Source organism: Pseudonaja textilis, chromosome 1 (assembly GCF_049901715.1).
Source record: "Pseudonaja textilis isolate UNSWEBS1 chromosome 1, rPseTex1.2, whole genome shotgun sequence".
Lineage (NCBI taxonomy): Eukaryota > Metazoa > Chordata > Lepidosauria > Squamata > Elapidae > Pseudonaja > Pseudonaja textilis.
In genome coordinates this window covers 233124980-233269158 of record NC_141990.1, presented here as the reverse complement: position 1 = coordinate 233269158, position 144179 = coordinate 233124980, and the positions used below count along the sequence as shown (strand labels likewise).

At 37.8% G+C, this 144179-nt stretch overlaps 1 protein-coding gene across 1 annotated transcript; it reads right to left on the bottom strand.

The window, feature by feature from the left end:
* Positions 1 to 64181: 64181 nt before the first annotated feature.
* MUC2 (mucin 2, oligomeric mucus/gel-forming) lies at positions 64182 to 130324 on the bottom strand. The gene is made up of 48 exons (XM_087929037.1): positions 130255 to 130324; positions 128911 to 129175; positions 126657 to 126771; positions 125598 to 125688; positions 124675 to 124784; positions 124235 to 124451; positions 122060 to 122185; positions 120726 to 120843; positions 119404 to 119542; positions 117579 to 117689; positions 116400 to 116469; positions 114900 to 115037; positions 111675 to 111839; positions 110966 to 111060; positions 110035 to 110161; positions 109008 to 109263; positions 107479 to 107531; positions 106715 to 106815; positions 105938 to 106089; positions 105636 to 105774; positions 104521 to 104625; positions 103803 to 103985; positions 102315 to 102557; positions 99837 to 99993; positions 98562 to 98693; positions 97630 to 97786; positions 95989 to 96032; positions 92932 to 93129; positions 92728 to 92754; positions 92603 to 92623; positions 87321 to 90865; positions 85915 to 86095; positions 83708 to 83955; positions 81497 to 81680; positions 80871 to 81063; positions 79946 to 80124; positions 78412 to 78481; positions 77907 to 78007; positions 77678 to 77709; positions 76783 to 76963; positions 75916 to 76020; positions 75139 to 75179; positions 73203 to 73325; positions 71330 to 71428; positions 69799 to 69927; positions 68415 to 68454; positions 66623 to 66752; positions 64182 to 64760 (listed from the first exon to the last, which is right to left on the bottom strand). The coding sequence occupies exons 1-48, from the start codon at positions 130322 to 130324 to the stop codon at positions 64502 to 64504; spliced, it is 9765 nt and encodes a 3254-aa protein (XP_087785163.1). The 3' UTR covers positions 64182 to 64501.
* Between the last annotated feature and the right edge of the window lie 13855 nt (positions 130325 to 144179).

The window sequence follows — 144179 nt, the reverse complement described above, 5'->3', positions numbered from 1 at the left end:
TCATCTGGTATCTAGAATTTATAGAGTTGTTCTCTTTTTTTAAAAAAAATAATATTTTACAGGTAAATGAAGTATCATACGCATGACCATTTTGCTCTCTGTATAAGCAATATACTTATGGAAAAGATAATCATGCAGAGGATTTGTGAGCATCTAGAAAAAAACAAGGTAATTACTACAGTAGAAGTTGCATGTGTTTGTTAAAAACAGCTCTACCAGACAACTTTAATGCCTTCTTTGATAAGGACAAGTGAAATGCTGTGGACATACATTACTTAGACTTCAGTAGGAAATTTGAGAAAGTAGACCACAGCCTACTTTTTACTGAGATAGAACAATGTGAGATAGACAGTACCACCATCAGAAGGATTTGTAATTGGCTGACCAACTGCACCCAGTATTTAGTCCTAACAGATAACAGATAATCAGAGTTGGAAGGAACCTTGTAGGTCATCTAGGCCAACCCCTCGCCCAAGTGGGAGACCCTACACCGTTTTTGACAAATGGCAGTCCAATCTCTTCTTGAAAGTCTCAAGTGATGGTGCTCCCACAACTTCTGAGGCCAAGGTGTTCCATTGGTTGATTGTTCTCACTGTCAGAAAGTTTCTCCTTATTTCCAGGTTAAATGGATCTATATTTAAATAGAGAGAAGCATGCAATAGGGTACTTCAAGATTGTGTCATAGGCCCAGTACTCTTCAACATCTTCATAAATAACCCAGATGAGGGAGATCTAGGTGTCCTAGTGAACCACCACTTAACTATGAGCCATAAATGTGCTGCAGTTTCCAAAAAAGTCAGTGCTAGGCTGCATCAACAGAGGGAAGGCATGAAGATCACAGGAAGTGATACCACCAGTTTATGCTGCACTAGTGAGGCCACACCTGGAATATTACATACAATTCTGGTCATCATGATATAAAAAATCCCGAGACCCTAGAACATTTTCAGAGAAGAGCAACAAAGATGATAAATCCTATGAAAAAAAAAATTGAGGGAGCTAGAAATCAAGCCTACTGACGAGAAGATTGGGGAGACATGACAACTGCCTTCCAATATTTGAGGGCTGTCACAGAGAAAAAGGAATTTATTTTCCAAAACACCAGAGGACAGGATTAGAAATAATGGATGGAAGCTTGTTAAAGAGAGATCCAACCGAAGGGAGTAGATTTTTTTTTTTGACAATTAAGAACAATTAATCAATGGAATAACTTTCCTCCCAGGGTTGTGGGTGCTCCATCATTGGAAGTTTTCAAAAAAAAAAAAAAGACGGGACAACAATTTCACTGAGATAGTATAAAATTTCTTGCCTTGAGTGGGATGTTGGAGTAGAAGACCTCTGAGGTTCCTTCTAACCCCATGATTCTATATTATTTGTTAATTAAAGGTGAGAGGAGTTCATATTTCTCAAATATGAAGCTACACTCAACCGAGAAAATCAAATATTTGTTACCTATATGTCACCCCCACTCAAAAGGCAGATCAGGAATGTTAAAACTAATTTTGTTGTGATTGGTTATAATAAAAGAATTGTGTGTGTCTGATTGTGCAATATTTCCTCTTCTGTCTTATATTCCAGTGAACTAAGGAGGCATCTATATGGGCCACTTTCAATAGAAAACTACCTTGTTCTAAAGATTGAAAATGTTTCTGGCCTTTTCCTCGAGACAAAGGATCTGGCATATCTTCATCAATATGTGTACTCTTGATACCATAAAGTAAGAGTTTTCTTCCTCTTTCTCTCCTTGTGTCTCGTTGATTGTATGTGTTCTGACCAAGGCTTCCTGAGACCGTAATTAAGCATACGCTTAGTCCAAACAACTTTTGTTTTATTTCAATGCTGGGAATTATGTTCATTCCCAGCCGTAATGAGTCTCCGTCTCTCAAGCTAAGCATCCATTTTTCTCTCCTTTGACTTGCTGCCAACAACTAAAGTACCAAATTAACTGTAAAAAAACAACCAAGTACAAAGTCCACACAGAGCTTCCAGGTTTAATCTGAACAGAGTGAATGACTTTGCTTCCTGCAAAGGTTTCTCTACCTTTGCACTTCCTTTATACCTTATGGGAGGGGCAATCACCTCCAAGCCTTACTCCCAAGTCACCCCTTTTGTCTTAGCTAATCTTGCCTTCTAGCAGCTCTGCACACATGTGCACTGGGAACAGGCTTCCCTTGTTCCTCTGCCTCACTGCTGCCAGACTCTGGAGGCTCCAGAGTCGGCACACAACTCCCAGATGGTCCTGGCCCCAACTCTGCATCAGATGCAGGACCCTTGTCTGAGTCCTCCTCAGACCCCTGGGCTAGACCCCATTCTTCCCCACTGTCCGATTCCACTGCCGTCTGCACAGACTGCAGGCGAACCACAACATTATGTTGATGAATGCAAGATTCCACTTTGGGATATATTCCTAAACTTTATTACTTGTTCAATTTGAAATGCATGCCTTGACCTTACAGTTCATCACAACCTGGAGCTAGGGTAGCAAATGGTTATCTCCAGTGGTGGGATTCAAATAATTTAACAACCGGTTTGCCCAGGGTCAGGTTGGCTGTTGTGGGAGGCATGGCCCATTCCTGTCCTACAGCTCTATCGCACATGCAGAATGAGCCTCCTGCAATAGCCAACCTGACCCTGGGAAAACCGGTTCTTAAATTACCTCCCTCCCCCCCCCACACACACTTTCAAAGTGGATCTTGGGCACTGCTCTGCAATGGAGAAATGGGAAACAAAGTGGCTGGCATGAGGGCAGGAGGAAGATCAGGAAGAAGAAAGAGGGAAAGCAGCTTCTCCTTCCCTCCATTGCCTGTTTCTCCATTGCAGTGCAGCACAGCACCCAGGATCCACTTTGATAGGTGGGTGGGGTTTTTTAAACAACTGGTCTGCCGAAACTGGTGAGAACTGGATGAATCCCACCACTGGTTATCTCCTAATAAACCTTCCTGCACTTAATTTATTTATAACAGTTGTATGGCCACCCCAGGGCCACTTGATCTTGCCAGTTTGAGCTGAAGTCTGTTCTTCTCAATCCAAACCCTTAGAGCGTCCAGGCACATGGCCAGCACAACAACATCATTTCTTTCCTGGCCAGGGGTATTCAGCTTTGTTCGGGTATTTTCCCACGTCATTGTAGTTGTGCTTTTAAAATTGTAGCAACGTTTCGGCAGAATCTCATCTGCCATCATCAGGCTTCTGTATAGTGTAGTGTAGTGTAGTGTAGTGTAGTGTAGTGTAGTGTAGTACAGTACAGTCTAGTGTAGTCTAGTATATCCTATACAGAAGCCTGATGATGGCAGATGAGATTCTGCTGAAACATTGCTACAACTTTAAAAGCACAACTACAATGATGTGGGAAAATACCCGAACAAAGCTGAATGCTACACACACACACACACACACACACACACACACACACACAAACATGCACACACACACACACACACCTGAGTATGATCTACATACTGGTGACACCATATCATGTGACATTAGATGACCTCACCAGTGATATCAAATAGATGTTAAAGAGGGGAGGGGAGCTACCCAGAACTCCTGACCAGGAGCCTAGGGGGCCTAAGGCATAACATCTCCTCATCTACTAAAAATAATTGTAATCAGCCACAAAGAAAGGAGAGAGAACCACCATAAAGCCTTCTACTTCCAACCCACCAAGCCAATTCAGAAGGATATCAAGTACTGAAAGCTGCTGAGAGATGTAGCACAGCCAGGACTGTTCTACCATCTTGTCTTGAGCCTTCCAAAGATCAACAGCAAGCGTTGTCAATGCCCCCTCAGTCCTATACTCTGGCATGAACTGATATTGATAAGGATCCAGATAATCTGCTTTATTCAGGGTCCTCTGAAGCTACATGCCAACCATCCACTCAACAACCTTTTCTCTAAAGGGAAAGGTTAGAAATTAGATAAAATGGCCTAACACAGCTGGGTCCAAAGAAGGCCCCATGAGCAGGGGATTCACCACCCTTTCCTTCAAAGAGGCATTAACCACCCCCTGGATCTAACCACGTCACCTCTCAGAAGGATTTAACCAACCAGGGGGAGCATGGGTCCAGAACATAGTGGCCAATCTCACAGACATGTGGACCTTCTCCACTTCCTCAGGCTTAATCAGCTTAAAGTCCTCCCAGACAACAGGACTCAGCCATACTTTGAGATCTGCATCAGAGATCTGCATGGATTCATTTGGCAGAAGATTGGTGTCCACCATCACTGTTATTTTGTGTTAGAATAAGAAATGCATTTAGATAAATTTAAACAACAATAACATCAAGGAACCTCTGTAATAAATATATCTGATTCAGTCTACAACTATTGAGATAATTCTTGCATATTGAAATAAAACGATACTTTATTTTTAACTCAAGGGCTTAATTCTAGAAAGTCCCATTTTGATCCTATGAAATGGCAAGCAAATATTTGATGTTATAATAAAACAGGATTTTCAAGATTCTTTAATGGTTCTTTAATTTCTCCCTCATACAAACATCATCATTATATTATTATTATTATTATTATTATTATTATTATTATTATTATTATTATTATTATTATTATTATTTCTTCTCATTCCAGGTTTAAGATATTCCTGTTATCAACCATGAAGTAGGAAATGGATCACCAATATTCCAAATATTGCTGAGCACATAGATATTGTTGAGAAACTGCTAAACTCTGAGACTATGGAAGAACAAATGTACAATAGCAGAGTTGTTATACAACAAAGTTTAGTAAGTTTGTAACAACAAAGTCTATTTGTCCCAGGAAACTTCAACTCCTCCCAGCCACAAGGCTTGGGATTCATTATTGATAGATAATGAAAATTATCTGAGAAATTCAGAGATCCTGTTTGCAAAAGCTTTGGGAGAGCAACATGAGGCTTTTAATAAAATTTGCCATAAAGTGGTCACTTGTTTTATAACTACTGAAAGAATTTTTAGCTGTTTAAAATGATCTTCTGAATTAATCTTAAATGAGACTGGAAAAACAGAATAAACTGTTATCTGTTAAGGAAAGGAACTTCTATAAACTGATGGAAATGTTCATAATGTTCTCAGCCTAGTGGAAAGGATTAACAAAGACATGTAGGCTAGAAGTTACATCAAAGAAAATCTAAGAACTTAGTATTTCCTCTGAATAAAATCGTGATTTGCTACATTAGTTTCCTACACTTTCAACAAAGAACTCACTTGCAACAAAGAACACACTTTCAACAAAGCATGGTTTGGATTCCATTCCAGTAATGCCTCACTTTAAAGATTAGTTACTTTTTATTTTATCTGATACATGTGATTTTGTTCTTATTGCAAATTATCTCTTCTGATCATTATTCTCCATTCATTGGACTGACATATATGCTTCTTGCCTCCCCTCAAGTGCTTTGGAGAATAGATTGATCCCCTCTTCTCTGTGACAGTTCAAATATTGGAAGACTGCTATCATATTACTCTTAGTTCTTTTTGTATAGACAAACCCAATTCCTGCAACTATTCATCATAGAAGGGTGAAGTTTCGTTCTCCGAGCTTCTGGGTTGGTTTCCGAATGTTTCATTACCAGGCTAGGTAACATCTTCAGTGGAGTTTAGGGGATGTCAGTGTCAGCATTCATCATATGTTTTGGCCTCCAGTCCCTTAATCAAAATTATTCTATATAGATTTCTATAAAGATTTCTTTTTTTTTTCCAAGCCAAAACCAACATTGGAAGATTTCATATACAGTATGTACAAGTTGGTAGGTATTTCTGTTCCATTCTTGCCTTAACTTCATCTCTTATTAGATAATATTTCTTTGTTCACTTCACTGGGTGGGCTTCCTGTTTGAAGGATCTGGGTTTTGCGTCAAGAGATTTTGTCTTCCCATTTATATTGTACATCCTTTAAACAGAAGTTTTCTTCAGGTGAGTATGTCTAAAAGATAATGAGACATATTTAGTGGTTAAGCAAAAAAGGGAAAATTCATTATTTATGACATTTATCCACAGAAATATTTATTTATAGATAAAAATTATAGTAATATAAACATAGTAATTAAATAATAGAGCACAGTTCGGAAAATCAAGAGAAACAGACCCAATCAGACCATCTCTGGTAGCACTCAATTTCCATGCTTGAGGCACAGCTGCATAAATCTACAATAGCTGATGCTGTAAAAGTTGAGATTTTGTTTGGAATCCCACTTATCTGAGTTATGAAATGAAGTAGATGTGCAATCCTAGGATGGGAGAAAATGGGATCTTAAAAAAAAATCCCCAGTGCAAATTAAAACATATTATATACCTTTGTGAAATGTGCTCTGGTTTACAAATGTCAGCATATTGCCCCCAATAATCTCAGTCTTCATTTTACTGACTTTGGAAGGATGGAAGACTGAATCAATTTTGAATCCCAATAGGATTGAACTCCAGGCTGTGGGCAGAGTTAGCCTGCAGTACTGCATTCTAACCACTTACACTAGGGCTTTTCACCATGATTGAAATCACAGTGAGCTCCACCCCCAAAGCTACTTATAATCCAGTTCTGAAGTTACTACATCCAGCCCCTCCCCCCAGTCATATGACTGCATGGTTGGCAACCAGTCCATATTTATGGCCGAAATCATGTGACCATGATTTACAGTGGTTTTTCTGGATGTCAGTGTTTACTTTTGATTTCCGCAAAGAATCACCCCATAGCGAACAATGAGTTTGCTTAATATTGTGGCATTTGCTTAAAGACCAATGCAGAAAAGATAGTAGAATTGGATCTGATCACATGATGACCCATGTTATAACAATCTTTACTTACTGTCTTAATTGCCATCTCAGTTATAACTTGAGGAGTACCTGCACTATCATTCACTTTTTCAGGTAGTCATAGGACACAAAAGAGAAATCACAGCAGATGTAGTTTTTCTGGGATGTCTCTCAAGAGACGTTTTTCTCCAGACAGATCTGCAGGAATAATCTATCTACTCTATTGAATTAAGAGTTTATTTCACCCAAGCTTCTAAAGATTTAAATGTGTCTGCTACAAGTTTCTAATGTTCTTAAAATTCAATTTAATTTATTCAATGGTCTAGATTATATTGATTTTTACCTTGTCTTAATGTTTATCAGATATATATATATATATATATATATATATATATATATATATATATATATATATATATATCCTTGCTTTTCAAATATTTATAAGAGCTATTTGCTCTTAGAGCATACAGGAAATTTCTGAGCAAACATTGACAAACTCCAATCTTTGCAAAGGAAACCCTTATTAACTTGCTTCTACTGAAATCAATAGCTAGGATTTAAAAAGCAATATAAGTTAGACTGCAAAAGACAAAATAAAATTGGCTTAATATTTGGTCATAGCAATGTACTCTCCTCAACTAAATTCAGTATTAGAAATTAACAACTTCACAAATCTGGAATTGCAGATGTGCAGAATCCTTACCTTGCTTGAGTGAATATTTGGAGGAAGGCTTTAAAAGATCACAATTGTGATGTTATATTCCTAAAAGCCTTCAATAGACAAAAAAATGATGGCACTAGCAGTCGTTTATATTACAAAGTTATGGAGAGACAAGTATTTTTTTTTAAAATGATGCTAAAGTTTTCATTATGTTTGTTGGGGAAAATGAAAATCAAGACAAAATGGAGTCCTATGTTTAATCTTATATTTCATGTTAATCCCAAGGCATCATTTTGCTTCTAGATGTGGGTGTTTGTTGAAAAGAAGTTAAAGGGCTTCTATTGTACTTGGTGAATTTTCATGAAACCTCTATGATTTCCATCTGATTGCTAAACCAACATTTATTTTCTAAACCTGGTCACTTTGACAGGTATGGCATAAAGGGATCAAGGGTTGGTTTAAACAAGAAAATCCCTGTCAAGAAAAGGTCAATATAAAGTTACCCATTTCTCTCATCCAAAGAAGTAGATGCCTCAAGCAGCTCCATTTCCTAATAAATTTGTTTTAACCCCTGGATTCGTGATGGAGAAAATGGGTATTGAAAGTTGTCAGGGTAAGTCAAGCCAAGCAACTCTTACAACTTCAGAACAGGGTCATAACAATTTTTAATTTTATTTTCAAATGTTCAAAAGGAAAATGACAGACATACAAGTGTCTGGATAGTATTCAAGATCGCTGCTCTCAATATAACTGGAATAGCTTTGAACTCTATCAGTCATCTGCTGCTGGATCATCAATAACTTGTTTGTTTAGGGGTGGGGAACAATGGCCCCTTCATGACTTGTGGACTTCAACTCCCAGAATTCCAGAGCAAGCTGTGGATTCTGGGAGTTGAAGTCCACAAGTCGTAAAGGGGCCATCATTCCCCACCTCTGATCTGAATACAAACAAGCTGAGTAATGTATATTGAATGAAGCAATCTTTCAATGATGAAAGAAAAATAAGAATCCATTTTGAGTTTTATTACTAGAGCCTTCCTTAGCTCAGAAACATACGAGAAATCTCTTGAAGTATAACTTTCTTTGTTTGCCATCCCCCAACTAGGTTGCAGCAACTGGCCAACTCTGATCTGAAAAATCTACTCAGGATCAGAGATAGTTAGCAGTTGAATGGAAATCTGTCCACTCAAAACTTGTCTATAATATCAAGGTTATAGCCTGGGAAATACAAAAATATACCAGAAGATAGTGGCAATAACTTCCATTCTGTTGCCAGGATAACTTCATGGACACATCCAGGAAAACACTAAAGTAAATTTTACTTTTAAAAATTTCCCATAGCTCTTTATAATCCTTTCTCTTCCTTATACAATAAAGCTTTCATTCTTCTTCCAGAAAGCAACAGAGAAAGGCACTAAACAATGTTGAGTTTATTTATCACATCAGCATGTTCTGCAGAGTTATGAAATTATGTCCATGAAATTGGATTTTTATTTTTCTACTACGACATTCTTACGAAAAATCAGCAACACATTCATAAACAGGTTCTTTGACTGAATTGTTCCTAATGCACAACTAAAGGTAAGGAAAATTCTAATCTCAAAGTGACTCATTTAGATATTATTAGAATGTTTGCAGATCATTTTAGAAATTATCAGATTAGATTTCAAATACATTGGACCAACAGGAGCATTCTTGTAACTTATGACTTATGTGACATTGCTTCCTGGTATTTTAAAATTAGTCAATGGCTAGAATCATTTAAGAAAGTTCATATCTTTTCCCTTTTCACTGACTGTAATAGAAAAAAATTTTCCTTAATGTCAGCAGTAACCATAAAGTGGACTTACTCAACCATGGATGTGTGAACCCATGAATTAGAATAACATCAGCATGATATAACATCAGCAACAGCTAAGCAAAGCAATAACCCTTTACTTACTTACTCTCAATACTACTTCATTACTTTCAGTATCTCAAAACTTATAACTTTCTACCTCAAGACCTATATCAAAGATGAGATAATGATATCTCCAAATCAATTTCTTTAAAATAATTAATTTTTATCAAATGATTAATTGATTTATTGTTATTATTGTTTAGTATGATTGAGCGTTTAGTGCATATAGTGTAATTACTGAATATCTGATTAGTAAAATCAGTGATTTAGTGAATTTAATTGACCAGTGTGTTTCGTAATTACTGTATTCCCCTTTTCTGTTGCTTTCCAGTATACTTATTTTTGAATTATTTTTCTTTTCTTTGGTTGTTTTTTTAAGTCTTAAATTCGCCATCCTCTTTTCCCCCTTTCCTTTTTCTTCCCCACATAGAGTTACTTGTTCATTAAAGATGGCTTCTTCTTTATCCCAGTCTTCTTGTTTTCCAGTCTTTTCTTGTTGTTTCTCGTAGTTCCAAATCTCCATTTCTAAGAATTGAAAAATGAAGCCAAAGGAACCCTTCCCTTCTTGTGAATCTTCTTTGTACTTTTAAAGTTCCATTTTCAATTCATCCAAAAATAATGCCATTGTAGAAAGTTTTAAACAACCACCCAATTGATTTTAGTCATTCAAATATAATAGCCAAAAATCCAAAAATCACCAAGTAATCTGAATACACACAAACTGTTTCTTTTTGCTCCTTCTTTTTTTTCCCACTTTCTCTTCCTGGGGTTACTATTTAGTTGCAAAGTTTCAGTTAAAATGTATCTTTTAGAAGTCTTATTGAAATTTTAGATTCTTTTAAAGTCCAGGCAGTCTCCTCCCTCTTCCAGATCCTGCCCTTATTCTTTTTCTCTCCCTTCCTGCTTATAGAAGAAAACGTTTTTAATGACCAGAAATCTTTATTGTCCCTTTGGCATTTAGTTATATTTTCAGTTTAATTGCCTATTGATGCGAAAGCGGATTTTTCCAATTTCTTATTCTTAATTGTCAATATAAGGAAAGAGAGAGAAGAATAAAAATCCAAACCTTTCCCTTTTCACTTTCTTTTGCTGCTTCCAACTCTTCTTTGGGAGCGATGTTATTTCTTGTAAAATTTAAATTCCAGGGTACCTTAGTTATTGCTTTTTCAACTTAGCCCGGTCAGCCAAAACTTTCACTTCTTATCTTCCCCCTGCACATTCTTTTCCGGTTTAGTACTTCTTTGAGGTGGCCATTTCTGACCACCGCTCTCACCGCCTTCGGGAAAGGGAGTTTGACCAGCTGAGGAGGAGAGATGCGGCTCTCCTCGACCCTGCTGGCAGTCTCCCCCTTTGTCACCACTTCTACGGGGTGGCTTAGCCCTGAAACCAGCAGGCTCGGGGCACTCCAGTGGCGAGCCCAGGCAGAAACTGCGCACAATCGCAGATTCCTGTCTGTCACCAAAGCCTTTCAAACCAGAAGTTGTGTTTCATAACTACTGTAATAAATTAGGCTGTTTGTTGCTTAGCAAAATTATTTGATTAGAGTGATTTGAATAACCAATTGATTGATTGATTGATTTTTAGTAATAAGTAACCCTACTTTTGATTTGTTCTCTAACATATCAATTAACATTTATTAATTACCAAGATTCATTAAATCTGTCTACCTATCACATTAACTAGCTATTGTAATTGTTTAGTATACTACTGCCATTGATCATGCCAGCCACAAACTTCAAACCAAAACAAAAGAAAAATATCTCTACCAATTACCTCCCTGACTCTTGCACATGTTTCAGATGTCTTGAAACCATCAATGAAAGCAAAATTTACATCAAATGCCGCCTATGCGACAATCTAGCCCACCCTGCCTGCTTAAACACAAACAAAAACCTAGCTGATATGGTTAAAAATTCAGATACATTCTTTTATCTATGTCCATTACGTTCTCCTAAGCTAAACAAACTGAATACCCTACCTGACAGAGCTGAAAGCATAGAATCACTCATTCAACTCAGTAGAAGAATGCTTAGCAACACGTTTTGTAACAACTATACAAGCAAGCCTAATCTTTCTTGAAAAAAAAATACAGCACAGATAAGTGATTACCTATCAGCTCAAAATCAAATCCCACAACAACCACAACCACTACCTCAACTACAATCACAACTACAACCAAAAATAACCACCAAACCACAGCCACAAACAATTACTGTCCCTTCAAATAATTCCACAAATAATATCTCCTTACTCATCAGAGACACTATGGAACGTGGTCTTGAACATGAACACCATGGACACCATGGTCTTGAAGACACCAATGAATCAGACGACATCACCAAAGTTTGCGATATCATAAGCAACTCCAATACAACAAACATCTCTCCTGAAGATATCATTGAAATAACCAGAGATGGCCCTGGGTACAAATACAATGATGGCTCTATGGCCCCAAGATTTTGTAGAGTTGTATGCAAAAATGAGTCCAGCAAACGCATATTCATCCATACAATAAATGCCATTGCAAAAACCAATCCCAACCACAAAAATCTTTGCTCAAGGCCAGAATTATCTATACTGCAAAGAATCCACTCCTGTGAACTCCGTGCATAACTCAAAAACCATCTAGACAATGGAGAAAAGGATCTATACATTGATTACTGAGCCGATTGCATCAAAAGAAAGTCATACAACCCACAACTCCGCATCCAACTCCACCTCATCCAATCCAACATCACTCAAAATTAGGCACGTACACCCCTAACTACCTCTATTCCAACCACAACTGGCCTTAAATGCAAGCTACTCGATGCAAGAAGCCTTGTAAATAAAATACCTGAATTTCTCCTCTTATTAAATATGGCTAAATTCAACATTATATTTGTCTGTGAAACATGGCTCAATGCATCTCTCCCTGACTCCATTACCACAGTAATAGATTATCGTGTTTACTGATCAGATCATGAAATCCGTAGGGGAGGTGGTGTTGTTATCTTCTATAAAAAGTCCCTACATCAAAAAACATCCAAATTACCCAGGAGCTTGCTGTTCCTGAGACCATCATCTATGAACTGTCTTTAAATAGCACATTTCAGTTCTTACTATGTTACAGAGCCCCTGATTATGACATCGAACATGCAAACAAGCTAAATACACTGCTCACATGGGAAGCATTCTGCCCACACACTGTTATCTTTCTTGGTGACTTCAATTTACCTCATATTAACTGGACCCTAAATGAATGTAAAACTGAACCCATACATGCAACCTTCTACAATGCTGTAACAAACCTGGGACTGGAACAACTAGTAACCAACAATACTAGACTTAACAACTGCCTCGATTTCATATTCTGCAATAGTTTGAATTCAATTTACAGAATACAAATTAAAGAACTCTTTTCCAACAGTGACCACAGCATGATTGACTTTTGTCTCAACATACGCCCACACAAAAATCAACACAATGATGTGATCCCCAATTATAATTTCAAAAAAGGCAACTATGACAGTATAGATAAAGATCTCTCATCCCTTGATTAGCAATTTCTATTCACTGGATGCAATACTGTTGAAGACCATTACAGCATACTTTTACTTGAAGTCAAAAAGTCATCAAATTATATGTACCAATAATAACTCCAAAACCCAGTAAAAACAGATTACCCATAACAATAAGGAAGCTTCAATCCAAAAAGAGATTACTTTGGTCGAAAAACAAATCTGGTGACGTTGCCAACTTCAAAAGCTGATACAAAAATTTATGCCACCAGATTAAGACTAAATGCACCAATTATCACATTAAACAAGAGGAAAACCTTCTACACACCAATTCCACCTGGGCTTTCTACAATTTTGTAAACAACAAACTAAAAGACTCAAGGTCCATCCCACTCCTGAAAGGGCCTAATGGTAAAGACTGCAACAACAACACTATTAAAGCCAACCTCTTTAACACATTCTTTGGCTCAGTATTTGTAAACAGCAATGGATCATGCCCAGTATTTCCTAGTCGAACCACAAACAACTACAATGATCTCATACATATCGATTTTACAGAAGACAATGTTGAAAAAGCACTACGGAATCTAAAACCATCTCTATCTATTGGACCGGACTGAAAATGTGCCTACTTCTTTAAAAAGCTATCCACTGCCATAGCCGAACCCCTAAACATAATCTTTGAAAAACCTTTCAGGACCAGCTCTTTGCCAAAACTATGGTCACAAGCCACGGTCATCCCCATCTTCAAAAAGGGAGACCCCAGCCTAGTTGAAAATTACAGACCAATCTCTTTATGCTGCGTCACCTGTAAAGTCATGGAATCAATTATTAACCAATCCATCATCCTCCACTTAGAGACAAACAACCTACTATCTAATAAACAAGTTGGTTTCAGAAAAAAACTATCCTGCAATCTGCAACTCTTACACTGCAAAAACATATGGACTACACAACTCGATCAGGGCAAAGCCTTTGATTCAGTGGTACACAACAAACTACTCCTAAAACTAAAATCTTATGGTATCTCTGGACACCTGCATAACTGGATAGAAGCATTCCTGTCAAACAGACACAAATGGTCAAAATTGGGAGCGTCCTATCAAATTCTGTACCTTTCAACAGTGGTGTCCCCCAAGGCAGAGTTCTAGGACCAACTCTTTTCATACTCTACATAAATGACCCCTGTGATCATATCAAGAGCAACTGCGTTCTCTTCACTGATGATGTAAAGCTATTCAACACCACAGACAATACTGCTACCCTTCATAAAGACCTTGACTATGTATCAGAATGGTCAAACAAATGGCAACTTCAAATCTCAACAAATAAATGCTCTGTCTTACATATTGGCAAAAAAATCAGAAAATAAAATACAGGCTGAATAGTCAAGATCTTGTTGATGATCCAAACTCTGTCAAGGATCTTGAAGTACTCATCTCAAAGGATCTAAGTGCTAGAGCCCACTGTAACTACATAGCCAAAAAGGCACTAAGAGTTCTTAACCTAATCTTACGTAGCTTTTTCTCTGGTAATATTACACTACTAACTAGAGCATACAAAACATTTGCTACACCAATATTTGAATACAGCTCATCAGTCTAAACCCACATTACGTATCTGATATTAACACAGTTGAGAAAGTCCAGAAATATTTCACAAGAAGAGTTCTCCACTCCTCTACTCATTGCAGAATACCTTATGCCACCAGACTTGAAATTCTAGACCTAGAAAACCTAGAACTATGCCACCTTTGGTCCGATCTAAGTATAGTATATAAAATCATACATTGCAATGTCCTACCTGTCAATGAATACTTCAGCTTCAACCATAACAATACAAGAGCAAACAATAGATACAAACTCAAGGTTAATCGCACCAAACTTGATTGCAGGAAATACGACTTCAGCAACAGTGGTCTATGTCTGGAATACTCTACCTGACTCTGTGGTTTCTTCCCCAAACCCCAAAAACTTTAACCTTAGACTGTCTACTATTGACCTCACCCCTTTCCTAAGCGGTCTGTAGGGGACGTGCATAAGCGCACCAACGTGCCCACCGTCCCTGTCCTATTGTTTCTTTTATTTTATTTTTTTTTCTTATATGTATCCATGTATTCACAACTAAATTTTTACTTATACCTATTATCTTGTAAGCAATTGACAAAAATAAATAAATAAATAAATAAATAAAATAACTATAACCCACAAGGTAGCATAGGTTGCCTTAGAGTTCTGATGCATTGGCACAACTTTTTTTCATTTATTTGTTCATTCATTTTCATTTATCCCTTGCTTACTCATTTTAGAAGATAAGCACTAAACATTGATAAGGCTTTCTTAGAAATGTAGCAGGCTAGTTAAATAAAAATAATATAGCAGTAAGAACATCCAAGTACTTGCATATTCTATATTATCATCCTCTATTGGAGCATGTGAAAGTGGGTTCATACTTCAATAGGAATCTTCATGCATAGGCTCATCCTAGACCTGTTTGAAAAAAGGCAACTGAAGTATACATATTACCAGCAATAAACATACATACAAACTATAGGTTCTACCAGTAGGTATTTAAGAAGTGATGTTCAAACTCGGCCAAAGTCTTTCAGCCCATATACTGTAATTAATAGATCTATGAAATTTTCAGCATAATCCTCTTAGCAGTTTCCTTCAATCCCTGTCCAGTTATTCATGTCCAGTAGAGTGCTAAATAAGGGGGAATGGGAGCAGCTTGATATTTTTCTGAGCTCCGATGTGTCATTTAAGCAATTGCAAGGAAGTTCCTTGCACTTGGTCTGAGCTAGATGTAGGACTGTTTGTCAATCACTACATAGATAAACATCAACTCAATTTAATCTTTGTAAGCGTATTCCTTTAATTCAAATTTGTTTATTGGGGAACAATCTTCATTTTATCTAGTAAGAAATCCTGTGTTCTTTGCATATTCCCTCAGTAAGAATAAGATTTCATACAGCTGTAGAAAGACTTAGGTTGGGGATTATTTATTTTGTATATGTAGCACACATAGTTTTTTTTTTTTAAAAAAAAACCTTATTCCTGATATCATATGCCATATTAAGGCTTAGGAAATTTGATTTCACGTTGTTGTTTTAGCTTAACAGGTTGCAATCACACACATCATCCATTCACAAGATCGGTGCAATAATAAACTTCAATAGCCAATTCATATTGTCTTCAAGCAGGAAGAAATTTTCATTTAAATTTACAAGAAGGTTGAAACTCTATAACTAAGTCAACTATGGGGTCAGTCAATTTCAAAAGCAAGCATTGTTTTTGTTTGCTATATGGAAAGTTGGTATTTGAATATACTTTCAATCTTGACTGGCAGGCCCTTTAATCAATTTGAATGTTTTCAAATGTAGTTTAACTTGTAGTTTAATCAAACAAGTTGTGAGAAATATGAGATTTAAACATTAATTGACATGTTATGTTTGGGCTATTAAACCAAAGCTATTGTATTTATTTATTTAGCATATGGCATCTACAGAGGTCATGCAATCATTGGTATACATATTTAATTTAAATAAAACAGTGTGTGTATGAATGATATGTGGACAATACAATACAAGATATAATATATTAATTAGAATAAAACCATAATAAAATGATCAAAATATGGAGCCATAGAATTGCAATCAGATAGATGTTATAATTTGATATGTAAGGAAGCTAACCATCTAACATCTAGATTCTAACTGGAACAGTTGCAGTGAGATCATCCCAGATGTCTTGAAATTTTCTGAGGGAACTATATTTATTTTATTTTTTATTTATTTTGATTTGTCAATCGTTTACAAGATAACAGGTATGAGTATATACATAGTTATGAATACATGAAATTAGTACATATAAGAAAAATAAATGAAAAGAAAAGAAAAATAAAATAAAATAAATGTGTTATACTTTGTTCCAGTGCATCACAGTTGCATTGTGGGCTCTCAGCCATTTCTCACTTTAAGAGATTTGCCTTAATTTTGGCATGTACTGTCCTGATTCTGTTCAGATGGGTCCATATTTTTCAGGGTAACTACATTCCTACAACTGGTAGGATTGCTTAGATGGAAGGTGTATACTTCAGTTTTATTTGGGTTAGGGCATACCCTCCATTTCTCATATTATATTTGATTTAATCAGCCAAGTTATTATTCCTTATAATTTTATGTATGTATGTATGTATGTATGTATGTATGTATGTATGTATGCATGTATGTATGTATGAATGTATGTATGTAAGTATATGTTATTCAGCTTTGTTCAGGTATTTTCCCACATCATTATAGTTGTGCTTTTAAAGTTGTAGCAACATTTTGGCAGAATCTCATCTGCCATCATCAGACTTCTGTATAGTGTTCGTCTGTGAGTCAGACTTTCACAGCCATTTCTGTTTTAAATGTGGTGCTGGCCTTCACTGTACCAGAATGGTTTTTTCTTCATCCTGATTGGTTGGGAGTCTTGGTCTGTGTTTATTGGTCTTAGAGTTTGCTGTGTTCTGCTTGATTGGTGTTTCTAATATCTTCTGTCTGTTTTGTAGCTTTTAAACAGCCAGACCAAAACTTACAAGAAGCTGGAAGTTAAAAGAGCAGGAATACTATGTGACCTCAAATTCCTATGCAGCTGCAGAGACAACAATGCAACACCAACCTGCTTCAAATTAACATTTCATCACAGCACAGCAGCTACTAAACGTATCCTGAAAAGAACTGAAATGGCTCTACTCAGGAACGAGCTCCACAGAAAGAGATTCCAACTCGATCAATTAAACAAAGATTTCCTAATCCTACACCTGAAATTGAGTAACAAAATCCACCCTCTACTTTGGGACAAGGTAAAACAACTTACAACTCAGAGAGCTGAAACTGAAACCACTTACAAAAATGACAAACTCCTGAAGAAACTAAAGAAATTAGAACATGACAAGAAAGCCCCCAACAACTCACAACAACACCTGAAACAATTAGTATGCAACATTTCCAACAGAGAACTCACCAAAATAGAAACAGATGTCCTAACCAAAGGATTCTAGTATGCTATAGCACCCCAAAAAATCCACACAGAATCCATCATATGTGGAGTGGAATCTAGCCTAACTAAATTAAATACAGAGGAAGCTGATAGAATAAGACACCAAGTCACTAACATCCTATGCACAAGCAAACCACCCAAAAGCAACTTGCACGAAGAGGAACTAAAAGTCCTGCAAGTCCTAAGGAATGACAGCAGCATAATCATACTCCCAGCAGATAAAGGTAATGCCACAGTAGTAATGGATAGAAAAGACTACGAAACAAAATTGACAGACCTACTCCAAGACTCCACATACAAACCCATAAACACAGACCCAACCACATATCTAGAAAAAATAACCAAGAAGAAAATTATAACCAGCCACTTGAGCAAAGAGATCCAACAGACGATCATCCTAAGAGAAAAATCTTCCAGATGCCCCAAACTATACGGCCTCTCAAAAATACACAAAGAAGGCATACCTCTCAGACCCATAGTCAGCTCCAGAGGAGCACCACTACAAAACCTAGCCAAATACCTAGCAAAGCAGCTACAGTCCCATGCTGAAGCAGCAGCTTCACATGTACAAAACTCATACCACCTCTTGGAATGATCAAAGATCTACACGTGGAACAAAAAGATCTGCTTGTAGGTTTCGATGTGGTTTCACTATTCACTCAAGTCCCGATAAAAGAAACTCTCAAAATCATCAAAAATAAATACCAACCACCCAAACACCTCATGGAACTAACAGAACACTGCTTAACCCAGACATATTTCATATACAAAGGACAAAGATACAAGCAAATTGAAGGAGCCCCTATGGGATCACCACTGTCACCTGTCATTGCAAACCTGTTCATGGAAGAATTCAAATCCAGAGCCCTAGCCAATGCCACCCACAAACCCAAACTATGGCTAAGATACATCAATGACACATTTGTGATTTGGCCCCATGAAAAAGAAAACCTAAACAATTTCCTAACACAACTAAACAGCACACACCCCAAAATCAAATTCACCATGGAAATGGAAACAAACAAATAACTACAATTCCTAAATGTACTAATCTACAAACAAACGGATGGCACACTAGGACACACCATATACCAGAAGAAAACACACACCAACTGCTACCTCAACACCCAGTCCCACCACCACCCAGCACAGATAAACTCCGTGGCCAAAACACTAATTGCTAGAACCAAATGCCTGGCAGACAAGACACACATAAAGACTGAACTATGCACCCTGACTAAAGTACTGACAGCCAATGGCTTCCACAAAAGCAAGATCACTGCCTTGATCCACAAAAACACACTGAGACCTAGAAGATGAACAGACCTATGGAACAGCTGTACACAAGAGGTACTACAGAAAAAATCAGTAAGATACTACACAGGCATCACATCAAGACTGCCTTCAAAACAGAGAGAAAAATAGCAGCCATCCTTAGAAACCCCAAAGATAAAATTGACCTGGAAAACCAAGGCATATACGAAGTCCCCTGTGCATCATCCCCGGCCACATACATTGGACAGACCAATAGAAGAATTAGTACCCACCTGGATAAACACAAAAATGCAGTAAAAAAGCTGGAACACACTTCCTCACTAGTCCAACACATGAAAGCCACAGGTCATAGCATCGACTTCAGTGGCACCAAAACCCTAGCCATTATAGAAAACCCCAGCTACAGAATTATCAGAGAAGCCATAGAGATTGAAAAAAGACCTGAAAGCATGAATAGAAGAGATGACTCTATCAGACTGTCAATTATTTGGAAGCCTGCACTCTCAAACAAAAAAAATCTCCACACCACTAGCCAGGCAAACACCTGTTCTTTTACATGAATCTTGTTCACTCAGGGAAAATAATAGTTCTCTAAGGCATGAGAACAAATTAATACTTGGCAATCTGCTGTAATCATAGAATAACAAAGTGATATATTTCCATAGAAGAATTGGCTGTAGTGTCTGAACTCTGCAACCACAAGTATTCATTACTATGCTAAAATCATGGGAGTATCTTGACTTCACAAGCCACAAGCAACCTGCCTTGCACCCTTAAATGAAGAGGAGGAAGGACTCACTGGAGAAGAGCCTAATGTTGGGAAACATTAAGGGCAATAGAAGGGGATAACAGAGAATGTGGAGGCTGGATGGAGTCACTGAAGCAGTAGGCATGAGCTTAAATGGACTCCAGAAGATAGTAGAGGATAGGAAGGCTTGGAGGAACATTGTCCATGGGTCGGACACGACTTCACAACTAACAACAACTGAAAGTCTATTTCAGCACAGTATCCTGATAGCCAGCTATAAAATCTCTGCTTAAATATCATTACAGAAGATGCTCTCTGTCTTCCATTGACAAGAAACAATTCAAATATGTTGAGATGTCCCAATATTCTGTGTGACACCGAAAGGATATCTACTCTTTGTGCGAATATCAGTCTCCACTTATTTCTGCCTGTCTTATAAAATCCAACTCTTTTGGCATACTCTGGGTCCCATCAGTGAAACAGCACCATCATGAGAAAACACTGACGACCTGGTTCTTCCCACAGGTGCTTGGCTAAGATATTATATGAGTCTTTTGGAACTATATGAGATATGGGGTTGGAGTCTCCTTTTTATTATTTTTTGATCCTTTTCCCCTATTTGATGCTTTGCATCCTTGTTGGCCATCCAGAGATGTTTGGCTAGAAGGTGTTCATATAAATTGGCTCGGTGACTGAATGTGGATTAGCAATATTGGTACTAATTCCATACACCTTGCTCTCAGCTTTTGTCATCTTCTTTTTCCTTCCACCTTTCCCAGCATTAGAGCTTTTCTCCAGGAAGCCAGGTTTTCACATGATGTGTCCCAAGAAGGGTAATTTGAGCCTGGTCATTTATGCCTTTGGGCTGATTTTTTTCCATGATTCTTCAGTTTGTTTTCTTGCTAATAAAAATATTTAATTATGTTTGCCTCTAGAATACTTTACTTCCACACAAAACTCTAAATGATAAATCTGGTACTGTCCTCTAATACAAAGCAGAATTCCAGCTACATGGATCAGAACTGCGATGTCAGGTCTGCATCACACCAGCTGTTCTGTTCAAAATGTGAAGAATGCTCACTTTTAGATTAGATCTCTGAAGAAATGTTCTTCCCATTCCTCTTCTGTTTATTATCAGCAAACTGGAAAAACAGGAGGAGCTGCCCCCACTTAGCCACACAAAAAAGGGAGGGCGGGGGGGGACCTTGCATGAAAATCTCTGGTGAGTGGAAACAAAAACCCTGTTCTTGGGGACAAAAAAATGAGAGGACGGCAAACAACAAAGCATTCAGATCATGTTGTTCAGTGACTTAACTGAAATTCTTCTCTCCATTCCAGAGAGGAAAGCTTCCTCCAGGTTTGGGAAAGGTCCATCTAATTACTAGCACGTGGGGTGTGTGGAGTCATTGGAAGGTTTAAAAAGAAAAGAAAGGCCACAATAAAACTAGGCTATGGATCAGTTGGAAAGAAAGCAGATTGATTATAATTTATATCTGATTTATTAAGAATGTTTATACAGCAGCCCAACTTATGGTGCCTCTGGGCGGCTAATAAAAGTAAAATCCCATGTACAAAACCCAACAAACCCTCACACCTATGGTGACAACAATCAAGCAGATCACTTGATGAGCTCTGGAGCATTTTGGAGTCATGGAGGCTGCTGGCAAAACTATGTCTTTAGGGCCTTTTGAAAGAGTATCAAATAGGAGCCAACCCTTATCTCTGCATGGATGTTGTTTCACAGGGAGGGTGCCACTCTAGAGAAGGCACCTTTTGTTGGCCCAACTAGGCATCTCTCTTTAAGAGAAGGTGCCCATAACATACTCTGCTCTGCTTCCTTAATTTGGTGGGTCAGGTAGATGTAATTGGGAAAAGACAGTCCTTCAAATGACCTGGCCCCAAGCCATGATGTAGCCATTATTACCTATGTGTGATCTTTTGAACAGACAGATGGTCTCAAAATCAAATGTACCCATATTTTCATACCCACATTTATACATACTCATACAATCAGTATTGGCTTGAAAGTATCACCTGCAACCATCAGGTCTGGCAGAAGAGGTATGTTACAGGTCCCATCTTCTAAGGAATTACATTTGCCAGGATCCAGGAACTAGACCCTTTGTGTCATGACAGAAACGGCATCTTCCTGAGGTAAAGTTGGTCCCATCCTTGTTAAATTTCCTTCAAGTCTTAGTTGTGTCCTTCAAGTCTGGATTGTGTCATCAGGCTTGGGAATCTCAAGGGAATGATGAGATAATCAGATGGCTTGATTATCTGTAAGATTTTATGTTCTCTCCTTGACTTTTTAATCATATATTATTAATTGTTGATTGTCTTTTTAATTGTTATTTTATAAGGTTTTTTTTAAATCATAAATTGTTCATTGTCGGGTTCTTATTATTTAAATATGATGTTAGACGAATGAATGGATCAATATATTGGATCTATGGAAGATAGATAGATAGATAGATAGATAGATAGATAGATAGATAGATAGATAGATAGATAGATATTCTTTTACACATCAGTTTGCTCTCCATCCATTCCCCACAGAAACTTTAAGTGGTTGTAGGAATCTGAATGATATCTGTTGGATTCATTATGTGCATGTTTGATTAAAGATAAGATTACAACTACATTTGTTAGTGACTGGAAAGCAATAATGTAACTATAGAGAAACAGGTTAAAATATTTATAACTTCTGTAAAAAAGATTGGGAGCCAATTCTTTACATATACTGTATATATTTTCATTGCTTTTGGTCCTTTCTTTTTCACTTCTTACTTATTTACTTATCACTTTTTCTTACTTTTATTTTTCTTTTTAAAATTTGTATTGCTTTTTCTTTGTAAAAAGATGATCAAATAATAACTGCAATTGACAAAATCACCACCAATCAATTGCAAAAAGCAGATTTACGTGGAACAGTTTACATCCTGTGACAATTCCTTTAATACCATCAAACAACATCATCTGTCTATCCCAATCCTTGAGAAGGACTTGATAGGTGGATGAAATTGCAAACCCAGTCTAGACATCTGGTTGACCATATGACCAACCATAATAAATAATTATAATAGGCTTGTCATGTGAGGATCCTATTAGATCCATACCAGAAAATGCCTTAGAGAACATTGAAAATGCACCCATTTACCCAACCACGTGACATGTCTATGCAAAAGATGTTATTAAAAATGTGGTAAAATTGATATTATCTTACACCTTATGAGACATTTCTATTGTGTTTTTTCTCTGCACTGAACAGTTTGTGCTAGTACTGAGTGATTAAGATCCAGCAGATTCTGGTTAGATTTGCTTTGTATATTGCAGTCTTTTCTTAGTGACAAAGCAGGTGGACTTTCCATCCTGTATCAAAAGGTTTTTTTCCCCTACTCATCCTTTTTTTGCCTGTCATTTTGTTCTTAGCAGGACAAATGTTTCTGATCTATGAAGAGAAAGAACATACCTTATTCTCTGGATGGAGCAAAGAGTGCTGAATATAAACTGTACCCCCTTATTCCTTCATCAACAGCTAGATAGATTAAGTTGGCTGGCTAAATATACAAATGGACAGATAGAAGGAAAGTCAATATTGATATCAAGATTGATATTTGTTTATTAAAATTGGGTCTGGAAGACAATATGTTTGCAATGCTACAAATGCCAAAGTAGTCACAACATTTTTATTTAGAATTTAATTTATAAATTAAAGTGAAAGCTGGACCTTTTTCTTTTCCTTTTCCTTTGAATGTGGATAAGTTATTCAAAAAAATCTAGGTCACTGCAGTTTAATGTTATCTTCCTCCAATCAGTTCCTTTCATCCAGTTTTGTAGCCTCAACTTTCAGAATGTTTTACTATCAGAAATATTGCACAAAATTCTTGACTTAAATCCAAGAGATCTGGAGGATGCCCAGATCGGAGAAGACTGGATAAACTTTAACACTTCTAAAACAATTGCTGGGTCTAATTGTTCCTGTGTATCAGGAATGAGATAGCACCACAGAAGCACTCTGTTAGAGACAAAAAAGACCAATATCAGGGACAAATTTTAAAAGCATCTTTTGAAAAATCAATCCTCTCAGATTGAAAGCATTGCACTGCAATGTACTTCAGTGGTAGGATTCAATTTTTTTTACTACCGGTTCTGTGGCATGGCTTGGTGGGTGTGGCAGGGGAAGGATACTGTAAAATCTCCAGTCAGAGGTGGTATTTGCTGGTTCTCTGAACTACTCAAAATTTTGGCTATCGGTTCTCCATAACTGGTCAGAACCTGCTGAATACCACCTCTGATGTACTTGCCTGTAAGTCTCCTTATAAAGGGGTCAGGGTGTTGGATACAATGGTCCAGCACAGGCATCTCCAAACTTATCAACGTTAATACTTGTGGACTTCAACTCCCACAATATCTTTTCCTCTGCCCCAACCCATGTTTTCCTGAACAATTTGAAGAGAACAAGAAGTAAAAAATACAATACGCTGGAGGAAACCTAGAATTTTTACTTCCTTTTCCATGATTTTTATTCTGGCCAATGAAAGCTTTGAAAAGAACACTCAGAAGTAATGAGAGTGTTTGTTTAACCTCTTGGACTCATCAACTAATAGATGAAACAAAAAAATTAAACAAGTGGAATAAAACAGTACATATCCTGGAAAATTTGTTACATAACCTAAACAATATGAAAAAAAAATACTTTTACTAACAGCAGTTCTACATCTCCCTTGCAAAAAACAAGCAGAGCCAATGCATATACAGGGATACATGGAAATACTTTAATAGGAGTGGTCCTAAATTTCTAGGAGCCCATGGAAATTGGTTACAAATTGGTAAATAAAGGACAATAGTTAGAAGCAGGGGTGGGATTCTACTAGTTCACACCTATTCGCTAGAACCGGTTGTTAACATTCTAAGCAGTTCAGAGAATTGGTTGTTAGAAGAAATTACTGGCCTAATCCTGTAAGGAAGGCAGGAAGGAAACATTCTGGTGTTGCTTATAGAAGCTGCCTCTCCGTTAACCCTTATTACATTCTTGGCAGGACTAGACTTCCTGTCTCAGGAACGTCTCTGGAGTTTTTTTTCCTCTCCTTTGCTGTACTTGCTTGTGTGGAGTGACCATTTAAAGTTACAAAGTTGCACTGAAAAAAGTGACTTATGACCATTTTTCACACTTATGACTGTTGCAGCATCCCCACAGTCATGGGAGGCCAGGCAAGGAGATGCGTGCCTCGATGTGAGTGATATTGAGTTGGCCACACCCAACCAATAACATGACCACCAAGCCATGTCCACCCAGTCACATGACCACCAAGCCATGCCCACCACCTAAGCCATGCCCACAGAACTGGTTGTTAAAAATTTTGAATCCCACCCCTGGTTAGAAGCAACTCGATTGTATTTTAATTAGCTCGGTCTAGAATTTCAACATTGGTTCTTCAGACAGACTGAACAACCTGCATTTAGCCCTGCAGGCCTATACCTGCCCAATTGTCTGTAGATTGCTCTCAGGATAATTTAGCTTATTCAACACTTGTCAAGATCCATTTACAAGAAGGAAGTACATTCTGTCACATCTTTCTCCCTCTGGTGGCAATCTCAGTTTACATTGGCTTTTTATAATGGGATGTGATTTCCAGGTAAGTAATTAGAATAGCTTTATGAGCAAATAATCTAGATAAATCATATGTAATTAAATTAAATCATCTTAAAAGGAAATTAAATATGCACAGCATGCACAGCAACACATATTAAGAACCAGTCCAAACCAGTGGCCATTGACATTGCTTTATTTATTTATTTTTTTTGGGGGGGAAGAAGTAGGGCTATGGAAGAAGTTTTCCCTGTCTGAATTGCAAAACAATTGGCCACCATTTCTGGGGCCAATGCGCAGATTGGAATACCCCCAGCCTTTGGATTTTGCATTCTTGGTGCTAGTAAAATAATGCTTAGTTCATTCAATTTACAGCCACACATTGAAAGGAAGATATCAAATATTCAAAATTTTAAAAGGTTAAGGGAACAAAAGATTATTGCTGATGCACACTGGATAATTAAGAAAGAAAACCAAAACAAAAGGAAGTCAAAATGTCCTTCATTGATTATAGAAAGGTCTTTGATTGTTGTCATGTCAACAAGAAAACACAAATTCCAGAACATCTCATTGTCCTAATGTGAAACTTTTAGATAGAGTGAAACAAGACTTTATTCTCTCAACCTATATGTGAATAGATAGATAGATACATGATATAGATCTAGATATACCTATAGATATAGATATATAGATATCTCAAAGGAGGATGGATTGGAAGAAAATGAGGATGGTCTTAAACTGCAGGAACCTATGCTGATGACACTACTCTGATAGCTGAAAATGCAGTCTCTAGCAATGAAAATCAAGAAACACAATGAAAAAATGGGACTAAGATGAAATATAAGAAAAACCAAACTAATAACAGCAGACACAATAAGCAGTCTTAGAATGAACAATGAAGATAAAGAAGAGGAAGGTGTCTAGAAATATGAATTATGAAGAGTAATTGAAGCAGCAATGAAGAAATACAATGCGGAGTAGCACTTGATAGGATAGCAATGAGTCCATGGAAAATTTCAAAGGATACTGTGGTGTGTCTAAATTTAGAAAAATAAAAAATGTGCTAACGGTTTTTCCTATATGATGCTGAATGGAAGCAAAAGCAGAAAATTGGAAAATCAGGATAGAAATATAAGAACTTCAGAGCTGAGAAGATTTCTGAGAATACCATGGATAACCAAGAAACAAACAAATGGAGCAGCCGTCCTGTGGGTAAAGTAGGCAGGATCATTCTCCATTACAGTATTTTACTGACTGATATATGGTGCTGTTCTGTTCTAAATCATTTCACCAAAGGTCTGTTTTCATTGAAGCACATCTTCCATTTCAGTTTGCAGGAATTCATCCTCAGTGTTTTTGTGATATATGGTAGAGGATATTTGCCAGGATCTGATCTAGTCTACTGCATTGAATCTTTAATTTCTTTAAACTTCTCCTGAGAGTTGGGTCCAACTGATTTTGTGACTCAGGCAAGATCCCCTTAAGAGAATTCAAGATAACTTAGTCCCAGTCTATTAAGGGCTTTCAAATGTAATATCAGCATTGGGAATTGAACTTGGAAACAAATTAGTTACCACATGTTCCAGTTGGAGAGCTCCTGCTGCTATTCTGACAGCTGGATTTTGTACCAGTTGCAGCTTCAAAACCATTTAAAGCTGGAATGAGCAGGTTGCAATATTTTATCTACTTCAAAAATGCAAGCAATCAGTTCAGAGCTCTGGAAAGTATAACTCATAACTCTCCTGTCACACTGTTAGGCATGGAGGAAAATGACAGGGATAGAAAGATATATGTGTATGTGTGGGAGGAAGGGAGACTGTGTGTGAGAGAGAGGGGGGAGAGGGAGAGAGAAGGAAAGCTAAACTACCAATGGTTTAGACATTGCCTTTCTCTTTCAGGCATTCCTAGTTATCTCCCCCAAACCCAGGAAAAGCAGCCCTAGGTAGAAAATTACAATGAAGCAGCCTCGAGGGGAAATGAAAAATTAAAATAAGCTCTTGTTATTCAAGATGAATTTTCAGCTGGCACACCAGCTGAAGCTTCAGGTTGGTTCAAGGTCATTGGGCCATCCAGAATTTTCAACGGTTTCAAAAATACTAACTACTAAACTAAACATCACACTTCCAGGAAGAGGGTATCTCCAAACAGAATAGGACTATGTTTACTTACATAGGTCATTTGGTACCACAAATCCACAATCCTATCTTGCTTAATTTTCAGTGCATTCCTTCCTATTTAAATTTGATAAGTTCCAAGTTTTCTCTTCCATTCATATCTTCCATGGCTTTCCTAAGAGTAAATGATACAGTTATAAAATAAAATTGTATTTTATTAATGTGCTGAAGGCATTTCATCCAGATCTTTTGAATCCGTTTCAGGCAGATATGTATAAGACATTATTTAGACCACTATGGGACTCCCACAATCCAAAGCCATGGAATGGAAAGTTGAGCAATACCTTTTGGTAATAGCCTCCAGGCATAAATAGAGGGCATTAGCATTGCACAGTCTAATTCTTTAAGGACACCTAGAAGGATGCTGTGAAAATTTATTTCCATTGTCAAAGACTGCTTAAAGCTCAGGTTAAACCAAGGTAGATTTCCCATCTTTCAGGCAAGATCATCCAACAAGATAATCAAGGATGATTTTAGAATCACATTTAACAGAATAACAGAACAGCAGATAACAGATAACAGATAATCAGAGTTAGAAGGGAACTTGTAGGTCATCTAGTCCAACCTCCTGCTCAAGCAGAAGACCCTACACCATTTCTGACAAATGGCAGTCCAATCTCTTCTTGAAAGTCTCAAGTGATGGCGCTCCCACAACTTCTGAGGGCAAGCTGTTCCATTGGTTGATTGTTCTCACTGTCAGAAAGTTTCTCCTTATGTCCAGGTTGAATCTCTCCTTGTTCAGTTTCCATCCATTATTCCTTGTCTGGCCTACAGGTGCTTTAGAAAATAGCTTGACCTCTTCTTCTCTATGGCATCCCCTCAAATATTGAAAGACTGCTATCATGTCTCCCCTGGCCCTTCTCTTCACTAGACTAGCCAAGCCTAGTTCCTGCAACCATTTGTTGTATGTTTAACCCTCCAGTCCCCTAATCATCCTGGTTGCTCAAGCAGAGTTGGAAGAGTCCTTGGAGAGCTTCAAGTCCAAGCCCCTGTTCAAGCAGAAGACTCTATACTATCCCAGACAAGTAGCTGTCCATTCCCTTCTTAAAGCCTAAGAAGATGGAGCAGCCACCGCTTCTGAAAGCAAGCAGGAAATTTATGCTTAGTTCTACATTGTTTCTCTCCTTGATTGGTTTCCATTCATTGCTTCTTCTCTTGCCTTCTGGTGCTTTGAAAATAGGTTGACTCCCCATCTTCTTTGTGGCAGCCCCTCAAATATTGAAACACTGTTATCATGTTACCCCTAGTGCTTCTTTTCACTAGACTAGAAATTTCTGCAATTGTTTTTCATATATTTTAGCTTCTAGCTCCCTAATTATCTTTCTTGCTCTTCTCTGCATTGTAGTCAGAGCATAGAAAAACTCAAAGAAGTAATGTGAGATTGGAAGATATGGAGAGACCTGGTCCATCGAATTGCCAAGAGTCTGACATGACTGAATGGACAACATCATTACCACCATCATGAAAAACAACTCCATGTCCACAGGTAAACAGTTGGTTTATTAAGAAGAATGAGCCCAAAGTCAGAAAGGAACAACAAGAAGAGAATAGAAATAAGATAAGCACATAAAAGACTCCTATTCTCATAAATAACTTGTTGCTCAGGTGTTGCATGTATGACTGAAAATAATATATGTTAAATAGGAGCTTGGAGGAAAAAAAATGGATTTGCTGAGCCTTTGATAATTCTTTATGTTCAAATGTGTCCTGCAGTGAGATGGATCTGACCATAAATTCTATGGCAAAGAAATAAAAAAAACATATATTGTAAGGTTGGTTAAGTTAGTGTTCTACTTCAATGGAATGCCCATGCATATTTATACTGATATTTATATCTCAGTGGCAACCAGCTGGAATGAAAGTAATCACCTGAGTGCACTGATGCAGGGCTAAAAGAAGCTTATTCATGAATAATCCAGTTATCATCTAGAGTGATAAAAAGTAATGTTTAACTAGTGTTTCTTGATGACAAGTTACAGAATATTTATTTGCTTTTCAAATATTTCCCAAAATAAGGAATTAATGGAAGAAATCTCAAGTACTGCCCAAAATGTAAGTCTGTCATAAGTAAGTGACATAGAAGAAATGAAGTTGCTTGTTACATAAATTAATGAGCAAAGAAAATGGAGAGAAAGGGATAATAAATGGTAAGCGTGAATAAAAATTCAATATAAATATTTAAAGGAAGATAAAGGAAAGCCAAAACAATTGTTAACTGCCATAACAATAGCAACACCTTATCCTAATAGTTGTGGCTTTCTCCAATGCTTGATCTCCATAAAACCACATTTTTCTCTTTTCATTTGCTCCTTAAGCAGTTCTTCCCCCTGACATCCTGATTCACCTTTATGGAGAATTTAACTTGAGTAACTGAGAGGACATGAAGTTTTTGTCAACTTCAAACCAAACCTGGAAGCAGCCATTTTTCTGTTCCTCAGTTGCCACACAGAGGGGGAAGGAGGGAAAGAGGTTGGATTGCTTTACTAGACACAACAGAGAGTTTTCTCATGAGAACCAAGGTCATCCTTACTGGCAACGGATAAGGTCAGGGAGGGAGTGCCTGGAGAGCCCACCAATTAACTTAATTGGTCAATGTGACCTGTAACACTTGGGCAATAGGTTATTTCCTATTTTAATTATACTGAAACCACAGGGAAGCTTTTGAGTTGGTTTTCCTTTGAAGCAGTGCTGATATTATGTACTCAATAAAGAAGATCTTTGAGGAGGATTCTAATCTCAGAGTTCTGATTTGCTTAGGTCCATTAGTCGGAACCATGACAGCTTTACTTTTAAAAATTTAACAACAATTGAAGAGACAGAAGGCAGGGAAGAAGAAATCCAAGGACAAATTCACAATTTAAAGAGGTTAAAGAGGTATTCACCATGTGACCTTTGCAACATGTTGTTTCCAAAGGAATTATGACATTTTCCAAAGGAATTATGAAAATGCTTTTGCAAGGTTATTTGATTTTAATTCCCTAAACCATCCACTAAACTATCCATATACATGAATTCTATATTCAACATTAGCATTCTAGTTCTCTATCAGTAAATACTTCGAACATTGTTGACCTAGAAAAAAATCTTCTGAAATCTGTACAACATTTAATAATGTCCAAAAAAAATCTGTATATATTTCTGGAAAGTAAAATGGAATATATAATATTTAGAGAGTGCATATAAATAAAGAACCTCTTCTGAGGGAAGACATGGGATGGTAGGAAACATCATTATAGTGTTGAGTTCCCACAATTGTATGGTTAGGAACAAGTTCTGATTTCCTAAAACTGTTAAAAGCAAATGTTCACCTATTTATGCAATACGGAGCCGTGACTTAACTTTAGGTCTATTTTCCAAATGGGGCAATAATTTTGGCATTTGCACTATGACTCAAATTTGATTTTTCCTTAGACCATGCAACAATAGAATAGTTGTAAGCTTGATTACAAAGCACTTGGCAGTGAAATAGGGAAGAATTTTATTTCTACTTCCTTTTCAGCATGAGACAAATATGTTTAAAGGGCTTGCAAAAAGTATACTGCCAATCCACTTCAAGAAGTTTGTTTCTGTAAATCACAGCCATGATTTCCCAAGAATACACAAAGCTTAGCAAACTAAATAATCCTATAAATATATATTCTCAGAAGTAATTGTTCTTGGAGGATTCTCTATATTAAATATTATATGAATAGGCTATATTAAATAGTATAAATACAAAAAAAATGTTTGCACACCTGCCTATATCATCTCAAAATGATATGGAGTGTGTGTGTGTGTGTGTGTGTGTGTGTGTGTGTGTGTGTGTGTGTGTGCATTTCCTCCAAATAGAAATCCATTATTCCAAAGAGTGGAATTCTAAGGTTGTAAGGAATATTTGATGGCAAACTTATATCTGGTGCCTATGCTTTTATTTTATTTATTTATTTATTTTGATTTATATTGCCACCTATTCACCCATGGCAACTCAAGGAGGCTTACACAATGTAAAATCATATTTAAAACAAAAAATAAAAATAAAAACAATAAAAATTAACAAAAAGAATCAAATAAATTAGTAAAGTATAATAGAACAAAATTTGGGAAAACAAAAAAACCCAAAACAAAACAAAAACCAACTCCCACCCCAACGACAGCGGGTCACACTAGCCATTTGTTGGGTTCCATCCCTCTCTGGGTTCCCCAGGCCCATTGGCAAAACCAGGTCTTCAGTGCCTTTCGGAATAGTATTAATGAGGGGGCCATTCTAATCTCTGGGGGAATGATGTTCCAGAGGGATGGAACCACCACAGAGAAGGCCCTTCTTCTAGGTCCCACCAGGTATATCTCCCTCAGGAGTGGAACCCGCAGCATTCCCTGCCTCCTTGCTCTAATGGGTCAAATAGATGTCACTGGCAAGAGATGTTTCCTCAGATAACCCGGACCTAAGCTGTTTATCCTGATATTGGGAATAAACCACTTTTCCTAGGTAGGTTTTGCTTGCCCAAGCTGGTCATATAGAAAATATCTGCTGATTTGTTACCTGATAAAAGAGGCAACATGAAGCAGGCATGGAGGGGAGGTGTCTTGTTTGACACAGTTTGCCCCTCAAGATGAGAGAAGCTCCTAGTGAGAAGCTCCTAGGTGGCAAACCTATGGCATGCGTGCTGGAAGTGGCATGCTGAGCCATCTCTCCGGGCACCCCAGCTGTTGCCCATTGCACTTCCAGTTTCCGCTCAGCTGGTCTTCACGCACATGGGAATGCCGGAAACTGGAAGAGCAGCTCCCTGACATGCATGCGTATGCCAGGGAAGCTGCTCTTTCAGTTTCCAGCATTCCCACATGTGCGCACATGCATGCTCCCATTTTGGCACTCATTGCTGTAAAAGTTTACCAACACTGTCCTAGTGTCATAACCTACTAACCACTTGTAAAACTTCACCAACCCTAGAAGGTCTTTGATATTTGAATAGTGGAGGAAGTAATTAGATTGCAAATATTACTATTTTATTTTGTTATTCAATTGATCTTGTACTGTTTTTATGCTTACAGTTTAAGTTTTATGCCATTTACAACTCCCCCACCCCCCTGGATTGAAATGTTACATATTGTCTGCAAATACACAAATATCTATTAACATGCATAAGCACAGTGGAAGATGAATGCTTTTCTGATTTTTATTAATTTTTTGCCTTTCTTCTTTTCTGTGATGTTTTCCCCATTCCCTGGAGTGAATTAGCAAACACCTGATGCAGTTGTTCAAGGAATGTGACACATAAGAAGAACAGCAGCACTTGGAAGTAGAATGAAGGACAATTATATTCATTATAAATGGTGGCCAATGTTATATGTTAAACCTATATTTAAGATTATTAAATATTGAGCTTTAGATTTTTTTAAAAAAAAGACTGGTTAAAATAAGTGGCTAAAGTAAGTACCTTTCTCCACTGGCAGGCTTAGACCTTAGCTCTTGCAATGCTGTCTGCTTGACCCTCGCTAGCTCTCTAAGCCCTGCCACATGACTTGTGCGCACAGGTGGGACAACCTGTTTGGTGGGATTTTTCTTAAGATGCTTTAAAAAAAGAAGGAGAGAACAATTTACTGTTTTGAATTCTTAAAAGGTTTGATGGAATCTACAACTCCTGCCAAATGTTGTGTCACATTGCTAAACGCAAGATTGTTCTTATTGGTTATATTCAACGGGCATATAATTGTTCATCTTTTAAAACAGAATTCCTAAAAATTTATCATGATGGTCTGGTGAAGATATCCTCAGTATGGCAGGGCCAGCAGAAAAAAGCTTCTCCCTAGAACTATCTTAAGACATTTTGCCATCTTGGATTAAAAAAAAGTTAAGGGGGATCTTTTCCACCCAGAAAAGTCGACTAGACTTTGTTCTACCTTAGCACTGACCACAGCAGAGCCTCTACCACTGCAGCTAAGGATATGCCTTAACCGGTCTAAATGTTTGGTTGTAGTTTTCTATTTCATATGTAATATCTTATCTTTGGAATTAATGCAAAAAATTTTTTTAAAAAAAGAGTGATACTGTTTTGTGTGGGACTTTAATTTTTCATGTAATCTGGAAACTTGTTTGACCAGATCTGCTTGACTTCATGATGTATTGCAAAAAGTACAATTATTTTCAGAATTTCCCATAATTTTGACTTCTTTTGGTGGACATGTATCCAATGCTTTTTCAAAACAATGTAATAGTACTGCTATCCTGGAAGCACCATCTCACTATTCTTATATATAACTTGAGTGGCAAAACAAATGTTCTGAATAAGTGTACCCCCTTGGAGCTGTAAGAGGGGCAACAGTCTGTTGGTTTATAATATAGTCTCTAGAGATTCTATCATGTGAGCATGTTTGCTTAAGGTCAAACTGGGCTCTGATTGCACTTGTGTTATATTAACCACAGTGTACGATAACTGATCAGTGCTACCTTTCCCGCTAGCAGGGAATCTCTTAAGGCTGCTAATCCAGTCTAGTTTTGCCTTCTTTTTCTAAAATGTGTCAGGTGAAAGTTTCAATTAACTAGAAATCAGATGAGATCAATCTGTTATTATGGCCACAAGGCCAATAGATGAAACAGATAAAAATGAAAATATAGGAGGCTGAAAAGAAAAGGCATTGATACAAATGTGTATATAGGGGAACAGAATTGGGGAACCCAACAAGGTATAACTGAACAATGGTCAGACAGGAGAAGCCACAAGGAAATCAGGTTCTCTGCCAGGAAATTTCTAGGGTAGATGAAAATTGTCCAGGATTCCATGTAGACATTCCAATGTTGAAGCATATGGCTCAAATCTACTGAGCCATCCTTGCAAAAGGATTCTCTAGGGAAGAATTTTTATCTGAAGCCTGGCTACAGTGAAGGGACAGCAAAATGTCAGGATTGTGATAGTTATATAAGAGACTAGGACCTGTTTGGGGAGGGAAGTGTGCTGGAAGACTGGGAACTAAACTTGGATTGATTTGAAAATACACTGATAGCATTTTCACGGGTACAGTCCTGTCTTGCTGGACAGGACTACTAGTAGTAATTTGAACAGCAAGCTAGGATCAATGAAGCCATTATTTCATTTGGGCTAAATAAATTTGTTCTGCTGTGTGCATATGTGAGATCCTCAGCAGGAGGAAACAGCTAAGATCAATCTCTTTGGAAACCAATTCTTCATTCTTTTTCCTTTTCTTTCATTTTCAACTTCCTTTGAAGTTTGCATCCTCTTTACACCATACTGTAAAACTTTAAATTGTTAGTGAATCATGGGGTTCATTCTGGGAAAGAAACCTAGCCAGTGCATGTATGCTGGTTAAATCAGGTTACAGAAGGAAGAGGTGTGTATATTATTTAATCTTGAGCATTTGAGGAGGGTGGAGTGAGGTGGGAAGATAGGGTAGAAAGTCAAAATGGCACATGCAGCACAATGATGGGATTCAAAAATTTTTACTTCTGGTTCTGTGGGCGTGGCTTGGTGGCCATGTGACTGGATGGGCATGGCTTTCTTTTTTGGCAGCCACACCTGCCCATTTTTGGGGCCTTCTGGGCCTCAGAGGAGCCTTCTGGGGGGATGTTTTTGCTCCCAGAAGGTTCCTTTGGGGCTCAGGAAGGCGAAAAATGGAGGGTGGGCTTAGCCCTTCCCTCCATTTTTTGCCTTCCTGGGCCTCAGCAAGAGGAATCCCGGCATAGCTGATCATATGAACAGCTGATTGTCGGGAGGGGGAAGAAAAGAAATACCTTAAGGGGCGAGCACCAGGCAGGTGGGGTGAGTGAGCATTGGGTGGGCGGGGCAAGTGAGCCAGCAGTGACGTGCGACCGGGTCAGGGGTGTGGCCAGCCAGAACTTACTACCGGTTTGGTGACCTGTGCCAAATCCATGGTACCGGTTCACCCGATCCAGTGCAAAACAGCTGAATACCACCATTGTTGAGCTGCACAATCAAAGCCCCAGGCCACTTTTTCTTTTTATCAAAATTGTTCTCTATTTTTTCTAGCAGTATAAATCTTAACCATTCCATGCTCTCCCTGATTATATTCTTTGCAATTATTTTCTTCTCTATATACATTATATAATACATGACTGAGAACAGAGAAAGAATAATCGGTTTTAGATTACTGGCCTTCCCTTCCTTTTCATCTCCTGCTTTAAATTTCTTTTGCATCCTTTTTCTGTATTTTGCATAGTATTGCTTCATCCAAAAGGAAATAGCGTACTCAGTTGGTACGTAGAACTTACATTTGTAAAATAGCTGTTATTGACTCTTACAAAAACTTGTACAAATCAACTAAACAATCCCTGATAGCACTGCACAAACAGCAAAGAAACATTATGCAAAGAGACCATAGATACTTTAAAGATACTCCTCAGTCATCACTTTGGTATGAGATCTGTTGATTATGTATGAGGAAGAAAAAAAGAATAAAATATATCGGGAACTCTAAGAGCAGAATAATTAAAGAGGAAATCCTGTTCAGTAATCTGAATGTTTACTGTCATCTTACTCCTTGCTAGTCTCCCTTTCTTTTTTATCATGCTAATCAAAGTTGCTTAAGAATAATTATTAATATTTTAAATATACCACTTTCTTCACAATGCTTGGACCCCAAATTTAAGTCCATGGAAACTCACAACAAATGCTACTGCCTACTGTCACCTTAAAGCATCTGTTATGCTGATTTTTCTTTTTTCAGTTCACTGATCATCAGTTATGCCTGTTAAGAATTTAATTGTTATTTGTTAAGAAAAAAATTACTATGTGCTAATATACTAATGCCGAATATTTCTCAGCATTTCCCCCTACTCTAGTCTGTGTATCCAATTTTTGCTTATTACTCTGCTTGTCAGACAAGCAAAAGGTGGATACTTCTCAAAAGGGGAAAAAATGGAGGGCTTCTTTAATTCAGCTGAATTTTGGAAAACAAACTTTGTCGTATGACACACAAAAATTTAAAATTACTCTGTGTGTTCATATAGTTCGTACAAACAATATTTTTATCTCCATTAAAGCAGAAAATGATATAGTCCAAATATAACTCATGACAATGTGTTCCACTGAAGAAGAAAATAACAGTCTTATGTTTTATAGAAATACAAATCAAGTTTACACTGCAAATAAAATTAAGGAAAAAGCCTTGGTTTTTAATTGCACAACTATATTACAATGTAAATGGCTTAAATTGAAAAATCATCAACCCTGAAGATGGGCTCCAGTATGAGCCCGATAGCTCAGAAGACAAAACCAATGGTCCTGGCAACCAGCCCAGATTGGATCCATCAACATTATCCTGGGACACATATAGTTGCCTTCATTTTTGTAACATCATTGAACATCATTTCACATTAGACTATTCACATTCTCAAACATGAAAATGTATTAGTGTCCTTGTTATATTTTTTTCATCAATACTTTGTCAGCAGGTTTTCACATTTAATTATTCTGAGGAAGTTCCATGAACTAACACATTATAAATCATTTATCTCTATTTCTTCTAGAGAGACTTTAAAATATATATATATATATTCCCCTTTCAGATGATTTTCGATGAGATAATATGTTAAAGAACATAGTTTTTAAGTATCCTTTCCTGATTACAATGATAAAGTTAATCTTGTGGTGCTTTCATATAGATGGATCTATCAATTTCTTGAAATTGACTGGCATCACCAAGATTACTTATGATGTTCTTCATATCTGCCTAATCATGCTATGAACATGTTCTGGTAATCATTTTTCATGCCAATTTCTTATGATGTTGCTTTCATCTTATCCCAAGACCTCAGCTTAAACAGTCTTTAATTTACCCCATTTTAAAGTAGTGTTTTCCATCTTCTGCCAGCACGATTTGCAGTACACCTGAGCAGGCATTCTGAATTAATGAAGTAGTTGAAGATAGGCTATAGGTTGCAATCTGTTCAACTACTTGGAAGAGGGCAACCTATCACTTTGTTCCACTCCCATCTTCTATGTCCACAATGTGGCAAGACAGGCTATTTTTGAACATAGGTTTCAAAAAAGTGCTAGATCTCTATTCAAAAATTGGTGCAGAACATCTCCATGCACAGTGGACAACATGGCAGCTGTCTTAAATCAGTTGTTCTATGTATCTACATATACTGTAATTGTTCATCCCTATGGTATTAGGAAGAGAATGATATTTTTTTTTTCTTTGATAATGCTCAGAGAGAAGTGGGAAAAAAACAAAGGAAACCCAGCCATCCAGTGGTGGGATTCAATTTTTTTTTACTACTGATTCTGTGGGCATGGCTTGGTGGGTGTGGCAGTGGAAGGATACTTTAAAATCTCCAGTCAGAGATGGTATTTGCTGATTCAACTACTCAAAATTTCCGCTTTCTCCAGAACTGATCAGAACCTGCTGAATACCACCTCTGCAGCTGTCCCTTTTCTTAACTTTTGTCTCATTAAAACATAAGGAGACCTCCACTGTTTGATCTAATTATTGAAGCAAAATTGGGATCAGTGATGAGAACAGTGCAATTTACCCTGGCATATTTTTCTGCTAGCTAAGAGTTTGGAGGGAATTATCTTAACACAGCCTTATGGCTGTGCCCTTAGTTACCACTATCAGCTTGTTTTATGAGTAGTATGATGGATTGGGGATAATGGAATTAGCCTTGCATAATTATAGTGTGTATATACTACTCTTGGTGTATACACTGTGATCACACTACACATACATATATACAACACCAATGGTTTATTTTTCTCCTGTAAGAATTGCATATAAATCTCCAAATTATGTCACTGCTCAGTGAATTTAAGAGCTGGCTTCACCTTTGGTCATATTGTCAATAGCAATTAATAGGGCATAGGCATGACTATCATTGCCCTTTAACGAGCTTTATCTTAGAGTAAAGGTTCAATGACCCAAAGTGAGTCAGAAAAGTCCATATTAATGGCATTAATGTTATGCTACCAAGGGCAACCTATTGAATGGTGGGGATTTATTTTGGTGAATGTAGTTTTTACTCTGGAATATTTAGATAAGATAAGATTAGATTAGATTCAACTTTATTGTCATTGCACATGAACACAGGCAACGAAATGCAGTTAGCATCCAACCAGAAGTGCAAAACAGCAATGAAGTGTGTGTGTGTGTGTGTGTGTGTGTGAAAATATATATATTTTCATAGATTTTCATGGGTACAGGTATGTAGGTCTAGGTGTGTTCGGGTCTTTTCCCATGTAAGATTAAGAGTATCTTGGCAATGTTTCGGTGAGGTCCACTTGCCATCCTCAGGCTGGTGCTTTCGGCTTCATGCCAGTGGAAGCAGTGTATGATCGGAGCTGCCATCTCTCTATAAATCCTGGTGGTGGGGGCTGGTGTGCTGGGCTGGTTGGCTGCGTTGCTGCCTCTTGATTGGTTGATGGAGTTGATGTTGGTATAATGGGCTGTGTGATGGCCTTGTGAGTTTTGTTGTGGAGATATCCTGGATCTTGTGCTGTAATCTCCTGGGTCATTTGTTTTGTAGTGATCTTTTTTCCATTAGCCTCTTGTGTTTTAATGGCTTGGATAATGGGTTTTGTGATGGGCTTGCAAGTTCTTTTGTTGTGGTATCCTGGGTCCTGCATTGTAATCTCCTGGGTTTTTATCTCTTTTCCATTAGCCTCCTGAGTAGTAATGGCTTGGGTAATGGGTTGTGTGATGACCTTGTGAGACTTATTGCTGTGATATCCTTGGTCTTGTGCTGTGATATCCTGGGTCATTTGCTGTGTTGCAACTTCTTGAGTTCTTGTGAAATTTCCTGAGTTTTCTGATGTGATATCCTGAGTGGGTGGCTGTGACGTAGCATTCTGGGTTTTAGTCTGGCTTTGAGTTTGGGGTCTGGGTCTGTGTTCTTGGCGTGTGTCAGCTTGTTTGGTTTTGGGGTCGGAGGTGCGACAGCTGGCGAAGCAGCCGTGGTCTGTTTTCTGGATGGTAGTTGTCCTTCGTTTATAGGATGGGCTTGGGGCTGGGTCTGATGAGGTGGATTGGCAGTGGTGTCCCATGTTGTTTTGGTTTTGGTGTTGGTTTTCGTGGCTGGGACTCATATGTTGGTGAGGGCTAGCTTCCAGATGTCTGGTAGGCAGGAGGTATCGTCCCGTCTATTCATGTTACCACTGTGTGGTAAAAGCTGTTCCTTAGCCTGCTGCTCTTGGACTGCAGGCACCTGAACCTCTTCCCAGATGAAAAAAGTGTAAACAGTTTATGGGCTGGATGGGAGGAGTCCTTAACGATGCTGTGGGTATTTCACAGACATCGTTCCCTCTGAATGTCCACAATGGCAGGAAGTGGGATCCCTATAATGCGTTGTGCAGTTTTCACCACCACCTCTGTAATGCCTTCTTTTCTTTAATGGTGCAATTTCCATACCAGACTGATATACAGCTGCTTAGGATGCTCTCGATTGTACAGCAGTAGAATTTGATCAGAATAGTTGGGGAAAGGTGGTTCTTCCTCAACAATCTCAGAAAGAAGAGACACTGGTGAGCTTTCTTGATCAGGCTGGTGGTGTTGATCTGCCAGGACAGGTCCTCAGAGAGGTGGATCCCCAGGAACTTGAAATTTTATTGACCGATCAATCGATTGATTGACTTCACATGCAGATTAATTGTTTTATATGCCTGTGATTTTTTTCTTTCTTTTCACTTTCTAACTGCTCCCTCCAGGCTCTGTTTCCTCAAACTTTTCTTCTTCTTTTTTCCACTAAGCCCCTGCTTATTTGTTTGTTTGTTCGCTTTATTAAATTCATATGCTGCCCATCTCATGGTTCAAGGCAATTCTGTGTGGCTTTTGCTCTTGATTCTATGTCTTTCTGTTTACTGAGTGAGCTGAAATTCACTTTTGGAGTGAAAGTAAATTGAGATGTAGTAAAAACCCATTTTTACCACATTTTGGTCTTGATTTTCCTCTACAAAGGCTGGATCATCAAATCTTCCTTTAGAACCCATCAGTCTTGGCTAATGAGTGCTGATGTAGAAGCTACAGAGTGCTATGATTTGCATGTTGGTATAAATATGATAGTGTATTGTCCTCATTGAGGGAAGATTTTCACACCGGAAATAGCAACAAGAAGATCACATTCTTTCCTTGCTGGTTCTATGGTGAATTTCCCATATGTCCTTAACAAGTTACCTAATTATTAAGTTTTATAGCTCCAGTTGCAGCTCTTTATGGGACACATTCTAAGTTTGGTTTGAGACATGAGTAATCTTGCTCTAAACCAAACTAAACAGTAATTACCTTGATTCTCTGTTTTAGTATTTTTTTTTTTACCTTGCAAGCTATCTAGAACGAGGTGGGTGGCAATATAAATTTTAAAAAATGAATTTAAAAAAATTTCAGTTGCATTCTGAATTGAATCAAGGACACTTACCAATTACAAGTCCTGAAATGATTATACTAATACTTAAAAAAAATACCACAGCAAAATGTTGGGAAAACATCATTAGCAGAATTCAGAAAGCACTACCTCTGTATGCTATTCTCACCATAAGACAACAAAACCCACCCTAAACCATGTCATTAAACACACCTTGCAAGTATAAATATAATTTGTTCTTTCTCCAAAATAAGCAATGCTGATGAGACAACACCCTTTTATTACATACAAAATCCTTTTTCCACACATACGTTTTGTTGGATTACTCTAGGGATCCGGACTATAAGTGTCATTGATTTTTTCTGACTGATAGCGGGAAAATGAAACAGGATCCAATCTGGGTGGGTCACTGGGATCAGAAGTTTAGTCTTCTGAGCTTTTGGATTCATGCTGCAGCCCATCCTCAAGGAAATTCTCTCTAGCAGAGTATGTGCTTTGGGCTATTCTATATGTGATATTTATATAGTGCCTGGTTGTGTGTGGCTTTTCAGTCATTGATTGGGGTATTGATGGTCAATTATTAAGTTGTTGGCTGTTTTTTCCTTGTGCTGCCAAACCCTTGCCTTCTAAGTACTTGATAATCTGGTGGTGAACATCTAGTCTTCCAAAAGCTCAGAAGACATACAGATCAGGTCCCAGTGACTGATCCAGACTGTATCCTGCAACAGGGACATATATATTTGCCTGGGACATAAATATTTGTTTTCATTCATGGGAAAATAAGGCTTGTCATAGGTTCTGCAAGATATCCAAGGAGTTATATATGAGCCACGGTGGTGCAGTGGTTAGAGTTCAGTACTGCAGGCTACTTCTGCTGACTGCTGTCTGCCTGCAATTTGAAAAATTCAAATCTCACCAGGCTCAAGGTTGACTCAGCCTTCCATCCTTCCAAGGTAGGCAAAATGAGGACCTAGATTGTTTGGGGAGAGATGCTGACTCTGTAAACTGCTTAGAAAGGGCTGTAAGAACACTGTGAAGTGATACAGAAGTGTAAGTGCTATTGCTATATCAGCTTTTGACCTGAAGGGTCAAGTCACATAAGATCTACTTCTTATTGCAATAAGAATTTTTAAAAAATTAAACACACAAAAAAAGCATTTGTTGGGCAGAAGAATTTTTCCTCTTGATGTCTAATTTTTTACGTGACTCTTCCAAATTGCACTGATGTTGACAAACAGATTAGACTTCCTGCAAAGTCGAATAAGGCCTCTAAGAAAAAAAACCTGCTGACTTTCTTTTATCGCTCTGAACCCTATCCAAATGTAACACATTTCCCATGTCTTAAAAGAACACACAGAACACTTCAACGTGTGAGACTTAATGTTCTGTTGAAAACAATATTTATCTGAGAATTTTATTTGGTACACCCTGTCTGTGCAATGCAGTGTGCATGTCAGACAAGGGCCCTTATATTGCCAAGAAATAGGTTCATTTTCTAATCTGTCTGGCCATAAGTGATGAAATACTCCATTGCATTAGATAAAATATATAGATACTGTTTTTTTAAAAACTTGGCAATAGGAAGAAAAGCAATTGGCCTGTTCATTGTTGCTTGGCATGCAGTACTGGAGCTCAACCTAAATACCACAAGTTAGTGCTCCTGTTGCTCGGTCTACAGTTAATCCATAGGATCAGATTGCTTCCCTGCAATTCTAAGCATTTATGTTAGAAGTGAAATTTCTCCAAAAAGCCAAGGCTACTTCATGAACTTTTTTGTTTTTTGGAACGTCTGGAATGAATCGTTCTGAACTTCACCTCCCATGATAATTGCAATACTTTGGGCTAAAGAAAGGGCCTATTTGATCGAAACAATGTCTTATCATGCAGTTTAAAAAGTAATTATAAAAAAGGGGATTAGGTTCGTGAATACAAAATAAAAACGGACTGGTTTTCACGTTCACAGAAACTAAAATGGCCTTTTCAAGTAAATATTTTCAGAATATTCATGTGTTGTCCTACTAGCCATTTGCTAAGAAAGCTAAGAATGAAACAAGTCTAGCTAATATAAATATACCAAAATGGTAGGGAAAGTTTGCAGAGTAGGCATCTGGAGTTCTTGTCCAGCCCTTAAAAGCAGTTTTGCCCTGGATCGTAAGATTGGAGAAGGGACTTAAGAATGGAGCAGTTGGCAGCATCACGAGTCCTGCTGCTTCTCCAAGAGGGGTGAATTGTGGAATAATGTCCTAATTTATTTTCCTCTGCAGATATGGCTCAATTTTGAACTCTATTTTCTTTTCTTGGTTTTTCCTTCTACACTGAATTGGGTCCCAATCAGTGGTGGTATGCTACCAGAAGTAAAACAAAAAAAAGCCTCAACAATCATCTGAGAGGAGAAAGAACAGAAGAACACAGGATCGGCCCCTCCCATCTGCCCCTGTGCTTTTCTCTTCTTTATCCTCTCAGCTGATTGGTGCTGCAGGCCTCAGCTGGTGTGGGGAAAGCTGCGCATATGTGTTAGCTGCACACGCGATCACCGAGCCAGTAGTGGAACAGGTAGAATCCCACTGCTGGTCCCAATGGTGGTTTTGGGGTGTCATCCTGTGTGGCAACAAACAGAGAAAGTTATGAGCCCTTTTACATAATTTTGTTCCAATATTCCACAGAATGGGAAGGAATGGAAAAGTGGAGTGATTTGCCAAAGGAATTCAGAAGGGTATTTTGTTGTAGAACGTGACAGATGTACAAGTAGCCCTCGACTTACATCAGTTCATTTAGTGACCATTTGAAGTTACGAAAGCACTGAAAAAATGTCTTATGACCATTTTTCACACTTATGACCTGTGGTTATGTAATCAAAATTCAGACGCTTGGCACTGACTCATATTTATGACAGTTGCGGTGTCCCAGGGTCCTGTGATCACCTATTGCTCCCTTCTGACAAAATCAATGTGGAGGCCAGATTCATTTAACAACCATGTTACTAACTTAATAACTGCAGTGGTTTGCTTAACAACTGTGGCAAGAAAGACTTGTCTCACTTAGCAAGAGAAATTTTGGGCTCAGTTGTGGTTGTAAGTTGAGGACTTCCAGTACTGAACAATGAACACTTCTGTGCAAATTGCCTCATGGCAGTTCTGGTACAGATTTTACATAAGAACCAACCTATAGTCCTTTTCTAACTAATACAAATGCAGTTAGTTCTGGCTTAAAAATTATATTTACTACAACACACACTAAGTGATATTCTGGGGTTGAAGGAAACAGCCAAAACAAATACGAGGGACTTTTGTCAATGTCAGTGAACAAAATGTCTGTTTGTTTAAGCTTTATACCTGTCTCCCCTTACAAACTTCTTCAAAAAGGGATGCTAATGGATGTTCACCTCTCTTGCGTAAGTAAATAGTTGAATGGTCTATCAAATGATGTACCATAATAATTATAAGTGATTAGCAAACAGGATTTTCAAATAAATAAATACAAATGAATTGTACTAATTTAAACATAAAAGTGTCAGATGGACACTTTTCAATTCAAATGGACAAATTCAGCAATTCAATGGACAAATTCCAAATATCTCATCTGACACCTGATCTTCACTAAGCTCCTCAGGATAAACAAGCAGCTCAGTAGATCTCGAAGAAAATAACTCATTCCACAGAGATCTACTGAGAACCCAACAGAGGTCATTCATTTTGGGCTGAGTTTGAAGTGAACCTCATCAAAGATCTCAGATTCTAAGAGAACCAACAGGGAATCCATTTGGTGTGGTATTCAAGGCACCAGGCTAGAAAATGGAAGATGGTGAGTTCAAGTCTTGCTTAAGATATGAAGCCTGTTGAGTGACATTGAGCCAAACACTCTTTCTTAACCCTAAGAAGCAGATATAACAAAACTTGCAAGAATTACTCAAGCAGAGGTGGTATTCAGCAGGTTCTGACCAGTTCTGGAGAACCGGTAGTGGAAATTTTGAGTGCCGGTAGTTCGGAGAAACTGCAAATACCACCTCTGACTGGAGATTTTACAGTATCCTTCCCCTGCCATGCCCACTAAGCCATGCCCACAGAACTGGTAGTAAAAATATTTGAATCCCACCACTGGACTCAAGGCAATCACTTGGAGTTAACACTGATTTGAAGGCATATTCACACACACAAAAAAGAAATAATATGGGAAAACTTGCTAACAATGTAGCATTAGAATCAATGGTGCATTTCAAATATTTTTACTGCTGTGGCTTGGTGGGTGCACTCTGCATGCGCGCACACACTTTGTACACACACATGCCAAATGTGCATTTGTGCAGGTGCAGAAGCATTTTGAGTCCCCTGCACAAGGCAGCTGTGCTTCAAAAGCAGGACATAAAGGTTAGTATGGGAGCCCAGGCGGGCGGGTGGGCCCAACAGCAAAGTGTCAGAGAGAACCAATTCAGTCTGTGCTATTCATCAGTGCTACCAGGTTGGCCAAACCGGGCCAAACCGGTAGAATGTCACCACTGATTAGAATCGAAAACTTTTTCTAAAAATGGAAAAGGAAGTTGGAAGAATTTCATGCAGACCACTGTAAGGGTTACCTCTCCAGAGAATTCAAGCCCATCCATGAACTTTTGAATGCTCAGCCAGAAATTGGTTCCTATTTGCCTTTCAAGGCTGTAAGTATCAAGGAAACAGAGAAGGAGAAAAAGATGTGATGGACCACAGAGAAATGCAATCCCAAAGTTCTGCTGATTTTTCCTATAAGTCAACAAAAATTTTAAAAGAACAAGTTTTCTGCACTTTTTAAAATAATACCAGGGCCACACTAAATCTTAGAATAATTCTCAGAAGCATTCAAAAATAATTGTTCCACACGAGGTTCAGCAATGTCTGAAATCTATTAATATGCCTATTGTCTTGTTTCTGTTGTTAAAATTGGAAAAAATAATTTGTCCTACATAGTCTATATATACAGCTTTTTTTCCTGTTTGCCAGTCTGAAATTGTTAGATCTGGGAGGATGGGTCCAAGGACGGAGACAAGACTCAGATCGCAACAACAGCTCTTTATTAGTGACTTAAGATCTGAGCGAGCATCCCAGCCGCAGCAGCCCCTTATATAGGGCTGGCTGTGGCTAGGCAGCCAATGACGGTGATTTGAGTTTGCCGCGCTTGGTTAGACCAAACGCGGCAGCCCGTTTACTAGCCAATCGGATCAGTCTGAGGCGACCAATCACGATCCACTGTCAGTGGGCCAATCCGAGTTGCAGGCTTTCAAGCCTGCTAGTCTGGAACAGAAATGATAAGACTAATTTTAACATTTTGATTTTGACCCCACAGATTACATATTTCATTGTAACTAACTCATTCCAGTTTTTGAAGTTGCTTGATCTGTTTGACTACCCATTATACATCAGCAGGATACTTGTAGTTTACAACTTTAAAAAATGCAAAGGTGATAGTTTTTAAGGAGATTTCACAGCGTATCAGAGGGCTTCCATGGGTAAGCACCAGTTGGTGGGATTCAAAAAATTTTACTACCAGTTCTGTAGGTGTGGCTTGGTGGATGTGGCAGGGGAAGGATGCTGTAAAATCTGCAGTCAGAGGTGGTATTTGCTGGTTCTCTGAACTATTCAAAATTTCCGCTATCGGTTCTCTAGAACTGGTCAGAACCTGCTGAATACCATCTCTGGTAAGCACCTTCTCCGGGGAAATAAAACATGAAAACATAGGAGATTAGCAAGAATTTTTCCCAACACAAGCCCAAAATGCTGGAAATGTAAGAAGGTTGACGGTACATTTTATCATATGTGGTGGCTATGCCCTGAGACTAGGACATTCTGGATTCAAATTAAAAACTGGCTTCAAGAGATTACTGGTTATTAGATCCAGCTCAGACCAGAAACCTTCCTTTTAGGAATTATTAAAGATATAATACCAAAAGAAATAAAATATTTCCTGCTACATATCACAACAGCCGCCAGAAAAGCCTTTGCACAGGTATGGAAAGCTCCCAATGTTCCTAAAGAAGAACTGATATTACAAAAAGTAACAGGAAGTGCCAAAATGAATATGTTAATGTTGAAATTGAAAGAAAGAGATGACTCTGATTATTACCTAATCTGGAATAAATGGTATGATTGGTTAGCAAACAGAACAAAAAAATTAAGACAAGAGACTTAACTGTAAGAAACCTTAAGAATGTAAAATGTAAATTTGTAAATTTTGTAAGAATATAGGAATAATGATTATAGTTAAAGTTATTAATTAATATTAGATAAATATAAATACAATTTGTTAAGATACATGATAAGTGTGTATAGATATCAAGAATGTTGTTGAAACTATGATGTTTTATGTTAGAAATTAGAAACTTAATAAAAAACATATTTTAAAAAAACATGAAAACATAGATTCTCATCTCAGTTATAAATAGATGCTGGAATATTTTTGTTCCTTTATATTTGCATATAAATGACAGATGACCAAGCTAATAACACATTAGACCAAAGCCTTTAGAAGCAGGAAAAAGTGCTGTGAAAGTTGCCACGGGAACTTTAACTCTATCCTTCAGCCACCTGCGTAAGTAGTACGATAACAGCTTTTCAGGATACAATCACATTGGATTATGGTCATGGGACACATTATCAAGCAAATATTTGTTCTTTGAATATTAGTAAGCTAAATGGAACCACTTCCTCAACATTTGCCTTGGGGCAGAGTTGTCATCAGGGATGCCTTTAAAGGACTCCTGCTGAAACTCGCTTAGTCCAACTCTCACCAGTTGTCAGAAATGCCTTTACAATCCAGGAACAGACACCCATCTGTTCAAGCTCTCTGCTGATCCTTCCTTTATGTTTTTTATGTCATATTCTGAACTGAGTCATGTTGACAAGGCAGAGGTTAAGTAGACTCTGTTTATTGCACATGTAGCACAGTATCAAACGACCCACCAATAGTGGCAGCGAATCTCCACCTCAGCCCACAGTTTTCCCTCAGAACAAATTCCCCGGTTCCATGAACTAGATCCTAGGTGACCTACAAAGCAAAGAGGGAAGTCACAATGCCCACAAGTACCAAGTCTGTAACACAAGTCCATGGTTCCAAAAACCAAAGCATGATCCAGGAGTCCGAAGTCAGAGAGCCAAGTACAAAGTCCACAAATGAAGTCCGAAGTTCAGACCCAAGAAACATGATCCGAGATTCACAAGGCCGTGTCCATGAAAGCTGGGAAGGTACACATCAAGCAAAGAGATGTTCCTGACAAACACATCTTCCCCCAGTGTCCAGCTAAATCAACCCATCTCAAGTGTTCCTTGTGATGAGTGGCAGGGCTGCTTCCTCATGAGCAACCTCACCAACCTCCTTTGTGCCTCCCTCTGCTCCACTCTCCACACACATGGATCGGGCGAGAGAAGCACTGTCCCTCATTGTGGCAATCTGCAGCCTGTTGTCATTTCTGGACCTCTGCAGCTGGTCCTCTCCAGCAGGCAACTCTCCATCCAGTTGTCTGTCCCTCCCAATGCATCATGGCCTGGGACTGCATTGTTCTCAGCCCCTGGACTCTCCATGCCATTCTTATCAGATGGTCCTGGTTCTAACTCCTCCTCCTCCTCTGAACTGAGGTCCGACAGGGCCATCACATATCATCAGACCATTGACCTCTTTAATACTGTTGGGCAAAATAGACTATAACATAGCTGGCAGCTTCAAAGGTGCCAGATTTTGGATTGGTTGCCAGGCCAGAAAGCTTAATAATCAGATTAACTGTATTGTGGCTATAAAAAAAATGCAAAGGATAAAATTAGTATTTCACCTAACTTCTTAACTAAGTTTGAACTGTAGCAAAAGATATTTAATTCACAAAGGTTGGCTGAGAGGTACCTAATTCTGGGTACTCCAGAAAAAGCTAAGAAGCACACATGCTCTCAGTTTTCAGAATGTCCATCGTAGGATTGATGTAATGGGGAGAAGGAGTAATATTGAGGAATAGAAGGAAGAGCTGCAACCAAGACAATTGTCAGATAAAAGAAGATTAAATTTGGGATAGGAATGTACTCTGAGTAAGCATCTCAGACATGAGATACTTACCCTAGTTCTCATGAGATACCTAGCTCTCATGAAGATAAAAGGAGGGGAAAGCATTCAGACTTGCAAAACTCTGTTACTGTAAGCTTATATTAATATTATTATATTAAGAGTCATGGTGGCACAGTGGTTAGAATATAGTATTGCAGGCTAATTCTGCTAACTGCCAGTAGTTTGATTCTCACTGGTTCAAGCTTGATTAAGCCTTCCATCCTTCCAAGATTGATAAGGACCCAGATTATTGGGAGCAATATGCTGACTGTGCAACTGCTTACACAGGGCTGTAAAGCACTGTGAAACTATATATAAGTCTAAGTGCTATTGCTATTAGTATACATGACTTAGTGATAACATGTAGACTTATATACCACTGCATAGTGGTTTATAGCACTCTTTGGGTAGTTCACAGTGTCAGTACATTGCCCCCAACAATCTGGGTCCTCATTATGGTAACCTCGGAAGGATGAAAGGTTGAGTACATCTTGAGCCTTTTCAAGGTCGAACTCCTGGCTGTGGACAGAGTTAGCCTGCAATACTGCATTTTAACAACTGTGCCACCCTGGCTTTGTTTTCCTTTTATGGTATAACTTGAAGGGCTGATAGTTCCCTTCCCTCCAGCCTTATATTCATCCAGACGACTGTTCCCATGTCAGGAAGAGCTACTTTTATTAAATTGGGTGAAAGTAATCTTACGATATGATTTCTTCCATTTTAGTTTGCTAGAAAGGGTTGCTTTCCAGCACTCACAAACAAAACAGAAGACCTGAGAGGTTCTGATAAATATTGAGATTTGTAGCAATGTCAAATACAAAGTTTAGGAAAAGCACTTTGAGTTTAAAAAAAAAACACTCAAGAGCAGCTAGAAGGGATTAAGAATGATCCGTGAACACATTATTCTGACAAATAGAAAGTATGACCAAACCCACCCACCTCCCCCAAAAAGAAAAAAGGAACAATGGAAAAAGAAAGGAATACCTCATGAATTGGAGGACTTCACACTGAATTGTTTTGTCATAGATTATCCGAGTATAGATAGTCATTGGCTTACAACCACAACTGGGACCAAAAAATTTGCCATTAAGTACACTCATTAAGTTAGACATCATGTAAGTCTGTAGAAATTCTCAGTCATCCAGGTCATGGGTGTTGCAAAGGTGCTTTTTTCAGGAAAAAACTGGACTTTCTTGTTTTTTCTTTTGAAGGCGTTTTGCTTATCATCCAAGAAGCTTCTTCAGCTCTGACAGATAAATTTCAAGTGCTTCAACGACCCATCAGACTTTTAGCTATACTATTTGGGATGAACATCCTTTAAATGGTGTGGTAGTAGGAATGAATTTCCAGAGGAAAAATTGCAGACTACAGGAACCAGGAGCACTACTCAGGTGACCCTGATGACATAAATAAACCTTCAAGTGCTTCAACAACCCTCTTAAAAGCATGCAAATGACCAGCTATCTGCAAGGAATACAAATCCTTCCATTCCCCACCATTCTGTCGGAGCTGAAGAAGCTTCTTGGGTGAGAAGCAAAACATCTTCAAAAGAAAAAAACAAGTAAGTCCAGTTGCCTCCTGAAAAAAGCACCTTTGGGACATCATGTGAGTGCACCCAATTTTAAAATATTTTTTGCCCCAATCATTAAGCAAGACATCACATGACTATGTCTTGTGTCCTTTCCCTGCCGTCGTCCCAATTAACTTCGCTTGATAGAAGCTTGCTGGAAAAGTCACAAATGGCAATCATGTAAACCTGGAATGCTGCAATTGTTGTAAATGCAAGCCAGTTGCCAAGTCCCTGAGCCACAATCACATGTCCACAGGGAATCTGTGACAGACAAAAGTGCGAGGACCAGTTGTGAGACACTTTTTTCAGTGCTGCCATAACTTTGAATAGTCACTAAATGAATGGTTATAATCTGAGGACCACTTATAGAGGAATTTAGATCAAGGCATTAATTAAAAGCAAAACAAAAGCAAAGTTAGTTACTTAAAGATATTTGTTCTACCTACTATGGTCAAAGGTGGTTGAATACAATTCAGCCCTTTTTTCAACATACATTGTTATTTACGCACCTTTTAGCCATTCTACATACCAGGCCCTATTGTGGAAAGCATTTGAACAACTGTAACCCAGCGCTCATAAAGTTTTTTTTATAAACCACAAAAAAGCAGAAGGAAGGGAACACACACTTCACTTTGAAGTGTGCTTCGGAAGATTTGTGCAAGATTGGAAGTTCAGGGGACAGTGGCGGGGTGCAAGGGAGATTGCAATGCCGAAATGAAAAGAGTTTTCCTTTCCATGAAAGTCCTCATTGTGCCTTCCTGCTCAAAAGTATTGATTTATGACCTTCCCAAATGTGGGCACTGTGGCTTGCAATTTGCTACAGACGACAAACAAGAGATTACAGATTAATAGATGGGTTGCTTCCTCAAGAAAAAAAAAATCCGATGTTGACAGTACTTTTTATTTGGGTCAGCACTAGCAGCGCTACATTCTTCCAGCCACATATGATTAGGATAGTTTTCTAAAGATAGGGTTAGAATGTACCTCCCAGATTGACTGGTGCTTTTTGCATTTTTCTACCTTTAATGGACTTTTTGAGCAGTGGTCTTACAAAATTGCATAAATGCTGCATTCATTCCCACGTGCAGCACTTTGTACAGATTATAGACCAGCTTAGTCACTCTGAGATAAGACAGTGAGAATAACTTTTAAATAAATATATACACAATAAAAGTGGGTGACTCAGTCAATTAGATTATTTTAGGAAACTATATTATTCTGAATGTCAGGCTAGATGTCCCCTAATAATTTAGCTTTATAATTAGGGGATCATCTTGTGTTCATTGGATTTGTTTTTTTAATCTATAATATCTGAGTAATTATCTGGGTAACCTTCTAGCCCTTCCCTTTGTACAAAATCCTTTCACAGTCCTTGTCTGAATTTTGGCATGGGTGTTCTTCACGGTTAGACATTTTCTTCATTGCAAGTGATATCATGTTCTGCAATAAAGCTCTGTAGTTTTTAAAAGCAACTTCCTTGCATTGATTTCTATAAGAAATCAGATAATTTTTATCATTTATAATATACTGTTTCACCTGTACATTTAATCCCTTTGTACTCAAAGGTAATGGAACATTACAGACTATACAGATTATGTTTTTCTCATGATGGACTAGAGACACTAGAGATGTTGCTTTTCCAGATTTTGACCTGGATCTGGCATTGAATCAGTTGTCCTAGCTCCTGAGTAAACTCGAGATAGTCTAGATTTCTGTGACTTCAGAATTGGATTGGATGTTTTCTGAAGTCCATGCATATACAAAGTTCTGCTCAGAGAACTTCATATATTTTCCCAGGTGCATGACTAAGATGTGAAATGGGTATGGCAACAAGAAGACATGCATGTTGAATGTTCAAGAAACCATCATAATTTTCTTTCGACATCTATGTAGTGAAACCAAATGTGTTTTTTCTTCAGTTTCTTGGATGAGAAGTGAAACGGCTTCAAGGAAAAATGAAGAAAAATGAAGTTGGCTTTTGAAAAAACATCCTTGGGTCCACTATGACCTGGATAACTGAGAATCTCCATAGCCGTTTAGTGACACAACAGCCATGATCCTTCCAAAATGCATTATTTTTAATTCTCATGAATTTAATTGAAGGAAATCTGAACAGGTGCTTTAAATGTATTTACCATTAATGAATGATTTTTTAACTTGCTTTTATTAAAAAGGATATGTATGATGGTTATAAAGTACAGAAGGAAGATATCATGGGCAGGTTGATCTTTTGTAGAGACAATCATTAACTGAGGGAGTAATGCAGATAGTCCTTGTTTAACAACCACTCATTTAGCTTCCATTGGAATTTACAATGGTGCTGAATGGATGTGCTGGATGAGAGCTACTTACAACCAGTCCTTGTTGTTGCAGTCATTTGCAGGATATCTGCAGTGCAGTCACATTTTTTTTTTTTGCAAATAAATCCTAGCTGGGGATGGACCTAGGACTAGACTGAAAAAAGAGGAAAAACAAGTTTGCTTTCAACTTGTTTTTCCTTTTTTGCAACACAAAGTTGACCTCTGATGGCCCAGACCATGCCACAAAAGGGCGTTTTGGTGTATTCAAAAAAAGTCTGTTTTGTCCTCCCCGCTTCTTCAGGATGCAAAAACATCCCATGCAGGCCAGCAGCCAGACTGGGCACAGCTTGTCAGCAGTGGGAACAAGAAGATGGTGGCAAAGGAATGCTTGGATGGTAGAGCGCTGAGTAGCAGGGGTCCAAAAGGCATAGATGAGGGCAGTGGGGGGAGGTGCAGCATCCCTAAGGTCATGAGTGAGGATGGGCTGTCAAGCACTTAAATTTTGATTATATGACCATAGAGGCACTGCAATAGCTATAACTTTTTGAATGAGTCATAAGTCCTTTTGTTCGGTGCTCTCTTGTATATTCAAATGGTCACTGAATAAATAGTTGTAAGTTGAGGACTACCCGTGTTGTGTGAAAGAATAATAATCATCATTGAGGGATGAACATAATAGTCATTGAGGGATGAACATCCAGCACATGATTTAACTAGTTTAGAAACATTAGAGGTCATCTCAAAGGAGCTTTCTTTCAAAAGGTACCCGGATCATTTTTTTCCTTGAGGAAAGTGTTTCCCTCCTCATCTAAGAAGCTTCATCAGTTTTGGGATGAGAAGCAAAATAGTCCAGTTGCATTTTGGAAAAAGCACCTTTAAGACAACTATGACCTAGATGACTGAGAATTTCCACAGACATTAGAATCCAACATGATAGAAGGTATCATTTGAGGTCAAAGGCAATTTGTCATCTGTTCATGACTTGTGGAGAATATAAGTGAAATTTGAACGTTCTTCTACTCACTGGTTGTAGGAGAACCCTTGATGAAGAAAAGGACTTATGATCTTACATGTTAGCAAAAATCAATTGCTTATTTGTATACCTTGTTCTTTTATATTAGTCATTATAATACTAGAGATCCAAAATTAGCTGATGTTTTCAGCACCATGTTCTTCCCAAAGATTGATGTTTATTATGAATTGTCAAAGAGATTATTAGGATTTTTTTCTAACAAGGAACAAAATTGACATCTGTAGATCCTCAATTAACAGCAATAGATAGCAGTAAATGGAAAATGGAACAGGAAGTGAGTTAAATGATTTAATCAAGTTTATATAGTTCTTGTGTTGAGATTATGTAGAATCAAGATTTTAAAGATTTTTCTGATTACCTTTACAAAGAATGTGACTTACATTCAGAATATGAGGAAGTAATTTGTTCTGAACATTGTGGATTTCATTCATCAACTTTTATAGTTATTAAATAACTTTACCAAGAATAATTATTACAGATCATTGGGTGTGTGCCCTTTTATAAACCAGCAGTTTGAAAAGGTCTCAATTCTCAAGCATCTAAAAGAACATAGTAGTAATCAAATTTTTTAATTATCGCCTTACATCCCATTTCCTAAACAGAAATTATTTTAAAGAAGTACTTTGAGTAAAAGTAGAAACAAATCCAAGCTTTTAGATAATCCACAAAGGAATAGATTTTTACAATGTTAACAATTCAGCAATAAAATTATTTATAACTTTACCAGGTGACTCTGAGTTAAAAAATAATAATTTGAAAATTCAACCAGGCTCATGGAAATAATAATGTCCAACAGTTTTTCAAAATGTAACTATCAGAAAATTAAAGATGTAAAACCCGCTCTAATGTAAAATTTACCTCTCTGTAAATATGCTTCAATGGGTGTTGAGGGTACCCCAATACCTTGAATAGATATATGTCATATAAAACTGCTTCTTTCTAAAACACTTAGCTTTTTCTTAAATTGGAGCAGATGGACAGATCTAATTTATTGTTCTGAAATCCACTTCTGCATCAATGCACAGTGCACCATCATATGCTAATTAGGGTACTTTTTGTTTGGATATCACATATCTGACATCAAAAGGGTAGGTTCATTTGCTTTAACCTCTTGACTTTTAGCCTCTCTCCGAAGGCCCTTTGTTGGAAGACTACTGGGCTTCATTGTGCAATTGGTTGGCTACCATGAGCACAGACTGCTGGACTAGATGCACTACGGCAGAGGTTCCCAACCCCAGGCCGTGGCCCACTACTGAACCATGACCTATTTGGAACTGAACAGCAGACTGGCACAAATGCACACAGCTTGACTTCTATGAACAGCAGGCTGGCATGTGTGCATTGCAAGCTGAACTGTGCGTATGTGCATGCGCCAGCTCATTGCTTGTGCAAATAGATCCGTGAGCGCATGTATGCTGACCCACTGCTCACATGGCCCAGTTGCCCTCTTCACACACACCCCACTGGGCCACCAAAGGTTGGGGACTGCTGGGCTAAGGTATCTGCTCCATCAGAAATGGCTTAGATACCTATCAGTTGATTGGAGTCATACTCAGATCTGCAAACAGGAAACACTGCACATTGTTTCTGTTTCTTGTAATCCTAGTAGCAGCCTTAGCAATAGTTGCTTGTAATACTAGTTGCTTGTAACCCTAGTAGCAGCCTTAGCCCAATAGTTCTGATTACATTATCATGATGCCCTATCCTTTTATGTAATGTTTCATGAACTCTATATCTGTGTGAAGCATAGGAAAGAAGTACATATAGTTCTCAATTTAAAATCATCCATTCAGTGATCATTCAAAATTAGAACAGCACTGAAAAAATTGACATGATCATTTTTCACACTGATGTCCATTGCACCATCCCTATGGTTACATGATCAAAATGTGGATGCTTGCCAATTGGTTCATATTTATATTATTGTCCTGAGGTCATGTGATTATCACATGGGACCTTCTGATAAGGGGGAATGCAGATTCACTTTACGACTATGTTATTAACTTTAACAACTGGGACAAGAAAGAATGTAAAATGGGGCAAAACTCACTTAGCAACATAAATTTTGGGCCCAGTTTCAGTCATAAGACTGCCTGATAATGTCATATATCATGGTAGTAAGCTCAAACAGAGAGAACTTAACTGATCTGGTGGACAGACAGTGGCAATCCATCAATTTTCCCCATTCCCAACTGTTCTTCAAATTACTTGTATATAGTACAGTGTACCTCTCTATCTGATTTGAGCTGAAAACATCTAGACAACTCTTACCTGTCACCTGGTGGTCATTTAAACTTTTGCAGCATAGATCTAACAGCCCTCATTTTGTCTGAAGGAGATTCAATGGCAATTGTGTGATTGTTTGCTTGTTTATTGTTGTATCTAGCTGGAAGGGAACATTACAAAGAGTACATTATTCCTGAGCATCTAAAATAGAATGGAGGCTTCACACTCCTTAAGATCTTCTCAGATTTGCTCATTGAGACACAGAGGTAAGAAGAGTCAATTCCTGATTTCCTTTGTATTTATTTCTTGGCTCAGCATTCTGGTTCTTCTGTTAGTGCTTTGTCATCCTAAGCAAACAGTTTTTGTTTTTTATCCTAAACAAAGAAACTGGCCAGTATCTCTTTTTCAGAACCAGTTCTTATGATATCTTTGCGTTTGTATAAAAGAGAAGGAATCATAAGTTCCCTGAATCTCAGTGAGTAATGCATGCATTTACAAGAGGTTGTAACAGACTAATAACCAGTAGGTGGTGGCATTTTTACTTACACACTTAAAAATGCTGGGTGGGAAGCAAGGATTCTCATATATTTGTGGATAATAACTTTTTTTTTCATCACTGATGACAAAGCAGTGATGGGTTTCAAAGTTAGTTATCACCGGTTTGGTTGGTGTGGCTTGGTGGGTGTGCTTTGTGCATGCACACACACTTTGCACATGTGTGCCAAATGTGTATTTTGTGCAGATGCAGAGGCTTTCTTATGTACCTCCTGAAATCTGCACTCTACCTATAGCTGCAGCAGCTGACATGCGGCAATCTGCTGTGCCATGCAAAGCAACTGTGGTCAGGGATGGAATGCTACTGGTTCTGCCTGGTTCTGTAGAACCGGTAGCTCTGAAGAGCAACAGACACCAAACCAGTTCTGTGTTTGCTGCTGTTTGGCCCACCTGCCCACCTGGGCTCTTACCTGTCCTTTATTTCCTGCTTTTTCAACCTCAGCTGCTTTGCGTGGCACAGTAAAACATAGTCACTGAACCAGTAGTAACACCGGTTGAATCCCACCCCTGGCTGCACTTCAAAAGCAGAGAATAAAGATCAATATGGGAGTCCAGGCAGGTGGATGGGTCCAACAGTAGCTCCTCAGAGAGAACCAGTTTGATCTCCGCCAATCTTTGCCGCTACCAGTATGCCAGAACTGGGCTGAACTAGTAGAATACCACCACTGTAACAAAGTGCTGCCTTCAGAGCATTTTCTAAGATTTGCATTTCCTGCTAGGGAAGGCCTGTGTTTTGGATCTCTACTGTATATAACAGAGGTGTCAAGCTTGCACTGTCGCAGCAGCATCACGTGAAGTATCGCAACTTTTTTCCCCTTTGCTGAACCAGGTGTGGGTGTGGCCAACATGTGATGCATCCAGCCCATGAACCGAGAGTTTGACAGCCCTGATATATAATAAACGGGCAATCTATTTTAAGTCCAAAAGTAGGATTACACTTTGGAAAGTGTGCATAAACTAATATATACAAAAGCAGCTTACATTTCTGAATCACTTGCCTTCCAAAGTTATGGGTGCTACACTACTGGAGGCTTCAAAAAGAGACTGGACAACCATCTGTCTGAAATGGTATAGGGTCTCCTGCTCGAGCAGGGGATTGGACTAGATGACCTTCCAGATCCCTTCTAACCCTATTGTTCTATGTTCTAACATTTATTAAAAAAAAAAATCAATAATAATCCCAGCTATAAGAAACCTGCACACAAAACAGTTATCTGTCCAAAAGAAAACAAAAACTTAAAGTTTTTTTAAGGCAAATTCATTTTAACATATATTGTAATATTTAATTTATACGGAAAGCTGACCCTCTTAAGTTACAGTTCTCCGTCCAGCAGGAAGAGCCTGAAAATAAATGATAGGGTCTTTTTTATATTTACCAAGCTTATCTCTTGTCTCTTACTAGATTTTCTTCACAGTGCTAATAAGTGCTAACCACACTTATAAGTACTAATCACAAGTTAACAAGCTTTGTTTTGTAAACTTAATTAAGTGATTAGTCCCCTTCCCCACTTGACTGCTGCCTGAAATTGACAAGACTTTAATCCATTAAAATTGAAGGTTTTGGCCTCCCGAGAGGCTCCAGCAGACTCTTGTAATTGAAAATCCAACCTTTCTGATGCTGGGAAAGGAGTTTGATCTACATGTAGGCTTAACTGACCCTGAAACTTGCATTGCTAAATGAGGCAGTTAAGTGAGTCTTACCCCATTTTATGAACTTTTGTTGGCCACAGTTATTAACTGAATCACTGCATTTAAGTGAAACATGTGGCCGTTAAGCAAATTTGGCTTCCCCTATTGACTTTGCTTGTCAGAAGCTGGCTGGGAAGGTTACAAATGGTGACCACATGACCCAGGGACAATACAACCATCATAAATCCATGCCAGTTGCCATGCACCTGAATTTTGATCACATGACCATGGAGATACTGAAATGGTCATAAGTGTGAAAAATGACCATAAGTCACTTTTTCAGTGCTATTGTCACTTTGAACAGTCACTAAATGAATGATTGTAAGTCAAGGACTACCTATAGTTTTTCCAGATCATCTCAGAATGAGAGCATAAGGCTTCTACCACTTTTCCCATTCCCGGCTGCAAACAAAGTCTCAACCAGACTGCCAACCACATCCTCTGCTAAATCTGAGAAGGTTCTGTTTATGCCTACAGCATTGTTTATTTCATTAAAACCAGCACAGTTGATTGATTTCTAAATTTCAAGAGTAGTTTTAGAAATATTTCCTCAGCCTTTTAGCCCTCCTAAAAATAATATCCTTTGCTGGGAATATCCTTTACTTGCATAGGAAGACATTTTCAAACAGTTTTTTTTAAATTGGGCATAACCAGTTCTATCCTCCAGCATCACCCGCAATTTTGGGGACAAGTAGCATTTTTTAAACATGAAAAAAGCTTAGCATAGTAAATTTACTTCAAAAGAGAGCAAGAGAACCTGCACATAGAGTTTATTTGACAAGCATCAAATCAGAGGAATTGGGGTGTCTTCTTGTTATTTTTGTCATTAATTTCCTGCAGCATTCAAAATAGGAGTCAAGCCTTGTGATTTATAATGTCTTGTAGTGCCACCCAACCATCACTATGCCAGTATAAAGGCTGTCATCATTAGTGATTTATTGCAACAGAAATGCCTGGGTGATACTATAACATACTGTAAATCACTAATGAGGAAATGCCCCAGATTGCAGAGTGGAATGACTTTTAAAATCAAATCCTATACATCTCACTTCATTGGGGAAGGGGCATATAAGCTCGCATGCATATACAGATTAATCTTGCTTCCAGATAAATATTAAATTGAAGACATTTTGATGATGCTTTTGGTTCACAGGTTTATGCGAGCATCTCCGAGCAGATACACTCATCTATATGGAGATATCTATCTCTGATTTGTTTTCTTCTGTCGAAATGAGATTCTCTCTCTCTCTCTTTGTAGTATTTTGTAGCATGGCAGGATTTGCCTCCATGCTTAATTTTATGAGTGACAAAGGAATATCTGAATGGGAGGCATAAGAAACATAAAATGAAGCATTTGCAATGGTTTTCCCCAATGGCACAGGCGTCATTAACTAAATTGCATCTTTCCATCTCTTTGGCTTAGTGTAAATTGCACTCTTTTCCTTTTTCTCCTCTTTACAGAACTTTCTGTACCAAAATACAATGAAAATAAAAAGATGGCACTTAGGTTTCTGGGGGTTATTGATCACTCTCATAAGTTACTATGAATCAGCTGCAGAAAGATGGAAACTTGCAGTTAATAAATAAATGTTGCCATGTTGCCTGAAAGAACAGGAGTGTGCATTGGAGCTGTGTGTGTATGTGCACAAGTCTTGATAACTACATTCTTCATTTGCTACTGTATAAATCAGCTATTGTAAAAAAAAAAAAAAAACAGAATCCAGTAACCACAAAACAAGATGTATATCTTGAGAAAATTTCATTGATGTGAAATAGATGTGAAACCAAGATTTCATTGAAGATACAGCATGTCTGTGAACAGATCATATAAATGTACATTTATATGATCTGTTCACAGACATTGCTATATCTTCAGCAGGGATACATTGGGAAAGAAATGTCTCTTACAATTCTACTTAAAATATTTGTTGAGATACATGAAAGACAAGGGTCTTCAAACTTGGCAAGTTTAAGACTTGTGGGCTTCAACTCCCAGAATTGCTGAGCTAACATGATTGGAAGAGGAATTCTGGGAGTTGAAGTCCACAAATCTTAAAGCTGTCAAGTTTGAAGATCCCTGATGAAAGGGGATAAGTAGATAATAGAGCAGAACAGAACAACAGAAGTTAGATCTGTCTTCCTCAGTTGTGGCTGTGAATTGACCTTCTGGCAGGGTCTGGCAGTTTGCAGAGTTTGCAGACTGCACATCCTATCTGTATCCTGTTCTGCCTTCAGAAGTTGTGGGAGCTTCATCACTGAGAGCTTTCAAGAAGAGTGGACAGCCATCTGTCAGAAATGGTACAGGGTCTCCTGCTTGACTGGGGGTTTGACTAGATGACCTGCAATGTCCCTTCCAACTCTATTATTCTGTTCTATCTATTAGCTGGCTAAGGAATCTATTTATCTATCTCTATGGATTTTTTGGTGCTCTCTGAGCATGGTTGTTTGCTTGTAGGTGTTTTATTACTCAAAATCATCAGTACAAGCAACGGGGTTTGATGCATATTAACCCCCCTCCTGTAATGCTATTCACAATCTAATAATTTTTGTAGTATATAGCAATAGCACTTAGACTTATATACTGCTTTACAGTGCTTTACAGCCCTCTCTAAGAGGTTTGCTGAGTCAGCATATTGCCCCCAACAATCTGGGTCCTCATATTTATATGTAAAATCCTATGGTACATACAAGGCTATCAATGAAAGCCAGTTTCATGTAGTAGTTAAGGCACCAGTCTACACTAGACTGCTGGGGAGACCTGCCCTAGGTATGAAAGCCAGCTGACTGACCTTCAGTCAGTCATTCTCTCTCAGCACTACAAGGCAGACCAAGTCCAATTGCTTTTGAAATCTTGCCAAGAAAACTTCAGAGTCTCATCTAGGCAATTGCCATGAGTGAAGACTGACATGAAGGCATCAAAAACAAAAGGGATATCAATAAATAACTTATGTGGCTACTGTGGCTGCTTTCTTTAAGCATCTAAAACAGGAACAAGCATTTATGCTACAAATACATATGAAGGCCCATTCGTTTACAAAATATACAATTTCCTCAACTGTATAAAAGAAGAACACTTCCACAAGTGGAGCTTGACTCCTGTGACTTCATAGATATGTGATAATATATCTATTTGTTAATGTTCATCTCAAATAACAGTTTTTGGAGGCTTAGCAATAAGTGGATTTTAGACTTTTGTTGGCTGTGGTTTATCTTCAGTAAGCTCATTGGAACTGTTATTTTTAAGCACACACAAGAAGGTAGATCTGTTAGCAGTACAAAATATAGGAGCCAAACAATGAATCCTCCTTTGGATCTCCATACTTCTTTTTGTGCAAAAGCAAAAATGAAGAGAAAACACTGTATACCATTCAGAAAAATATATGTACAAAAATCTATTTCAAACTTGATTTGCAGCTTCAGAGTAAAAGAACATGTTTTCATCTATATTGCATTGCAGACCAAAAACGCTTTGCTGCCAAGACTAAGTAAAAAATATAAGTGGTAAGTGGTGTAGCTACAGATATGAGTATTCATTATAATGGCTATGAACTGTGACCTCAGCATAAGGGTATCTGTATTATCTCGAGGGATAAAATGCAATGGACAGAATGCTCCTTGAAAGTAATTCTTATGATATATAGCCAATATTAGCTGGCAACAAAGATCTATAGTAAGTCATATGGAGTATTGCAGCCTGCTGGTGCCCCCAATATATGTTGAATTTCATTTTCAATATCCTCAGCCAGTATGGCTTCTGCATCTGAAGAGCATTTCTTAAGCTTGACCTTAAAAACAATGTCCACGGATATGAGCCAGAAAACTGACAGAGTAAATGTATGCCCCCTTCCTGTCTGCATCAATAACAACACATTATAAATAAACACAAACACACCTCCTTCACACTCCACACACGGAATTAAAAACCTCCGACATCGCACCAACACTACATTATACAGTAGAATTCAATAGAGTTACTGCCCTGGGACAGAAGCTGTTTTTCAGCCTATTTGTCCTTGTCTTTATTATCTCCCAGATGGTAATAGTTCAAAAAAGAACGCCCAGGATGAGATGGATCTTTGAGAATGTTTTGAACTTTCTCAAGGCAGCGGGATCTATAAAGCTCTTCCAAAGAGGGGAGAGGGCAACCTATGATCAGGCAATGACGTTAACCATCTGGAGTGCTGTCCTATCTGCCACTGTGCAATTTGCAAACTATACACAGGTGCAGTAAGTTAAGATACTCTCTATAGTGCAGCGGTAGAAGGTCACCAGCAGTTTTTGATTCAATTGTTGTTTCCTGAGAAGTCTCAGGTAGTATAATCTCTGCTGGGCCCTTTTGACCAATGCTGCAATGTAAGCACCCAGGTCAGGTCCTCTTTTATGGTAACACCCAGAAACTTAAAACTGGCCACTTGCTCCACTTGGCCTCCATTGATAAGCAAGGGCTGGATGTCTGATCTGTTCTGTCTATAGTCCACTATAAGCTCCTTGGTCTTATTGATGTTGAGGACCAAGTTATTGTCTCCACATCACGAAAGCAACCGGTTCACTTCATCTCGGTAGGCAGACTCATTCCACCACTAGCTAGGGGAAATCATATAAGAAAAAACAAATACAGGGCTTTAAGCACCTGCTCATCTTAAGAAATAAGTAACAAATTTAGCTAGGAATGCTATTTGATTGTTATTTTGACTGTGTGTTTGATTCTGCACAAGCTTAGCATCAAATATTTTTGCCACTCATAATTACTTTACTGAAGAGTTGTTTCTTAAGAGAAGTAAACCAGCATTAGTCTGCCAAAAACTTCTACTCACTCTCTCTCTCTTCCTCCCTCCCCATCGCTCTCTCTCTCTCTCTCTCTCACACACACACACACACACACACACTTATTAATTTCTTCGATAGCCATCTCCCAAAAGATTTGGTGCAGTTTATAATCAGTAGAAAGAAAGAAAAAAGCTGAAGCATGGACATCTAGAAGAGATTGATAAATGGGGAGTTTTAAATCTTTTCTCAAAAAAATTGATAGTACGGTCAAACTGGCTTACAGCCTGCAGTGCTAAAATATAATTCTATTGAAATCAGTGACGTACATGGAGAAAGTACATGATGGAGAAGACACAATTTCATGAATGTACTGTTAAAACTGGGACAGATTTTTTTAATCTATGCATCCATATACTTCCCTGTACTGGTAAAAATTACAACATGCAGAACTTCGAAAAATCTGAAACTGTAATTTTAATTTGAAAATCAAATTGTACATAAAGATATGATGAAAGTTTGCATGATATTAGAACAAATGGACTTGAAGGTATGTGCACTTTCTCCATCTTCTCTTCAACTTTTTCTACTGACTTTTCAGCATTTCTTTTTGCTTTTGGCAGCACAGTCAACACAATTCTCAACTGATGTATATAGGAATCAAAAAGAAGTTAGTTTAGAAGGAAATATGAGCAGTTAAGTCTTGGGCATATCATCTGAGATTTCACAGACAGGCAATAGATGGGCTCAAAAACAGTCTTGAATAATATTATCTTCCATGTGCATAAATGTTTATAGTTCAGTGGACTTCAATAAGACCATGGAAAAAATATCAGAAGACAAAAATCCAGCAAAATCCTCTAGAAAACCCAGCAAGTTACTGGCATTTCCCTCATAGATCAGCAACATTCATCTGAAGCATAAATTTTATAAGAGTAGAAGCCCAAGATTTAAGAAACTCAAAAATGTGTCAACAAAACCAGAAATGGAGACCTCGCTTGTGAAATATGCCTTTAATTAACCAAAGCAAAAGAAGCTAATTCAACAGTCCAAGTCATACAATACATCCTTCATTTCTTTTTATATATAGGAGAAAATATTTTTAGTTTTATTTTTGGTGCAAATAAATAAGTGAACATAGTAAAGGACAGTCAGACCGAGAAGGCTGTGGAACAGAAGCGTCCAACTTTGGCAAGACTTGTGAACTTCAACTCCCAGAATTCCCTAGTCAGCAAAATGCAGAGAGGTAAAGTTCACAAGTCTTAAAGTTTCCAAGGTTGGACACCCCTGCTGTAGAAAGTAAGGTAAAGTGGTAGATTATAATAGTATGTGTAGTCACAGTATATTTCTTCGCTGTGTATCAGCAGTTATCTTATTTCATTCCAAAACTTTCGTACTTCTGTTCCTGATGGCCTGGGGTGGTTGCGTGATGATTTCTTTGTCCTCCCTATATTCTTCTGAGGAGCTTCGCTCATCACCACATTCAGTGTTCAGGCACTCACAGTGTTCCACATGGATGTACCTGTGTTTCTTTCTGATGCCACCAGGACACAGCAGCATGATTTCTTTCTTGGCTGTCTTTGACTCTCTGCAGCACTTGCACTTACGCGTCATGGAATTAGCTTCAGGAGAGTATCTGTTTTTATAATGCAAAATAAAGAAAGAGTTACATTAGCTCGTGTTATGTGTGCTTTTAAAGATGTTGCTTTTGTTGAAGGTTGGGGATGTAATATTACAGAACCTCTACCATAAGAGGTGCTTATTTTTCAGGAACTTAAACTATGTCCTCCATAATATCCAGTCAAGGTACAATGTCCTTTAAATATTGTGCCATCTTTTAAAATAAAGGCAGAAAAACCCAGGATTTTTTAAGAGAATTAAAAGAACTCAAATAACCCAAGTCTGGCTGAACTTGGGGAAAATTAGTTGAAAGACTGAGTGACTAATAAACAAAGTTCATGGATTGGATTGAGCCTCTATCATGAATTTACTAGGTGAATAACAGCCATTCCTTCTTGGAAGTTCTAATGATTATAAATGAATATAAAAATGATTATAAGCATGATATAAATAATCATGCTTGTTCATGAGTGTGAGAGAGATTGATGTAAACTCTCTTCAACTGAAGGAAACTTTAAAGCTTGCACAGTCTAATTTAGTTTGGTTCCATACTATATTTGAACTCTAAAAAGGTCTATTCTTATTATTAGGATCCTTCTTATTTCTCCTCAACTGTGCCCTGTTTGGTTTCTATTGTCAAATTAAATTATTTTAAAGGATTATTAAGATACATTTGGTTTTACTTCAGAGTATCTGGAAACAGGCATTTTCACAACTCATCACAGGGAACTTTGCCATGCTCATGACATTCATGCTCAGATTTCTATAAAATCTCCCCAAAATAGGCAACAAAAAATCCAACCTCTATTTCTTGGAGATTTAACAAAGAAAATCAATTTTGTGCAAAAAAGGGTAAAAAAAAAAAGAATTGCAATTTCAAATTAGTATTGATTCTATTTTTGCTCCTCTTGTGGATACTTTCAAATGCTAAATAAGTTGAATATAGGATTTCCGCAAGGGTACAAACATGGTTTACACAGTGTCCTTCTGGATCTACAATGCTATTCACTATTTAGCCTACTCCACAAGATTACCTTATTATATTCCTACCACTAGCAACACTATTTTTTAAAACCCTTCAGATAAATAAGGCCACAGAGGATTGGATCCAGAAATTAATCAGTTGAAGTGAATATATGGAAGATTACTACTTTATCTTTTCTTTTTCCCTAGGACAATAAGACTTTATAAAAATGTTCCTCCAAATAACAGGCGATTCTGCTGAAGAGGTGGGCTGGACCAAGAGACTGAGATTAAGAGAAAGGGACAGCGCGAAACTTCTCGGAGAAGCATTTTCTCTAAGAAGACATCTTCATCCCAAAGTCTTGTGAATTCTCCTCCAGTAAATCTTCCAAAATTTATCTTTCTTAATTTGGAAGATCCAGTGAGAGGACAGAATCTTTAAATAGGCCATATTATTAAATAATTAATGTAATTCATATAACAATAATAGTCATATCTTTGACAACTAATATTTAATATTGTTTCTCAGGAGGAAGATCTTAGTTCAAACACACTCAAAGTCATCCATTTTTTAATATCTGATTTTTTTTCTTTTTCCAAGGAAAACCAAATTGCATCTTTGGCAGCAGTCCTAAAGCTTATTTCCTACAATTCAGTTTTAATACTTTCAAGGTTTTCAATTGCACATAATAATCTATAAATCAGGAATTTGCTTATTATCTGCCTATCGTTCTTCCAAGTGGAAACCATTCATTATCCTATTTCATTTCTCAAAATCATCTGTTTCCCAACTCTATCATTGCACGTTCTTTCACAGCTGGGAAGGGAAAAAAGATAATATAACTTTGAACAAAGATAGAAATCTTGAGTTGTCTTGCACACAAGCATATCATTGGATTTCAGCATTTTACATACATTGAAAAAGTTCCACATCTTCCTTCACACTGAGTCACAGGGACAAGATCCTCTGAACGGCAGCCACTGTAATTGATATAGTCCATTGTTTGACTGGCAGAGCATGATGGGGTAGCTTCCATTAATATACCTATCAAACAAGAGGAATAAAAAGACCGTCATTCACATGCAAGCATAAACTTCAAGTTTTTTTGGTCTCCTGGATAGTTTAGCATAGTCAGGGGTGGGATACAAAAATTTTAACAACTGGTTCTGTGGGCGTGGCTTAGGTGGTGGGCGTGGCTTGGTGGTCATGTGACTGGGTGGACATGGCTTGGCAGTGATGTTATTGGCTGGGCGTGGCCAACTCAATGTCACTCACATCGAGGCACACATCTCCTCGCCTGGCCTCTCATGACTGTGGGGATGCTGCAACAGTTGTGTGAAAAATGGTCACGTCACTTTTTTCAGTGCCATTGTAACTTTGAATGGTCACTCCATACAAGCAAAGTACCAGCAAAGGAAGGGAAAGAAACTCCAGAGATTTTCCTGAGAGAGGAAGTCTAGTCCTGCCCAGAATGTAATAAGGGTTAACTGAGAGGCAGTTTCTATAAGCAACACCAGAATGTTTCCTTCCTGCCTTCCTTACAGGATTAGGCCAGTATTTCTTCTAACAACTGGTTCTCCGAACTGCTTAGAATGTTAACAACCAGTTCTAGCAAATAGGTGCGAATTGGTAGAATCCCACCCCTGAGCATAGTCAATAATTTTCTACCCGAAATTTGTGTCGAATACCTTTATTTAAATGTAATTTGGTTGGGTATCTGAATGGGAAAGAATGCCCATGAAATTCTCAAATGCAGGTATTTTAGATAGGAAAATCAAACCATTATCAACCTTTCCAATGAAATGAGTGAGTCTTTTTTGAAAGTTAATTTTTGCATAGAATTTTTCAGCAGAGTACAAATAGGGATGCTTTCATTAGTTTTAAGTTGGGAAGATATAAAAAGATATAAACAAATAAAGAGATATTTTTCCTGTGCATTCTCTGAACAAAAATACCTCACTACTAAAAATAGTTAAAACAGCTGCACAAATAACTAAACCAAAAATTATATTAGTGAGCACCATTAGTTAAGGCCTCCATACATTGCTATCCAATCACTAAGCTCACTGAAAAAAATAGTTTGACTCTGTTAAAATAAGAACCTATCCCATTTCCTCTGCCAGGTGTACAGTCCTATAATCCAGCAGGTGGATAATAGCTTCCTTTCTTCGAGGCATGTTCCTGAAAGGAACTGGGAACTAGGAAAACTTTCTGTTCTCTCAACATTTTTAGTAGGTTTTTCATCTCTTCCAAAACATCAAGGAATATTCAGGGAAATCCTTAATAAACTTATCATTTAATAACGCCATACTGCAACATTTGCAAATACCTTTCAATTTAGTTTCATTGAAAGGACCATGTTCCCAGGAACAAAGCTCTAAACCTTTATTATCTGGAGCCAAACATTCTTTAATCACACAAATACAACCTTCTTTACTAGGGATATTTTCATGTTTGTGAACTGTTTTTTTTAACATGGTTCATTCATCAAGCTAATATGTATAAACAGAGCATCAATAGAATGAGCATCACTTGTATTCTATCAAATTATTATTTTTCTTCAATAGTAAAGCAATACTTTGCTAGAGTATAAGTGGATGAACCTCTCTCAAATAAATATTATTTACATAATTAAATTGCCCCTCCTCCTTCATTATATAGACTAATTCCTTAGAATGGAAGTGTATATAGTTTTATAATACTTACACGTCTTACAACAGCCATTAGGCAAGTAAATAATGGTGCCCTGCAAACAAAATAATAACAATAACATGTATAACCACCTACTAGAACTGCAAATTATACTGAAATAATTGCTCTAATGTTCCACCATGCTTTCTAGGAATTATGGGATTTGCAGTTTACGATATTGCATGGCACAGATAGGGAGGAGAACAATATTTCCCTCTACCTTGTTTCTTAGATGAAGAACAAGTGAGAAAAATATGCTAATCTCAAACATGAGCATGCTGTGGGTTCCTTTACTCCATTAGTTCTACGAAGGAAGAATCACTTACTTCCATAGTGGAGCTACAAACATGTGTTTGTATTTGTCTATTCTGTATTGATCCTACTGGGATTACCCTGCAGCCTAAGAACATATCCACATTGCTCAATTGCCTTGTCACCAGAACAGGTCATGAACCATTTTTGAACAGCAGAAGTGGATGGTATCTATCTGAAATGTTCCAGAAGTCTTAGCATTCTTTAAATAATAATAATAACAATAACAATAACAACAACAAGAAGAATAAGAATAACAACAATAATATCCTTTTGGTATAATATTAGATAGTTAGTATTTTTCTCTTCAAGTTATATCTATTTCTTTCAACACCATCAGTACTGAAACACATTAAATGTTTGGGGCATTGTTGTAATATGTGGGAATGACCTTGAAGACCCTCTGCCTAGGCTGTGGTTGTTTCTCCTATTTCCCAAGGTTATTCCCACATACCATTGCATCTATTTAAAGTTTAAAAGAACATTTATAGTTTCCTTCTTTTAAAAAAATTACCACAAAGTCTAATGTTGTTTATCTCTTGTGAGATGGATCTGTTTCTCAAAGCGGAAGAAAAGCCTAAAACCTTTCATAATGTACATTTATACTGCAATTCTAGAAGAATTATTTCATTTTCGCTCACATTTTTCTCCTTTCACTGTCAATTATAAGTGCTGAGTGTCTTATCTTACACACTGGGCTGAACATACCAGATGAGACTCTCTGGAAGACAGGAGGTGACAGGAGAAGCTTCAAACCACTGCCCTACCAAAGGTTAGGCCAGGAGGTATAAACTCAAAGGACTTCTGGGAATGAATTCTTGAAACCTCTGACCTTTCACCTTATTGGTTGTGCTGTGATAACTTGATGCAATAAAACATGTGTAATAATTAATTTTTGTATTTAAATGATAAATTTTTCCAGTCTGAATCATCTTTGTTTGCTTATTTTTCAGTATTAAATATTACATTGTTCCAGCAACCCACATAAAATCTACTTGATTCAGCTCTTGCTTCTATCCTACTCAATCTGAATCAAACAAATTTTTTTTTCACAACATCATATGTGTAGATTCAACTTTTAACTCACAGGTTGGCATCTATTCTCATCAAACGTTGGGCATTTAATCACAGAGGTAGAGGAAATCAGCTGTCTATGAATCCTTGTACAGCTGTAAATAGTACAGTTGTCTTTGGGATCATTCTGATTTTCACCAGGCTGTTTGGAAGAAGGAAATAAGTTCAGAACTAAATAGGTTCCTGTTTGTTAAAAATCCCCCACTCCCCAAAAGAGCATGGTAGACATTCAATGGAGGCATCCTCTTAATGAAAATTAACTAACACGATAAATCCTTTCCCCACCAATTGTGTCACTCGTACTTGAGACCCTTAGAGGCTATAGAACAGGGGCAAGCAATTAATTTTCCCAAGGGTCACATGAAAAACTGGGACAGACATGGAGGGCCAAACCAATAGGGCTGTAAGATGAAGAGGTAGAGGAGGGACTCATTAAATTTGCAGACAATACCAAGCTGACAGGAATAGTCAACAATGTGGAAGATAGACTCAAAATACAGAAGGATCTAGAGAGACTTGAACATTGGGGCCTATCTAGTAAAATGAAATTCAGTGGTGAGTAAAGTAATTTAAGCAAGAAAAACCAAATGCATGGGTATAGAATAGGTGGTAACTAGTTCAATAGTAGTAACTGTGAGAAGGATCTTGGAATCCTAGAGGACAATTACTTAAATATGAGCCAGTAGTAGGCTGCAGCTGCCAAGAAATCCAGTGTAGTCCTAGGCTGCATTAACAGAGGGATAGAATCAAGATCACATGAAGTGTTAATACCATTTTATAATGTCCTGGTAAGGCCACATTTGGAATATTGCATCTCTATGATATAGAAAAGATGTTGAGACTCTAGAAAGTGTGCAGAGAAGAGACCAAGCAAGGAAGCTCCTTTGTCAGCAGCAGAAGGATGGAATACAGAGAAAATTAGAGAAGTTAAACAATATGTAAAGGAATAAAGTTTTTCAACTTTTAATTTATGCCACATTTGTTTTCTTATTTCCATCCTAACCTTTACTCAATTTCCCTCACCCTTATTTTATTGAGATTTGTGTGCCTCAAGTCTCCATTATTTTTCTTGCAATTTCTATCAAGACTAACCCTGTTGATGCTTGTAGGCACAATTAAACAACCCACTCAGGACCTCATCCTCTCAATCTACAATAGTGAAGTAGACAAAATAAATTGGAAAAAATAGATATGAATATACCCAAACCCATTTCTTATAAGTGGAAAAAATAGATATGAATATGTTGTGACCGTAGTCATTTCTTATATCACTTTTGCATTCATTCTGTATTATAACAATTATAAACAATGGAAATGCATTAGTTTTTTTTCCATTTGTGTTTAATCTGAATGCATATCCTCTGGAGAAATTTCACACAGACGCCTAGATAATGTGAGGATAGTGGATTAAGGAAAAATCATGAGGAGGTGCTGTTGCAGTGACAAATTTCCATTTTTCCCCCCACATTTTTCCACATTCTATCCAGTAGGAATGCCAATAAAAGCATTACTACCTGAAGATAATTATGAAAAAATAAACTTACTCTTAAAGTGACAATGTCATTTTCTATTGTTCTTATAACACAACTTGTCTGCACGCATATTGGACAGCAGTCACCAGGGTGTAGAATAGGAGAATAGCCCTACGGAGAAAGAGATATACTACTGTGGTGTTCAAATAGGACTTTAAAAAAATAATAATAAAACCAAGTATTCTTATTCAAATTTCATACAGCCATCCTTTCTTCAGTGCTCTGTTCCGATCTAGGCAATCTGGTCCTTCCAGATGGAGCTGTTATCTAACTAGACTAATCCATTAATGCCAACTGGTTGTTCAGTTGCTCTGCTGTGCCTTCAAAACTGGCAAAAATGGAGCAGGTCAAGCTACCTCCAGCCTGGAAAGCAGATAGTGACTTATTTTCTCAATATCTTTGCCTAAGAATATCATAAAAGGCAGAAATACAGGGCTAATCAAGGAGGATCAACTGATCCTCTGAGATCAGAAGACATCTATAACCTGGGTAGATTTTTTTTTCCCCCAAAGGGTGGAATTTTCAGTGAACTTGTCCATGGATACCACACCACATGCGATTCTTACCAGCAAGGGAGCCTCCCTGGTGCTTTTCTGTAGGGTGTTGTGGGGGTTTTACATCTGGGCCAAAGAGGCCCAGGTAAATTCTGGGGTTATCTTTGATGCTGTAGTTTTGGGAGAGAGTCTTGAAGTTATTAAGCTAATATGAAGCTCTGGTGGTTTCAACAAGATCTATAATCTTGGTTGGGTAGGACAGCCTGTGAAAGAGCAGTCAGCAAGATGGATATGGAATGACATGACATTTGTGTTCCAGGCCAGTGATAGGCAAACCCCTACTAGACACGCTTCTGCTCTGCCCAAAATTTCTATACATGTGGCTGGCCATTGAGACTAAAGGGGTTAGGTTCCTGGCAAGGCCATTTGAGGTCCTTGGCACTGCTGGGTATGGCAGGGAGCTTCTGCTAGGACAAGCTCTAGTTCAATTCTAGGGTGAAAGAAATCATAAAGAAGGCACAGTGTCCCTGAGCCAGTCTGTCTCCAAATGCACGCATTATTATTATTATTAGAACCAGCTATTGTCTAATTTGAAATCCTAATTCTAAATATTTGGGGCTGCAATTCCTGTAATTCCAGGTGATCACAATAATATGATTGATGAGGTTGCATACAACTTTTACTTGCCTTCCCTCCTCTATTCAACCACTTTATTCTCAAGATTTCTACTTCCTCCTTCTCAGCATTTGGGACCTATCAACAATGGTCAATTCTCTCTCTCTTTTAAACTGTTTTGGCTTTTTTTCCCTCTTCCTTAATGATATTTTGTTCTGTATGGTTGACCCAAGATACTTTTCCTGCTAGAGGCAAAGGATGAAAATCTCTCCATCCCAGTCCTATACATAAGCTGATTGTTTTGAGGGGGAAAAAAAGTCTTGCTTCAATTTTGGCTGCAGAATGATAGAATTCAGTCCACCTGGGGATAATATGCTAGCTTCGATGGGAAGCCATCTATTCTGCTACATCTTCAGTGCTGTTCTCAGCTGAGCACTTCTACTGTCAGAAATGGCTACTTCACTCAACAGCGAAGCTTGCCCTCAAGCTTGGAGATGTCAATAATTAGGTTACAGGGAACAGTTCTTTCATAGTCCTCCTTGTCCAGAGGTGGTATTCAGCAGGTTCTGACCAGTTGTGGACAACCGGTAGCAGTAATTTTGAGTAGTTCGGAGAACCCACCTCTGACAGAAGATTTTACAGTATCCTTCCCCTGCCACACCCACCAAGCCACACCCACAGAACCGGTAGTAAAAAAAATTGAACCCCACCACTGTGCTTGTCCTCTTGTTTTCCCACATAGTGCGTTGTCTGCTTACATAAGTGGAACTACTTACCGCCTGGCACTTCACGTTACATGGGATATTCTTACACTCTATGATATTCAGAAGAGTGGTGCTGTTTTGTTTATTTGTGCATATACACTTCTGGCACTTGCTTCCTAAGACTTCTGAACCGGGCTGGAACAAAGCAGGGCGATTCATTCATTAGCAAAGAATAAGATAAAGCAGATCTGATGCAATATCTTTGTTACAAAATTATTGAAACTCTGATATGAGACAGGCCACTAGGGATTAGAGAATTTGCTGCAGTTTCGGAATTTATTAGAGGGATCCTTCAGCCTCTAACTGTTTAATTCTATTCTTGCTATTTGTCTACTTTACTATTCCCTTGTAGTGCTATTTGAGAATGACCTTCAGGATGGGGAAAAAGATATTGCCTAGGAAATGATCAGACAAGAGCCTCCAGTGGTTTAAGACTCAGATAAAGAAACTTAATTAATTGTATGGTCAAAAATTCAGCTAGTAGTTTGTACTTCAGATTTGCATGAGTCTATTAATGTAAAGGTAAAGGTTCCTCTTTATACGTGCTAGTCGTTTCTGCTAATCATTTCGGTCATGTGGCTGGCATGACTAAATGCCAAGGGCGAATGGAATGCTGTTACCTTCCCACCAAGGTGGTCTCTATTTTTCTACTTGCATTTTACATGCTTTCAAACTGCTAGGTTGGCAGAAGCTGAGACAAGTAACAAGAGCTCACTCCATTATGTGGTGCTAGGGAGTCGAACCACTGAACTACTGACTTTTCTGATCGACAAGCTCAGCGGCTTAGCCACTGAGCCACCGCATCCCAATTCTGTTAATGTAGCCTTACAAGAAAGTAGAATTAGCTCATCTAATCATGTTTCCCATCTAGTTTACTCAGAAGGCTGATATCACCTTGCTATTAATCCATTTATGTTTTTGCCTCTTTTTATTTTTTTCATAATGCATGTTTAGGCAAGAATTGAGGATTCCTGAACAACTTCTTTGAAGGCTTCTCAATCCCATTCCCCTGACTATCCTCCCACTTCCCATCACAAATCCGTCATGGCAGCACTATAGCCATATTCTCTGCTTCATTTCTACAACTTCTTAATGTCCCTTTGCTAACCCAGCTCTTCACTACTTTTCCTCTTTTTTGTCACTTGCATAAGTGGTTGAAAACCATGGTTGAAAACATTGTTCTGATCAGCCATTTGAGTCTGCAGGAGCATATGTCTCACTTTTAAAGCATACTGTGCTTCCTAGCCACGGAGAGCTTTGTCAATCAATTTCTGCTTTGGAGACAAAAGTTTCTCACTGCTTCTCCACCCTCCAACCCAAAGCCAGAGAGGGTTCGGTTCAGCTTACTTCTAAACTAGCAGATAGTATATACTTGAAAACAACACTGCACAACTGCAACTTCTCCCAACTGGCCAGCACAATAGTTCCAGCATGATCTGTTGAGGAGACTTTACCAATCTATGGGCCACAGACCCAGACCTCTTGGTCTAGACAGAAACAAATCCTGCTGTGCTCAATGGTGCCTGACCGCTTATAAACATAAGGTTTTCTATAGTATCAATTTCAATAGAACTTATTTCGAAGTAGATATGTACTTTGGGTATTACTGAGGTATCCTGAAAGACCTAAGCATGGTAACAAAACTGAAAAAGTTGGTTGGTTCTAAAAGCAGGTTAAATGACCAAGTGATGGAATCCTGGTTATCCCAGAATGCCTTGGGCCAGGTTGTATACAGTAGGCATCTTCCCTAAGGTTTGTCTTCTACAACTCTTTCCTGGGTTTTGCTATTTTCCCTGACATGATGCTCACTAACTTTCAGTTATAACTCATTCTTTTATTTCCCTTTTTAAATAAGCCTTCTTCAGTTGCAACTCTGGTAAAAGGTAGGCTATGAGTTTCATTATTTTTTAAAAGAAAAATCCCTCTTAAGAAGAAAGGAAAAGTTTACCTTATATTCATTACCATCCTTCACGCACACTTTTTTAGGATCTAGAGAAAATAATCGTTTAAAAATCTTTGTCAGTACTTTATGCTCTTTGCTTAAAAGTAACTGTATTTTGTTGTTGATATACTTTCTCTAGTATGTAACATTAAGTAAAGTAACAAGACATTTTCTCATATTTTCTCCCCAATTATGGCATTTATTAATGCGTGCTGAATATATTGCTTTTTATTTTATTTTATTTATTTACATAACTCTGAACTGTGTAGTACCTTATGGATAGATGTCCCAAATAGTTTGTTTTAAAACCACCAGTGATCCCAGTATGACCAGTGGTAGGAGATTTGGGGAGATGTAAGTGAACCAAGGTCTTCATTCCTAATTATCAGTCACCACCATAGACTGTTCTACTGAAGTTCACATGAACTCAAGGAATTATAGATTTCTATTATGTATTGTTCAAATTAATGCATAAAAACAAGGATGTATAAATCAGATATATTATAGATGGACAAGAAAAAAGACAAATTTATATATATGGAAGGAATTTTTAAAAACCTGTGAGCAGGATATTATGCAGTTCATTTCAAAGTACCTGTATTCTAAAATTGATTTGCTTTAAGCTGATAAGTGCTAGGTGATAACATAAATATTTGGTGGAAACAATTTCCATTGATAATAACTGGACATAATTGTAATGTAACACATTTAGGATCCAAGTGTTAAGCTGAATTTTCCAAAGCCATATATTCATCCTTCCAAAGTTAGTTAAGAGAGACTTACTGCAATCATAAGAAGGACAACAGTGTTCTTCAGTGGTATTAGCAACAGCCGAGAATCCTGCTTCACACTGAGGAGGCTTGGTTGTACATAGAGTGGTGTTGCACACTACGATGGAGAAAGGAAAAATTCAATTTCCACATTGGCAAATTATCCCTTTTCTTCTAAGCACAATCTATTGCAAAACAAAGCAACTGTATTCTTGGAAATTCTTTAAACTTAGAGACTTTCCTATAGATTGAAAAAACTGTAATAAGAAAATCTTATTAAGTTAGCTTGCTTTGTAATCATGCTTTATAAATGAGTTGGACCATGAATGCACATCACTTGAAATATATATTTTCTATACTGAGAGATTCTAGCCTGGTTGTCTGAGAGAGATGACATTAAGAAATAAATGGGGGCCATGGTGGCGCCAGAGGTTCTGACTAGTTCTGGAGAACCGGTAGCAGAAATTTTGAGTAGTTCGGAGAACCAAAAAATACCACCTCTGACTGGAGATTTTACAAGTATCCTTTTCCTGCCACTAAGCCACACACACAGAACCAGTATAAAAAAATTTGAATCCCACCACTGGGTGGCACAGTGGTTACAATGCAGTACTGCAGGCTAATTTATTGCTCACTCCAGGAGTTTGAATCTAAGTGGCTCAGGTAGGGCTGACTCAGCCTTCCATCCTTCTGAGGTCAGTGAAATGAGGACCCAGATTGCTGGGGGCAATATGCTGACTCTATAAACCTCTTAGAGAGGGCTGTAAAAGCACTGGGAAGCGGTATGTAAGTCTAAGTGATATTGCAATTGCTAAATGTCCAGATTATAGGTCACACAGTATCACTATCATTGACCATGTGCCTACATGGACATACTCACCACACACGGTGTCTGAACAACATTTGTCGTCAGGATTAATTTTGGTGATCTTCTGATATCCTTCTCCTTCACACTGTACTTCATGAACTGGTACTGGACACTTGTGGGCTTCACAGATAATGCCACTTCCACCTTCCAGGCAAATACAATCTTTGCAGTCAAACTGAAAGGTCTCCCCAAACTATCAATGAGAAAAAGTAACTGATTAATAGTGTAAGAACCTATAGAATATTAAGCAGAACGAATCTGATCCCACCTACATGCACCATTGAAGGACTATGATAAATGTTATAGGAATTTCTAGGAGTTAATAACTCATTGGGTAGCAGATCGGCAAGTAAAAAAAACTAAAAAGTGAAGCTCCATTCACATGATTGAAGCTCAGAACTTTTTTATAGATGATGCACATATAAAGGGCTGGAGCTTTGATATTATTATTACTAAATTTATATGACACCCATCTTACTACCCACGGTGACTTTGGGCAATGTATAAATTGCATACAAATGCCACCACCATCTTGAGTTTAGTAATCTAACAATCCCATCATTGAAATTCCTGTAAGATTTATGATAAACCTTAATAGATTATTATCATAGCTGTCATCATCAATAGATTCTTTTTTGTTTCTTGCCACTCATATAATGCTGGAGACTTTCATATAAGACAGTGACTTTCTGCTAAACAAAGCTCTGTGCACCCCTGATCAAGCTACCCTCCTCAAATTCTTTATCACGTAGCTTTATTAGCATGGATAAGCTCTGCAAGTAGATGAAAGTGTAAAATAAAGCTGAAAGGGGTGGGGAGGTCAGAATTCTATCATAAAACAAACCTATTCTAGAAAATATAGAGTTCATTGTCAAACTCATGCATAAGAAACAGACATGTTGCTTACCTTTCTGGGAATATTGTCCGGTCCAACACATCCTAAAAACAAAGGTATCGCCGTTAATGTTAAGATAATTTCTATTATTTAAATTGTATTAATGAGAACAATAGAAATGTAATTTTATGCATGCCAACTGAGAAGTAAACTCCATTGAGCTCAATGAGATTTACTCCCGGATGCAAGCAGATATCAGACTACATTCTAAGGATGTTTGAGAAAAAGAAGAGTCACTTACCACAAGTTTCCACACATACATCTATAGCAGTGTCATAAAGTTTTGTCCCCTCAGGACAGAAGCACCCTTCTATTTGTTGGGTCTGGTTCTGCTCTGTTAAGCTACAACAGAAAAAGGTAAAAGAATCAACAATTATTCACATACCTAACAAAAACTTGCAGCTTTAATTAAAGGTGTTTTGGGACATACAGAAGGACAAGTGTAATATCTCTCAAGCAGTTGCCTTGCTTCCCAGAATCATATGACAATTCAGAGGGGAGGAAGGGATGTGGTTCTTGTACTAAATGACTGACCCAATAAACATGTAAATTGCAAGGTATGCATTCATAGGTTATATATTTTCTAAGCCAGATCCAGCATTTTAAGAGTTTACATTTAGCTATTTATCACATTTATATGGCTGCTCATCTCACTCAAAAACTGAGATCTGGATTTCTTCTAACAGGATAGGAACCCTGCTATCTAAGATGACAGACACAGGGATATTATTTTCAACATCAATTACCCTGATTTGCACGTTTCTTGTATAGCAGGACCGCATGCTTTGTACACTTTATTGGGCGGGCAGATATTAACTAGAAAAAAAAGAAAGGAGAATACAGATGAAGATGATACAATGGATGAATGATAACACGTTCCAAAATAAAGTTTGGCAAAGCTTAGCAGATTTTTTTCCATTCTTGGGGACTGCCTTTGGATATCATATTTGGGGAATAATATAACTTTTATGCTCATGCTACGAATAACAACCCAAGTTTCAATCATGAGCTAGGAGATAAGATTAAGCTAAGAGGAAGGTACACTTTGTTAGCCCTTAGAAGCAGGAAAAGGGAGAAGGTGGTAGAAAGAGATTAATTGGCCTATACTTCTTCCTTCCTGGACCTCTTCCAATACCTCTCTCTTTTTTAGAAACATTTTTAATTAGATGTTTTAATTAAATGTTGTAATGTTTAAAACTAACATAAACTGAGACAGAATAAAGAGAACAAAGAAAGGGAGAAAGAAAAAAGAAAATGAAGAGAAAGAATACAAAGAAATAGAAAGAAGCTTCTGATTTCCTTTGCAAGCATGATTACAAAGTTATCTTCTGCTCTATAATTACAGAAAAAGCTGACTTTTTTCTATTATCCAATTATTTTGCACCTCGACTTCTCTTGATGGGATGAACATTTCACCTCTGGTGTATGAAGTGATTGTCAGGATTCCGGCAGTTACCCCAATTAAATCATGAGTCTTGAGCCAAACTTCCAAAACTTCAAAAGGATTTATTGGAAGTTCACATGTCCCAGGCACTGCCTGGGTGTAGCCTACTCTGAGACATATCATTCATTGTCACCCTTGACCCTGGTTTTCCCCCACCCCCTGGATGTATCATAAGTCATATTCTCCAATGAGACACATCCATAGCCAAGAGTCATCAATCATGTTCTCCAGTTAGAATTGTGCACGCCAGAAACTTCAGTCACCTAATTACCATATTTGAAAAGTATTTATGGAATCCACTTTCAATTTCCAAGCTGCCACACTGCTCTTTCAAACCCCTTTCCTCCTCCCTTTCTGTTGGTAACTCTAAAAAGACCATAGAAATATTTTATGAGTTTACAGTAATCTAATTTCTGCTGCATAAGCTACCCACATTAGGAGAATGAATAACTGAGTATATTGGGAAGAACCCAGGAGATGCTAGCAGAAGAAAAGAGAAATGGAGGGTGACCTGTCCCCATTCTCCACATGCCACTTTTTCATTCATCTGCTATTTCTTTGCTGTTTTAACATGTACATTCCAAATGTTGATACACCTTCTACAACTTTCTTATCCCCAGAGCATTTTCATCAACAGATTGACCACATTTCAAGGAAAAAAAAGAATAGATTCCAAGAATAGAAAACACAATCACCTAAATAAAGTAAGATGTTTCAAATTACTGTACACAATTTCACTGATGTTCTCCCACTAAAGTGGGAGAGAGGTTGTTTGGAAAGGTATGTCCTGTAGTTCTTTGTTCAGTTCCAGACAAATTTTAGAAATGGAGACTTACGACATGCTTTCTTGGTATGTCCTCTCCAGTCTATGCAAACCCCCTGATCTGCACAGGTTGCTGCATAGATTTGAAGACTTGCACATTCCATGAATTGGTTGGGCATTCTGCAGCTATCAAACACGCAGGCATCATAGTAGCTTTTAACGTCAACAAGGTGATGACACTTCTGAAATATACTGAATAAATATATACATACATATATAATAAGTATGAGATCATTGATGGTATAGGAGCATTTCTTTAAGGTAAATGATCATCTTTCAGACACCTTAAATAAAGACAGTGAACATTCTACTAAGCTAGCAGAGGAAATAATGTAAGCTTTTATGGACAGATTTAAAAACTATCCAGTTTGAGTTGTAAAATTCTGGGCAACTTAGAATGTAGCAAAGAGTTAGAATTTTCTGTATCACCCTGCTGATCCAACACTTCCCAAATGAACCTCTACTGATACCCATAACAGGTCAGCTGACCATTGTATGGCTGACAAAAAGCTCTAGATGTTCCACACCTTGACATTATGGTTGGACGGTGTCAATTTAAGGCAGATTTTTTAAATTTTATTTCAGGACAGATAATGAATGACAAGACCATTTCACGAATGAGATGAGGGTGTGATGAGAGCAATGTTACTAGATCAAATTGGAAGGTTATTAACGATAGGTAGATGATGATGATGACGATAGATAGATGATAGATAGATAGATAGATAGATAGATAGATAGATAGATAGATAGATAGATAGATAGATAGATAGATAGATAGATAGAAAGATGATAGATAGATAGATAGATAGATAGATAGATAGATAGATAGATAGATAGTAGTGCAGGCTACTGGAGAAAAATCAGATCATAAGTGTATGGCATAGTTTAAAATCAGGAAAAAAATCAAATGTGAAAGTAATGTACAGACTACTTACTTTCCTTTTAGAAGCTCACACAATGGAGATGGTTTGCAGGGGGAAGGAGGTTGAGGTGGAGGTGGGGGCATATGTCCACAATGTGGCTTTTCTGGATCATAAATAATCCAGTCATCTGCCATTATTTCACAAGAAGGTATAACAGTCCCATTCCGTAACATACAGTCATCATGGATATTGTTGTTGCATTTTCCTAAATTGAAGTGACAAAGGAACCGCTCAAAAATTCATACTTACATTTCCATCATATTATTTGATGAAGAATAATTTGGTACCTACAGTAAATTTGTAATAACAGTAATATGAAAAAAAATTGGCAATAACCTTTACACTGACAATAATAACACGAGGACTAAAAAGAAGGGGGAAACCATACAAAGACACACAGCTGATACCAAAAGATTTGTACTTTCCCTATGCATGCTTGCTTTTTATATCATACATCAACAATCCTCAGTGTTGGAAAAAAATCAGTGACATGGAAAATTATTATTACATAATTTATATACGTTAGAATTGGCCTTTTGGATTTTATGTCAGAATGTCTACCTTGTACGTTGCAGATAGTTTTGCAATCATCTACTTTACAATGTTCATTTTACAAATGTAAGTATAGTCATTCTTACCACATTGTCCCTGGGTATTGTTGGCAAAAGTGCTATAGGGCATTCGGATTGTGAAGGCCATGCCATTGTATGTTACATTAATCTTCAATCTATGTAGTTCCACCACATGGTTTATACCAGCCTTGTAAACCTTCATGCTATATTTTTCATAAGGTAAAGCCACTGCCACATGATTCACAGTCACCTAATGTTCAAGAAGCCAGAAAAATATAATTAAATAGGAACCATGGTTACAATGAAATAGTCCCTCCAACATATCTTTTAATTATGATATACCTAAGAAAATTTTATATATAGGCAGCCTGGCAGGCAGGCAGGCAGGCAGGTAGACAGACAGACAGACAGAGACAGACTGGAAGAACCTCAAAACATGCTTTTGTCAACAAACCTGGGGATCCCATAATATAACTGAGCCTATTAATTACTTGATAGTTGACTGAATGCACAAAATAAAAATATACTTGCAACATTTGTTGTCCCACCCTGAGGAAGACTAGTGGTTCTCATCAGGTTCAATTATTATTTCAACAATGCTATCAAGTTCATATCACAGTTTGAGTAAAGATCTTAGATCAGATTGAAAATGATTTTGGAGGATGGGCACTAGATGTAATAGCTGGGATATGCAGTATTTTTCCTCTGTAACACTGTGATACAAGCATTTTATTACAAAGAAATGCTAGCTAGTCACAATCAATGATTATGTCAAGTATAAATGTGCTGCAAGCAGAATCTCCTTATAGGCAGATGTGCCTCTGTACAAGGCCCACTGAGATAATACCCAGCAAATTAAAATGATGCCAAGGACCATAGCTAACATTAGGCCAATTGATCCCATATGACAGGAGTGTGAAGCTGGCGGCTCACAGGCTGGATGTGCCACTTGCAGGCCACACCCACCCTGGCTCTGCAAAGACAAAAAAAATGTCGCAATATGTTGTCATGCAACACATGACGTGATCAAGTTTGACATCCACGCCATATGACATGAGTAATATTGGGTCAAGGCTTAAAAGCTGGTTTGTGGAAAAAATAAGCCATGGCTAATTTGAGGCCAAACTCCACAAGTTTGGGCTACTCTTTCTGGGAATAGGGGATAGCCATAAGTTTTCTTTATTTGTAAAAATGGAAGAGAGCAGAACTTATTTTACCTGGGAAATAAATCATTACAGAAAGGAAGTCAATAGAGTATTGCCAGCAAACTACAACTGTTAAGTTTATGTTGCACTGAGCACTGTAACTGGGCATCAGGTACTTTCCCATAAACAGTTAAAGTTGCCAAACATAAAGAAAGTACAGATAGTGTGTTTGCCAAGGAGATAAACAATGGACTTACGTACTATTAAAACTTGGTTTGAGTACCCTGGGAATTGCAACTTCTCAATGAGTCATACTTGCCTGCACAAGTCATTCAATCATTGGGTTTCTAGCTTGGGGCTGGTTTAAATTTCAAGACAGTGCAAACCTTATGATCAGGTCCAAAGGTTAACAAAAAGGTTTTCTCAAATGTGCCTGATGGCTATTATTTTGGAATGGGATAATTGATGGTATTTGCTTAGGAGCTGCTAATCCATTTTGCTTATTTATTAAGTTTTGAAGCCATTTTTTTTAAGTTGAAGAAGGATATTGCATAGGTTCTTTGCTACATATTAAACATTTTGGAAGTTTTCTTTTCTCCTTTCCACAGCCCTCCACTCTCTGCTTTAAATGAAAGTATATTTCAAAATTCTATTGTAGTGAAATCCATGAAGCCACCTGGTAGACATTGTCTATCTAGGAAGGATTTAGTGAAAGGAACAAGTAAAAGTTACAGAGTTACCTGAAAGAGATAGGAGAGAAAAGCCAAAGGGAAGCAGTTCTTGAAGAATGCTCTGCTTCTTGAAGAATGAGAAAAATGTGGCTGTTTTGAACCAATCCTCAAAGATAAGGGTTTTTTGGAGTGGTTTTTTTTTCAGCTGAGGTGAAAACTGGAGATATTGGAACATTAATATGAATGATCTGTAAATTATCAATTGAAAGGGTTGTTGTGAAGTAACAGTGAGAAGTACTATAATATACTCTGTGTGATTATGCATCCCAGAGACCGTCTGCTACTGACCATATGCAGGGTTGGTAGAGTAAATTCTCAGCTGAACCTGGGTAAGTAAAGATTTGCTAGTCATAACTGTTATTTACAATTTTGTACTGAAATGTAAGTCATTTCACACGTACCTCTACTTTCAAAGGAATCAGTTTGACCGTTTTGAGGCGCACTTCCTGGGACTCATGTTTTACGGTGAGAGTACGGGTGCAAGAGACAGATTGCGCTGGATCACAGTGGTAGTTATCGATGTACACTCCAAAGTTGTGGATGGTGTGATCAATCTCTTCCATTAGGACATAGGTACAATTACCTTGGTAACTGTAGTAGAGTCCATCAAATGTCATGTAATGTGGGTCTCCCCAGCCAGTGCAATAGCCTTCAGAAAGATAATAGAGTTGATTATTTGCTGGGAACTCCTATAAATAACTAAAAGAAATGGCAAGGGGTCCTAATGGATTTTGAGAATAAATTAGTTTAGAAAATCTAGCAAAAATTGTCAAGAAACCTGTGATTGGAATAAAATATTGTCATTCTCATTTACAGAGATAAGCACAAATGGAATATTGAAATTGTCTGAAAAATTCTTTGAAATAGTAAATTCTTTGAAATGACAAATTGTCCATTGAGTGGACGATTCTTTGAAATTTCTCCAAAAGAAAGAGAAATTCTCACATTGCTTCTCAAGTACAGAATTATCCCGGAGGAGGGACGGAAGCATTTCAATGGGAAAAGCACACTGGAAACTGTTCTTTCCTTCCTTTCACTTTTTAATTTTGATTTTGCTCAGTATTTTAAGCAAATGACCGATAATAAGAATATGATGGGGGAAGAGTATTTTTATTTATTTGAATTGGCTTAGATTGTCTAATCTAAAATTTTATTAGGTTAAGTTTATTTATTTATTTACCTATCTGCATGTGCTCTTTCAAAAGAATAAATTTATCTGCATCTGTTCTTTAAAAGACATTTGTTTTATTCAGAAGTGCCAATATATACAATTAGTAATGTACATTTTTCTCCCATCCGGGAGAAAAATTATGCTAATTAGCACTTTTTCATTAATTAGATACTTTATATGTGAATTGTTTCTGCTCCATCTATGACGTGAAAAGTTCCTTCCAGGGGCAATAGCATGCTTGAAACGGTATCTGAAAATATCTTTAGGGTTTTTTTTTTCCAATTATCTTAACTATTTATTTCAGAGTGCTTTTGAGTCAGTGCTGATTCTGAGTGATTGCCTGGACAAGTTCCTGAAGTTTTCTTGGTAAGTTTTTGGAAGTGATTTGCCATTGCCTTTTTCCTAGGGCTGAAAGAGAATGAATGGCCCTGTCATACCCCTGGTGGAGACTGACTCTGAGGGAGAGGAGGAACAGCCTGACAGGGAGTGGAAGTGTGGCTCCAGAGGTTGTGGAGGAGGCTGGGGAAGGGCAGAGGCCGGCTGAGCAGTCAGAGGAGGACCCGGGCCCATCCCTTCTCCATTGTAGGGCACGCAGGGAGGAGAGGATAAGGGAAAGATGTGGTATACTCGAAGGAGAGAGCCTTGATCCTCTTCATGGGCTGCAGCTGTGACAACTGAATAAGAGTATGGACATGCGTATGGGTGAACGCTGGAAATAAAGCGAGGAAATATCTCTAGTTTATGGTTCCTCTCTGAGTTTGGCATCTTTCCCAGTGTGTGTTATCTGTGGACATCCTCCAGCCCTTATCTTGCCTGGTTTGTGTTGCTTTTTTCCTTCTTCTTGTACCTGTTTGTGTAGGAGTTTTTTGTCTTCCATCAAGAATATTCAGAGCTTGGAAGCAAAGTGAAGGAATAAAAGGGGCTTCACCTGTTTTCTGTGACTGTGTTTGTTTTATATCCCACCCTGGGTCATCACAGGCCCAAAGTTACTCAGCTGGTTTTGTGCCACAGACAGAACTAGAACTCCTAGTCTTCTGCCTAGTGTCTTACACACTATGCAAACTGGCTTTCTTATTAATATAGTATTTAGTTTCCTTCAGTTTAATTGTCTACCAAATATGATTTCAACCCTTCAGTGTTTCTGCATGCTAATTTTCTATAAGGAAGCATTCTTAATCTCAAAGGCATAGGTGTTGATTTCTTGTTTGAACATGGATCAATGTATTTTCTTGCTCTTTTTTAAAGAATGCCTTTCTTTATATTTTCATCCCATCTCCTGAAACTGATCCCTGAAGCTCTTCGCTCCAAGTTCAATTTACACAAATTAGCAGCTCTTTCAGGTAGTACAGTATGTGCAGTACAACACCAGTCCAATAGCTTGAGGAGTTCTCTTGAGCTTCAAAAGAACGTCAACATTGTTTATATAAATGTACTCACAGTCACATTCCCAATGCGGGCAGCATCCATTTTCATCCAATACTTCTATAGGAGCAAGCCCATTGGCACATGTGGGCTTTGGTGGTTTGTCACACTTGACAGGGTACCTCTCCCATATGTTACCCGTAACACACACTAACTCGGTGCAATTACATATCCCCCCACTTTCTCCTGGCTCTACCTGAGAGAACAGAGAAAAAAACATATCACACTTTATAATCCTGGCCAAACATGCAATATATGAATGGATTAGAAGAACTAATTTAACTGAAAAACAAAGTTGGAAGGGGTCTTGGAGATCTACTAGTCCAATCCTTTGCTCAAGCAGGAAACCCTATACCATTTCAGGCAAATGGGTGTCCAATCTCTTCTTTAAAACCTCCAGTGTTGGAGCACCCACAACTTCTGGATCCAGCCCACGGGATGCTTAGATCTGGACCATGGGGCCACTCTGGAAACATCAAAAGACTGGCCTGTGGTGCCTCTGCCAGCAAAATCAGAGCTCGCAAGGGCTGCATGCGGCCCTGCTGAGCTCTGTTATCACTGGCAGAGGTTGCAGGATGCCGTCGCAGTCAAAAACAGAGCTCAGGAGCCCATTTTTGCTGGCAGAGTGCTCAGGCCCCCACAGGTGCCCCCAACACAAGTGATGTCCAACTGGCCATGCCCAACAGGAGACAGTACTGGGTATGTCATCTTGAACCACCTCCTACTATATCCCACCTCCTAAATAAAATAGATATAAATCTACTAAAAAAATAATAACCTATAGCTGTATTAGACTAAAATATCCAAGATCCTCATCCAGTAAGCCCAAAACTTGATAATCTAAGTGAAATCTAATTCCAGAGACATCCAGCATAGTTTTAGCTACATTTTTCCAATGTACAATAAAATGGACTTAACTCATCATGTTTATGTTTGTATGATCATAATTAATTTTGTACATTTCGCCCCACTTGAAAAGACCAGGCCATATACCAGGGGTATTCAAACCTGACAGCTTTAAGACTTGTGGACTTCACCTCCCAGAATTCCTCCTCCAGTCATGTTAGCTCAGGAATTCTGGGAGTTGAAGTCCACAAGTCTTAAACTTCCCGAGTTTGAAGACCCTTGCCATATACAATAGATTTCTATTGAAACTTGAAGATGAGCCAGTACCAGTAAAAAAAAAAAAAAAAAAATCATGTACAAAATTAATTCTGACTTGCCCAGAAATTTTGAAAAGATAATTTTCTGAGGCACATTTTGGAGATAATTTTCTATTTCAACAACTTTTGTACAAATTCTGGATTTTATGCATCCAAAGATATTTAGCAAGCATAGATGACATCTGAGCATGGCAGACATAAACAAATTAAATTAAAATTAAATTAAATTTGTAAATAAATAAAATAAGAATTACTAACAATATGATCTCCTAGATCACAGGGTTGTATTGTACTCGATCCTGCCGTTGGACTTGTAGGAGTTTTTATGGAGATGGTGGTGGGAATAGGTGTTGCAGTCGGAGTAGCTGGAGTTGTGGTAACTGTGGTAGTACTGCTTTCTGTAGATGAAATGATAGTAGGAGTAGGAGTGGGGGTAGATGGAGTGGGGGTAATTCTGGTAGTAGTGCTTTCGGTAGTGGTAGTAGGAGTAGGCGTTGGAGTGGGAGTAGATGGAGTGGTGGTTAATGTGGTAGTAGTGCTTTCACTTGTGGAAGTGATGGTAGAAGTAGGAGTGGGAGTAGGTGGGGTGGTGGTAATTGTGGTAGTAGTGCTTTCAGTAGTAGAGGAGGTGGTAGAAATAGGAATGGGAGTTGGAGTAGATGGAGTGGTGGTAATTGTGGTAGTCGTGCTTTCGGTAGTAGAGGGGGTGGTAGAAGTAGGTGTTGTAGTGGGAGTAGATGGAGTGGTGGTAATTCTTGTAGTAGTGCTTTCAGTAGTGGAGGTAATGGTAGGAGTGGGAGTTGGAGAAGATGGAGTGCTGGTAATTGTGGTAGTCATGCTTTCGGCAGTAGAGGGGGTGCTAGAAGTAGGTGTGGGAGTGGGAGTAGGTGGAGTGGTAGTAATTGCAGTAGTTGTGCTTTCGGTAGTAGAGGGGGTGGTAGAAATAGGAGTGGGAGTTGGAGTAGATGGAGTGGTGGAAATTGTGGTAGTCGTGCTTTCAGTAGTAGAGGGGGTGGTAGAAGTAGGTGTTGTAGTGGGAGTAGATGGAGTGGTGGTAATTGTAGTTGTAATGGTTTTGGTAGTAGAGGGGGTGGAAGGAGTGGGAGTAAATGGAGTGGGAGTAAATGGAGTGGTGGTTAATGTGGTAGTAGTGCTTTCACTTGTGGAGGGGATGGTAGAAGTAGAAGTGGGAGTAGGTGGAGTGGTGGTAATTGTGGTAGTCATGCTTTCGGTAGTAGAGGGGGTGCTAGAAGTAGGTGTTGTAGTGGGAGTAGATGGAGTGGTGGTAATTCTTGTAGTAGTGCTTTCAGTAGTGGAGGTAATGGTAGGAGTAGGAGTTGGAGAAGATGGATTGGTGGTAATTGTGGTAGTCATGCTTTCAGTAGTAGAGGGGGTGCTAGAAGTAGGTGTGGGAGTGGGAGTAGGTGGAGTGGTAGTAATTGCAGTAGTTGTGCTTTCGGTAGTAGAGGGGGTGGTAGATATAGGAGTGGGAGTTGGAGTAGATGGAGTGGTGGAAATTGTGGTAGTCGTGCTTTCAGTAGTAGAGGGGGTGGTAGAAGTAGGTGTTGTAGTGGGAGTAGATGGAGTGGTGGTAATTGTAGTTGTAATGGTTTTGGTAGTAGAGGGGGTGGAAGGAGTGGGAGTAAATGGAGTGGGAGTAAATGGTGTGGTGGTTAATGTGCTAGTAGTGCTTTCACTTGTGGAGGGGATGGTAGAAGTAGGAGTGGGAGTAGGTGGAGTGGTGATAATTGTGGTAGTCATGCTTTCGGTAGTAGAGGGGGTGGTAGAAGTAGGTGTTGTGGTGGGAGTAGATGGAGTGGTGGTAATTCTTGTAGTAGTGCTTTCAATAGTGGAGGTAATGGTAGGAGTGGGAGTTGGAGAAGATGGAGTGGTGATAATTGTGGTAGTCATGCTTTCGGTAGTAGAGGGGGTGCTAGAAGTAGGTGTGGGAGTGGGAGTAGGTGGAGTGGTAGTAATTGCAGTAGTTGTGCTTTCGGTAGTAGAGGGGGTGGTAGAAATAGGAGTGGGAGTTGGAGTAGATGGAGTGGTGGAAATTGTGGTAGTCGTGCTTTCAGTAGTAGAGGGGGTGGTAGAAGTAGGTGTTGTAGCGGGAGTAGATGGAGTGGTGGTAATTGTAGTTGTAATGGTTTTGGTAGTAGAGGGGGTGGAAGGAGTGGGAGTAAATGGAGTGGGAGTAAATGGAGTGGTGGTTAATGTGGTAGTAGTGCTTTCACTTGTGGAGGGGATGGTAGAAGTAGGAGTGGGAGTAGGTGGAGTGGTGGTAATTGTGGTAGTCATGCTTTCAGTAGTAGAGGGGGTGGTAGAAGTAGGTGTTGTGGTGGGAGTAGATGGAGTGGTGGTAATTCTTGTAGTAGTGCTTTCAGTAGTGGAGGTAATGGTAGGAGTAGGAGTTGGAGAGGATGGAGTGGTGGTAATTGTGGTAGTCGTGCTTTCGGTAGTAGAGGGGGTGCTCGAAGTAGGTGTGGGAGTGGGAGTAGGTGGAGTGGTAGTAATTGCAGTAGTTGTGCTTTCGGTAGTAGAGGGGGTGGTAGAAATAGGAGTGGGAGTTGGAGTAGATGGAGTGGTGGAAATTGTGGTAGTCGTGCTTTCAGTAGTAGAGGGGGTGGTAGAAGTAGGTGTTGTAGCGGGAGTAGATGGAGTGGTGGTAATTGTAGTTGTAATGGTTTTGGTAGTAGAGGGGGTGGAAGGAGTGGGAGTAAATGGAGTGGGAGTAAATGGAGTGGTGGTTAATGTGGTAGTAGTGCTTTCACTTGTGGAGGGGATGGTAGAAGTAGGAGTGGGAGTAGGTGGAGTGGTGGTAATTGTGGTAGTCATGCTTTCAGTAGTAGAGGGGGTGGTAGAAGTAGGTGTTGTGGTGGGAGTAGATGGAGTGGTGGTAATTCTTGTAGTAGTGCTTTCAGTAGTGGAGGTAATGGTAGGAGTAGGAGTTGGAGAGGATGGAGTGGTGGTAATTGTGGTAGTCGTGCTTTCGGTAGTAGAGGGGGTGCTCGAAGTAGGTGTGGGAGTGGGAGTAGGTGGAGTGGTAGTAATTGCAGTAGTTGTGCTTTCGGTAGTAGAGGGGGTGGTAGAAATAGGAGTGGGAGTTGGAGTAGATGGAGTGGTGGAAATTGTGGTAGTCGTGCTTTCAGTAGTAGAGGGGGTGGTAGAAGTAGGTGTTGTAGTGGGAGTAGATGGAGTGGTAGTAATTCTTGTAGTAGTGCTTTCAGTAGTGGAAGTAATGGTAGGAGTGGGAGTTGGAGAAGATGGAGTGGTGGTAATTGTGGTAGTCATGCTTTCGGTAGTGGAGGGGGTGGTAGAAGTAGGTGTGGGAGTTGGAGTAGGTGGAGTGGTAGTAATTGTGGTAGTCCTGCTTTCGGTAGTAGAGGGGATGGTAGAAGTAGGCGGTGTGGGAGTAGGTGGAGTGGTGGTAGTAGTGCTTTCAGTAGTGGAAGTGGTGGTAGAAGTAGGCATTGGAGTGGTAGTAGAACACTCCACCGGACAGCAGACGTTGATTTCATAGTCGAGACAGACTGGTGCAGGCATTACAGGTCCAGGAATCTGATCTTTGTTTTTGCAAATAAGCCCAGTGGAAACATCACATGTCACTTTTTGTTGCAAATCCTCAAAAGACCAGTCAGGAAACTTCCTTGCTCGGCATGATATGTTTTCTGGCTTCTCGCAGATCTTTATGTTGTGCAGTTTGATGTTTTCATAAGTTTCATTGTCACCTTTATCAATACCAATTTCTGGGACACTCACGGAAATCCATCCAGACCACTGACATTTTTGGGTTAAACAAGGTGCTGTAAGGAAAGCATGACAGAAGCAGAAAGAATTCCTCTTGTAAGAACAATACTAAAACAATAGTCCAAGGCTACGATATGCTGTTATAAAATAACAAAAGCTAGAATTAACAGAGTGCTTGTATTTGGATCAGGACTACTTTGCTCATTAACCTATTTGCTTGTGTAGCCTTTAGGACAGGGTGGCTCAGGAATTCTGGGAGTTGAAGTCCACAAGTCATAAAAGGACCTTCTTACCAGGCCCTGCTTTAGAGCTACAACTCCTGACCTTTAAAAATTGAGGCAATGTTTTGCTGCCCTGGATGCTTGTCTGGTTTTCTGCAGCTCAAACCTAATTAGTCCTAGCATTATTAATTGTCTCAGATATGGAACTGTATTGTTCACACTTGTTTTTCTGTTGTGCTCCTCTAATCTGTTTTTTTTTTAATAAAAATTTCTCACATTCAAATCCAGTTTTGGTCTATTATATTCTCTTTCAGTGAAGATAATAACCCACAAAAATACCTGAATATCCAGAATTTTAGTAGGATATCAACCCAAATGACAGATAATGTAATTGACAGGAATTAATTTAAGTCTACGTGTACAATTTCTCAAACCCCTCATTCCGTAAAATAAATTATACTTGTCCTCCCAATTCACAGCCATTGTTTTTTGTTTATTTCGAGGGTAACTAATTGGTTGCTTCGTTATATGAGCACTGCAAAAAACCTTAGTGTTTTAGGGAGGTAGAAAGGAAAGTGTATAATGTTTATGTGGAGTAACAGTCTTTTATATTCTTTAGTGTAGATGTGTTGGTGGAAGTGGAATAGCAGGAAGGCTAAAATGTTGATGGTACAACAGCAATTAGAATGGGAAAAAGTTGCTATATAAAAGTTGAAGCTGTGTTTACATTTTCTGATATGGAAGCAGTATTAGCCTTGCACTATCATAAAAGTAAAGAAATTGTTTTTCCTTAAATAATGCATTCATTCTTGAACATAGAATAACTTTCTTTCACTAAATGCATTTATCTTGATAAGCCCTTAGCACTGAGGTAACTACAATAACTCTGATCATTTTCTTGTTTCATCTTGTTGCATCAACAACGTTCAATCTGTGTGTTAGCTTTGCTCAGTCTGTTAATGCTAGAGCCACCATTAATTCTACAATCACCATAAGTGCTCTGTATAGCATTGCCTGTCTTCTGTAAATCAAGCAGCGGTATAAAACCTAGCTCAAACTTAGATTTCAATTTACTCAATTTGTAACATTAAATTGCTTTCAGGGTTATCCACAGAGAGAAGTCTCCAAAAAAATCAACATGATAGCTGCACTTTTTTTATATGTATCTCCATCTCCCTCCCTCTCTTTCTTTCTTTCTCTCTCTCTCTCTCTCTCTCTCTCACACACACACACACACCTCACTCGCTCGCATGCTTGCACGGATACACACACAGAGAGAGTTTGCTCCTATTTGGTAATCTGATAGTTTCATAGATAGTAAGCACGGAGCATTTTAATTTAGCTCAAAGGTGTACAATATAGTATCTGTATACTAATACAAATATTTATAAATATTATTTTCTTTCTTAAAATCTCCATGACTTCAAAATGGAAAATAAGCCTGATGTTTATTTCCTTTAATTCTTTTTACTAACAGTCCTCACAAATTCTCAGCATGGTTATCTGAGTATTTCCGAACCTGTTCCTTTAAAACAAAAAAGATGCCTTGAATTAAACATGTTTTGCACTTACTTGAACCTGTAGTAGAAATGCCTGAAATGGGGAAAAAAGAATAATATATGAATTCCTTTTAATGAAAGGATTGTGCTTTATGCTGCTAAATTTTTGACCTTTCTCACATTCCTTTTATTACTTACTTGTAATTGAAACTGTTGTAGTAGGGACTGAAATGGAGAAAAAAAAGAATAGTAAGTCTTGGTTGGTTCACCTTAAGAGTTTTAGAGAAAATTGGCAAAGTTTCCACACTGAACACAGCTCAACATGGTATTATCAAACAAATTTCTGTACAAGTTTATTGTCCTCCAAGGTAATAAAAAGAATTATTAACACTGGGAGCTTACTTGGGCTGGTAGTAGTGGTGGTGGCGGCAGTGGTTGTAGTAACAGTGCTGGAAATGGTTGTAGAAGAGGAAACTTCGCATCCATCATGTTTAATTTCCATGGTGCCATTTAGTGTGCATATTAGGTACACACATTGATTAGTTTTGTTAACAATGATGTCTCCTACTTTATACTCTTTGTCATCATAAACACAACACTCTGTGTAAAAAGATATTAACAAAGTTCAGACAGAAAAAAAATTCACAACATGAGACCTGAACAGTTGTTTCCTTGCAAAGTTAGCTTCACTTCAAGAGGAATGAGTTCAGAAAAAAAAACTTCTCATGTTTTTTAACAGGCCAGCCAGATTCTGAAGGGCTTTGATCCAAAACCTTTAAAGTCTTAAGTGTCTTAACTTATACCTTTAATGACATCAAGAAGTGAACTGGTAACTAGCCAGCTAGAGTGCTATTTTATGGTTTGATCTTTTAGAGCCAGTTACAATCTGGGTTGCCATATTTGACCAGCTATACTTTCCAAAGAATCTTTAAGGGCAATCATAAGTGAACTGCATAATGATTTAATCAATAAGTGACAAGATTTGGGTTACATCAAAATGTTGCAGAACTATTCATAATGATATACCAGCCAAATTTTGAAAAAGGAAGGTATATGATCTGAGCAACAAGTAGCAAAGCTGAATGGGAGCATGTCTCTAAATTATATATCCATTCCTTCAGAGAAATGTAATCCCATAGACTGGTGAGAGAGCCTTATTCTTCAGAAAGAATACTTCTTCTTATCCAGTTTTAATCCCAGTTTGTAACATCAAGTTCTACAGGTTTCAGACATCATTTCAAGATATGAATAGCCACATTAGTTGGGTCTGAGAATGAGATGCCCAACTGGATAACATCTACCTATAGACATCTTATCCTATAGCCCTAGATCAGGGGTTGCCAACCTTTTGGACCTCAGGTACTACCAAACTCATAATTTTAAATCCCGCGGACCACTAATATGAATTTTGACTGATGGTGGTTTGCTGACATTGGTGGGAAAGTCGGCCCCATATTCCAGAGCTGCAGTAGTCATAGGACTGACCCTTTGGTTATCCCAGAGCAGCTGCTCCTCTACCCGGGTGCATCAGCCTGCCATGGATTGGAGGAGCAGCTGCTCCGAGATGAACAAAGGGCCAGTCTTGTGACTACTACAGCTTTGGAATATGGGGCTGACTTTCCCACCAACGTCAGCAAGCCACCCCAAAGTTCCACTGTTGGTCTTAACTTCCAGTTCCAGATCGCGTGGCTCTACTCAAGGTAAGGTTTGTGCTCAGCTGAAAGGTGAGGGCCAACGGCTGGGCAGGCCATATGGGCGGCGCAGCCTTGAGTTCCCGTGCAGCCTGGATTAATTGCTTGGGGGGGAGTGCTTGGGGGGACATTTCTCTGCGGACCACCAAATTTTTCTCATGGCCCACAAGTTGGCGATCACTGCCTTAGATTACTTCTCCCAGCAATTTCAAATAAATGTTAAGTGTAGAAATCTCTTAGATCTTTAGCAAACCACGTAGAGCACCAATTATATTGAACAGACTCTTTCACATCTGCATTCTGAGTCTTATATGTGAGGTTGGATCTGAATAGCCACAAGCCAGTATCCCTGATAGGCAACCCACCATGAATAACAGTGAAAGCTCCTGAGAGAATTGTGAGAATCAAGGCGTACACATTCTGCCTTACCTAGGTTCTTGAATAAAAATGTTAAAGTGGCCAAAGCTGTTAGAGGGGAAAATCAAGCTCTGAATCTCATCTGAAATTGCCCTAGATAATCAGTTTCCTCCAGAAACTTTAATTCTTGTGCTATGAATCATTCTGTCACCTTGCCCAAAGTGGGAATTTGAGACAGCTTGATGGTCATTCATAGAATTCAGAATCCTAAAGTTGAAAGAGGTCATAGAGCAGGGACCTCCAAACTTGGCAACTTTGAGACTTATGGACTTCAACTCCCAGAATTCCTCAGCCAGCATGGCTGGTTGAGGAATTCTGGGAGTTGAACTTCACAAGTCTTAAAGTTGTCAAGTTTGGAGACCTCTGTCATAGAGTCTAACATCCACAATGCTCGATTCAGGAATTTAATTTCAAAGCTTTCCCAAGGCTCTATTCAACTATCAAGTAAACACGAGCCATCCCTCTCCTTGAGCGACTGGTGTACTGGTGTATTGTTGTAAGTATTTTCAATCTGTCACATTTTGAAAAGCCTTTTCATCAATGGATGAACTACTGCTTGCTTCAGGAAGTTAAAATATCCTCTGGCTGTTGTTACACTCTTTTGGCTAAAATAGTTTGGTAAGATTCCAACACACCGATAGTTGGCTTTGCTCTTTCAAAAGTTCCATCCTTGTTATCTGGTATAACAAACTAAACAGGATCTCATAATAATGGATGAGAGATGACTATTATCATCTCTTTTGAAACTGGAAAGGTAGAATCCATATGACAAAAAACATGAGAGACATTATCTGGAAAACCTTGGCAAAATACTCCCAAATCTGCTCTTCCCTTTGCTAAACAAGCCTTAAGAAGTTGTATACCTCTTCACAAGATTCTAAACAATCAATTTACAGGTTGAAAAATATAATTTATAGCTGCCAGCGTTATTCCATAGTGGATTTTGCAATAAACTATATTATGTGTCTTATTGGATTCAGTTTGTATATCCAACTTTCAACCATCTCAGATCTATATTAAAAGTTTCCCTCTAACTCAAGAACCATTATGGCTGTGTACATTGTTAGAGAACTATACTAAACATTGTACTATGAAGTATTAGAACTGTAGGATGGCTGGTAATTATAAATAAATAAATAAGTAAATAAATATTTGCGCATAAATGTATATTTACTGGGACTTAATTTGTCTTTCCTTAAATATACCATGTATAGAAAAAAGTTTCAAAATAAAGCTGATATTCTTAATATTTGAAATTTTAAAATTTTTAAAACAAACACCTCAAATCATGGCTTGCTCTTTCAAGAGTGACATATGGAAGCTGCTTGGGTTTTGTACAGGAGAAACATACCTTTGTCATGTTTACAGATCACAATTCCTGATGAGTTGCAGTAACTGAAAGTTTTGAAAAAAAAAAACAGAAACAAAATATTTTAATGTTTATTTATTTAGCAATATTAAACTTTAATATTGAAGTTTTGTTAAGCTTTTGTAGCCTGACTATATTCACTCTGCAATTGCTCTTGTGGTACCTTGGATTCATGATGAAATTCTAATAATAAATGTAATTCGTTCACATAATTTCACAGGACAGGAAGTTAACGCTGGCAGGAATAGATATTAGAATAGAGTCAGATCTTCGGTAGGTGAGCTACACATATCTATAGCTTCTATGAGGCCAATACTCTGGGAATCCATCCGCAAATGGAAATACCAGACCTAGCTTAATCAGAAATTAATGCCAAATTAATGCCAACTTTGGTCATTTGTGATCCTTCCTTTTCAGACCAGCATTTCTCAACCTTGGCTAATTTTAGGTGTGTGAAATTCAACTCCCAAGCAATCTCAGTAATGGCTATGCTGGCTAGTCAAAGTCAATTATGGTAGTCAAAGTCAAAATTGGGAAACACTGCCCCTTCGGGCCTGCTTTTTGTTACCACCACCTAATTTTTTTACCATGTGGCAAAAAACTTTGGCAAAAACTGGTTTTTTTTTTTTTATAACTAAGCTCCTTCGTTTTGCCAGTATTTTCTCTTTAAAAGGAAGGAAGAAGGAGAGAGACTGCTTCCTGACATTTTCTTTTTGTAGAAAAGATAGCCTTGCATGTACATTGCTTTATATAGCATTTTTATCACAATATGACATTGAGTGAGGATTTTAATGGGGACTATAACGTTGAACTCCCATAAAGAGAGGAAGAAATTGCACGAAACTATTCTTTAACTTTTTATACATAAAAAGCAAGCTGAATGACTTCTGGAGATTAGTCAAAACCCAAACTCTCAACTAGGACATCTCCATCTCCTTGGATTCCTCAGATGAACATCTCTCCAGATATAGAGGTTTTGTGGAAGACAGCTTCATGAATTGAATGACCCCAATAGGGGAAACCTCTGGTCTATCATTGTCCCTTCTTGCTGCTACTCTCAAAGTACCTAATAATCTCTTCCGAAAGATAAGGACCATTCAGAACAGCATACACAGTGGTTTTGCCAGTTGAGGGGGGAGGGGTGGGTAAGGAAGCATGGGCATGACTTGCCACAATTCTTGTTCTTCTCCATGCAGCTGGGTTCCAACTCACTGGACACCAGTTCACTTTGCTAGCCAAAAGACCTTTTCCCACTATTGCTTTATCCATAGTATGGTATTCTTAAGTCATCATAAGAAATAAATAGTGCATATGAAGCATTATGGAGCTTATAAAAACACACAAGGTGGTGATTATCTGACAAGCTCATTTTCTTCTATCAAATGAGTTTACTGACTTCTGGAGGAAGTAGCAGCTGGAAGAGAGAGTACACAATTTTGCATTCCCATCTCTTCTAACCTTTTCAATGTATTCTATCCTAAAGTGCTTCCTAATTTAGAATGCTGTTCTCGTCACACACTCACAGATAAATCCAACAGTTTGAAACTGAATAGTTTCAATAACGACATTTGTTTAAATGCTTTTTTTCTGTTCTTCCTCCATTCACTTTATATTTTCACATACCAAGAGTGGCAGAGTTCTCGGTATTCATAGTTGGGGATGAGTTGTCCCTCTGGAATGTAAATATCATTATGGTAGCAACCACATGTTTCCTTTGTTCCACATGATTCGGTCTCCTCATTGTAGATTGGATATTCTGGAGGACATCGTGGGTAGCATCCTAGTGTCCAAAAAGATGCATTTTGTAAAATGGCAGCTATTATCTGTCCGTGTCATAGAAGCACTGCATGAAAGAGACATGCTCCAAAGACTTGATTTTTTTAAAAAAACAACCCTTTGATTTATATATCAGAAGGAAATGGAAATTATTCAGTCTAGAGAGCCAGGTGACTGGATGTCATTTCTAAGGGACAGACACAATTCTGCACTTCTTCTATGTATGTTTATCCTGATATTTCCCCTGGAATAATAACACTAAGAATATACTAGAAAGGGGGCAAAAAAAAGAGAATCCCCTTTTCATTAAAGACTGAGAGTCAAGACTTTGGTAGCTAAAGAAACACTCATGTCGTGTTTTAGATAAAATTTAGATCTAAATCTTTGGAACAGTTTTTTTTTTTCAAAAAAGCAGTCTAGTAAACTAAGCACAGAAATAAAAAGGCCAATTAGAAAGAAACATCTTGTCCCTGGGCATTTAACAGTCTTCATTCTGATGAAGCAAAAGCTAAAAATCATTAATCAGAGACAAGGATGTTTCCTAAACTCCAAACCAAATACCAGGAAGGACCTCAGTGGCACCAACCCATTTTTGGCCCAAAAATAAATAAGCAGTATAGCTTTCCTACCAAAGTGGATCAGCTCACTGAATGACTTTTATTTTATGTTTGTTTATTGACCACCCAGCTGAATGACCCAACCGCATCCCCGCAACTCCATATTGGACTAACAAACAGTCCTAGAAGAACAAATCCACCAAAAATTAATAGGTCTTTTACCTTCTAAGAATGACACTGAAAAGTTGGTGCTGCCTTGATTGAGGATCTTGCAAGTTAAAATATCACGTCCACAGGGCTCATAGTGCCACTCACATATATCTTTATTAGGATTGTAGTATTCACAAAAGATTGCTTTAAAAAGAAAGTTGCTCATTAGAAAAGAAGGAGATAAATTTTTGCCCTCAATTCCTATGTAAGGTATCTCTGTGTGACATCGCAGAACCTAATGAATAACACTACAGATAGATATCGTATAGATATATAGCTGAGGTATCATATAGAGGTATCCTACGCTGCCTGTCTTTAATGCTAACATTATCTATGTTTTTGGAAGAATCTTTAATAAAAGGTGCATGGATACATACTGGAAGCAGAATGATGGCTTTAAAGGCAATGATGCAAAGACTGTTCCATGTAATTTTTTAAATATAAATTGACTTGTCAGTAACATGGAAACATAGAAAGCTAACAGCAGAAAATGACCTGGTGGTCTATCAAATGTTGCCTTTTGAGGTTTTTGTTTGTTTGTTTGCTTGTTTGCTTTCTTGCTTTTGTTGTTATATTATTATTAACTTCAATTCGATTCACAGCCTGGGAGTGGTAAAAATTTAACAGTTCAAGTCCTAACCAAAGACCTGAGAGCTGTTAGGGTAACGTCTGTGTATATAGGCAATTCTGATATATTCAGGTCTAAAAAGTTCAAAATGTCCACGTATCAAGGCAGGGTATTGCTCCAAGGGCTCCTATTTCTTCCTCATAGTGGCTCAACTTTAATGTGAACACAATATTTTGTTATTTTTTCTAGCTGTTTCTCTTCAATTTGTGCATCTCGTGGTATTGCAATATCAATGAACCAGACTTTTTTCTTTTCCACAAAGTGTGTTGTGGGCCATCCAAAAGTCCCGCAGGTTCTTGACTTGCTTATTTTCAATTTTGTGTTCCCGGTAATTTTTGCTCCATTGAAAACAAATTCTGGCAAAACTTCCAATGTATGATTTTGAGAACTTGATAATAATGTTTATTGTTATTGTGATCATCATCTGGTGGTATCTGGCCTCAGGGATTCCTTATCACAAAGCTGAAGGGTTTTAGCAAAAAATGTCTAAGGTTTATTCAGAGAATAAACCTTACCAAGATTAGGTTTAGCTAAATTAAATAAGCACATCTAGACTTGTGAAAGATTATAGTCTAGAGTTTTCTAGATCATCATCCTTTGGGATAACTGGATATTGTATGCTTATCCTGGAACTTCAGTAGTTTTTCTAGAATGCTTACGGCATATATCTGGAGTTCTCCAGTGGACGCATGCATCAGCCTTGATGCATTCATGTGCATAGGCAGCAACTGCAGTACAGAAGCATTCACAGTCTCCCCCAGTATCACAGGCACAGGCATCATGTACACAGGCTTCGTAGTATGGCTGTGGATTCACCTATTGAAAAATTACAGAATCACAGCATTTGGATATTTGCATGACTGCATTTTCCTCTGAACATAGAAGAGCTCAGCAAATGGATTGAGCAAGTTGATCTTCCAGTTATCTCCTTATGCTGCGTCACCTGTAAAGTCATGGAATCAGTTATTAACCAATCCATTATCCTCCACTTAGAGACAAACAACCTACTCTCCAATAAACAACTTGGTGTCAGAAAAAAACTATCTTGTAATCTGCAACTCTTACACTGCAAAAACATATGGACTACACAACTCGATAAGGGCAAAGCAATAGAGGCAATCTACATAGACTTCTGAAAAGCCTTTGATTCAGTGGTACACAACAAACTACTCCTAAAACTAAAATCTTATGGTATCTCTGGACAACTACATAAGTGGATAGAAGCATTCCTGTCAAACAGACAACAAATGGTCAAAATTGGGAGTGTCCCATCAAATTCTGTACGTGTCAATAGTGGTGTCCCCCAAGGCAGTGTTCTAGGACCAACTCTCTTCATACTTCACATAAATGACCTCTGTGATCATATTAAGAGCAACTGCGTTCTCTTCGCTGATGACGTAAAGCTGTTCAATACCACAGACAATACTGCTACCCTTCAAAAAGATCTTGACTATGTATCAGAATGGTCAAACAAATGGCAACTTCAAATCTCAACAAATAAATGCTCTGTCTTACATATTGGCAAAAAAAATCAGAAAATAAAATATAGGCTGAATAATCAAGACCTTGTTGATGATCCAAGCTCTGTAAAGGATCTTGGAGTACTCATCTCTAATGATCTAAGTGCTAGAGCCCACTGTAACTAAATAGCCAAAAAGGCATTAAGAGTTGTTAACCTAATCCTACATAGCTTTTTCTCTGGTAATATCACACTACTAATTAGAGCATACCAATTTGCTAGACCAATACACAAATACAGGTCATCAGTATGAAATCCACATTACGTATCTGATATTAGCACAGTTGAGAAAGTCCAGAAATATTTCACAAGAAGAGTTCTCCACTCCTCTACTCGTTGTAGAATACCTACACCAGACTTGAAATTCTGGACCTAGAAAACCTTGAATTACACCATCTTCAGTCTGATCTAAGTATGGTATATAAAATCATACATTGCAATGACTTACCTGTCAATGAATACTTCAGCTTCAACCATAACAGCACAAGAGCACACAATAGATACAAACTCAAGGTTAACAGCACCAAACTTGATTGCAGGAAATACGACTTCAGCAACAGAGTGGTCAATGTCTGGAATACTTTGACTGACTCTGTGGTTTTTTCCCCAAACCCCCAAAACTTTAACCTTAGACTGTCTGCTATTGACCTCACCCCTTTCCTAAGAGGTCTGTAGGGGGCGTGCATAAGCACCCCAATGTGCCTACCGTCCCTGTCCTATTGTTTATTTTATTTTTCTTATATGTACCCATTTCATGTATTCATAACTATGTATATACTTATACCTATTATCTTGTAAGCGATTGACAAATCAAAATAAAAAAATAAAAAAAGTCTACATGCAGTGGATGAATGAGGTTCCGTCCCATTCACATTGGAAACACCAAGGTGCTTCAGGCCCTTAAAAGTTTAATTTCTCTCAATTCTTAGGGAAAGGAAATTGTATTTTTACTTAAAGTTCACTTTCTTCACATAGCTGAACATTGCATTCTGGATCAGATGTATTTAAGCAAAGCAGTCTATGTGGAACCTAAGATGGAATTATTTTACCATAATTCCTGTTCTAATGTATTGGAATAAAACTAAGCACCATAATTTTCCCTTCCCTGAATATCATCGTTCAAAAATGATTACCATAATGTAATTACAAAACTATATTTAAAATGACAATACATTAGAAAATATATATCTGGAGTGTTGTTGCATCTCTAAATTTGTATCTTGTGAAAATGTTCAGAATACATATTTAAATATGCATTTAAATGACTTTTTTTTAAAAAAAATAGTTAAATTAGTGTGGAAGCAGGAAGGAAAAGATTCATAAATTAATGTTTCCAAAGTTGATACAGGGCAGCTATTGTTCAGATGTACAGCAACACCAATAGACACAGTCCAAGGCTCCCCTATGACAGTGGTTTATTTTATTTTAAAGAACACTGTGTCAAAGCATTCCCTAATATGGTGTTTTTCAATTTTGGCAATTTTACAATGTATGGACTTCAACACCCAGGATTCCTTGACCAGCACTTTAGGGATTCTGGGAGATGAAGTCCACACATCTTAAAGTTGCCAACACCATGTAACTCAAAACCAAATCAAACCAAACCAAAACTACTAACCTTGTGATGACATATTTTAAAAACTTCACTTTTGATAAGGCTGCACTCTTTCTCTGCCCACGCTTTCCGATGTGGCTTCAGCTCACAGGGCTCAATGACTCCCTCTACATCAGGGCAAGCGGGATCCTTTTTCCATGAATTTCCAAATGTCAAGGCACTGACTGTGTCTTGAGCCATACTCCTTGTTGTGAAGTCATTGCTGGCTTTGTTATCAAAGTTACCACACAAGCCACAGACTTTCCCCTGCAAGTAAGAAAAGCACGTCGTCAAAGCTAAAATAAATTTGAATAATTTTACTGATGTGGTTCATATTTCTACCATGATCCGTTGTGGGTAGTCCTCAACTTACAACTATTTGTTTAGTGACCATTTGAAATTACAACAGCATGGGAAAAAAGTGACTTGTGATTGTTTTTCACATTTACAACGGTTTACACATTTACAACGATGGCAGCATCCCCAAGATCATGGGATCAAAATTTGGATGCTTGGCAACTGATATGTATTTATGATGGTTGCAGTGTTTCAGGGTTATGGGATGATCGCCTTTTGTAACCTGCTGACAAGCAAAGTCAATGGGGAAGCCAGATTCACTTTGAGACCATGTTACTAATTTAATTTAGTTAAGTGAATTCCAGTCATTCACTTAACAACTGTGGCAAGAAAGGTTGTAAAATGAAGCAAAACATTTAACAACTGTCTTGTATAGCAATGGAAATTTTGAGTTCAATTGTGGCCCTAAGTTAAGAATTACCTGTATTGCGTCTAGGGTTCCAGAGGATGGGAAAAAAGTTAGTATGTAAGAAAACTGGGATAGTCTGCTCCTTCCTTTGCATGCACTATTCCAAATGACAGTTTTGTGTACAGAACTTTCCATATATAAGAAGAAGAAAGCAAACATAAGTGTGTGAAGAGGAAAAGAATTGGTCTGTTTACTTTTGAAATTAAACCAGATTCAATTTCAAAAATTCACTGTATTCCACTGTCATTTTAGTTATTTAAAATAATCATTACCAAGTAAACAGCAATATCTTCATACCACACACACTAAAATAACTACAAACGGGTATGTATCACCAGCATGGAAAAAGAAGTTTACTGTAAATAAATAAATGAAAAGCTTTAAGTAAATCTGCATTAAGCATTTTACATGTTTGCCCTGGGCTGGATCCAGTAAAAGGTTTGCACTATTTTCCCAAGGCTTAGCTAAACTGGAGAGGAAAATATTTGTCTCTTCCTCCCATTTATTCTATATATTTAAATCCTATTTAAACATTATTCAGTGACTCCTCCCCGATGGGTTCAATAACTTGTTGTGCATATTGCATTAATCTACATTTATCAAGAAATAATAGTGCAAATTCATAATATACATAGAGATATATAGCATGTATTAAGACATAAATACTGTAACAAAATATTTTTAATATACTCATCCACATTAGTAACATAAAAATGTTATGTGGAAAGCGTTCTAGAAGCACTGACTTTATGGTAGGGCATGAGTTTGATGAAAATAGTTGTCTTCTTATCCCAGATGAGCATCACTCCATTGCTGGCTTCAATTACTGTGTACAACCCAACTGTTCCACGAATCCAATATGTTATAGAGCTGTTTTTACTCCACTCAATTTTTTCGATGTGCTTTTCTTGCAGCTTCAGCTCTGTGGTCTAAAAGGAAGAAATACCATGGAGACTATGTGATGAAAACAGAAGATGGAATTTTAAATAGCCCCTCCTACTCAGTCCACTCAAAGAAGAGTGGATTAACACATTTATTATGTTTTTTGTTTAGGTTTACACTTTTTGGAATGCAACCCGTTTCAGCCCATGGGTGAGGTAGAATCAAAAAGAGAAGTCCATTCTCTATAAAGCAGTCATCAGAATAACCCTTCCTGTATAGGAAGGCAAAAGCTTATTGATTATAAAAAATAATAATAAAGGCAGAATAAAATAAATAAATTTAAATTTGTTGTTAACGCTTTGTTGTTAATAGCATAACACGACCAATCCTCAACTTTCAACTGAGTTGTCAGTCTAGCAAATTTAAATTGCGTATGCCATGTTACTTAATGTCAGTCTTGAAAAAGTAGAGTGGAGTCCAATTTGTTCAAGACTTCAAAGCGTTTTTTGGTTTCTTTGGGTAGGAAAGGTTGCTTTCAAACAACCTTTCTCAGGCATATTCGTTTCTGTCCTCGATACATACCCCCAGAAACAATTTAATGGCCTTGGAGCAGGTAACTCCTGTTGTTCCACAGGGGACGTTCTCTGTGATCACACTAAATGTTCCTTGCTGGTTACCACAGTAATCCTAGTGGGCATAGTGGGACAAACACAAAAGAGGGTTAAGATTAAGCAAAATCAAATAAAATAAGGTTTCACATTTTACTCACAGACCGATTCTGGACAATGTGCAGTTAATCATTCCTTTTTGTTTATGAGAACATTCATGTCTCAAACCATTTACTAACCAACTTCCCCTACCCACCCAAAAAAAGCATTTAACAAGCTAGTCTTTAAAAATAGCATGTTTTATTTGGCTGAAAATTATTTGGTCATTTAATGTCATAATGTGGTTATAGTCACAGGCACAATGAGGCAAAGTAATTGATAAACCATTCAGATAAGGTTCATTCGAAGAATTGTAACCCAGGAAACACTTTATTATTGGTACAATATTTGAAATGGTCAGGAGATAAAATCAACAAACATGGAGCTTGTAAAATACAAACCCCAAAGAGTCATTGCAAAGGAACTCTTCCAGCTTTTAAAACACCAACACTACAGTTCCAGATGTCCAAAATATTTTGTGAGTCAGTTGAAACAACAGAATAGATTATGGTAAGACTTGTTTTAGTTGCAATTTAGTTTCACTTAAATGTAATGGCATCCATATGGGAAGTCAAACAGATACTAACTTAAAGAAGGTACCCTGTTAGGATCAAGATTTGGCAGGACATAGATAAACTAGGCCAGCATATCTTACCCATCAGGAATTCCTGTTTTAAAAGGTGAGAAGTCTTTTTTTGTTTGAAAGTGCCTTGAGCAAGAATACCTATTACCAGTAAAGATATTATCAACATTGAATGAAATAAATTTCAAAAACCATCCAAAGAGTTGTTACGTTGTTAATGTTTTAATTCAGTATCATGGAATTCAATACAAGTCAGACTTTTTGAAGTTTGGTAAAATAATTATGTGCAAAAAAAATCTTAATGCAATTATTGCTGGGTAAGAAGATTCCATGAAATGAAATTGACAGTCATTTCAAATGTATAATTTGGGTTACTACAAAACTTGGTACCAGTAACCGAATATTACCTGAGAAGCCACGTACTCACAGTGACCATCAAAGTCATAGAATTTTCCATCAAAGGTGATGAAATGGCCACTGCCATAAATGGTACATGTCCCATAACACACTATGTTGGTGCATTTCCAGCTTCCTTTTTGGCAGGTACTAGAGAATATCAAAGAGAGAGAGGTGCGGGGAGGGAGGGAAGGAGTAAGACCAGCTATATCTCTCAATGTAATGCTTTAAAGGTACAGATCAAACTATTAATGATGTGAAATAAGAAACGACTCTCATCTTCTATTTCTATTTTGTACATAGCATATCCTACCATGTGTTGCAGCCAACTTTTATTTTTTCTCCATTGGAATAAAACACCTGGTTATGAATACAAGGGCAGTCATCTTCTGCTACACATCCCCCTCGGCCATCATCAATCAAGCCCTCAGGGCAAATGCATCCTGAGATACACTCAGTCTGGAACTATGGGAAACAAGGATAATACCCACATGATTATTTCATAGCAACCTTAATATGATCTAGCCAATCAAAATTTTCATTTTTGTTCATATATATATATTGGAAAGACAAATCACACCCAAGTGCACTATTTAAAGTGCATCGCCAACTTGGAATCAGTATGGGCTAAAATTAGATATGGAGTTGTGTCTCAGAATCTTTCAACTACTTGAAATATGCTTGGGAAGAAATTGCTTTCTCATTTCTACTGGGGCATATTTATCCCCTCTAAAAAAATGGAAGAATTCTATATATGTTGGTAGGCCTCTTGCTTTTAAATATGAAATGGCCAGTGATTTTACGTTGGCACTTTAAGCAGTGGCTTGGTTCATCTCCATATTCTTTTAGTGCAGGGATCTTCTAACCTGACAGCTTTAAGACTTGTGGACTTCAATTATGACCTCCAGTCATGTTAGCTCAGGAATTCTGGGAGTTGAAGTCCACAAGTCTTAAACTTACCAAGTTTGAAGACCATTGTCTTAGTGGAATTCACTAAAGATAATAGCTTCGCAGCAGAAATCACTATCAAAATTACATCACTTTTGGCATACGGGTGTAAAAAAAAAGCCAGAATGGAAGAAAGACATACGTGATCAGTACCCAGCGTTTGACAGCTAACTTGTACTGGCGTTTGGGAAGACCAAGAGTCGAATTTGTTGCAATCAAAATATGTCTTATTGGGTGAACATTCTGAAAAGGAAAAAACATGGTTGTGAATAGGTAATAATAATAATAACAACAACCACCTTACTCAGAACTGCCTATATACTCAAATGTTACCCTAACAGTTCTTAGGTTCTCAATTAGGACTTGAACTGTTAAGCTTTTTTCCAATCCCAGACTGTGATTAATAATAATAATAATAATAATAATAATAATAATAATAATAACAACAACAACAATAATAATAATAATAACAATAATAATAACAACAATAATAATAACAACAATAACAATAATAATAATAATTAATGTGCCTAAAGACCTAGGCAAGCACTTAAAAAGAACTGGCACTGACAAGATCACCATTGGTCAGCTGCAGCTCGCATAATCCGCCGATATATCACGCAGTCCTAAACACTTGGGAAATGTTCAACTAGTGATTTGTGATATGAAATCCAGTATGGTTATCTCGTTTGCTGTGTATACTGTCATTTTTGTGTAGCATAATAATAATAATAATAATAATAATAATAATAATAATAATAATAATAATAATATAATGAAAAGCTAGTAAGTTCAGAAGGAAGTGGCATTATGGTAAATCATGTCAAAAGGAAATTTTCAAAACAATGAGTCATTCAACACATAGCTCAAATTGAAAAAATGTGTGTATTATTAAAATATACCTACTGTGAGGGTGTATATCCACAGTTACACACTGAAATCTTCCATTTCTGCAAACACTAAAAATAGTAAAAAAAAAAAAAATGGGGGCGGGATAAATAAAATTACAAAACAGTAGCAATAAGAACTTTACAAACAAATTGCAATTTATATACTTTTAATGGAAGTGTATTTTATTACAGTGATTTTTTGAATCCCTGAATGGTATATCAATAATAAAGAATACAAGGAACCAAACTAGAAATTTCAGTGATTTGATAAGGACTGCCACATAATTTCATATGTTTATCATAATGTTTTAAATGCACAACATTCCTGTCAACATTCCTTCATTTTCACGGATCCACCATATAAATAAATGGTGGATAATTAATACTGTACCTGTGGTATTACTCTTTAAAGTTATCACAAGAATTCAAGCATTCTGAACTTGAATTGTTTCCCCTCTTCCCTAGAAATATATTCCACTGAAACGCTATACAGGTAATCCTTGACTTGCCACAGTTTGTTTAGTGACCATTCGAAGTTACAATGACACTGAAAACAGTATGACTGCTTTTCACACTTGTGACCATTGCAACATCCCCATGGTCATGTGATTTACACTCGGATGCTTGACAACTGATTCATATTTATGACGGCTGCAGTATCCTGGAGCCATGTGATCTTTTGTGACCTTCTGACAAGCAAAGTCAATGGGGGAACCAGATTCACTTAACAACCGTGTTACTAATTGAACAACTGCAGGGATTCACTTCACAAATGGGGCAAGAAAAGTTGTAAAATGGGGCAAAACTCATGTAACAAATTTCTCACTTAGCAACATACAGTTTGGGCTCAATTGGGATCATAAGGAAAGGAAATACTTTTAAATAGACACGTCATGTGTGTAAGGTTGCACTTGCAACAGGGGTGGTATTCAGCAGGTTCTGACCAGTTCTGGAGAACCAGTAGCAGAAATTTTGAGTAGTTCAGAGAACCGGTAGCAGAAATTTTGAGTAGTTTGGAATACCACCTCTGACTGGCCCCACCCCCATCTATTCTCTGCTTCCTGAGTCCCAGCTGATTGGCTGGGTCGTCTTTTGTTGCCCTGCACAGGAGAACGGAGCTGGAAAGCAGATTAGTGGGATGGGGACGAAATGGGGATTTTGCAGTATCTTTCCCCTGCCATGCCTACCAAACCATGCCACAGGCACCAAGCCACGCCCACAGAACCGGTAATAAACATTTTTGAATGCCATCACTGACTTGCAATATATGTGTTTCATTACCACCCTTACTGAAGAATTTCTAAAGCACTGCAAAGGGTAGTGATTTTCAACATGTACTATATACTTAGTTCTATCTTTTGATGATTTGGAGAAAGAACATCCCACTGAATTGTACCAAATAATTAATTCAGTTCCCTGAAATGTGCTGATGAATTCTCCATCCAGATTTAATCTGCAAATGTAGCTCAGCACTTAAAGTTCTCTTGTGCTGAATGCCCATCTTCTCATCAAACTGGAACAGAGGAATCAGTTTTCACAACATACCAGCGCTTGTCGTCCTTCATGATAGAATCTCTGGGTTGTGTATATAAGCCTTTATAATAACAGGAGCAATCAGACATAGACACACAGATGCCTTTCTCATTCACATAGGTATTGTCTGGGCAGCCACAGCCATCGACCGCAGTGAAACCTTTCAAGCAGTACTTATCTCCATCAGAAAGAGAACGGCAGGACTGTTGGCATGTGGTTAGATTGTAGTGGAAAACTTGGTTGGCTGGACAAGAAGTTACTTCTTTGTCTGAATTTAAGGGAGAAAATCATACATTCATAAATAAGCATCCAAGATCCATTGGATACAGCTTCTGCATTCTTTTATGCTACCTTCCCATCTACCAAGCAGCATTTAAGATTTATTGTATCGTTATTGTAAACTATTCAGAATCACCCAGTAGAGTAGGGCAGCTATAGAAATTAAATAGATGGATGAATAGATAGATAGATAGATAGATAGATAGATAGATAGATAGATAGATAGATAGATAGATAGATAGATAAAACTGACTACTAATAAAAGCATTACACCGACATATAAAGGTAGGGAATGATTAAAAATAGATTCTGTGATCTAAAGCTTTATGAAGTTCTTCTGAATGTGTTAATCATGATCCTATGAACTTCCCTGTTGCTATAAATAGTATATCTTAGTATTTTTCCCTCAAATGCAATTTATCTAGATATGCCATGTTTTAGGACTGGATTAAAGCCAATTGAACACAGTCCCAGAGTGGTGCCCCTTCCATTGCTTAACCAATAAGTCCTTAAGATTCAATTAGTGATGAAAATTAAAATTGAGTATGGCAAGGGAAGCATTAAAGGCATGATAGCTAAGTGAAGAAATTCTGTGGGTTTCCCTTGGACCCTAAGCACATACTTATTTTGCTTAATTGTTAACCCAGGGCTGTCCTATTTTGATTTTTTTTTAAAAAAAAGAGGTAGTGATATCAATGGATTAAGGAAGAAGGGAAACATGTTTGTCATACCCAGTCAGAATGAAATTGGAGATACTTACTGCAGATCTCTTTTCTCCAGCCCCACAAAAGGACTCCTTTGAAAGTACAGGCTCTGGCATAAGATGATAGGGCAGCACACAAACATTGTTCATCGGAGTTACAATTGCAGGTATCATACTTGCAACGCTGAAACAAATAGCAATCAAGGAAACAGTCAGCCCAGATTAATGAGAGGAGTCAATGGGTGAAGAACAGGCACTTGAGAATAGCTATTAGCAGAATGCAGCATTCTATTCCACAATTGCAATGGAAGTGCAGTGACACAACAAAAGACCTGCGTTAAGAATGGTACAAATTGTGATGGGAAGAATAATACAGAGCAAGAAACTCGTATTAGGAATGGCCTGTGTTCCCACTCAGTCTGTCATCCTCCATATGAGCTCCCAAAATTCCTGACTAAAGGCACATCTAGAACAATGTTTCTTTACCTTTGTCTGCTTTAAGATTGGTAGACATCAACTCCCAGAATCCTAGGGGCTGAAGTACACCAACCATAAAGGCGCTGAGACTGAGAAACACGGATCTAGAGAGTTAACATAAGGGAGGTTCCTTTTCCTTTTCTTTCAAAATCTAAGCTGAACCAGAGTGGTTCCAACCATTTCCCCCACACATACTGGAGTGTACTACTCCCATTTTATATAAAAAAATGTGTTTTTAAAAGCTGAAAACAGACTGTGTTGCATCTCCCAGGGCAAACCACCTAAAGGAAAGCTACTGCCTTGGTTAAAAAATAGACATTGGCTGCAGTGCTGTACTGGAGCTCAAATAGATGCATAAACACTAAAACAAAAACCATTGCCATTTGAGTATGCCTGAAGCCAAGTTCTTAAAAAAAATGCTTAGTAAACTATGCAGAAAGCCTCAGGTTTTAAGTGACCTAAAGTAAGTCTAAACTATTGGATGATCAGCAAGATCTTAAAAAATTCATACCTTATAATAATCTGTTGGCTCAATTGCTGAATGACATCTGGCAAAAGGACCTCTTGTACTTTTCAATAAAGAGCACCAGTATTCAGCATATTTTTCTATACCAGAGAGAGCAATGACACTTGGTTACCAGCTATTTAATGTTTTTTTTCTGTTTCTCATATGATGTTTCTGGCAGTATTCTACTGTTCAGATATTTTGATCACCACACAGTAAAGGAAAGCAAAATGAGCACCTTAAGCATTGAATACATAGCTCTTATATTGAAGCTGACAGCAATGAATTTGTGCAACCCTATGCAATGGAATGTATAAAACAATGGATATTATGAACTACCAGATCACCAGAGAACTATACTGCCTCTGTAGGTTTAATCTCCCTAATCTTTACTTGTTTGGAAGTAGAGAGCATCATCAGAAGAAAAATATATTCTTTAGGAAGCATTAAGCCTGGCATCCATTTTCATAACAGCAATTGGCAAAATGGAAATTTTCTCTATCTTCAGCAGCTGGGTTTTTTTTAATGAATCTTCTAAAAAGAGAGCTTGAAAATTGCTGCTAATACTCAATTGAAAGCCTTTGGGTTGGCAGAGATATATGCAACACATGAAAGATTACAGCTTGCAATTAGGACCAGACTTAGAGATAGGCTATTTATTATCTTGATGTTAGTGGATTTGGGAATTTATTGACAAAAGCCACGCATCCCTTACCATTCTCAAGACTCAGAGAGCAAGGGTGTTCCAACTTATCTTCCATATCACTACAGCTAGCTTGTGCTTTCCAGGAGTTGGCAAAGGAAGCTCCTGTTGCTTCAACCACTCCACCTGATGCTTTTAAATCATCACTTTCTACTCCATTGTAATCTCCGCAAAGTCCTGTTGATAAAAACAATTGAATGTCTTGGTTGAAACTTGTTGTTTTTGTAAGATTTTCTGATTATTAATAGCAATAGCATTTAGACTTATATACCATCCCATGGTGCTTTATAGTCCTCTCTTACAGAGTCAGTATATCATCCCCAACAGTCTGGGTCCTCATTTTACTGATCTCAGAAAGATGGAAGGCTAAATCAACCTTGAACCCCATCAGGATGTGAGCAGTGAGTCAGCCTGCAATACTGCATTCTAACCACTGTGCCATCATGGCTCTATAAGTTCCCATTACACCGAACAGTAATTCTAAACCAACATGTACATTACTAGGTAATATTAATGTTTTGTTTTGTTTTACATCAGTTCTTACTTATGTCAATGCTCCTGATTGTATTATTGCAAGAAAGTTAACTTCTGAGGTGACCCTTTTTAGTCAGAATGATAAATAAGGGAATAGGAGAGTCGGGATTTCAGAGAAAAGTGTGTCTAATGTTGAATTTTTTTAGGCCTCTTCATGTTAACATTTTGAATCAGCACTATTAAACACTCCAAAGTAGCTTTGTTTTATATGAGAACAAATTATTGTGAGATTATTTCACATATAGAGACATTAAATGGATAAACATCAAACTGAACAACATACGTAGCAACAAAAAAAATCTTAAATGTTGGGATATACATTATAAGGTGGAAGAGCCACAAAATAATAGCTTGGCTGGTATTCCATTCTATTGTAGAAAGTTAGCACCCACCCCTCTCCTAGAAGAATGAAATATTCTAGGAAATATTAAAAAGGCAGAATATTATACCTCCCTGAATAAGAAAAGGAGAAACATGATCTTGGAAAGCAGCCCCCACCTTTGTTAATAGCCCCAGAAAGACTATCTACAAAACAAAAGGCCTTCAGCTCCAGGGTGATAGGATTAGCCCTCCCTCAAGATCCAAACCAGGAGAAAAACCATTAAGCCATAATAGGAATTGCCCAACACTCTTTCAAAACACGAGCCCCTTCCTTACGTCACCCAGCATAGTTCAACCAAGCTTATCTCAGACATACTCCTAGGATTTGCACATGATCCCTATAGCAGCCAATAGGATATATGTCCTTGCCACAGGATCAGGAAGCTCTAGGGCAAGGCCCCAAGAGAGGGTATAAATATATATCTGTCTCCCTCCATATGATCAGCTACCCAGAATCACACATGCTTGGTGCTGCTGCTTCACCATTAAACCAACCTTCCAAGCAGCCTCATGTTTCCATGTCTTTCTTCCCACTTGGAACTGAACCCAGATGAAGATTTCTTCCAACACTACTATTCAAAAGTTGGATAGAAGAAATCCATTCAGATATCAGATAGTCAGATAATCAGAATTGGAAGGGCCCTTATAGGTCATCTAGTCCAACCCCTCGCCCAAGTGGGAGACACTACACCATTTCTGACAAATGGCAGTCCATCCATTATTCCTTGTCTGGCCTACAGGCAGGGATGGGATTCAAATTTTTAACAACTGGTTCTGTAAGCATGGCTTAGGTGGTGGGCGTGGCTTGGTGGTCATGTGACTGTGTGGACATGGCTTGGTGGTCATGTTATTGTCTGGATGTGGCCAACTCAGTATCACTCACATCAAGGCACATATCTCCTCACCTGGCGTCTCATGACTGTGGGGATGCTGTAACAGTTGCAAGTGTGAAAAATGATTATAAGTCTTTTTTTTCAGTGCCATTGTAACTTTGAATGGTCACTCCACACAAGCAAAGTACCAGCAAAGGAGGGGGAAAAAACTCCAGAGAAGTTCCTGAGACAGGAAGTCTAGTCCTGCCAAGAATGTAATAAGGGTTAACGGAGAAGCAGTTTCTGTAAGCAACACCAGAATGTTTCCTTCCTGCCTTCCTTACAGGATTAGGCCAGTAATTTCTTCTAACAACCGGTTTTCCGAACTGCTTAGAATGTTAATAACCAGTTCTAGTGAATAGGTGCAAACTGGTAAAATCCCACCCCTGCCTACAGGTGCTTTAGAAAATAGCTTGACCCTTCCTCTCTGTTGCAGCCCCTCAAATATTGGAATACCACTATCATGTCTCCCCTGGTCCTTCTCTTTACTAGACTAGCCAAGCCCAGTTCCGGTAACCATTCTTCATATGTTTGAATCTCCTAATCATCCTGGTTATTCTTCTCTGTATTTTTTCTGGAGTCTCAACATCTTTTTTGTAATGTGGTAAACAGAACTGGATATAGTACTCTAGCTGTGGTCTTACTAAGGCTTTATAGAGTGGTATTAGTACTTCCCTTGATCTTGATTGTATCCCTCTATTAATACAATTTAGGATTGCATTAGCTTTTTTGGCTGCTGCTGCACATTGCTGGCTCATAATTAGCTGGTTGTCCACTAAGACTCCAAGATCCCTCTCACAGTTACTGTATTGAGCCTGGTTTCACCTAGTCTATATGTATACTTTTGGTTTTTCTTGCCTAAGTGTAGGACTTTACTTTTCTCTATACTGACTGTCATTTTGTTAGATATGGCCCAATGTTCTAGTCTGTCAAGATCCATCTGGATCTTGAGCCTATCTTCTTGGGTGTTAGCTATTCCTGCCAGCTTAGTATCATCTGTAAATTTGGTAAGTTCCCCTTCTAGTTCCTCATCTAAGTCGTCAGTGAAGATATTGAAGAGTTCTGGGCCTAAGACGAAACCTTGTGGCACCCCACTGCTTACTGCCCTCCATGTAGACTTAGACCCATTAAGGATACTTGTTGAGTATGGTTTGCCAGCCAGTTGCAAGTCCATCTAGTGGTGGTGCTATCTATTCTACTTTTTTCTATCTTACTAAGAAGTAGATTGTGGCCTACTTTGTCGAATGCCTTGCTGAAATCTAAATACATGATGTCCACAGTACTTTGCTGGTCAACTAATTTAGTCACTATGTTGAAGAATGAAATAAGATTGGTTTGGCATGATCTGTTCTTAACAAGCCCGTGCTGATTGCTAGTTATTACTTTGCTTGTTTCTAGATGTTTCAAAATCTTTACATTTCCTCTAATGGTAGATAAAGTTTTGACTTGCCTTGGAGAGTTCCCTTGGCAAAATCCTCCATAATGAGAAACAGTTGCATCACTGGGGACAGCTGGATCTGCATTTTTAACCCATAATTTGTGTGCACAATAGTGTAGAATGATGATGGCTGGTAAATGGAGAAACTACCTAGAAAAACAAAGGGAAAGTTTAGTCAACCTGTGCCAAATGTAATCAATTTGTCCTCTATCTTTAATATGAAAGGGGAGAAAATAATATTAAATGTCTTTCTCCAGGAGAGTAAGAATAGTTAACTAGAACATTGATGTTTGTTTTTTTTATGGGGAAGAAGACAATGAAAAATGAAAGAGTCATGAATTATAAGTCATTATTAAGCACATTCAGGGATAAGTAGCTACTGAAATTATCATGGAAATACATCTCAATCTTCCTTTTCAATATCACTTTTATTTGACGGTATCCCACATGTCAGTGATCCTTTTGTTCTTAACTTATTTAATATCTTAAAGCCCAAACAGAAGGTTGTCTAGACCAGCGGTTGTCAACCGGTGGGCTGCGGCCCACTGGTGGGCAATGGAAAAATTTTGGCGGGCTGCAGAAGAAATGGCCCCCAAAAGCAATTAATCTGGGCCGTGCAGTTCTTGCACCTCCTGGTTCTCTGAGGGACCCTGGAGTCAGGCCCTTGAGATGCATGCACCAACCAGCTCCTACACCTGCCAGTGGCGGCAACAGCAGTCCCCTCCCCCAGCACCTGCTGTCAGCTCTTCCCCACTAGTTCTCTTGCTTTGAATTGGTCCCATCTCTCTTTCTTTCGTCCCCCTGCACCCACGTGCAGGCAGGAAAGGAAAGGGAGATGGAGACGTGCACAGCTCTCCCATTTTCCAGCCCTTGCTGCCTCTCCCAACATCGAAGCCTCGGAAACGCAGGCAAAGTCGCCACAGCGGTAGGTGTGTGTGTGTGTGTGTGTGTATCGTGTGTGTGTGTGTGTGTGGGTGTGGGTGTGTATATATATGTGTGTGTGTGTGTGTGTGTGTGTGTGTGTGTGTATGTGTGTGTGTATGTGTATGTGTATGTATATGTATGTTTTCTTAAGTTTTCGCAGGTATTTATATGTATGGTATTCAGCTTTGTTTGGGTATTTTCCCACATCATTATAGAAGCCTGATGATGGCAGATGAGATTCTGCCAAAACGTTGCTACAACTTTAAAAGCACAACTATAATGACGTGGGAAAATACCCGAACAAAGCTGAATACTGTATGTATGTATGTATGTATGTATGTATGTATGTATATGTATGTATGTATATATGTGTGTGTGTGTGTGTGTGTGTGTGTGTGTGTGTGTGTGTGTGTGTATAAAATTTATATTTAACATAAAAAATATATTAAATATATTAGCTTTTTTTAAAAGTTGTATTAGTGGTCCTTGGGATTTAAAAGTATGAGTTTCGTGGTCCCTGAGATCCAAAAGGTTGGCGACAATCTAGGCAATGCTGGAATATGTAGAAGCAATGGTTCCCTTCTTTACCTGTTCTGTATGGCAAATGAATCTCCATTTCATTCAGTAATATACTGCCATCTGATTTGAAAACTACAATCTGTGTGAGAGAAAATACAGATACTATGTCAGTACAACTTTGTGGGGATCCTTAAAACAGAACATTACAATTTACAGGGTTGTAAAAAGGGAGTTTTATTATATTAGAATGACAACAAAAGCTCTGTATTTTATAAATAACAGCACATATTAATGTTTCAGTTTCTTTATACAATATTTAATTAACTGGTGAAAGAAAGCAGTTAAAACCTCAAATTTAAATAAATTGACTTAGATCACTATATTTCATTTTGACAATTGGCAGCTATATTTATGACTTCTTCTGTGTTTTCAGTGAAGGAATGAGGAAACACCGTCCGTGCAATTTCTTTTCCGGGCTGGCCAGATTGTTTTGCATTCTTTATACTTTTCCTCCAGGGAAATGTTTCCCAATGATAGCAAATTCCTGAAGTGTCACCTTCACTACCCAGTTTTCTCCAGATAAAATATCCATTACTAAGAATTACAGGAGTTGAAGTCCATATCTCTGAAAGTTGCAAAGATCAGAAAACACTGAGGGGAATTTATAATACTCTAGATTACCTCTCACCAATGTTTATGACCTCCCAATAGTGGCTATCCACTGCACAGCCAATTGAAAAGTACACTGTAGAAGGAATTTGGTTGCCATCCCTCACTGAAGAGTTAACAGTACATATTACTTAGCTTTGCTTGCTAAATCACAAAAGTGTAATGGATCAAGAAGAAAGTTATTTTTAATATTGTAAACTGCCTAGAATTAACCTGCAGTAAGATGAGTGGTTAATAAATTTAATAAAATAAAAATAATTGTTGAAAATAATTCTCATTACTATTTAATGTAAAAATTTTGTTGGGCAATAATAATGTTAATACATATTGTATACATAGCATATTATCAATGTAAATAACAGCAAAATAAATGTAAATCACACACAACTATGTATAATCAGCAACCACAATCATAAATGTGAATACTTATTACAATTTCTTGAAATAATAAAAGTATAACATCATCTGATTTTTTTAAGGCCGACAAAGAGAAACAGATATCAAATGAAATAAAAGACATTGTAGTATGGATGAACAAGTTGATAATAACTATACCATTATCATTTTCATTAAACTTACATTCTTCCTTTGATCTGTTAGTAGCACTACTGACTTAAGGCATGTCTGCTTGTCTGAAGAACTGCATGGACCCAATTCTCCCAAAAGGACATGGGTGTCATTTTTAGTGGTCTGCACATATGAAGAACAAATACAATTAATATGGTCAGTCATTGCCTCTGAATACCAATCTGTTTTCTAAGACATCTAAAATTATCTATTAAACAAAAAATGCTATCATCCATCCATCCATCACCTATGTTTATCTATCATCTCTCTATTCTATCTCTCTATTTCTATCTATCTATCTATCTATCTATCTATCTATCTATCTATCTATCTATCTATCTATCTATCTATCTATCATCTATCTAATCTCTTGTCAATCTGTCTATTGCTATTGGAGATCCAGCTACCCAAATCACTCAGTGCCCCATTCAGATTCATAGCAATCTTTTTAGCCTTGTCCTAAACTTCACTGCACCTTATAAAGTGGTATAAAGGACATGTGCTATATGTTGGTAGCAGCAGTCATCAGAGCTATACAGCTCTGGAGGGTATGCTCTACATTATACAGTATATCAGCAGATGTCAGACTGGCTGTGATGTCTAGTGGTGAATTCTGTAAGGTTGACACAATTCTGCAGTGCTAGTCCAAAAAAACCAGCTACTATCAGATGTGCAACAAGGTGACAAATGGAACAAATTTCCCTGTAGTCACAGTTCTGCAGACATTCTAGCAGACAGAATTAATAATAATATTGAGTTGCCCAATACATAAGTCAACTGTCTATGTATGAATCCCCCCTCCCAAAAAGGAAATAAATTCAACTTTGACTATTCATATTCCATACCATAAACACAACTTAGAAATAATGCTTGGGGAATTTTATCTTTTCAATCAACTGACCTGATCCACATTGCCTGAGCTTCTCTGGAAATTAGAATTAGTTGTCGATCAGCTATTATACTTTCTAAATGTTTCAGTTCAGTTCTTGGTCCAAAATGCATATGGAAATGCATATTTTAAGAGAAAATTCATACTGACATGCTATTTTTGAATATGTTTAGAACATTTGTCTTGGAATACAATTAAAACCTTGATTTTGTGTTAGTAAAAAAATTATGAATGCAGAAATAGAGTAGATTGGGCATGGACTAGAAATCTATTTATTTGACCATTAAAAGGAGAAACTTGTCCCTAACTAAATGTGCTTGTTTTTATAGCTAGGGGAGAAGTGGATTACATCATTTACATCATTTGCTATATACACCAAAGGACCTTATAATCACTAAGCCCATTTAAATATCAGTGAAAAGGTTATGTTAATTTTGAATGCTCATTGATTTATTCTACAGATTTCCTCAATCGGCCTTTGGAGTTGTGCCAAATATCTTTTGCTGATTGCTTTATATCATTCCATAGCAGTGATTTAATTTTTTAAATGTTTGTGTTTGTTATGTATTTTATTCCAGTTATTCCAATTCTGTAAAGCACTTGGTTATTTCTGTACTAAAATATAGTTGCAGTGACTGTTATGATTATGATAATGATACCAGAAATTTATTTTCTAGCTGAAGGAAATATGGCAAGTTTGTATTGCGGATGTTCCATGTTTTTGAGATAAAAGGCTGGGAGCGTTTCTATTTCTACAGAGGGACCATTCTAAATTAACAACTTCATTCAGTGATATTTAAATAGGGTCCTTAATGATTATAGGGTCCTTTGCATGTTTATAGCACATGATGTAATTCATCCACTTCTCCTATAGCTATCAAAACAAGCATATTTGCAATGTTCATAATACCGGGTACAGTTCCAAAGGGCAGTATTCCACACACATACCTTGGTCAACACATAGTAACAGTCTCCATGGAAGGTATATTTCTTCCCATCAAAAGTGGTTATGTGGGATCCACCCTCCAAAGCACAGGTACTTGGACATGATAACTCCTTGCAGCTCCATCTCCCTGATTGACAAGTGCTGAAAATAAACAAACGGGGTATACAAATTAAGAATTTGTACTGAAAATACATGCATTTAGAATGTCCCACTGAATGGGTTTTTTGGAAGTACGTCTGTTTGTATTTTCTCTACAAAATAATCACATCTAGGTGGAGTTATTTTTTTGTTATTGTTGTTGTTTTTACAAATTGAAGAAGCCATTAAAGCCTGGGTGATGACTTTGCAGTTACAGATTAAATTAGAGGCAATACTGTCAGCTGCAAGAAATCAGGAAGCAAGGTGGTTCAAATAAAGACAGGTTATTGCATGCTAACCCTCTCTACAAGAATCTGGATTACTAAGATCAAAGCAAATTGGTGGTAGATAAGAATCAATGGAATTCAAAGTGTGCTGGACTTACATCTCTAATGGACGTGAAGGGACTGCTGAACCCTCCCTTGGGCTCAGCCTGGTCATCTCCTACAAATACATTCACTTCTCTTTAGGGTTACTTGCTGATCCTAGGTATTTTTTTTTATCTTTCCTTATTCCACATAAATGCAACATTTCTTAATTTGACTTTGCATGTTTACTCAGTGTAAAATAAAATAAGGTATTGAATTAAAAGCAAGGGGGGTTCATTGGTAGTGCAAGGCAGAGGTGGTATTCAGCAGGTTCTGACCAGTTCTGGAGAACCACTGGCGGAAATTTTGAGTAGTTCGGAGAACTGGCAAATACCACCTCTGATTGGCCCCACCCGCATCTATTCTCTGCCTCCCGAGTCTCAGCTGATCGGCTGGGTCTTCTTTTGTTGCCCTGCACAGGAGAACGGAGCTGGAAAGCAGGTTAGTGGGCTAGGGAGGGAATGGGATTTTGCAGTAAACTTCCCCCAGGAGGGGAGAGGGAATGGGGATTTTACAGTATCCTTCCCCTGCCATGCCCACCAAGCCACACAACGCCCACCAAGCCACACCTACAGAACTGGTAGTAAAAAATTGTGAATCCCACCACTGGTCCAAGGAAGTTATTATTTGAACAAGCATCACTTATTCTCAGGCTGTTTCTGTACTAGTAATGTAAAGTGTCTAAATAGGATCACTCTGTCATTATTGACATGATATAAACCCTGTTCTCATTTTGACGTAACAATGATTGGGTTACTCTAAAAACAAATTTTACTTTAAGCGCTAATAGGGAAATGATGAGCTATTGGCATTCTTACCACTCTTCACACTCATTGGCAATTTTCTGACCAGGGGAGAATATTTTTCCATGAAGTTTACAGTGGCATTGACTGGTTAACACACAGCCATTCCCTGTGACATCATCATATACCGTGCCTGTAAAAGTGAAAGAAGAAATCATTAATAATGCACGGCAACCAGAATTGCTACTAAAGGGCTAAAAAGGAAATTCCATTTCCTAGCTAATTACTACATTTCATTGAAGAGTACAGAGTAGGAGTAAAGATTCACAGCAGAAGAGAATGAGCTTTGCAAATAGCCTAATTTCATGAAGTCCTAATTTCAGAAGTTTTCTGCAAACATTTCAGTTCAGCTTAAATTTAAGAACAAACTATCCCATTAACCTGATAATGGGATTAAAAAAGGAAAGAGGAAAGAGGTTCCAAAGAGAAAAGAGGGATGGGTCAAAAAGGCTCACTCGTCTCTAGCCAGGTCTAATCAGGCATCTAATTGATTATGCCCAAGAAAATGCAGCATTCAATAATAATTTTAAAAAAAAGTTTCCCTGTTCCTTTTCTGAGCTCGTGATAGATGGCAGTAATGATGCTTCTTTCAAAGTGAGATAATCACTTCTGCTTAACGCTGACCATTTTTAAAATTTATTTCTAATATTGCTACCTCAACATTTCTTGAACGGAAATTACATTTTTCATATATATTTTGCTCAGAGTTAAATCTCAGTGAATCAACTATATACTATTACTGGTATGCTTGTTATTGCAATGAGCACTAATAGGGGTGAGCTTCAGGGGTGGGCTGCTGGGGGTTCACAGGGGTTCAGGAGAGCCCCCACCTAAGATTCTTTGCAGTTCAGAGAACCCCAATTCCCACTGCTGGCTGGTCCTGCCTGCCCTGCCCCATCCCTCCCAGGAGTCTCCACGCCGCCCGTTTTGGGTGCAGGTAAGTGCAGGGCACGCATGGAGGCTCAGGGAGGGTGAAAAAAAAATGGGCCTCCCGGAAGTTCAGAAATGCTGGCAATTGGCCCATTTCCAGCTTCCTCCGGAGCCCAGGGAGGCCATTTTCGCCATCCCAGAGGCTCAAGGAAAGCCTCCAGAGCCCAGGAAGGGCATAAACACTCCCCTGCAGTGGTGTAGGAGGCCGTCTAGGTCACTCCCACCATGGCCACGCCCACCCAGCAACCAGGCAGAGAACAATTGCTAACATTTTTGAAGCCCACCGCTGGTTCACTTACTATTGAACTAAGCACAAACAACTATGAAAAAGGACTAATCAGCTTGGCTTCAACCATCCAACTGAGCAGGGATTTAAAGTTGAATTTCCCACCCAACTCTTTATACATTGAAATGATTACCTTGGGGGCAAAAACAGCCATCCATATAGTGTTCTTCACATAGTTTGCTGATCTCCAGGTGTGAACAGGAGTCCATGCAGGGAGAACCACTTTCCAGGTAAATCATGTTTTGGGGACATGACTTTGCTAAAAGAATAATAGAATTGGGCAACGATTAAGAAACAAACTTTGTATTTAATGGACAAAAATCCATTACCTGTGAGGAAAAACACATAAGAGAGTTGCATTATGAGGAACTAAACTCTTTAAAAACCATGGCGCGTTGATTATACCATGTTGACTGTGAATCCAAATGATTTGTAGTGAATCTTGGAGTGCAGTGAGGAGAATAGATTTGAAAATGAAGATAGGAAAGATCAAGGTAATTGTTTTTCCCCACAGAAATAGAGGCAGCAACTGATTATGTTGTGCACAAAAATGGAAGGACACTTTGATTCCCACAATGGATGAATGGCTACAAAAATTGATGGAGTTAGTAGAGATTGACTGCTTTGATTAAAGGAAAAAAACACACAATTACTTTTGTTTCTACTTGGAAGCCACTTCTGGACTTTGCGCTTAAGGTGGGAAAAAATGAAACTTTGATTTTTGGGCTTTACCGATTAGATAGGTTTGTTGCTATAGAAATGACTATAGCTTATATTACTATGTACAAATAAAAAGTTGAGATTTGATATTATCTTATTCTACTGCACCAAACAGAATCAGAAGACAATGCCTTTTCTTTCTTTTTTCTATTTGCCCTGCATTTTTATCCTTTCCTTTTCCTTCCCTTACTATTTTCTTTTGTATTTTTTTTTGTATTTTATATTATAAACTAATAAAAATTAAAAAGAAATAGAGGAAGCAATTGCTACTTATACACAAATGTAAAAAATGACAAATTTATATATCTTGGCAAGCTTTTTTCTAAAAACGGGGAGAGTAGTGAAATAAAATGTGCAAATTCTGGCAAGAAAAAAAGTGCTGGGTAATATCTAATCTGTCGTGAAGAATGACAGAAGCAAAATGGGCTATGTATAAGACCCTGTTTCTGCCCATTTAGTTATAGGAAAGTCTGTTGGGTGAATAAGGAAAGATATAAAAGTAAATTGAATGAACTGGGAATGAGAGTTAAGTGTGCCTGGTAAAACAAGAAGAGACAGGGTCAAGAATGAAAGGATGACAAATGAATACAAAGTTAAGTGACCAGTAGGAATGACTTTCATTAAGGTGGTTTGATCACATAGAGAAAATGAACGAGGATCAAACCACAAAACAAAAGGATGGCAAAATAGTAAAAAGACAGAGAATTGAGAAATTTCTATTTAAAGTAGAAAAAGAAGAGAGTTTTATGTAACAAAATATAACTAATTTAATGTTTTATGGGTGTGATGGAAACAAGGCTGGTTTGCAAAAAAATAATTCTTGACTGGTATAGCCAAAATGCATTGCTATAAACTAGATACATGTACGCCTTTCCTTTCCTTTCCTTTCCTTTCCTTTCCTTTCCTTTCCTTTCCTTTCCTTTCCTTTCCTTTCCTTTCTTTTCCTTTCCTTTCTCATGCCATTACTTTCTTTGCTTACCATTTTGTTCCTTTTTATGCTTTGAATAATTTGCCCAGAAGTATCATAGTGGATATGGATAGATAGATGGATGGATGGATGGATGAATAACCAACTCCAAACCCAGACAGATGAAGTAATCTGTATTCTTTGTGCAAGTTTCCTTGTTTTTAAATATTGTTAATATAAGAACAGTGATGGCTGTCTTGTATTTTTTTTATAAAAAACACCCATCAGTGGCTGACTATTTCTATAGTCAGTCGACAATTCACATTGATTGAATTCCCCTGAGTTTCAAAGGGTTTTTAATTTTCCTTATTTTGTTTTAACACTTTTTGTGGGTCAGCTTAGTTCCCAAGACACTGATGCTCTGTGGAAATGGACTGAAATAAATAATCAACGATGGAGGATATTTAGGAGAAACATATTCAGGATGAAAGGTGGAGGATCTTCAGGGCCATTTTGACATAAAATAAAGTAGTGGCAGTATCCACACCTGCATCCTGTTATTTTTTTTTCAACTTCATTCTGTTCTTGTATGTTGCCCAGACTCACACTGTTTGAGTTAGGCAGCCTTATAAATCCAGTCAATCAATCAATCAATATGATCTAAGCCAGTTTGCTACTTACGGCAGAGCTGAGAGGTCCTCCAGTTCTGAGGTTTGCCACCAGCATGGGAACACTGTCGTGAATATTCAGAGATGGTACTGCAAAGGCAGAAAGAGTCCTTCCTACGCTGACAAGCACATCTGTCCTGCATACAAGCTTGAACATACAGTTCTAGATTCAGTCGATTCTGGCAATCTGCAAATGCCGGTGAAGTTAGGAGAGTTTCACACTCTTCACGCTTGAAAGAGAAGAAAGCAGAGAAGAATAGGTCTCTCCCTTACATTACCCTCCAATAATAAAAAGACTTGATTAAAACTGTAAACCAAAATTGTGCCTTCAAGTTTTGGGGCTGTGAAACATGGGCCACCGTTCTCAATAAAAAACCCTGGAGCAAAAGCAGACGGAGTTTAGAGGTTGATCTCTCCCTATTTCTGATTGTTCATCAAGGTTTGAAAACTTACATGCTGCTTGCACAGTTCAATAGGCTTTGTCTCATCAGGGTCTCCACATTTTGCTCTGGGGTTATTAATTTTTTGTAGGTTTCCAAATGTGATTGGATTGTAGCTTAATCCTATTAGAAACAATAAAGGTGTATTTAAACAATCTCATTTTCAGCTTATGATTCTTAGCATACCGATAAGTGTAAAGCTCCATGTGTGATAAATCAGCTAGATAAAGAGGAATGCATGATGTTGGATATGGATACCACACAATGTATTTTGAGAACAGGAAGAAAGATCAACAGAGATGCTCAGAAATGTTGTACTGTATATTAAATAAACTAAGGTACAAGACATCCTGGTTTTGCTTGAAAACCACAATTTCTTAATCAACAATACATTCAGCTACGATGGACTGTCTAAATTTTGTGCAGTTTTATTCTAGTTATTGGTGTTCATATACTTAAAGATCTGTTTGAATGTTTTGTTTTGTTTTCATTTTCATGGAAGAATGCATGAATCTCAGAGTTTAACTTGGATTGAGTGGAAGTAATACATACAGTTTTACTTTATTGGTAAAGTGAATTCCATACTATTCTTGAGTTAACATACTGCTCTTGAGTATGTTAGGGTTAGGGTTAGGGTTAAGTTAACATACTGCTCTTGAGTTCCCCTGACTATATAAAAAACAGATTTAATTATACAGTGGACAATATTATATTAAATAGTAAATCAAGTTCTGCTAACTTTGTTTAGTGACCTCATAATTTAGTTAAAATTTAGAACATATAAGTCATTGTACATTCTCATTTGCAAACTAATTTTCCTGGAAAAAATAAGGTGTTGCATGTGTGTGTTAAACTATCATTTGACTGTCAGTTCTGTATTTAAAGCATGTTCTCCAGTTTGTAGTAGAATGCTTTCGGTACTGTTGCTCTACTTACCATCTGAGATAAATTCATTGTAGATCTGTTGTCCATTATAATCTCCACAAAGGCCACAAGTATAATTGTTGAATTTAGAGTCAAGCTCAATCTACATTGAAGAAATAAAACCACAATATTTTGATTGATAGTGGTGATTCAGTATCTCAAGCATATGTCTTTTTTTATATGCTGAGATCCTTTAACAAGATAACTTAAATATAACTTGTAATCATTTTCACAGTTATGATCATTGCAGCATCCCCATGGTCGTGTTTATTCGAATGCTTGACAAGTAGTTCATATTTATGATCATTGCTGTGTCCCAACGTCATGTGATCATTTTTTGCAATTTTTGACAATGGGGAAGCCAGATTCACTTAACAACCATGTTACTAATTTAAGAATTGCAGTGATTCACTTAACAAATATGCCAAGAAAAGTTGTAAAATGGGGATAACTCACTTAACAAATTTCTCATTTAGCGAAATAAATTCTGGGCTCAATTATTGGTTGTAAGTCAAGGACTACCTCTATAAATGCTGATTTCCTAATGCAATTCTCTGATACAGAACAGGATATTTTGCAACAGGTCATATTTTTAATGCTAACTCTTTACCTGAATAATCTGATGTATGAAAAAGCCCTTACAAACTATGCTGGCTCAAGTTGTATTCAGCCTAGCCTAAAGGTAGCCAATGGGATAGAATTATTCTAAAACCAATTATACTGTAGGTACTGGGGGGGGAAATCACAAAGAGACTAACAGAGGATAACAGCTGTGGTGGCACAGTGGCTAGAATGCAGTACTACAGGCTACTTCTGTTGACTGCCAGCTGACTGCAATTTGGCAGGTCGAATCTCACCAGGCTCAAGGTTAATTCAGCCTTCCATCCTTCCAAGGTAGATAAAATGAGGACCCAAATTGTTGGAGACAATATGCTGACTCAGTAAACTGCTTAAAGAGGGCTGTAAAAACACTGTGAAGCAGTATATAAGTCTAAGTGCTATTGCTAAGTGCTATTGCTATCATTGCCTGTGTGTTGTGTGTGTTGTATCAGCCAGAAGTTGACATCATACCATCAAAGCATCTGCTTGGTTCCATATCAGAATTAGGCCCACTTTTGCATAGACTTTAGTATATATATTGTTCTTCTCAATCATGATGCCAGAACTATAATATGGAGTCTTTACCCTGTAGAGAAGGATGACAGAAAAGTATGTGCACTTGTTTCCATTGCAATGGACAGCTCAAGCATTAGAAGTCTACCATATTCCTATAATTAGTGAGGAATTACTTTGTACCTCTGGTCTATTTTACATCCAAACAGCTGGGTTTTCAGAATTTTAATATGTTTGAATTGTTGCCTGATTTGATTCCACTGCACCACTCCAAATTGTGTCTGGCTCCATATTTGTGCAATCTTAATAGCTCAGTCAAGCCAACAAGTAAAAATATACTGTTTGTTAGAAGCAGTTCCCTTTTTCAGTAAAACATATACTCTTATGAACTAGAAAAAAATTGGCAAGCATAGCTAGTGGGAAAAAGAACCTCAGTTTAAAGAAAAGTGGGCTGTTTTTACTAGCCTTTTCCATAAACCTTTGAAAAGCTGGTAACAGGGAATAAAAATGATATTAAAAGACACTAAATGTTAATTAGTTCCAGTCAGGCTAATTCCAATAATAACTTTTTGTGATGTCACTATGTATGGTGTATAGTTTAAGACACATTCCTTGTTTACTGAAATAATTGTACTCTCTCTCATTCAGTCTACCAGAGTAGAAGCATCCTATACATATGGAGAGTCATCAAAAGGCATCCTAACAGCGGGGGCGGGGGGGGGAGGAAGCCGGAGGAAAGTACTTGAATGCAAAGCTACAGAACAGATTGGAATAAGCAAGACTTCAATGGCTGCAGTAATCATATGAGACTGTGATAGGCTTTGTGTACATTTAACCTTTTCCGAGATAAAAAGCAAAGAATTGTTTAGACTCATTTTTTTTTCCCTGTGCTATGATGAGCAGGATCTTATATATAGGTTTTCTAGTCATTTGCGAGGTTTTCTGCAAAGCAAAATGTTAGTCAACTTTAGAATAATGGAAGAGGTCATATTACAGGAAAAGAGAAATATTAACATTCATTAAGAGAATGAATATGTTTTCTTAAGCCAATTACCTAACATTTACCATGGGTTTTAAATTCAATAAGCTGGTAAGGAATGTAAAATGCTAATTAAAGAAGAAAAGCTACCATCACTTATCTCACCATGCTAGGGAAGAAAAATAACTAAAGCTTCCATGTCAGTATATAGAACCAGTATATCTACTGACTAAAAGGGACATTTCCCCATAGAACTAGCATACTTTGAGCCTGCTGGTATAGTCTTCTAATCCTTCTAATCTTTCTGCTTTATTTTCAACATGAACTTGGATGGATCTCTGGTAATGACCATTCAATTTTAAGTCAAAATCCCTTAATGATATAGGAAAATGTTCTCAGTAGATATTGTTGGATTGGAATGTTTGTAGCATATCGAAAATCAAGTCATTACACTGTTGCTTGTAGGGTAGAGATGGAATTCTAGTGAAGTCCAGTGTTCAGATCTAAAGAGAACCTACGCAATGAATCAACATGGACATAACTTTACTTGGCAGCTTTCAGTACAACCTCTCTCTCAATCTCAGTTGTATTTTTATAAGTTGCCATTATAATGTTTAACAATTTTTCTAAAAGTCAACAAGGTTAAGCTAGTATAAAACAAGGAGGGACTGCATGTGGAATGCAATTGGATGAATTCTGACCAGATGAAAAGTTGAAAAATATTATTCTCCTCCAGACTGAGAATGAAATTTCTGACAATAATATTGAAGCATATTGAAGTTCAACAATCCAGGAGCTAGCTTCATTATTAGGCTCTACAGTCTATATTGAGTAAGAGGTATGCAAGCCTTGGGAGTAGTGACTAAAACTTGTGTTGCCTCAGATGTTTTTCCTGAATAATCATACCCAAATTCAGTCCAAATTTTGCTTTAGTTGAAAACTGGTGATGACCTGTGTATGTACAGACTCCCTGAAGTCATTTCACATCTCTTATTCTAACTTCTTTTGTACTTCTCTTGAAAGTTTTCTGAAGAATTCCAACATTACTTCGAACTTTGCTCAAAGTAACATTTCTTTTGAAAATGTAGCTGGAGTTTCTACACAACGTAGTTTCTGAATGTTTTGGGCTATCACTTCTGCAATATTAAAGCTTCTACAGTGAAATTTTTGTGGAAGATTTTCAGAATTCAAAGATTGCATGCTTGGAAACATAACCACATCAGAGAAACTTACATTTGCTCATCTACCGCAACCATCTTGTGAGTGAGGTAAATAGCAACATCTTTGATTGTAACAAGAACATATTTGATATTAGGGTGATGTTGATGATTCTGCTCACGCTGGATATGAACAGAGAACTCTTTATAAGATTCTCGGCAATCTGAAGCAAAGTTATAATCACAGACCCCGGGAAATTGGTAAAAATCTCCATCAAAGGTTTTAAAATGGTTGTTTCCCCAGGTACTGCAGACAAAGTGGCCGTGGTTAGATTTTCTTACTGAAAAGACAAAAATGTGATGACAAATAACCATTAAGGACTATTATGAAGCAAAAAAAAAAATCCAAACCCAGATCAATGACACTTACGTAATTAAGTCAAAATAAACAATTTAAAAAGCCTTGGAATGGGGAAAGCTTGCCAGTATCAGATGTTTGACTGAAATTTTTGCATTTTTATATTACCATTGTTGTTTGCATCAACTCAAGAAATATACACACATAAAGCATGAAAAAAAGGCACAAATATTGCCCTCTTTTTTGTTTTTAGTACAACTAGATCTTTGTACTATGGGAAACAAAAGGAGAGTGTTACCTCTTAACGTGAGTTACTGCTTGGATGGTAGTGTGATAGTGAAGCATTTAAAACAAAATTGCTGCCACTTATACCAAATAAGATATGATTTTTAATTAAATATCACTCCTTTGAAAGTTCCAGGTTCGAGTTATATTCATTAATAGTAGGGATATTTAGTCTTGCTTTATTTGCAGGACCTTAACCTTTGAAGATTAATGAAGAAATCAGAATCAATATCCCAGTGCTGAAATGAACATTATAGCACAGCAAAGTGATACCCTCCCTACCAGCACTGTTAATATTATGTTTATTATGACCACTGACCAGAATACAACAAGGTAACAGCACACAGAACAAAGGAGTTTACATCACTAACCCAGTCAAAGTGGGTCTGGTTTAACAAATATTGACCAGATTCACAGAAACTGAAACATACTGGCCAGTTAACAGTCATTCTACATAGAATAAATGCTTAGATATTTGGTTAAATAAGGAGTTATAAGAGGCACTTTGCATCCTTAAAAGAATGCAATACAGCAGGACTATAGATTCAATAAATTCTGTGACAAATACTGTAAGCCAAGATCTGCCGTGCCTTAATATTGGCAACATATTCATTCATATCAAACAGAATATTCACTTGTTACAAGCACCCAATACCTTCCATATTTTCCACGGTCTACGAAATCATCAGAGAACTTGAAAGCCCATTACAACAAGCTTTGAGTGCTCTTTAGGCTGCCCATTGGCCACATCTGTAGCATATTTGTTAAACATCTTACCTCTTTTAATTTCACTTGCACAGCAAAGTACCAGCCCTAGCAACAACAGGCTGGTCACCTCTGGCCCCATGGTGGCTACGAGTGCAAGGCAGAAGCCAGTCTACAGCCTTTCTTTATATAATGCCCATTGGCACAATCCATCCCACCAGAAGGGAGGAGGAGGGGTGAAGTGTTTGTACAATGTTTGTTAACTTCAGAAAGTAAACAGACCTGAATTTTGCATTGTAATACCTGTAATCTAACATTCAGGAAATACAGTAATATTTTTTTAGTTTATTGGTTCAGTTATCATGCAATTACCCTTTTTATGGCCCATTTATATTTTATTTCTCAAAAGGATGCTGGACTTCCTTCCATCTTCACCCAGGCTTAATTTATTGCATCTTTTAATTGTAGAAAGTAGACGTTCAATATAAGAATAATTTATTTTAAGAATAGCCTATGAATCTAGAAACACTTTTTTTTTTCCTGAATAAGAACTAGTTAGAATTCCTCAAATCCCTCAGATTTAGCCTTTGGAGTAGGATTGATTGCTGTTATCAGAAAATTAAGACACCAATGTTGTTTATTGATTAGCAATATTAGGTAGACTCAAAGAATGTATACTAGTCCCATGCATATGAAAAGAGGTTAATTTATTATTAAAACACCATGCTCATAGGACCATTATTCTTATTTTGCATGACCATTTTCTTCTAAGTTAGGGGGATGCCTTGTCTGAGAGCTTCAGAAACTTTGAAAGTGGCACTGTGGAATGTCTCTGAAAGAAATAAACTGCATTTGCACATTCAAGTCTTTTGGTTTGCTCCTACCTGGATGCTGGCACAGGGCCAAAGAAAAATAGGATTTAATTCTAAATAGGATATCATGTACTTTGTGCCAGCAGCTATGAAAAAAAGAACATTCTCAACTTTCATACTGGCAAAATAACATCTTTATTCTCTTTGTTAAAGTATACAAGGGATTCATCTCAAGTCCTCCTAGAAGTTTTGAACAACCAAAAGGCAAGGAGAGCCTCCACTAGATCCTGCATTTCCAGAATTACATTCTTAGATCAAGCCTTGCTATGCGAATTGATCTCTATCAGAATTGTATCACTTCAGATGGAAGAAGTTGAGGCTCACATGACTGAATGGTCTCTTTCAATTAAAAAATAAGTTTGGGAACCTCCTCTACGCACAGAATGTTGTTGAACAATTAGGAATCTGGCATTATCAGGATTCATAGTAGTAAAAGCCACCAGGAGGAGACTAATCTCTGTTTCAAAAGAGCATGTCCTACTATTTTATAGAATGAAATGTTTAAGGGAAGAGGACCCACAGAAAGGAGGCAGAATTTATGCAGGCATTTGACTTTCCTTGACAGTATTTGCTAGCATATACTTACATAAAGCTACCTAAGGTATCTACACTGGTCTTTTAAAAACCCTAGCGGATTAGTGGTTCACCTGATGCATTTCTACAGTTCATAATGACAAGTTTTCTTGTTCCTTTTCACAGAGGCAGAATTCTGTCATTTTAGACTGAGCTTAACAGCCTTTAGCGGAGGGCAAGCAGCTTTCTTCATTAATGTTTAGCGGCAATTGAGAAGAAGCATGATTTTAACATTAAACAAAATTTCTCATGTCGGACCAAATGATCTCTAAACTCATTGGTTTAAAGAAGAATTTAAAAAGAAAGATGGTAGAGTGAGTCCATTAGCAATACTGAACCCCAACATATCCACAAATCGATGCTAGGTTGATTTGACTGCTCCCACACTTGGTACCCACACCTAAGTAGTTTCATCTATGCCTCACATCAAAGAAAAGTGATATTAATAAATAAAGCCCAATGATTTATCTACGCATTTGGTTCTGGATAGAAGCACAATAATGGATATAGAAAATAAAAAAAAAATCTTCATGGGATGCAAGTTTTTTTCTCTATTAATTTAACAAGTATATTTTTAAAAAGATTTATATTACTCCAAATCTGTTTTGAATCCTCTGTAGTTCTGTGGTCTCAAAGCTGCTGAAATAAGCCAGAATTTCATACTCTTGATCAAAGTTTCCTCTGATTACAGTTTGTAGGCAAACATGCCCTTTCCAATTTTTCTATTTTGAAATAATAACATGTAACAGCCTTCTTGGTTCAGGTTAAAGACCATGTCAATCCATCATTTTATTTTTCACAACAAAGCAATTATATATCTTTGGGGGAATATCTCAGTAGAAGATATGATGTTTTCTGACATCCTTGCTCTTCTGTAACTGCTATTTGGAATGCTGCTTTTTCCAGCATGGTGGCAACATTGTAATTTCAAGTGTAATAGGCCATAATAGAGTGGTCCTCCATGAATTCATCTAAATCCTTTATAATTTCATTCAAGGTAATAAATTGTAATTGTGGGACATATCTAGAGTTTAATTATGCTCATTGTGCAGAAGTACTTCATTTTCTTAAGTCCTTCCAACAGAAGAGAAGGAAAGGGGAGGGGAGAGGGGAGAGGGGAGGGGAGGGAAGGGAAGGGAAGAGAAGGGAAGGGAAGGAAAGGAAAGGAAAGGAAAGGAAAGGAAAGGAAAGGAAAGGAAAGGAAAGGAAAGGAAAGGAAAGGAAAGGAAAGGAAAGGAAAAAGGGGGGAAGGAACACAACCCCAGCATACCTTTCCTGGTCCATTCCTTCCCATATAATCCCCCAATTCATACCATTCCCAAACCGAACTTCTTATACACCCCCATGCACTGTCACCGATTCATTCCCTGTGTGTTTTCCCTGATCCATATGGAACCTGTTGCACACCCCATGCACTTTGCCCAACCCATATCATCCTACCTTCACGCAATGTCTCTGAGCTGAACAGCATCTCTCATATACTCCAAACACCGCCGACCATTCCCTCCCCCACTCCCCACACACAACATGCTATAGCTAACTCACAGGGCATCTCTCAAACCTCCCAGATATCTCCATGCACCCTTCTTGATCCATGTTGCCCCCTTCTCATACACCCTACCTAACCCATGTGGCTTCTCTTGCATGCATCATCACAAACCCTTCCTGACTTGTGCATCTCCTCTTTCATACCTCATATACAATTCCTGACTTTCATCCAGCACACTCTCTCACTTCTTTTCCCAGGTAGCAGTCATTTATTTGCCTGTTGGCCTTGGACCTGCAACTTCCTGCTGTTTTGTCCATTGACTTTCTCCTGGCAAGCTGACCACAAGCAGAGTAAATGGGGAGGGAGGGAGGGAGATTTCTGATGGTCCCTACCAGTCTCCCACAAGAAAACTCAGTGGGGAAGCCAGCAGGAAGTCAGAAGTTGCCCCTGCTCCCACTGCTTTTTTGCCCACATGTAGCATTCTGATTCTCTGTTTATGTAAGAAAATATCTCTGAAACAATGACCTAATGGGGCACAGGCTATCCAGTGGTTCACTAAAAGTGTGAGCTTGTGTATTTGATATCATATGCAAACTTAGCTATCTCATTACTTATCGCTAAATCAAAATCATTAATAAAGAAGTTAAAAAGCCAACATAGATGCTTAGGGGATTTCACTTCTTGCTTGTCCACATTAAGGAAACTGTCAGTTTATTCCTACACTTTGCTTCCTGTTCATAGCCTTCAGCATAAAGTCCTCTTATCCCATAATCACAGTCTCAACTTCAGAGTCTTTGATGAAGGACTTCCTCACAGCCTTTTTTAAAGTTCAAGCAAACTGTCAATCTGTGCTCCATTCAAAATCCAAGAAAGAAACACTCAGACTCCAATGGTTAGAGCAAAGTTTTCCCTTTTACTGAATTTCAAAGTGGAAGCTACAGGGAAGATTCTGAATCTAAAGAATTTGGCGCGCAGATCACATATACAAAGGGATGGAATTGTTCCCCCCTCCCAAAGTCCAGAAGACTCTTCCAATTAAAAGTTCTGAATATGATCATGTGGGCATCTTCAGGTGGTGATGAGGCCTCTGTCCGTTGACCTTGACATATTTTGATAAAACTTCGCAGCTGCGCAAAAGGAAAGAAAGCTAGGCAAGGAAATAGAAACTTAAGGACAAGAATTTATACTCCCCCTCCTCCTTCTCATCTACAGCACAGGAATGTAACACCTCCAGCTTTCTTCCCCTCCATTTCCCACCTCCCCCGTTACTAATGACAGCCGAAAGAGAGCAGTGAGCATAGCAGTAGAAAAGATGTAGAAGAGATCTTGAGGCTGACACAAACTTCATCGGATGGATCATTTCCTTCCACATTCTTTTTCTGTAAATATCCACATTCTCTAAAAACATAAATAGGTTGATGAAGATATTTTTCAATCAATTTGTCCCAAACAGACACTAATCTAATGGATTATAAAAAGAGATTCTCACCTTGACAGCTCGAAGATATTCGGACTTCAATCCCCAGAAATCCCCAGTCATTCTCCACACATCTTCAAGCTGCCAAAGTTGAGAAGCACTGGCCTATAATAAGTTGAATCTTCACCAAATCCCTGTTTAAAAACTGAATGAATCTCTGCAGTATTTCCAGGCTGTAGACACCAAGTTTTTAAGTAACTTTTGAGGAGAGAGTTCAATCATAATACTTTTGATAAGATGCCACTCTTTGTTCTTATTCACAATACATGTATTTGGTTTCATTTCTTGTCAAAACATTATTAAACATGCATCAAACCATAGATGAGTAACATCACTGAGAGATTTTGTATGTGAGATAACATTTTAGGTAGCCAAAATAACATTTTAGTAATCTGGTAGGATTTGGAGAATCTGTGAACTAGACTAGGTTTAATATTATAGCAGTTAACTACTTCCTTTATTCAGCCTTATAAATAGTTTGCAATTCAGAATGACTAACAGATTCAATTTCTGAAGGCATTCAATTTCTTCAGCAAATTTATTGGAGTTATGAACAAAATATCTATCAGAGCTTGAGGAAAGTGTCACCCTCCTCAAAGTCAGCTGTGAAAAACGAAGAAAGTGAAAGAGAAGAAAATGAGTTAAAAGAACTTCAAGCCACAGGGACCCTTACCCAATGATTTAGAGTGTGGGGAGCTACAGGGGAGAAGAGAGAAGCAAAGATTGGAGGCCTGCCCATTACCCAGTAACATCTCACAGTGAGACAATCATGTTACGGTGCCAGGGAGGGTCATGTTATTGAGATCATTAGCTGTATTCCTCACCACATCAAGGTAGATGTTTTCGTGCAACCACATTTTGGCCATCTAATATGAGATGGCTGATTCAGTGTCTTGTAGTATTTCCTCTTAAAGGCCACCTATATAACTTGTAAATTGTAAACATTTTTTTTAAGTGTCTTTCAAAAGAAAGCACTTTTCACAATTTGGAGGCTTTTAATTTTCTTACCTTCCCGCAAATAAGAAAGTTTTACCAGTCATATTTTTCCCATTTAAATGATTCAGTGGTGGTTGAGATTTAATACCACTGTATTTTATTTGTTGGGGAAGGAGTCACAACTAAACAAACACACTTTATTTAGTAAGGACCTTTACAAACACTTCCTCTAATTCTTAAGATTGTGCTCATCATAGTTTTATAGTTATGGTGACTATTGTTACAGAACAAGAAGACTAAAGCTAAGCAAATGACTTATTACGTTTATTAAGAGAAAACCAGAAGGAAGCACCTTAGCTATTAGTAGCGATAATACAGACTTACATAAAGAATCAAACCAAAGAGCTGGCTCATTCAAGGAAGAATGAGGCTATATTATTTTCCTCTTACGAATGCAGAATATTCAGCAGTTGAATTAAACTTCTTTTTACATGCACTCAAATTTCAGTTAGAGTCAATTATTACTACAGCCCTGGGAAATTCCCAGAGAATTGCTTTAAGTGCCCACATATTAATTGAATCTAATGGGTTTATAAGCTGAACTTTTGCCTTGGAGTGCAGCATTAGTGTCTTCATTTGTGTTATTATTTATTTGGATTAAAAGCAATACAATGCCAATTATCTCTTTTTTTCCTTCCCCCACCAAAATGTTCATAGCTTCCTTTTTATTCTCAAGATACATTTTGTATTAGTTTGATAGAATTTCTGAGCTATTCTGATGGTAAGGTTTTCCTGTAAAGATGCTGCTGGAATGTGGATGGGTGCTGTTACGTATTACCCTTTGTGGGAATATTTATCCTCACTTTTGAGAAATCATAATCAGTATACATAAAATATAACATTAACGGGTTCAGATCAAAACATGTTAACTTCATAGTGGTCCCATCCCATTTATCCAAACTCTTTCCCTTATGTTCTTCTCAGGTCTGTTCTTCAAATCCAAAGAACTTAGAAAATTGCTCCAAAGTTTCCACAGATTAAATTCACATCATTTTACTTCATCTGTAGTTTAAAATTTGGTATGCCACCTTCTAAGAGAAGGTTTTCCCAGAGCTTTGTTGGTTGCAAAGTCGCAGTTCATAATAAAATAAAATCACTAAATACAATCCTGAAACAATTAAGCAAACAATACAAAGTAAGTTAGACTTCATTGAATCAAGTTGAACTCCTGGTATCTTTAGGGATATCACCACATAGGACATTTTCTGCCAATAATACAAAAGTAGTTTGCCATTTCCTTCTGAGTTCTAATGTAACCCACAATCATGGGATTTCCCTGTAGTTTCTATTGAATTTCTAACTGGATACAACCTGGCTTAGATTTTTCTGAGAGCACTCAAGGTTGTGACAATAAAACAGTACAAGCAATAGGCTGTGTAATTTTTTTTTCCTAAGTGGCAATGTTTAAAAGTTCAACACATGAATTCATTACAATGCCTGGGACAATAAAAACATCTTTGTCTTGTGCCAGAAACCATCAATACAATTCCAATTCTAGGTTGGATCGAGCAGTTTGAATAAGCTTGCTGCATAGTTTAGCCAAGAATAAAAAGAAGTGTTCAGACATACTGCTCCTATGTAGGTGGACACATTTTTCTTTTTCTTTGTCAAGCACATAAATTCACTTTATTTTATAATATAATATAATAAGACTATACTATAACGATAAAAAAAGTATGAGGCCAGGCCAGAGCCTCAGGAAATAATGACTTCATAACATTATAAAGTCAATGGTTTTATTTTATTCATTGACCAGATTGGGATAATATAACAGAATAAGATTAATGAAATAAGGTCAATAACATAAAACATGGTTTAAAAGGAATATAGAGTCAAATTGAATGGAGTCAATTTGAACTGCTCCTAGCTAGATTCTGATGGATTTTGCCAGCTATTAGATAAAATGAGGCCACATTGTAAGGCAGTCCATCACTCTGATCAGCTAGATAGATGAAATAAAAAGAAGTGCAAGAAGGACATAATAAAAGTTTGTGGGATTGACAGTAATGAACATTTGTTTCAGTAGCTCCAGTTTTACAATGACAAGGATGTTCATCGTATGAGATCTCCTGGAACTTTCTAAAACAGGGATGTCAAACTTGATTTCATTGAGGGCTGTATCAGGATTGTGTTTGACCTTGGAGGGCCAGGTGGGCGTGGCCAAGGTGGGCGTAGTCAGCTCAATGTCACTCGTGTTGGGGGCACTTTCACTGTTTCCAAGGCAGCCCCACAGGCCAGATCTAAGCACCCTGCGAGCCGGGGTGTAAGAGTCAGCATACATCTCAGTTTTGGTGTAGTAAGTTGGTATAGTAATTTGACTGAGCTCTCTGGCATGCTTATATTTGATGATATGACTACCTACATTGATAACAATCCTCAGTTTGTTCTTCCTCATCAGAAACACATTTTTCAAAAAAAAATCTGGCTGAATTGCACCCAGTTGTGTTCAGTGAATGGAAGGAAAAACTGCAGTAATGTAGCTGTTCCCCAGTCCTTTTTCCCTTTTGTAACTCATATGGAATTAAACCTACAGCAAAATCAACAAGTTTTAGTCATAGTTCAGCAATACTGACCCATGCACTGGCTTCAACTTTAAGGAGTTCTGCTTATGTTGGCTGCTCTCTGTATAGAAGCAAACTTTTTAAACTCGAAGCTGATATATTCCGTTCAAAAGAGGGATTTGGGGGGATTTGGAGATGGAAAATGTTCTGAGTATAATGTGTTCACTGTATTAAGCCTAAACAAAGATTTATATGCTAATTTTGTTCGGTGTGTGGGGGTCATTTCTCAGAAGTCTGAAGTTGGAGAAAGTTGCTGAGGCAGTTTGTGGCAGCCCTAAAACAAGAGGAGATGTGCCAGACAGATTACCAACCCCTGCCAGAGGTCCTAGGGTAGTATTTCAAACATGTGGGAGTGGGAGAAAGCCACCTTTTATTGTTTGCTCTTATGTGAAATTTGAGATTATCATAATCCTGCTGGTGACACTGGTTTTTCCAGCTTCCTCTATGGCTTCCTCTGCAACTAAAACTTCCAGTCTATGAACAAAAGGGATAAAAGGAGAAGGGACAATTTGAAGCAGGGAGAGGATCGCTGAGCTCCAACCAGAAACCAGCACTTTTACACGCCTTTTCATGAGCATGATTGTTTAGTGTTCAGGTTACTGTTCAGTTTGCAGGTGTCTTTTATTTCTGAGCTCCTGTGATAAACAGTATTGAAAAATCAGGTGAAAACTTTTCTTTCTTGGCCAAGTAAACTCAGCTGTTTGTTTTCAGACTGGTTAAGGATAGTTACATACCAGTACTTTACATAAGAAAGAGGGTCTTTTCAAAAGAGATTTTACTTTTTTAAAAAAAGTTGCATGTCATTTTCCTACCCAGCCCATTTTTATCTAATAAACCCTTTTCAGAGAATTCTGAAGAGGATATGTTATTTTCACTAAAAGGGCAGTTAAATACTCCATACATCTTTATTTGAATGGCCTAGTCATTTGTCACCCATGGAGCTTTCACTGTGAATGAAGGAGTGGATCATCTGCAACGTTTATTATATACACTTTTACCTAAATGGAAGTTGTCTACATTACACAAAAAGCTGATACCTATTATGTAATTAAAAATGCACTGTGAGCTTAAAACAGAACTAAAGCCTGATTCCAGCATGAGAATATACGGTTCTTGCACTAAAAGTTGTAAGATCTGAAATGGATTTGCATTAGAAGATTAAAATCAAGTCTCAGCCTTTCACCAGATGAAATTCCACTGAAGCCTTTCTTTCCTATTTCTCCAAATCCACCTCTGTATAGCAGTCAGGGATCATTTTATCGGGATTGCCTCTTCACTTTGACCAGTTGTTCAGCAATCCAACACATGGTGTACTTGGAAGTACCATGACTTTCATATATCAAGATCTCATTCTTCATATTGCCTTGCTTTACCTTTGCTTCTTCTGGTCTATCTGAAATGCAGACAGATGAATTTTCAACTTTCATGTACTATTGCAAAAGAACATTTGAAAATCATACCCCTACTGTGACCAGAATCAAAACAAACCATTTTCATTCAATTTATATTGTAGTGCTAATTTCTTTGCCACTCAGAATAATTTTTCTTGTAGGTAACATTTTGGTTCTTGTACTGTTGTCTCAATCAGTGAGTTTCCTCTATTATGTCCAACAACCCTATATTTTCATATATTGAAGCCTCTCCATAATTTTTTCAATCCATTTTTAATTGAAAAAGTTATATGATGCATATTCTTAGCTTGAGGAAATAATCTAAATAGCAAATGTATCAGGGTTATTTTACACAGACTTTGGGGAATATTATACTCAAGATTGTTTTGCTAGTTGTAATGCTGTTTCAGCCACTACTGCTCAATCACACATTTTATGCAAGTCCATTCCTAGCAGGAGGCAGAATGAGACATCCATCTCAAGCATTAGATCTGAAAGAAAATTTTCTAGCTAGATTTTCCCAGGCTGCTTGACAGAACCTCCACTGAATCCCTAAGGATCCTGCCCAAGAGTGCTCCCAGGTCAATATTTAAGAAACTTTCATTACTCTGTCCTAAAGTTCATTGGTACAGTAAAAACAGCCCTCTTATTTGAGATATCTTGGACATTAGTTGTCTCACGTACATTGTTTTTCCAATTCCGTAGTTTATTATTTGAATTTCCATGACAGTGTATAAAGAAACTTATTTATTACTTCAAATGTACATAGTGCACCTAAGTTATTTCATAGTTTACAGGCACAGTCAACGAGGGTGTAGGCCTAACATCCTGAGCTATTTTTAATTATATATATATGCTTTCCAGCTGTTACGTGCAATTTTTAGTATGACCTTTATTATTTCTAAATCATAAGAAAATGTGTCATCAATATACATTCTATTTGACTAGGGATGGTTAAATAGAGATGATTTCCTTATTTGAAGCATTATGAGCTGACAATGATTACCGAATAAACAAATAGATACTGGAGAGAAAAAATATGATGGGAACTTTAATATACATATACACAGTATCTGTGTGTAACCCCCCAAAATTGAATAAATGAGTATATTTAGATTTACACACATTCATTAATAGTGCAAAGTATTTCAAGCTGATGGCAGGATCTAGCTATGACCTCAGAAGTTAATCAGGGTCAGCCATAATTGGAACTTGGATGGAGGGCTGCCTCACAACCCCAGGATTGCAACCTCAACTGGAAAGTGAAATGAACACTCTGGAAGAAGCCAATGGGAACCACCTTTGTACAGCTGCCAGAAAATGTAACCATCACCAATTGAACTCAGCTTGTGGGTAACTTACACAAACTGCATCTAAAATTTAGAAGAATGGAATGCTACATATTTGCACAAGAAGTCACTTATTAAGAAATACCTAGTGTTAACGTGCTCTGAGAACTCACGGTGCTCACAAAGTAAAAGTAAAATACTGTTTGATGGTATTGGCTGAAGTCCAACATGCAATCAACCCTTCTTGCCTTGCAGAGGTATATCAAGGAACTGGTTGATTTTGTGTGCATTATGGCTCTCTGTCTAGGTGAATTTTTGTGACTACACAAAAAGAATCAGAGAAGAGACCTGCCCAAACTAGGAGCTGATGTAAAAACTTCACAATCTTGTTACACTACCTATATCTGCAAAATAGTCCACATATCACATTAATACATTAAAAGGCATTCCAAAATATAGGAATCAGCAGAAATGCAACCTTTTGCACAATATTGTTAATTTTATATGGCAATAAAATAATGTTTATAACTTTCCATTGCAGGTTAGGGTCCCACGTGGAAAAAGAGATCTTGGATGTTCAAGCTGGCTTTAGAATAGGAATATTATTTTTGATGCATGCTGGATAATTAAACGAACCAACAAATATCAAGTCACAATGTGCTTCATTGACTATAGAAGGCCTTTGATTGTGTTGTTCACATCAAGCTGTGGAAAGTATTCACAAAAATGGGAATCCCAAAACATCTCATTGTCTTCAAGATAAACTTATATACAGTTCAGGAAGCCATAATATGGGCAGAACATCGTAAATATAGTAAAACAGACAGGCTCCAGTTTGGCAATGGCATGGGATAAGGCTGTATACTTTCCTTTTATTTATTCAAATTATGTACTGAATATATCTTAAGGGCAATTGGATTGAAAGAGGATGAGCATGGTTTTAAAACTGGAGTTTTTAAAACTTTAAAACATCAATAGCTTATGCAATGCTGGTGACACTACCTGAAATACAAAGGATCTGCAGGCTAACTGAAGCCTATTTTACAATAAAAACTGACCTTCTGTAGAAAAGCAAATATATTAGAAATGAAGAATTTCACTATACTAGTCAAAGTTATCATTGAAGTATATCATTTTGGAAGAAAAAACATGACCTCTTTTGTTTCTGAGGTTGCCTACATGAACTTAGAAAAAAATGGAAGTGAAGCCATAGAGATGAAATTCCCCAAGGGGAAAATGAATACTTTACAAATACTTTATCTCTCTTTCACTATAAGATAAGTAGAGTAGATAAAGGGAATGCGGCAGAATATGATAGATTTAGTTCATCTACCTTAATGGCTATCTACCTGGTCAAACAACAGTTATTAAATGCAGGAGCTTTTTCAGACAGATAAATGCAACAATTCTGTCCTCAATTGTCCTTGAGAGTCTCTACAGGAAAACTCCATCTATATTAAAAGTACAGTACAGCTATATTTTAAGTCCCTATATTATAGAGACATTTGCACTAGCCTCATCCTACTATTACCATCTAAATATCCATGATAAGAAGACAATTTTATCCCTCCCTGTTACCTTATATTAACCCTGCCCCAACAATGCTCAAAATCTGCAAGATGATGAATCCTAGCTTGTAGTTGAGACTCAGCATTATTGGCTAAGCTTGGTCTGGACCTAGCTTGCTATATAATAGGATGTTCTTTAACCTAATAGATATAATAACCTAGTATTTTTTCACATGCTGTATACATAGCATTGCTATGCTCTCTTTTACTTTTCTAATGTTCCCCTGCCTCCTTTTAAGATTTGTATGTCTTATATGGTTCATACCAGAGGTGGTATTCAGCAGGTTCTGACCAGTTGTGGAGAACTGGTAGCAGAAATTTTGAGTAGTTCGGAGAATCGGTAAATACCACCTCTGACTGGATATTTTGCAGTATCCTTCCCCTGCCATGCCCACCAGGCCACACCTGGTAGTAAATCGGTAGTAAAAAAAAATTGAACTCCACCACTGGTTCATACTTTTTATATCATTCATATAAACACCCACAGACACACCCACAGACACACACACACGTGTGTGTGTGTATGTATATACATATATAATACATATATATATATATGTATATGTGTGTGTATGTATATGATACACACACACACACACACACACACTTTGATGGATTATACATAAATTTTATGCTATGTCATATTTTGTAGTGCTTCCTCAATAACTTTAGCCTATCCCCTTGTGCTGGTCGATGGCCATAATAAAGACTGATTCACTTTGATTCTCAGAAATAAAATTTCAGAAAATATTTTAATGGGTCAGTTTTAATCATTTCTAACAATGGAATTTATATAGTGGTCAAAGAATTGCTTGTAGGAAGTAACTCAAGTAATTTGTGAATTAATTGGAATCCCAGAATCAAAATAATTCTCACTCTGTAACCCACTGGAAAGCAACAATATTTCTGAATGTAATTCATGTTGGCCAGTGTTGGTTCTATGATTAGATCCCTTTGATAATCCATCAAGTTATTGACAAGTGTAGCTAGAAACACTTTTTGTCATCTTCTATTTGGATTAACAGAATAACAGAGTTGGAAGGACCTTGGAGTCCTTTCCAACTCTGTTTTGAAGTAAAATACCTTTGAAGTATCCAATTCTTACTCAGTTATAAACATTGTTAGAATTCTAATCAGCCAGGGCTACATTTACAGGGAAAATGTAAATATTATTATTATTAATCATATATATGTGTGTGTGTGTGTGTGTGTATGTATATGTATATGTATATTATAATTAATATTATTATGCCGATCTGGAACTATTTGGTTTATCTGATCTGTCTCAAATCTTGAATCTTTTGAGCTTGTCCATTATGTTTTGGTATGGCTTGCTACAGCTGCTGGTACTATATAAAGGGAGTCCTTACAACTAGGATCAGAATTTTGTTGCTAAGCAAGGTGAATTGTTAAGTCAATTGTACCCAATTTTGCAACCTTTTTTGGCCACGGTTGTTAGGCAAATCACTGCAGTTAAGTGTATCACGTGGTTATTAAACTAATCCAACACCCCCTCCCCCCGTGCCCTTGATTTTGCCTGTTGGAAGCTAGCTGGGAAGGTCACAGATGGTGATCACATGATGCTGCAACCACTGTTAAAACCTGCTAGTTGCCAAATACCCACATTTTGATCGCATGACTCTGGGGATGTGCAGAACTGGTCATATGTCACTTTTTTCAGTGCTGTTGTAACTTTGAACAATCATTAAACAAGTGGTGGTAAGTTGAAGAGTACCTATATGAAACTCAGATTAAGAATGACAGGCAGGCAACATTCTAAT

Coding starts and splice junctions, on each gene's coding strand:
- MUC2 (XM_087929037.1), bottom strand. CDS start 130,324: ATGGGGCCAGAGGTGACCAGCCTGTTGTTGCTAGGGCTGGTACTTTGC. Junction 90,866..92,602: donor CATTTCTACTACAGGTTCAA/GTAAGTGCAAAA, acceptor CTTTCCTTACAG/CACCTTGTTTAACCCAAAAA. Junction 66,753..68,414: donor TAATGGCTGTTGTAAGACGT/GTAAGTATTATA, acceptor CTTGTTTGATAG/GTATATTAATGGAAGCTACC.